Source organism: Nelumbo lutea, chromosome 6 (genome assembly GCF_056320005.1).
Source record: "Nelumbo lutea isolate HS-2025 chromosome 6, American lotus-T2T, whole genome shotgun sequence".
NCBI lineage: Eukaryota > Viridiplantae > Streptophyta > Magnoliopsida > Proteales > Nelumbonaceae > Nelumbo > Nelumbo lutea.
In genome coordinates this window covers 13,836,616-13,980,136 of record NC_142689.1, presented here as the reverse complement: position 1 = coordinate 13,980,136, position 143,521 = coordinate 13,836,616, and the positions used below count along the sequence as shown (strand labels likewise).

General features: G+C 38.6%; 7 protein-coding genes and 2 pseudogenes across 18 annotated transcripts in view; 6 read left to right on the top strand and 3 right to left on the bottom strand.

Moving 5' to 3' along the window:
* The window catches only part of LOC148847483 (1-aminocyclopropane-1-carboxylate oxidase homolog 4 pseudogene), a 2,017-nt pseudogene extending 781 nt beyond the window's left edge, over positions 1-1,236 (bottom strand). The window contains exon 1 of the transcript XR_016100848.1: positions 403-1,236. The product of XR_016100848.1 is annotated as a 1-aminocyclopropane-1-carboxylate oxidase homolog 4 pseudogene (transcript). The remainder of the gene's footprint in view (positions 1-402) is intronic.
* A 21,551-nt stretch (positions 1,237-22,787) lies between these two features.
* On the bottom strand, positions 22,788-32,225 carry LOC148847482 (pentatricopeptide repeat-containing protein At3g20730-like). Of its 3 annotated transcripts, none has more exons than XM_088948395.1 (5): positions 31,963-32,225; positions 30,091-30,876; positions 25,004-26,238; positions 23,842-24,006; positions 22,788-23,135 (listed from the first exon to the last, which is right to left on the bottom strand). In XM_088948395.1, exons 2-3 carry the CDS (start codon positions 30,800-30,802, stop codon positions 25,175-25,177), a joined length of 1,776 nt encoding a protein of 591 aa, XP_088804521.1. In that variant the 5' UTR covers positions 30,803-30,876; positions 31,963-32,225; the 3' UTR covers positions 22,788-23,135; positions 23,842-24,006; positions 25,004-25,174. The 3 variants fall into 3 exon arrangements, with proteins under 3 accessions (XP_088804521.1, XP_088804520.1, XP_088804519.1); XM_088948394.1 differs by having other exon boundaries at positions 23,847-24,006; positions 31,963-32,101; XM_088948393.1 differs by having other exon boundaries at positions 30,091-30,900; positions 31,963-32,088.
* Positions 32,226-46,124: 13,899 nt separating this feature from the next.
* Positions 46,125-59,010, top strand: LOC148847480 (uncharacterized). Of its 4 annotated transcripts, XM_088950159.1 has the most exons (9): positions 46,172-46,313; positions 46,449-46,483; positions 48,501-50,270; positions 50,633-50,883; positions 50,989-51,127; positions 51,208-51,336; positions 51,489-51,579; positions 56,797-56,937; positions 58,927-59,010. In XM_088950159.1, exons 4-9 carry the CDS (start codon positions 50,735-50,737, stop codon positions 58,971-58,973), a joined length of 696 nt encoding a protein of 231 aa, XP_088806285.1. In that variant the 5' UTR covers positions 46,172-46,313; positions 46,449-46,483; positions 48,501-50,270; positions 50,633-50,734; the 3' UTR covers positions 58,974-59,010. The 4 variants fall into 4 exon arrangements, with proteins under 4 accessions (XP_088806287.1, XP_088806284.1, XP_088806285.1 ...); XM_088950158.1 differs by lacking the exon at positions 48,501-50,270 and having other exon boundaries at positions 46,161-46,313; XM_088950160.1 differs by lacking the exon at positions 48,501-50,270 and having other exon boundaries at positions 46,449-46,544.
* LOC148847481 (uncharacterized) lies at positions 48,579-49,474 on the bottom strand. Its single transcript, XM_088951269.1, has 2 exons — positions 49,040-49,474; positions 48,579-48,854 (listed from the first exon to the last, which is right to left on the bottom strand). Exons 1-2 carry the CDS (start codon positions 49,472-49,474, stop codon positions 48,579-48,581), a joined length of 711 nt encoding a protein of 236 aa, XP_088807395.1.
* A 4,759-nt stretch (positions 59,011-63,769) lies between the features above and the next one.
* Positions 63,770-68,797, top strand: LOC148847479 (beta-fructofuranosidase, insoluble isoenzyme 1-like). The gene is made up of 7 exons (XM_088950162.1): positions 63,770-64,006; positions 66,385-66,393; positions 66,489-67,342; positions 67,476-67,634; positions 67,758-67,996; positions 68,110-68,200; positions 68,328-68,797. The coding sequence occupies exons 1-7, from the start codon at positions 63,817-63,819 to the stop codon at positions 68,505-68,507; spliced, it is 1,722 nt and encodes a 573-aa protein (XP_088806288.1). The 5' UTR covers positions 63,770-63,816; the 3' UTR covers positions 68,508-68,797.
* A 2,031-nt stretch (positions 68,798-70,828) lies between these two features.
* LOC148847478 (1-aminocyclopropane-1-carboxylate oxidase homolog pseudogene) lies at positions 70,829-74,098 on the top strand (annotated as a pseudogene). Its single transcript, XR_016100847.1, has 2 exons — positions 70,829-71,725; positions 73,974-74,098. The product of XR_016100847.1 is annotated as a 1-aminocyclopropane-1-carboxylate oxidase homolog pseudogene (transcript).
* A 2,158-nt stretch (positions 74,099-76,256) lies between these two features.
* LOC148847477 (1-aminocyclopropane-1-carboxylate oxidase homolog 4-like) lies at positions 76,257-84,279 on the top strand. Its single transcript, XM_088950157.1, has 3 exons — positions 76,257-77,222; positions 79,966-80,826; positions 83,925-84,279. Exons 1-3 carry the CDS (start codon positions 76,380-76,382, stop codon positions 84,213-84,215), a joined length of 1,995 nt encoding a protein of 664 aa, XP_088806283.1. The 5' UTR covers positions 76,257-76,379; the 3' UTR covers positions 84,216-84,279.
* A 4,066-nt stretch (positions 84,280-88,345) lies between these two features.
* On the top strand, positions 88,346-123,187 carry LOC148847476 (Endoplasmic reticulum vesicle transporter protein). 3 transcript variants are annotated; one of them, XM_088948713.1, is made up of 12 exons: positions 88,346-88,587; positions 94,482-94,593; positions 98,043-98,125; positions 98,312-98,387; positions 98,510-98,577; positions 99,271-99,355; positions 106,802-106,917; positions 106,996-107,079; positions 112,685-112,831; positions 119,314-119,422; positions 119,506-119,625; positions 122,815-123,187. In XM_088948713.1, the coding sequence occupies exons 1-12, from the start codon at positions 88,429-88,431 to the stop codon at positions 122,886-122,888; spliced, it is 1,233 nt and encodes a 410-aa protein (XP_088804839.1). In that variant the 5' UTR covers positions 88,346-88,428; the 3' UTR covers positions 122,889-123,187. The 3 variants fall into 3 exon arrangements, with proteins under 3 accessions (XP_088804839.1, XP_088804840.1, XP_088804842.1); XM_088948714.1 differs by lacking the exon at positions 88,346-88,587 and adding an exon at positions 88,718-88,950; XM_088948716.1 differs by lacking the exon at positions 88,346-88,587 and adding an exon at positions 88,718-89,307.
* A 2,500-nt stretch (positions 123,188-125,687) lies between these two features.
* LOC148847475 (pentatricopeptide repeat-containing protein At3g20730-like) lies at positions 125,688-138,758 on the top strand. 3 transcript variants are annotated; one of them, XM_088948299.1, is made up of 5 exons: positions 125,688-126,682; positions 127,694-128,479; positions 131,008-132,242; positions 137,570-137,730; positions 138,456-138,758. In XM_088948299.1, exons 2-3 carry the CDS (start codon positions 127,768-127,770, stop codon positions 132,069-132,071), a joined length of 1,776 nt encoding a protein of 591 aa, XP_088804425.1. In that variant the 5' UTR covers positions 125,688-126,682; positions 127,694-127,767; the 3' UTR covers positions 132,072-132,242; positions 137,570-137,730; positions 138,456-138,758. The 3 variants fall into 3 exon arrangements, with proteins under 3 accessions (XP_088804425.1, XP_088804426.1, XP_088804427.1); XM_088948300.1 differs by having other exon boundaries at positions 137,570-137,735; XM_088948301.1 differs by having other exon boundaries at positions 127,670-128,479.
* The last annotated feature ends 4,763 nt before the right edge of the window (positions 138,759-143,521 follow it).

The following is a 143,521-nucleotide window of genomic DNA, read 5'->3' as shown; positions in this document are numbered from 1 at the left end:
CATATAGCATGGTTGTGTCTGCTTCAATATGAGTACATGACGCTCAATCTTATCAAATTAGTTTTAGATGAATAGATTATAATAAAAAAAAAAAGTAAATTTACATGGAAATATGGGTTCTTAGAAATGAGCTAATATTTATGGCCCAATGGGCTTTGTTCAGTCTTAACCTCTTATCTTCTTTCTTTTTCTTTTTTTTTTTAAGGAAATTCTTAAATGGATAAATCTATGATGGTATGGAAAGAGTTTTGAACAATCAAAACGTATAGTATGTAAAGTTCTAATTTCTAAACCTCAGAAATTCATATATACTTGAAACTGAGGATAAAACCTCAAGTGAGCTCGGTTCACCAGTCACCACTACTAGCATACTACCGAGTCTAGCTAGATTACTAGTCTTACCTGGAGAAAGTCTCCTATATTAATCACCAAAGCACCTGGCAAGGGTTTCACCCCCACCCAGTCTTCGCCATGCCTAACTTGTAATCCTTCAATCTGGTTCTGCAGCAACACTGATAGAACACTTGGGTCAGTGTGCGATGGAATCCCCATGGTCAGATGAGGTTGTGGACAGTGGGGGTAGTGGTGACCAACCACGGCCGTCCTTTCCAAGCATCTCAACTCCTTCAATCTCCCCGGCCTCACCCCCAACCCCTCGCACAGCAACTCCATTAGCGTCTCAGCAAGTTCTTTGACGTGCTCCTCCCATGCCACCACCTCTTTACGGCATACCGCCGGAGCCCGATCGAGTTCAGATGGGTTTGATCCCAACCGCACGTAAATTGTGTCTCCCCAGCTTGCCGCCTTTGAACGGGTGAGGTCCAGATTGGGTGCGTACAGTACATTACATCTCTCGTCTCGTCTATAAAATTGCTTCTTGATCTCCACCGGCTGTTCATGGAAGCTCTTGATGGCAGCAATTGTCTGGTTGAGGATCAGTTCATGGATCCCATGATCTATAACTTGGAATAAGCCCCATGTTCGTGCGGCTTCTCGGATTTCACGGACAACTTCCCGAAATGACTGCCAGAGAGACTAACGACGGGGACTGCGTTAATGGATGCTGAAGAGGGGATGAACCCGGTGAGCCTTTCGGACGGGTGCACGAAGAATCGAGGAATGTAAGAGACGCCAGAGTCGGCCAAGCCTTTAACACCAATCTTGGATTCATCGAACTCTTTTACCTCTTTCATTCGATCGTACTGCATCTTTGCATCGTTAATTGCCATAGTCTCCTTCGAATGATTATTTAATTTCCAGCATACATAAGAGAGAGAGAGAGTATTGAGTTATCTCTATCTACTTGATGATGTCATGAGCCAAATTTGGTTGGATCAGATCTGCTCCTCACATAGGGCGCCCTCACTCGCGCCTCACACGCACATTGTATATAATTGAGAACATACTTAAAATTTATTATTCACGGTAGATCTTTTCAATGCACGGTGGGTGTACATGTGAGGAGCAGATCCCGTTCCGGATTTATAAAGAGTAAGGTTGGCGTACCAAAAATGTAGAGACGGCAATTTGCTCGTGCCGAAGTTGGGGGAATCTGGATCTCCTACCGACACTTAGAAGACACTGTACAGGCTATGCTCTAACTATCTTATACTCTAATGCCTTAATTTTTGCCAAAAAACTAATTATCAAAAGAACAAAATATTATATCCAAAAAATAAGTATAATAATACTCTCTCATAAGAGTACAAAAGTGTAAGAAATTATATTTTTTATATGCTAATCATTATTTTTTTGCATATCAAATAAAGGGTCACAAACGCGAACCAAGGTACAAAAATACCCTTATTCAGTATTTATATCGCAAACAAACGGAGCTTTAGGAACATCTCTTTATGAATATTAACATATAAATATGTAAATAAGATATTCCTTATGTACACCTATAGTGTCCCATTGGTAGGAGTGGGTAAGATGCTTGTGATTGTGGGTAAGAGATTGAAGCTCCAGCTGGGGTGGGGTTTTTTTTTTTATTAATCCCTTCCTTTCCAACTAAAAGTGTGTATAATGCCAGTTTATTGTTTCCCACTTTTCTAGTGCCGTTGATGATTATATGTTTTTCCCATATCATGTATTTCCTGCATCATAGTATATATGGCTTTTATATATTACATTACATTACATAACATAATATAATAGGTTCAAAAAAAAAATACTAGAATAATTAAGGAAGGGCAGACAAATTCGGGAATCCCAGTTCTCCATAGCCCATAGAGATGGGTTTGAGATTAGGATTTTTAGCTCCGATGAGATACAGGGTGAAGATAGAGCAGGGCATTTGAGTTTGAAATTAAGGGCCCGAAAAAGTTGGCCAATAAGATTCTGGATTTTGGTTTCCATTATATTCATTTTCTTTTTTTTTAAATTCGAATTTCCTGCATTTGGTTTCGTATATGCCGAGGTGTACTTTCAATCGAATTTTAACACGTTGAGGTTCACATGCACATCTGGCTCACATGTGCCATAAAATTACAGAAAATTTAACATTTTTTGAAACTAAAAATGATGTGAATTCATCTTCTTCCCCAACTCGACGACTGGAGAGTGACGGCTGGCTTCACACCCACTATTCCTCTCCTCTCTCGCCCTCTTTTTATCTATCTCTTCTTTCTTTCTTTTTTTCTTCTTCCCTCTCCTTTTTCCTCACTCACCTTCTCCCCCATTTATTAATACTGCAAACTGTTTCCGTTTAATTTGGGTTCAGCCACGGTGACCGGAGGGGCAGCAGATCCCCTTCATATTCTAATTTTCCTAATAATCGCCTTAGACTAGGGAGCTGAGACGGTAATAGTAGTAGGAGGCTCGCCATTTTGGAGAGCGAAGTGTGTTGACCCGTGGGCTGGCACGGCCCAGCCCGCAGCCCGGCCTAATACAGCCATGGCACAGTCCATATATATTATTTATATATATATATATATGTTAGATATACTTATATAATATTATATAATAATACATAGTATATAATATATTAATAAAATAAATATTTTTTTATTTTATTATACTAATTTATTTAATATTATATATATAAACAATTGTATACACAAATTTCATATAAAATTAAAATGTTAAGTTTTTTATCAATTTTTTTAAATAAATAGCTTTGGCCCAATGCATGACCCAAGGCTCAGCCTACGGGCCAGCCTAACCTACAGCATGGCATAGGCCTGCATAGGCCTGGGCAGTGGGCAATGTCAGGCCAACCCCAGAATTTTCATTGGGGAGGGCAGTACAGACCGTGTGACCACAGGCCAGCACGACACGACCCATACAAAGTGGGGCTATCCAAAGGCCGTGCCATGCTGACTTGGCACGACCTACTTTACACTTCTAAGTACACCTCAGCATACATGAAACCATGTATAGAAAATCCAGACTCTCTTTTTTCATATTTATGTGGGATCTAAGGAAAATTTATTTGTTAATACTTGAAACAAAATTATCCCTTTTAATAATTGATTTTTTATAAATAAATCGACCATTTTCTTAGTTTACCTGAAAATAAAATAAATATAGATAAATCCAATTAACTAAATAAGTATTTCTTACATTTTTACCTCGATAAATAATTTGCCGACAAGCAAATGAGGCCTACGATGGAAAATGCAAAACCCGATGCCTCCCTGCCTCTTGCCATTCCTAGAAAAGACGTAGACAAAATCAATAATGTAATTACACGTGGTTATGATGTGTCCAGTTGGTGGTCACTCCTTTCAAGCCGAGGTGAAACACCCTGATCCGACATCTGGTCCTGTTATTTCGGATTTGGATGAGCCCCATTAATATTTTATTTGGATATTGGAATCTGGTGTTGATTTGCTCTAACCAAATGGGTGGGGTCAGGGACTTAGGGTCCAATACGCATGGGCAGGGACTGTAGAGACATGTTTAGAGGGTCAAATGGGTGGGGTCAGGGATTCAGGGTCGGTGTGGGTTGTGATTAGACTTGTTAATTTACCGAGTAGGCTGATAGGCTAGTCTGGCCTGGCCCGTTCTAAATCAGGTTTGGACATAATTTTAGGTCTGTGGGTTTGGGTTTGGGTTGGGGTTGGACTTTTTTTCGGATTGTGCTTGGGATTCGACCCAACATTTTTTCGGATCAGGCTTGGACTTTTTTAAAAAGGCCTGACCCGAATTCGAGTCCAACTTGATAATATATATATATATATATATGATGTAGCGCAATCCGATCACTCCTATTTAGCATTCACGTGGCTCCTGGAAGGTACCTGAGATGAGGAAGAAGAAGAATCCCCGGGGAGTTTACCCGGTGAGGATACTCCGATGCTTAAGTTAGTACTATGTAGGAGAAGCAAGAAGGAGACGAAGGCTAAGAGTGCAGATAGCGCGTTCTCACTATACTTGAGAGATTAGAGGTCTCAAGAAAAAGTTTCTCTTCTACTCTAAGGGCTTTTATAGGGACATTTACGTCAGGTTGAGCATAACCGCCACTAGGCCCCTGCCACAGCCGCTACTTGCCAGGGCTGCGCAGGTGGCCGTTGTGGCGTACATCTCGCCTGGGTGAATGACACATCTCCGGAGTGAAAGGCATGCCCTTGCCTGTTGTGAGACGTGGACATAGACTGCCGAAAGAACTGGGACTGCACCGTTAGTAAGGGATATGGCGCAGTCTGACCGGTACGGGTCTGTCAGTTGGAAGCTTCCTGAGGTGTGCTCGTGCGGTTCATTCGTGAGCTATTCTGTAGCGAACTTGGAACACTCCAGGGTTACCCTTAGTAGAATTGGCCCTGGGGATGACTTGTTCGCTTAAGAGCTCGGACGAGCTAATGACTTTAGCTCGCAAGCTAAAATTGCCTCGGAGTTTCTCTTCAAAGGTAGCTCGGGGAGCCCGGGGTCCGCCTCACGGCGAACTCCTTTCGCAAGCTACAACGTAGCGAGCTGCTTTGTAGGCCCGTCACTTGGTCGTACCAGGTTACAAAGTCGAGCTATCGCTCGTGCTGATTCAGTGTCCATGTGTCACCATTTCATAGGTGGGGTCAAATCACCCTCCATCAATTGCCCCCACTCCTTGGGCTAAGAGCGCGACGTTAGCACGGGGAGTTTATGAAGCGCGATGGACTGATTTGACCGAAATTGAAACTTGATTGACTGCCCACATTAAATGCATTTGCGGGAATTAAGAGATTTTCTGACTTTCTTGACATTTCCGATTCTGAAAACGTGTTGAGGTGGCTTTTAACTCCAAACGTCGTGCGGCCGCGATTACCTTAATTACGGAAGACGTGCCACCAATCACCTTCGGTTTTCAGAAGACGTGCGGTCAAGGCGCCCGCAAGCCGTTGCATTTGCCTTGATCCAGACTGTCAGCTTGGAAGGGTGGAGACTATAAATAGGGGGCCCCTTGGGCCTCGCTTTCTCCCACACCATCTTGTTGTCTTCGGATTCTGAGGTCGCACACTTCATCTATTCTCCCTGAATTCCTTAGTTTGCTTCGCTCCGTCTCTTCCAATGAGTCCCAATCGCTGTCAGCCATATCTGAGTACCCGTACCATACCTACCACAGGGGCAATAGCCAGGACGACGATGCTCCTTCGAGCTCAGGGGAGCATGGGAGCAGATCCCGGAGGCCCGGAAGGCCTCCGGCGACATAGCGTCTACCTCTAGGGGGAGGGAGCCTGACACCTTTGGCCCTTCCTTGATGACATCGGAGAGACTCACTAATCAGCTACTTTCGCCTCCCTAGGGACCTGGTTTACAGCCTCCCTACTGGCAACTTCCCTTGGGAGCATGGTCCCAATGACATAGTAATCTTCCAGGAACAACTTGAGGCTGGCTTGCGTCTCCCCCTACACCCCTTGATAGTGGGGGTGTTAAATCACTTTAACGTCACCATTGACCAGCTTCATCCCAACACCATTCGAAACATGGTTGGGATTATATATTTGTGTTATGAGTACTGTCTTCCTCTGGACCTCGATATTTTTGTCTCTATCCTCTGTATAAAAAATGCTGCTTCTGGGGTTCCTCCGGAGAGGTGCTTTTATTACCTCTCTCCCCATCGCGGCTATAAGCTCTTGCACGAGTTGCCGAACAAGATTCCCACCTGGAAGCAGGACTACTTTGTGATCCGTAACCCTGAGGGGTGGCCCTTTCCATCTGCTTGGAGGGGCGCCATCCAGGACCCAGGGGCCGAGCTGGACCTTGAAGTTCGGAAAACGATGCTTTCTTGGGCATCGGTAGGCTTCCTTTGCTCGGACTACTTGGTCGAGGAGAAGCTCCTGCAAGCCGGCTTGAGCTTGAGTAGGTTGCCTTTTTAGGTCGCGTGGTTTCTGTAACGATGTCGTACTCACATTCGCATGCATGTATTTCATTCTTGTCGGACTAACACTGATGCTCTTCTTGACAGCCATCAATGTCCAATACCGATTCGCGCCGCCTTCTCTCGAGCAGCTAGAGGTGCCATGCGAAGAGGATTCACCCCGACCGGACTCCCCCCTCAGGAGGTACTGATTTCGGGTCTGCCGAGCCGATTTTATCCTCCCCTCCACCCGAGATTCTGACACCCCCTCCCAAGGGAACTAGTGGGGTTGACTTCGGAGGGGATGAGCTCCCTCAGTACCTCCCTGTAACCCCCTCTAGCCATGCCCTTACCCTCGGTTCTCAGTGGGGAAATGGGAAGGGGTGAACGATTACCTTGTGGCTTGCCGGAGGAGCCGGAAGGCGATTACTAACGATGAGGTCGCTCAGTAGGGGAATATGGAGCCCGGGGACCTCGCTGCGTTTGCCTCTGCCCACTGCATGGTGGTAAGTGACCCCTTTCCCTTTTCTTCTCTTATTTTGCTCCTCTCCGCTGTGCTCGGATCTTCTCCTCTGTCGGCAGGTGAATTCCGCCTTCCATGCCATGGCTCTCCAGACGCGCGTCCATCGTGTCGACGCCCTCGACCAACGGGCTGCTAACAAGAAGCTCCAGGGCGAGCTCGACCGGATCCGGGGCGAGATCCATCACACTCGCAAGGGAAGTGAGTCTCAAGATCTGCTTGTCCACGACCAGCAGGTGCGGGACTTGGAGTCCACTCTTCTAAATCAGACTCGAAACTTTGATCAGATGGTGGAGGCGAAACGAGAGAAAACAGTTTGGGATTTTAATGACTCCCAGGAATTCCACGACCCCCAGGCGGAATATGGTTCGGGTTTGTACCGCTCTGGGTTTAAGTTTTGCCGGTGGCTAGTTTAGAAGAAGTTCTCCGGAGTCAACCTTGACGGCATTACTATGAAGGGTCTGTCTCTTGAGACGGTGGACCAAGCAGAGGAAGAGGAACCTGACTCCCTAGAGGATGAGGAGGCGGTGTTTCTCTGGACTTCTGGTGGATTCCGGGTGCCGTAAACCCGGTCTTTCACAAGTCTTTGGTCGGGCGGTTGTGCCCTGTGATAGTCAGACTTTCCCGAGCTATTTAGCTCAGTTATTGCATTGATATTTTTTCTTCTTCTTCTTCTTTTTTTTTTTTTGAAATGACAATGTAAGTTCTCCCTTTTTTCTTCCAAGTATGATGTGCTCTCTTTATCTTTGCTAAGGCGATCTCAACACCCAAACTATTGGAGCTACGTACCCGAAGTAGAACTCCTCGATAACTGTTACCTCGAACTGTTCCTTAAACCATTTAAGGCATCTTTATGGTTCACGACAAAGTGATTACCACGTGTGCCCGAACTATATGCTCGTCGGTTATCCTCTAGTTTGATCATCGTACTAGAACAAGCTATGCTTGGTGGGGTTTAATCCCGAGCTGCTTAAACCCAAGTCATGAAGACAACTGGGCCTGATTGCGCCGAGATCGTGTTAGCTCGGCATTTTGGCCCTTAGGCTCTGGGAGTGATTTATAGTTCACTTTTGAAGTTCGCCCGTGCCTCAGAGGCAACTGGGTCTTATTGCGCCGAGATCGTGTTAGCTCGGAATTTTGACCCTTAGGCTTTGAGTGTGGCTTGTGGACTACTCAGTTGTTACAAATAGTATCGTCTTAAGTTGGCAATATTCCATGCCTGAGGTACTTGCTTCCCTTCGAGGGTCTCGAGCTCATATGTTCCTTCCCCGAGTACTCGTTTCACTCGGTAAGGTCCTTCCCAATTAAACCCAAGCTTTCCAACGCCGGGCTCAGGTACCATAGAGGTTCCGCTTCTTGACCCTGGCGTTATAGTACCGAGCTACTCTCTGCTGGTAGACTGTAATCCTGATATACGCGAGGTCCCTTACTTCATCGAGTAGATCGAGGTTGGTACGGAGCCCGTCTTCATTCGTCTGATCACTGTATGCTTCTAGTCGCAGCGTAGGCACCTCGATCTCTATAGGGATCACTACTTCGGTGTCGTAGGTGAGATTGAAGGGTGTTTCTCCCGTGGCGGTCTTCTCCGTGGTCCGGTAAGCCCATTGGATGCTAGGTAACTCATCTGCCCACAACCCTTTAGCCCAGTCCAGCCGTGCTTTCAGTCCGCGGAGGATGGCTCTGTTCGTGACTTCTGCCTGACCGTTTGCTTGAGGGTGCGCGACTGAAGTAAAATTCTGTCGGATTCCCATGTCTTGGCACCAGTCTTGAAATTTGATGTCCTCGAACTGCTTGCCGTTGTCAAAAATCAATACCCGAGGTAACCCGAAGCGGCACACGATGTTCTTCCAAAAGAAGTTTTGGACGTTCCGGGCTGTGATTGTTACAAGGGGTTTAGCTTCTACCCACTTGGTGAAGTAGTCCACTGCTACTACTAACAACTTCCTCCCACTCGTTGGCAGCGGGAATGGCCCGAGTAGGTCGATGCCCCATTGTGCGAAGGGCCACGGGCTAGTGAGATACTTGAGATCGGCGGCAGGTTGGTGGTGAATATTGGCGTGCTTCTGGCATTTGTCGCATTTTTTAACAAGCTCAATAACGTCTGCCTTCATTGTTGGCCAATAATACCCCTGTCGATGTGCCTTCTGGATGAGGGCTTGCCCCCCAAGTGTCTACCGCATAATCCCTCATGAGTGTCGCAGAGTACGAGCTCAGCTTCGGTAGGTCGCAAACAACGCAGATAGGAGAGTGTGTAAGATCTCCGGTATAGCCATTCGTCTATCATGATATATTTGGCTGCCTGGCACTGCACACTTCTGGCTGCATTGCGATCTACAGGGAGGGGGTCGCAACCACCAGGAAGTCATGTTTGAATCTGACCACGCAAGGCCACGTGCCGACTTCCACAGGTACTATTATTTTTCCAAGGGGCCGGACTTCTTCTCCGCTGAAGCTCACCAAAGGAGTGTCCGTAGACTTCAGGTCACTTCTCTGCAGCTAAAGTTGGTCGAACACAGCTTTAAAGAGGATGTCGGTCGAACTGCCTGAGTTGACAAGTACACGTCTGACCTCGAAGTCGTTGATCCTCAGCTTTATCACAAGTGCGTCATCGTGGGGTAGTGAACCCCTCGCACGTCATCGTTTGTGAAGAAAATTGGCTCTTCTGTCCTCGGCCGCTTTGGAGGGTTCTGCTCTTCTCGGGTGGCCTCACAAACTAACATCTGAGCCGCTGCTGAAGTACAACCCACAACGATCGAGCCTCCCACTATCATGTGGATGGTCCCCCAAACCGGCCTCTCTTTCGGAGGTTGCCTCTGTGGCTGTTCGGCCGGACTGTTGCTGGACTCGGGAGCGTCCTTACTGTGCTCCCCTTGCCAACTTGCTTTATTATTACCATTACCATTATGTACAAAATTTCTTAAATATTCGCGACGGATGAGCTATTCAATCTCGTCGCAGAGGTTTTTACAATTTTCGGTACTATGACCGTGACCTCTATGAAAACTATAGTACATATTCTTATTTCTTTCATTGGGATTCCCCCTCAAACGAGGTGGCCATTTCACATACGGGGCATCCTTGATCGCCATCAGGATTTCGGCCCGCTTCGCATTCTGTGGAGTGAAATCAGTTTGGTCCGCTGCAGGAGCTCGGAATGACTGACCCGGCTTGGCCCCCCAAGCTGCGTCCTTTTTCTTTCGGTTGTCCCCTTGACTGGAAGGCTCTCCTTCCCTCTTCCTCTTTTTGGGCGCTCTCTCTCCCTTCTGGTTAATCTATTTTTCGGTGGCTATAAACCTGTCCGCAAGCTTAAGGAATTCAGTTATGGTCGTTGCCTGGTTGACGACCATGTGCCACTTGAACTCCTTATGCGTCACGCCTTTCTTGGCTACTGCAAGGCGCAAGGCAGGGTCCAAGTGCGGTATCTGCATACAAGTTTTGTTGAACCGCTTGATGTAGTCCCGGATGGACTCTCCCTCTCTTTGCACTATGCTGAGGAGAATCTCTTCAGTTCATGGACACCGCTTGCTGGTGACAAAGTGGGACGTGAAGGCTTGCGCGAACTGTGCCCAACTTCTTATCGACCCAGGTGCCAAGTTTCAACACCACGTACGGGCTGCTCCTCTAAAAGTGGTGGAGAAGGCCACGCACATGCACGACTCGCTGGCTCTTGCCAGGTGCATCTGCGATTGGAAGGCATCTACGTGATCATTTGGGTCGAACGACCCGTTGTACTTGTCAAGAGGGGGGAGCTTAAAGTCTTTAGGCATTGGGACTGCCAGGAGCTCGGGAGATAGGGGGATTGAACTAAAAGGATGGAGGCCTTGACTTCACCCGAGCTTACTTCTTCTTTGCCTCCGAGCTCGGACAAGTCGTGGGTGGCAGGCCGACGAGCTCGGTGGCGTCGTCTCTGCTTCTTGGCGGGCTTGACATTCGTGCTGCTCACTTCTGTACTATCAGGAACGGTGTGTGTAGGAAGCAACTCAGGCCGCTGGTGATGGCTACGGACAGAGGGCTCCTACTTGGAGCCTGCGGCCAGTATCTTGAACCAATTCTCTAAGAACGGGGTATCGGGCTTGGAGGGCTGAGACGATGTGGGCTTGGCGAGCTGGGGTCCTTCCGACCTGACCTCCTGTGGCGAGGCCGAAGTGGCCGGCCTTTCCTGTCTGCTGCGGGAGGAGGCCTGTCTCCTTGGAGGGTTCCGGGGGGCCTTTCCTTGGAGGGAAAGGCGCTCCTCTTGATGATGGGACCTAGCCTGCTGTGAGGCTGGGTGCCGAGGAGGGAGCTGCGATTGTTGAAGCTAAGGTTGCGGCAACAGGGGAAATTACTGCTGATACAAGTACTGAGAGACCTGGTGCAACACGTCCTGTTGATAGATCTGAAACTGCTGAAACTGTTGCATTTGAGCCTGCATGGCCCGCATGCACTGCACCAAATCTTCCAGCTGGTTCGGGCTGGCCGCTGGGGGCACAACCGAGGGTTCAGTGAAGGGTGTTCCGACTGTGGTAGGGAGTAGAGCAAAGGCGGGTGCCCCTGCAAGAGGCACGTTCAAACTAGGTATCCCGTCCGCTGAGAGGGGGTTAGTGAACTGTCCGATACAGACAGTAGGGAGCTAGGGTTGTGCCGTGGAGTTATTCATCTCCACGCTTCATCCGATGTTGCTAGAGGAAGCCATGAGCGTTGAGTTTTTGGAGAGTAAAAAATGTAGAAGTTTAGAGAAAGGCTTTTCGAAGTGTTTCCCACAAACGGTGCCAAATGATGTAGCGCGATCCGGTCACTCCTAGCTGGCACTCACGTGGCTCCTGGAAGGTACCTGAAATGAGGAAGAAGAAGAATCCCCGGGGAGTTTACCCGGTGGGGATACTCCGATGCTTAAGTTAGTACTATGTAGGAGAAGCAAGAAGGAGACAAAGGCTAAGAGTGCAGATAGCGCGTTCTCACTATACTTGAGAGATTAGAGGTCTCAAGAAGAAGTTTCTCTTCTGCCCTGAGGACTTTTATAGAGACATTTACGTCAGGTCGAGCATAACCGCCACTAGGCTCTTTCCACAACCGTTACCTGCCAGGGCTGCGCAGGTGGCCGTTGTGGCGTATGTCTCGCCCGAGTGAATTACACGTCTCCGGAGTGACATGCACGCCCTTGCCTGCTGTGAGACGTGGACGTAGACTGCTGAAATGACTGAGACTGCGCCGTCAATAAGGGATATGGCGTAGTTTGACCGGTACGGTCTATCAGTCGGAAGCTTCCTGGGGTGTGCTCGTGCGGTTCATTCGCGAGCTATTCTGTAGCGAACTTGGAACACTCCAGGGTTACCCTTAGTAGAATTGGCCCTGGGGATGGCTTGTCCGCTTGGGAGCTCAGACGAGCTAATGACTTTAGCTCACGAGCTAAAATTTCCTCGGAGTATCTCTTCAAAGGTAGCTCGGGGAGCCCGGGGTTCACCTCGTGGCGAACTCCTTTCACAAGCTACAACGTAGCGAGCTGCTTTGTAGGCCCGTCACTTGGTCATACCAGGTTACAATGTCGAGCTGTCGCTCGTGCTAATTTAGTTTCCATGTGTCACCGTTTCATAGGTGGGGTCAAATCACCCTCCATCAATATATATTAAATAATAAAAAATATATACAATATTTTTCTATGTTACTCTTCTCTTTTTCCAAGTAATAGTGAGATCTTTTATTATTTTTGAGTTTTGAAGGTTTTTAATATAAATAAAACATTTTTTATTTACAAAAAAAAAAATCTATTTTCAAATTTCTAATCGTGCTCAAGCTCGGGCCTGGGCTTCAAGCTTTATATGAAGGTTGGGCTTGGGCTCAAGACCTAGGCCCAATGGTCAGATCGGGCTCAAACTCGAGCCTGAATGCATTTTTTTGATACATAGACAAATGGGTTAATATGGGTGGAAAATGGGTTAACGAGTTAATATGGGTGTTTTGATGCTCATCCAACCCAGCCCACCTATTTGCCACCCCCTACTTTTCACGTTTCGAATCGAACATTAGAGGGTTTTGGGTTGTAGGATACTAAGACCACCTTCATTGAAGTCTTCCTTTGTCTAGGGTTGTCAACGGTTCGGGTTTGGGTTATAGGATAGTAAGACCTTCTCTACTTCATTGATGTCTTCCTTTGTCTACACTGTCAACGGTTCAGGTTTGGGTCAGAACCAATTGGAATTGGAATTGGCTCAACATGAAAATGTTGAGGACCCGAACCTGATAGGGTCTATAAATTTTGGACATGGAATCGAATTGATTAATTCTTGGGACAATTGGGTCTAACAAGATAAATCCGATTATAACAAATAAAAAATAAATATTTATGTTTAATATATATATATATATACACAATATTGACCCTGACCCTTTCGACCCATCCATTCTAGTAGTGGGTCATTGACCCATTAAGGCCAGGATGGGTTGGGTCGAGGGAGTCCATGTTCTGTAAACCCGTGGCTTCACAGGACGCATGAACCCTCCAATGAAAAGCTTCCACATCGGTCGGGTGCCATTCAATGTAATGTTAACAAGCCTTTCGCCGTTAACTGAAGTGGTTGGTTGAACTGGTACAAAATGACAAAAATCTATATATCCTCTCAGTTCAAACTCTACTCCTCTCTCTCCTCCCTCCCATTTTTGTTTCTCCTCCACCGAACTCTACCCCACAAGCATAGCGAGTTCAATCCACACCGACGTCCGTCAAAGCATACGCCACAAGCGATGAGAGGGAAATCATATGGCGGTATGTTCTTCGGCCGTTCTTCTTCTTCCTCTTCCTCTCCCTCTTCTTCTTTTTTCCTACAAGCTTAATATTCTTTGTGATTTTCCATTAAAGAATCGAAGCTCACACCGATAGCTATTAGTAATTTTTTCGGAAAAGTATACCGCTGAATTCTGAATTCCACTATAATCCTACACAATTCAAAATAATAAATACCTTCATCCTAAAACATCAATATCAATCCGTGTATTGACATCAATTCCGAACTAGCACCTACCCAACTGTACAATAAAACTAAGAATACCCCAACTGTACAATAAAACTAAGAATTCTTAGAGTGGGTTGAATAGTCATTCTTCTTGTTTTATTTGTTACTTCAAAAGGAGAAAAAACAGAACTAACACTTCTACGTCGATTCAGATGATTGCCGCCCTGCTCAAGACCTGGCCATCAGGCAATTCCTTGTGGAAGTTGACATCCACATAGCTGAGTCACTCTTTTATATCCCTAACAATTTGCCTCTCTGCTGATGAATTGGTTAACACAAGGCCTTTGGATCTTGGTAAAACTGTCGGTCAGGTGCTTGTCACCTACATCAAACCTCCAGATGGCATGTGGAAGTGCATATCCCTCGTAGATGGTAACAACATGTGTCACCCCTTCCCCACACTCCATCACAATTCCTAACAACAGTTCACTTCGCAATCCATCATCCCCATATAACAATAGGTTAATTTAATTTAATTGTAGAAGGAAAAGGTGTTAGCTAGAGAGACGACTTCTAAAGTAGCATTCTAAGTTCTAAAAACGAACTGAAATGAAGAGACATTGTCCTTGAGCTATTGAGGTAAAGCTGGCGTTCATGGCTCTATTCCGGTGTTAGAGACCTTCAGAAACACCTCTTTGGCTTTGTCACCTTCTCTTGTACTCTTCTCTACAAGAAACCGAACCAGACAACACCTTTCTCATTGCTGAACTGCAAAACTGAAAATAAAGCACAAGGGAGACTCTTCTCTCTAGTCATGGTTTCTCTCATCCAATGGATGGCTAGTATGTGTATGCATGTGTATAGGATTCTATTTATAGAGCCCAAACCGCCTAGAGAGGGGCCTTCCTTCATGGTTAAGGAACTGCAAAAACTAGAGGCTCCATCAACCTCTGTTTTACAAACCATTAAATCTGAAACCATGCACTCCCTCTCTTAGTGGGAACTTTAGGTGGGCTTCTAGAATAGCTTGCCATTTCAGTAGCTAGCTCCAGACACTACTAGGTCCCCAGTGTCTGATTCACCTCAAGCCACTATGAACTCTGGAATGAGTTCTAACAATCTCCCACTTGGCTGAGATGAATCTTTTTGTTTAACTTTATATGACCATCAATGACCTGGTATGGTGAAACTAAGGGGTATCTATTCAGTTCAATTGAAACCACTATCCCCAAATCATCAAAGTCACTTGAATTTTGTTAATTTGACTCAAGACCATCGATGTTATAGAGTTAGCAACTTCAACCAACATGAACAAACTACATACATCGCTTAGACAACCTAAGCACGACCCACATTTCTCTATCTTACGTTATGTGTGCACACTTAAATTGAGAGAAAGAGTTATGTTTCTCAAAATCAATAACTTTATTGTGATCACATACAATGGTGTCAATAAGACACCATTACACTCAATATAAATCCAATTTATCAAAACTGTCCACCAACCCGATACGTGCTACAAGCTCCAAAAAGAGCTTGGGTGAAGTCCTTTTATTAATGGATCAGCCGGCATGAGTGTAGTACTAATATGTTATATTGACACAATCTGATCCTGAACCCTTTCCCTCACAACAAGGTACTTGATGTCAATGTGCTTCAACCTTGTTCTTGTTTTGTTATTCTTTGAGAAAAACATGGCAACAACATTATCACAACAAATCCTCATCAATCTCTGAATCGAGTCCACTACTCAAAAACTTGAGATAAAATACGTAACCATATGACATGACCGGTTGCTCATAACAGGCTATGAATTCTTCTTCCATAGTATATGAAGCAGTTCTTGCAGTTTGTTTTGCACTTCTCCATGAAATAGGCCCTCCCGCCATCATGAAAATATAAACAGAGGTAGATGCACGAGTATCCCAACATCCAACAAAGTCGGAATTTGTAATACCCTATTACCTCCAAGTTTTTTGAGTGCTTATAATTGAGCATATAATCCTTAGTCTCTTGCAAATAGTGCATGACTTTCTTGGCTGCCTTCCAATGATTGATACTAGGATTCCTTTGGTATCTTCCAAGCATACCAATAGTAAATGCTATATTAGGACGGGTACATACATCTGCGTACATAAGACTTCCCACAACCAATGCATGGGGAATGTTGCTCATCTGCTTTTGTTCTAATTAGTTCTTAGGGCATTGAAGTAAACTGAATTTATCTCCTTTTACCACAAAGGTAGCAGTGCTAGCACAATTTTGCATGTTAAACCTTTTAATCACCTTTTCTATATATGCTTTATGGGATAAACCCAGGATGCTACAAGACTGATCTCGGAAAATCTGAATGCCTAAAACATAAGAGGCTTTATCGAGATCCTTCATATCAAAATTGCTTGATAAAAACCTTTTGGTCTTGCATAACATTGCAAGATTGTTACTAGCAAGCAAGATATCATCAACATACATATATATATATATATATATATATATATATATATATATATATATATATATATATGGTTAAGATGATGTAACTGCTCCCACTGACCTTCAGGTATATACATTGGTCAACAATATTTTCCTTAAATCTATAATTACACAAAATACTATGGAATTTTAGGTACCATTGTCGAGATGCCTGCTTATAAATGGATTTTGTCAACATGTCTCTCCTTTGAGAGAAGCTATTTATCTATTTTCTCCATTTTTTACATTTATTCATATTTTCTTTTGTTTTAAAAATATAAAACAATAATTATTGCTTATCTTGATTAGATTAATAAAGCTTCACCTATTAGAGATAGACATTTGGATTTTCCAAAGCCTCTTATTTTAATGCATGTTATTATTATATTTAAGAGAGAGAGAGAGGGAGAGAGAATAGTAATAATATAAATCAAAGTTTTTTAAAACCAAATTGAACAATAAACCAGTCATAGGTCTGGTTCCTGGGTCGAACGGTTCGACTGTTCGAACCAGAGGATGGCCTATTCGAACCATTGGATAGTTCAAACGGTTTGACCACCCGAGTCAACGGTTTTTGGTGAAATAACAATTCTGGGGTAAAACGGAACTGGTCACCTAACCAGTTCCCGGTTTCTCTAGTCCGATCTGGTTTTGAAAACCACAATATAAATCAAACAATATAAATAGTTTGAGGTAAAACAATCAGAAAACTATTAATTTAAAAATCCATTAAACTCTCACTAAAAATAAATATTAACAAAACTTAGTAAATATTAAAAATGTGTTTCAATTCCACTTAAAAATCCAACTTAATAAACACTAATAAAAATAATAAATTTAAATATAAAAATATTAATTGATAGTTTTAAAATGCCAAAAATTAATTAGAAATCCAAAAAATTATGAAAAACTAAACATAATTAAAATACTAAAAATAATTAAAAATATTGAAAATTAACAATATTTTATATTAAATATCAAATATATATATATTCAAGCTGGCTCGCGAGCGTCACGAGCTCGATTGAAACCGAGCTGAGCCAAGCTCGAGCAGCTTGTGAAAAGCTCGACTCGTTGCCACCCCTATGTATACATCAAAAATCATATGAAATAAAAATTTAAACATCTTTTTCATTTTTTTTAAATGGATCTATCATAACTTGGCCCAATCCACGGCCTGGCCTGGCCCAAGGCTCGACCCAGCACGACCCGATTTACATCTCTACTTGAACTCGTTCAATACTAGGGACGGGGTGAGGAAATACGAGGATTCCCCATCCTTGATGAAGAGTGGGGTGCCTTGTCCCTAAACTTGCCCCGACATTGAGGAGTGGTTGCCTTGCCTTGAACCCACCTAACACTAGGGACGGGGCGAGGATGGGGTAGAAACAGGGATGGGGTGCCCCGCCCTGAACCCACCCCATTGTCATTCCTATATAATTGTTAATTATTAGTGAAATTAATAAAAATGTTAGCTTTTGTAATTTTTTATTTATTTAAATTTAGGGTAAATTACAAAGACCTCCCTTGTACTATGGGGTCTATGACAAAAACCCCCCCTATACTTTGTTTTGCAACAAAGACCCCCTTGACCATTAAATCAGATGACGAAATGCATTAAATTACCAAAATACCCCACTAAACTTTTTCTATTTTCTTTTTTTGCCCCTTTTCTCTTAAAACCTATTTAACCTATTCTTTTCCCTTTCTTCTCTTCTTTTCCCCTCCCTTACCATCCTCTCTCGTTCTTTCTCTCTCCTAACTCTCCGAAATGAACCGTGGTGGCCTCCCTCACCATCCTCTCTCATTATTTCTCTCTCCCAACCCTATTTAACCTATTGTTTACATGAATGAAGAACCCACAGTGCTCGTCGAAGATGCCTGTAGCTAGTTGCTTCTTGACGTGGCTGGTCGAACCATGAGACGTTGCAGAGTAGACAAAGAGCCTATTTGGTTGGGTTGGCCCGGGAATTGAAGAGAACCATCGATCAAAGATGGAAAATTCACGCACCTAAGGGTGTCAATGGACCTGTTTTGGATTGGATCCCGTCCAATCCAAAATCAATTTAGACGGATTGGATGGACTAACAAGATATATTGGATTGGACCTGATCTGTCCATAACAAATTTATATTGGATTGGACTGGATTAAGCCAATATCTGGTCCATTGATATAAGATAATAATATATGTATCAATGCACTGGGTTTTGGTTGAAACCAATCTAAATCAAAATAAATTTGAACAGATTGAACGGTCCAGACATTGAATTGGATCGGTCCAAAAATAATCCAAAATATTCATTGGATTGGATTGGACTTGGTTCATTTATAATGGATTCACATTGGACTGGATTTAGCCCATCCAATTGACACCCCTATATATACCCTATTTATAAAAAAGAAAAAAATATATGTGAGATATGCTCAAATACTTTTCACCTCCTTTACATTTTTAAATAAATTTCCTGGATGATTTTAACATTCGAAATGATATTGAAAAGAATAATTAATTGAGTAGGAAAGAAAGATACAACTAACTGTAAAGCTATTAAAGCCATTGGCTCCTGCTTTCTTATACTTTCCTTCCTCTCCCCTAATTCGTTTGCTGTGCCATTCCGACAAGGGTTGATTTTTATATTGTTTCAAAAGTCTATAGATTCTTATTTGTACATATTCCAAAAGCAAGTAATTAGAGGCAATAGTTGGTTGTTCAGAGAATCAGAAAGAATGAAAAAAATAATAATAATAATAATAATTAAGATTTTCTTGAAAAAAAAATCCCAAAAGTTTTTGACTGGCCAGAAAGTGGATGCCATGGATTGCAGGTTTTATGGATTCCAAAAGTTAAATTGCTGTTAAATGGTAGTTATTTATTCTTTGTATAAGTATTTAACATGCAAAGAGTGCAAAGTATAAAATTGATGTATGGGAGTTTTTCTCCGATCAAATGGTTTTTAGAAAATAGATGTTTTCTTTTAGGGTAAAAGAATTATTTAAAAAGAAGGTAGATTCTAGCTCTGAAATTCATATTTATACTCGTTACAATTAGGGGGCAAATGAATCGGATTATGATTTGATCCAAAGTCCGATCCTATATTATTGGATTTGGATATCTATGTTTCAAATTTTTGGATTGGATTGGATAATCGGATTCGATTAAAAATAGGATCAGATCGGATTCAAATCACCCCTATCTGATCCGATTAAAAATAGGACCGGATCGGATAATCGAATCTGATTAAAAATAGGATTGGATCGGATAATTGGATTTGATTAAAAATAGGATCGGATCGGATAATCGGATCTGATTAAAAATAGGATCGGATCGGATAATCGGATCTAATTAAAAATAGGATCGGATCTTATTAAAAATATTTATTTATTTATAAATATGTTATTGGTATTGCATTTTTGTAAATTTTTTATATTTTTTATTTTTTATAAAAACTTGTATATATATTGATGAAAATAGTTGAAAAAATACTTGTAATTTTTGTTTTTCTTTATTTAAACAGTTATATTTTTAATAATTTATTAATTCTTAAAAATTAATTCAGATTGAATCAAATTTAGATATCCGACATTTTGATCGAATTCAAATTCAAATCAGTATTTATGAGATCCAATTGGACCTTTGGATTAGATCTAGTGTTTTGGATGGGACTCGAATTCGATCCGATCTGTTTGCATCACTAATCACAACCAAATGCAATACAAAGTTTATAAACATAATGCAAAGTTTACTAAAATGAAAATTGAGTCTAAGGCTCAGTTTGGAAGGAGTACAAATAGAAATATATAGAGTGCAAAACCTTGTATTTTGTATTATTTTGTATGTATTTGTAATGTGCATATTTGTATCTGTCAAACCCGGCAGTCACAATTGCCATGTTTGATGAACTTAATATGGGTAAGGCGGAAATTTTCTAAAATGACAATTGAATCTAAGCTCATGACTGCCTCCTAATCTGTCAAACCTAGTCCTCGCGGCCATAATTGCTGCATTTGATAGAGCAAAGGTGGCAGTCAAGGAAGAAAACTGCTGTCTTAGATTATGTAAACCGACAATTCTATCAAGAGTCACTGTCTTTTATTACTATGGCTGCGTTTGGAAATAATGCAAATGGAATATAAATCCCGGTTCAGGGTAAATTTGCACTCTGATTCACTTTTTCCTGTGGTTTTACATCTACATAAGTATGTGTGCTTTTTGCACCCTTACCAAACACAGAAAGGAATTTCCTTTGCCTAGGCAAATGGGTTTTACAAGTGAGTTTAAATCTCCCAAACTCCCCTATACTTGCTTGATGAAGGCACCTTCCCTCACGTTAATTTCAAAAGGGGGAATATACTTGGTTTATTATTATACTTGAACCTCCTCCACTCACGTTAATAGACTGTTTTTTCCGATTTTGAAAGGGGTGGAAGTCGGTCAAATGGGATTTTGGTTTTTATTGATCGAGATGCTTATGTTTTTTTTTTTTAGATTTATGTGAGATCCATAGAAAATTTATTTTTTCTAGGTATCACTTATCAGGTTAAGTACATGATACCCCATCTTCCATATAGAAAAAGTTTCTAACACTTGAATGGGACGAAATTACCCTTTTTGATAATAATTTTTTATGACTAAAACGGTCATTGTCTTATTTATTTAAGAAATAAAGAAGCATGGATAAGTAACTTCCCAAAAAACCTAGGCGGCCTAAAGTTTTCAAACTGTGGTAGAATCAACCAACCGGTAAATCCATCGCACAACTATGTTTCCAGGTCTGTTTCACACGTGAACTGAACTGCTTACAGAAAAATAAATGCAGAGAAGCTACCAATTTACCAAGAAAAGAATCTGTCCCTCCTTTTAACGTGGATGACATGGAACCAACTCAATTATAAGGTGGTTGGCCTGCAAATATCTGTTCATGTGTAATCTGTTCGCATCAGCTTATTCTCTTTTGCTTCTCATCTCTTTAGAATTTTTTAAATTTTATTTTATTTTAAAAAACTAGGTGCAAGCGGGATTCGATCTCAAATCTCTGTTACAAGGACAACTTAGCAACTGGTTGGCACAGATTTACCCTCTGAAACAAATACAGATTTTATCAAAACAAACTCCCTTAACCCAAGGTTAGCACTTCATACATATTTTCTTCCTGTAATTTCTAACCCTTTTTGTAAAATGAAAAGTCATTAGATTGCGTTCAATTAAACCAATTTGCCTTTCTTCCTTTGCCATGAGACTTTTGATCATAGCCTCGTGTTCAATCAACTCCCGCATTAATCTCTTATCTCTAAGCAAAACTTTTCCCAGGCATTAATTGCTTTATACATTTCTCTGTAAAAAATACTTAATTATGCTATATATGCATATAATCCTTAGCCTGAATGTTCCAATCAATTATCATCTTCATGAGCATGTTCAACACATTCCTTTGATCCCAGCCCTCTTAAATCGCATCCAATCAAAAACCCCAAAAGTGGAATCTACATCATAGTCCCTAAAACGCCTAAGCAATAAAGATGTGCATGAAAATGTTTGGTTATAATTGAGCCCGAGAATCTAGCTATCCCACTCCAAAAGTGGTATCTAATTATCTTTCCACCGTAAAACTAAAACCTGAATTGTAATAGTGATTCCATTTGTAAAAATTATCACCTTTTGTCATCTATTTCTTCATTGCTACATGTCTTGTTCATCAGTATCCATGATTTAATAGGACAATAAAAGAATCTATACCATGTTTTAGAAACCCAATAGAAGCACTAAAACGCTAATTGGAGAATACTTACGATTTGATGGGATTTTAGCTCAGGGATGTTAATTTTGTCTGTAAGGATTGGGAGGGTTGAGCTGAACATTCAGCTACACTGATATCGGCTGCTTTAAGGAAAAATTGCAGATTAATACCTTGTAAGTTGGGCTTAGTTTCACCCATATAAACTTTTTTTTTTTTACTTCATGGGACTACACAACTAGCTAACCCATCCCCCAACCCTCGTGCAGGCAGGTTTTGAGCCCAAGCCTTCTGCTACAACAAGTAGGAGGCCTTACCAACCAACCAGTTAGCACCTTACCGACTTATCCGTGTTCTCGTACTGCTATAATGGGATCCACATAAAACAAATTTTACAGAGTAGGGGTGAGCATTATTCGGTTAAAACTGAAAATTTCAGTTTTGGTTTTTAGAATTAGAATTTTGGCTAACCAAATTAACCAAACTTTTTATTATATATACTGAAATTTGATTTCACAATATATATTTTATAATATATAATAAAGTATATATTATTAAAATTCAATTTTAACTGAAATAACCAAAAACCAAACCGGTTTTTAAAATTTTGATTTATTTGATTCAATTTTTAACCAAATAAACCGAATGCTCACCCCTAACAGAGAGAATACGCTACTTGGGCAACCGATACTCTCCTAAAGGATGGATAAGTTACTCGTCCACCCACGGAAAACGTAAGTGAAAGTGCCACCGAACACTGACACCAAAATTTACTCGAGCAAATAAGCACATCATCCAGATAATGAAAAACAAACGACGCCTTAAAAGTTCTTGGCTTAAACTACAGTTGGGGCCGAAATAATGAGAGGGAGAGGATGGTAAATGACCAACCCTTCTTATTAACCTATAAATATTCTCTTATTAAAAAAAAAAACAATCTGTCACTTCTAATGTAACATTTCAAATATATAAGCTAAATTATCATAGTATGGCCAATATGATTGCTACAGAAAACGCACCAGTCAAGGGAAAGCAGCCTGCGCTACTTGCATGAGAATCACCACCTCGAGAACCACCCCTACCACCTCCGGAGCTGCCAATGCCACCGCCACCACGACCCCCAACAGCAAGGACAGTAGTTATTCTTGGGCTTCTCAGTAACCCAATCTCAATCTTTTCTTCTCCAGTGGCGCTTCATGCGAATGATAAGCTAGAAGCAAAAGGGTAGAAATAATTAGAGCTAGTGTAGCACTTCATACTGATTATAAGAATGCTTGCATTCAAATTGATGCAAACTTTTTTACTCAAATTGCAAGAATACAAAATTGTCAGTGCAAAACTAAACAAACTTTGCATTTCTCTGCTCCTGAGAGGTCATTAACACTTACCCAATATCATCCCTTCTAATAAAAAAAACCATAAATCACAAAAAATAAAAAAAAAATCGAAATAAGATCAAGCAAAAATATATATTTGGACCAACATATCCCTACTTATCGTTGGATCTACTTAACAAAAGAATTTTGTAGGATAAATAAAGTTATGGGTTTTATACTGTAGTCCAGAAAGCATTGAGAAAAATTAGTGGAAATAAAAAAGAACTTGATAATTCGTAATTTTATAGTGAGTCCACAGATAGAGAGATTATATTATACGCTGAAAAAACAAAACATTTCTCGTGTGATAATTGTTGCTCAATGGCCAATGGTGTAATTTTCTCTCTATTTTCCGTTTTTTGATGACATCCTGCATGTCCTTGTCTCAATATGAAATTCTTTCTACCAAAAAAAATCTTAAATATGAGATTCTTAGCAATGCAACTTATGTTTTCTTTTTTTTATTTTTTTATTACATATTACACATTACAGGGGATTAAGGGGTGGGGACAGAGTAGGGTGCACGTCAGATCCACTGACCTTACCATAGAAAGCCTGCAGTTACGGAGGTTTGATTTGATATCGTGTGTTTGTATTAGGAGGGGCACCAATGACCATCTCAGCTACTTGGTCACGGCACAACGCAACTGATGAACCTTTAATTCTAAAATTGTTCATACATATTTACCCTCCTACCAGATCAACCTGAAACACAAAAAAATACATGAGAAAATTATTACTTGATACATACTTAAAATCAGATATATCTTACATAAGGAAAATGGAAGAAAAAAAACAAATCAAGAAGATCAATTCATTGATGTTACTAAAAAGAACATATGTTCAAGTTTAAGAGCACCAAACTTGTGCAAAAAATGCGAGAGTTTAGGTCCATATCCAATCTACAGGTCCCAGGACCCCAGATAACTGGGGCCGAAATTGGGTAATGGCCCTTTTACTAAAAAGAATGAATAAACTCCATTCAGATTTACCACTTCAAGGCTATATCTTCTATAAAACAAGAAATCCAATTCAAACCAACAAAAGCAGAATCCAAACTACATAATGTCAAGTCAATCAATCTCCCCATGTAGCATATATAGAGAATAGAACAGGTTAAAACAAACTATTTTAGTTATCTTCTTAGATTACCAAGCAGAGATTTGACATAAAAGCATGAAGCTAACCCATTAATCCTAGAAACCAAACATTCAAGTTCACTGAAGAGCTGAAACTGCTGAGAGGTACATACAAGAAATTAAAATATCACTTCATAGCACCTTGGACACATGATCAAGAAAGAGAACTATGCAAGGGAATCAAATGATATATTCTTGAATTCTAGGAAGGCTCTTTAGAAAATCAAGAAGTAAAGGAACTTGAGGCAATAGTATCAGCTTATAGGGAGGAAACCAAGAGGTTCAAATCACTAATAGCAACAAGATTTTAAGGATTCAATCAGTAAGAACTAAGAAGATTGGCAAATGGTTTGGCCAACTCACTCGCCAAGCAAGGGGCCAATAGGGTTCAATTGTATTGGGCTCAAGTGTAATCTGATCTGTTTTTGTGTGAGAGGATGCACCTCAATCCTCTCCTAGGGATACTTGCAATATATGTATATTTCTGATGTTTATTTAATAAATTTTCTTTGAAGTTACCAATCAGAAAAAAAAATCAGGAGGTAAATCCAGCTTTGAAGTACCTTAAAAGATCATCATCCTCATGGAATACAGGAAATAAATTAAGCCATCTCACTACTCCTTGGATGCATCCTCCATGGCTTGAGCCACATAAATCCTTTAAATTGTCTAAGGAATATTGTTTGATGGAAACGATTCTATTCTTCATTTCTCCTCTAGAAGAATCCAAATTCCTATTTTGTGCATTGAATAATGCAGCATCCTGGATCCTTTTCTGTACCCTTATATTTCATCAACTTCCTTGTCTTCCAAGCACCCTCCCAAGAACCAGCTATGGCATATATACTCGATAGAACAACATAGTTGACTGCATCCTGGGGGGCTAAATTAAATAGATGCCGGGCTGCTACTTCACCAAGAGACATATTGTCATATACTCTACATGCCCCAAGAATAGAACCCCAAAGTGAGGCATTAGGTGTAACATTCATCTTAAGCACCAGATCATAAGCCTTTTCTAACTGGCCTCCACGTGCAAAAAGGTCAACCAGGCAAGCATAATGTTCACCTCTAGGATGAATGTTGTATTTGTTAACCATAGAATCAAAGAACAGATATCCTTCACTGATCAATCCACTATGGCTACAAGCAAAGAGAAGAGCCAAAAATGTCACATCATTAGGCTTCAGCTCACTACCTTCCATCTTCTGAAAAAGTGTAATAGCCTTTTCTCCATATCCATGTTTCCCATATCCAGCAATCAATGAAGTCCATGAAATAACATTTTTTCCCTGCATCTCCTCAAAAGCATGGTTAGCATCTTCAATTTCTCCTGATTTAGCATACATGTCTATGAGAGCATTACCCATTGCTGTATCATAGTTGGGTTGATTCTTTAAAGCAAAGGCATGAAATTGTCTTGATAAGCTCAAGGATGCTATATTAGCACATATATTAAACATGGAACAAAGGATGACCTTATCCATTCTCATGTGCATCCGATTTATTTCATTAAAGAGATCCAAGGCATCAGTGGTACATCTCTCACGTGCATATCCAGTTATCAGTGCAGTACACGAGATCAGATCTTTTTCTGGCATAGAATCATAAAGAAACCTTGCATTTCTCACACTTCCGCATCTCGCATAAGCATCGATCAATGATCCAATCACCACTTCATGATATCTAAAACCCAGTTGGATAATGAAACCATGAATCTGGTTAACCTTCATAAGATCTTTACCTCTATCACAAGCTCTTAGAACACTTCCAAAAGTGAAGTTGTCAGGCATAACACCTGCCAAATCATGTTAACATCAATAATACAACTGAAGGAAATCCAACCTGGTATGAAAATAAAAAATGCAAAGAGGAAGACCTAAGTCATATGGCAACATAACTTCTTCAGAAATAAGCAACATTGAACCGCATATCAGAATAATACAAATAAGAAAAAGATTAATAGAAACTAGAGAAGACAAATTTTCAATTTTCCAATCTTCTCTTATCTATTTGTAACTTCTTTCAGAGTGTCTTTCTATAAGAAAATATGCACTAGAATATGCAATGCAAAATAAAGAAAGTACAAAGAAACAATTCCAAGGAAAAAATCCTTATTATCACCCATGATGTCAAAGAGTATTGTATGATTAACTAAGCTAATGGTGAATGAATTGATATTCTTCTGAGGTTTCAGGAAAAAAGAATAAGGGAAAAGAAATTAATATTTCCTCAAATACATAAAGAACAGGGACAGAATCAAGGTGGGGACAGAGTAGGGGCCATCGTTCCCCAAAATTTTAGAAGAAATTCATAAAGTTCTCTTACAAACCTAGGAAAAGATCCCTTGGAAAATTATTAGGAAAGCTTAACGTAGCCCACCAAAAATTTAAGTATGGTTAATTGGTTTAGAGTACAGATTGACAAGCATGAGACACTGGGTTGCAGTGGACGGTTGCAAACCAACCCACCAACTCCAGGAAGCTCCGGCATTTCTTACTGGGGTTGGTTTGCTTGTAGTGGATGTTCCCAGGAAGTTTTGATTGCTAAGACAATGGAGAGGGCACTAGTTGGGAAAATGTGGCAAAGTATGTTGGAGGGCTAGTATCCATGTGATCACATGAGATATTTTACCATAACACCTTTTTGGAAATCTAAGGGGTAAAGTTCTTGGACACCTTAGAACGTCAATTCTTACAACAACAGAGTTAGAAGGAACATTCTATGCCACACTATGAAGAATCTCCCTGTGATCCTACAAGCATCATTAAAAGATCCACTACCTAGAGTCAGTAGTTCACCTCCCTACCAAGAAATACCATACTCTGATTTGATAGCAGTTCTTTTAGAAATTCTGGTGCTAGTCAGTAGTTCATTAATATTATTTTTGGAAATAATGAAATAATATGTTTAGAAGATCTTTATCTTTTAGATATGACAGTTTACCACATTTGAGAGAAAATTTAAAGTTTTTAATAAAGAGAATTGCTATTTTTTCAATTAATATGCATGCCGATGGTATATAAAATTAGGGAAGTAGCGAAATGTTAGTTCTTTATATTATAAAAATATAAATTTCTTACCGCCTAGGCGACTAGGCACCCCACTGTCGCCCAAAATCAGCTAGACACCTTGACAACTATGGTCAAAACAAGAAATAAACTTTTGAAGGAATTGTAGATTCCCAAAACACTTTGTGAAGGAATGACTGGCCACTAATGCAGCCATTTAGTTGATTGAAGGAGTTCACAGAGAAACCACCACTGTTTGACCATTTCCACCATCTCTGGTCAGATTCATTAGAATTTAAGAAGATATTATGCAATCTCATTAACAGGCTGGAGACTTCTTGCACTTCCCAGTCATACAGAGAACAGATTTCTACTAAACTTAGGAGACAAGTGCCCTCCTCCAACTCCATAATCATATTCCTGGGGAACTGAGGCATATAGGTTCACACTTCATAGCAGTATTCACGAGATTAGGGAACAAGTCAACCAATGGACTGCTGTCAGCCCAGCTATCCAGACAAAATGGCACTAACCTTACCACCAGTTCTGTAATCATCTTATAATACCATGAATTTGATATGGTTAATTGATCAATGTTAATTTCATTGTATTTGATTACGGAAAGATGAAGACAAAGGGTACAAATAGATGGTGAGGTAGAACATAACAAATAAAAGAATGCCAAGGATAACATCTATAGATCATACATATTCATAACACTTAGTTAAAATTTCTATATTTCTTGTTCATTGTTGGATACTACCAGGATAATTTCTATCACATGACAAACTAATCAAATTATTTGCTTGAAGCAACAAAAAAGAGAATCTTTAGGTGCACATCTAAAGGTATTCGTTGATACTCTTTTTTATGAAAATCATTACCCTCCCAAATAACTTGTCAGATCAAGCACATGATGGATGACATAGTTACGTCCGTTGCTATCTCACTGAGATGCATAGTGTCCAATAATGAGCATCTAATCCACTTTTTTCTTATTGCAGCCTTGGGCCTTGAACATGCACTATTTGCATAAAGAATTAAACACAAAGTTCTGTTTCTGATAAGAAAGTTATAGAGGCATCGTACTGAAACAATGGATGATGTTTCACAAGAAATTTAAAAATATTATGCCACCTCCCATATGATCATGCGTTGTAAGGTTCTTGACCCTGTTTAAAAAAAGGCATATGAACCATTTAATGAGTAGCTTAACAGTCAGAGAGTTTAGACAATCAAGTAATAATATTCTGGAAATAAAACTATACCATATAAAAAAAGAAAGAATATTCTAGTAAAATGATTTGACCATTACCTTCACACAGCATCAAAAAGTGATAGCCGAATCTGGACCTCCTCTCCCTCTGGTTCCTCTATCTATTTGTGCTTCCTTCTTTGGAATTTGATTCAGCCGAGTGAGAGTCTGGAAGTGCCTTTTCCTGTTAAAGAGGCCTGGACTACTACTATTCTGCCTAGGAATGGTGGTTTTTGTCGGGAAGTATATCTAGAAAGAATTAACACAATTGACATGCTGCAAAGAAAAAGACCTGGCTGGTGTCTTTCTCCATATCCGTGCCCTCTCTGCAAGGCTGATGGTGAGTCCTGCTATCATTTATTAATATCTTGCCCTTTTGCTTGTTCAATTTGGGACTGGTTTCTCTCTTTGTTTGGGTGCAGATGGAACTCCCGCCTTCTGTTCAAAGCCTTTTCTCCTCTACCTTTGTTAGATGATCGAAGAAAGGGTAGAATTCTTTGGAGATGTACAAGGGTGGCAGTCTGCTGGACTCTCTGGGAAGAAAGGAATTAGAGAATATCTGTGGAAAAAAAAGGAGTAGGGAAGTGATAAAAAAAGCCATATCCGTCAAAGTAGTTCATTGGGTGAAGACATTGAAGTGGTTTGAGGGCATTCTACCAGGTGAGCTGATGAGCAAATGGAAGGAAGTCGATGATTCTGCTCCTGCTAAGGTGAATTATGGACATTTCTGGTCCCCACCTTCAAGTGGGTTCATAAAACTGAATTTTGATGGTATAGCAGTGAAGACAACCCGGGACCTTCGGGTATTGAAGAAGTGTTCAAAAATGAGGAAGGAAAAATTATTGCTCTACTTTGTGGTCCAATAGGGGTGGGTGATGCTCTAAGAGCTGAAACCCTAGCTGTCATGGAAGGAATTCAGAAAGCAAACAACCTGAATTTAAGCAAACTTTCAATTGAGAGAGACTTGGAGTTGGTTTTGCACATGATGGATGACATAGTTACGTCCGTTGCTATCTCACTGAGATGCATAGTGTCCAATAATGAGCATCTAATCCACTTTTTTCTTATTGCAGCCTTGGGCCTTGAACATGCACTATTTGCATAAAGAATTAAACACTAAGTTCTGTTTCTGATAAGAAAGTTATAGAGGCATCGTACTGAAACAATGGATGATGTTTCACAAGAAATTTAAAAATATTATGCCACCTCCCATATGATCATGCGTTGTAAGGTTCTTGACCCTGTTTAAAAAAAGGCATATGAACCATTTAATGAGTAGCCTAACAGTCAGAGAGTCTAGACAATCAAGTATTAATATTCTGGAAATAAAACTATACCATATAAAAAAAGAAAGAATATTCTAGTAAAATGATTTGACCATTACCTTCACACAGCATCGAACGAAACATACCAAAGGAATCATCTGCAAGCCCCTGAACAGCAAATCCGGCAATTACCGCATTCCAAGAAACCACATCCCGCTGTGACATCGTCTCAAACAAAAGCCTAGCATCTTCTATCCTTCCACACTTGGCATAAAAATCAACTAAAGCAGTCTGTACAAATAAGTTTTCAATAAATCTACTCTTCACAATACAACCATGTATCTGCTGCCCCTTTTCCAAACACATCATATTCGTGCATGACCTCAAAACACTTCCATAAGTGAATTGATTGGCCTTAAGACCAGAAAGATGCATTTCGGAGAATACCTCCAGAGCCTTCTCTGAAGGCCCATTTTGAGAAAACCCCGAAATAATTGCAGTCCAAGACACAACACTTTTTTTAGGCATTTTATCAAAGACATTGCAAGCAGCATCCATGTCTCCTATTTTCGCATAAAAAATTATCAATTTGGTGCTCAAATACAGGTCCGAGCTGAACCCATTTCTTAGAAGATGGTCGTGAAGAAATCGACCTTCTTTCTCAGCCTTTGAATCAATACAGAGCTGCAAAATTGACGAGTACGAAGTGGAATTTAAGGGAATGTGTTTTGACTGGAGGAACTGCATAGCTTCTTTTAGCCCTCCAAGCCTGAGTAGAGATGACTGGTTTTCTGCTAGGTGGTTGATCGCTCTCTTCCATATTCTGTTCATGTCTACATAGGAGCGGTTGGGGACGTGTGTTTCAGACTCGCCTCATCTTACGATGAGGGTGCCTCCACTTCATCCTGGTTCATAAGAAAGGCTTCAGCCTGGTTCATCAAAAAACGGGCCTTGTTTTGGCATAACGTAAGAAATAAGGACATTTTTGTCTTTTGAATACTCCTAAATTATCTGACAAAAAGACTTTTTACCCGTAACTATTAATCAAATTTTCAAAGTATGCCGCTGTTCATCGAATTTTCCATTCTTAACAATAATGCCTGTAAGTAATCATTTCAACTATCGGATAACATTTCATCAAACTTTCAGCCAAAAGTATCATCAGAAACGCCGTAAACACTAAGCGTATTGGAAACATAGGCATTAAAACGAACTAAAACACAATAAATACTTCAATAAATGTTTTGAAATTTTCAATAGATTTATAGATATGGTAGATCACTCATACATATATGATATGATTATCTTCATGAAAAAATTACACCAAAATATAAATTTTTATTTTTTTGTTATTTTTTATTTTTCTCTAAACTTTCTTAAAAAATTAAATACATCTATTTAAAGCACAAAAAAATATAGGATTTTCAACATATATATTAGCATTTCCAAGCATTAAAAAAACCCAAAATATTGTAAAGTACTATCAAATAAATTTAGAAAAGTATTTATTTTTGCAATTTTTGTAAAAGGTTGGAAAAAACCTCAAAAATCTTGAGTTTTGGAGGTTGTTTTTAGAGTTTTTTAAGATTCTACAATCAAAAAATGCATAGGGATGATGTGGTGAGTTTGGGAGAGAAAAAAGCTTTTGGAGAGAGTTAAAACCTTTTTTTCTCAAAAAAAAAAAAATTTATTTTTTGCATGTAGATCTGTATTGGCCGATACACGCCGTTATGGTTATGATAAGGTCCCAATACACCTCCCCGATACAAGTCCAATATACTCTGATACGATCACGATACTAAAAAATAGATATAAATGATTTTGTAGCATTTTCCATGCCAACCCCTTAAAGATACAAATCTATCAGCCATGGTGAAACTTTGAACCTTGTTTCATCAAACAAATGGCAAACTCGACATGAAAATTTTGCAATGGGAATAAGAATGTTTTTTTCTAGGGTGGGAGCATCATTTAATAAGAACCAGAGTTACCTTGATCAGCTGGGCTTTGGTGGCTTCTAGACCAGTCCCAACTACTCTATTGCAATTATGCAAGGGTCGAAGGAGCAACTGTGAGCTCAGTAGCTCACACTGGGACTCTTTTACGGGCCCTGTTCGTGGTTGCTGAACAGAAGACGAATTCGATCACTTGTTTTCTTGACAACCAGGAGCGTTCTTTATGTTTCAGTACCTAAAAGAGGACGATGGGTCTCTCGTGATGGCGATGGGTTGGGATTGTTTCTGTTGTCCATCCCGAGGTCTCGTCTTCTGGGTCCGTCTATCTTATTGAGACAATAAGACCAGAGTACAGAAACGCTGACACGCTCATCTCCTCCAACCCAAATAATATTTTCCTTGGATATAGGCCACTTATGGAAAGAGACTCGTTGAGAATGTGAGGCCCATGATGCTAGAAATTCAGGCTAGGATCTCCGAAGTTGGGAGACGATGTGGAATTCCAACCAGCGGACCTGTCAGTAAATGAATTTATAACAGAGAGACCCATCGTTCAACAGCCCAAGCAAGTAATACCAAGGAAACTAGAAAAAGGAAATAGAGACCTTTCACCCATTAGATGCTTGAAGTATTCTATGATTCCTTTGAGTCTTTGACAATACAAATCCATGATCCCATTTCTCACTGCCAACCTCAGTCTGTATACAAGTTCACTCTCTCCAGAGTAAAAAGAGAACGTTTGAAGTGAATAGCGCTCTGGGAGGAGCAGATCCGGACTCGATTTGTCATTGCTAATATGTGATGGAACTTGAAAGAAGTTGAACAGAGGAAAAAGTTCAGTTTTCAGTTCTGCCCGAGGATGGCTAATGGTGCAGCTCATACTGCTGTTAAGTTGGGTTTCTCTTCAAGTCCAGTTTTGCTGTCCCTCTTTGTCTTTCAGATGCTCTAAAGTTGGATTTATATTTTCTGTTCTTAGTTTAGTTTTAGCTTTTAGTAGCTCTGTTGTTAGTTTGTTGTCTTCTGTTTGGCTTGCTTCTTCTTGTTCTCTGCTTGATTTTAATCAATATTTTTTACCAAAAAAGAGGAATAAAAAAACACTCATAAGTGCTCTTTTTCAAATACTTACTGATGAGGGCAGATTTGGCCCTCCAGTGAAATTGTGACACATGGCACCTCGTGACAATTAAGAAAACACCCAGCCAACAAACTTACAAAGTTGGTGACCCACCCGGGCACCAGTCTGGCCGGCCTGGCGCGACCTGCGCATGGCCTGACACGCACCTGCGCGACCTGCGCGCGACACACGCAACCTGCGCGGCGCGCGTGCGCGGCCTGCGCGACCAGGCCGACCTGGACCAGCCTAGCGCATGATCCGGCCAAGCCACCCATAAGGCGTCCACCGACAAACCTGGCCTAGACACTGACCCGCCAACTAACACAAGCGCCAGCTTGACGACCTGGTCTAAACACTGACCCGCCGACTGACACAGGCGCCGACCTGACGACCTGGCCTAGACACTAACCTGCCGACTGACGCAGGCGCCCCCTGACAACCCGGCCCAGGCGCCGACCTAGCCGCCTGACACAAGCGCCAGCCTGACGACCTCGAGGAGTTCACCACCGTACCCCGGTTCTGACAGGATGCGATGAGTCTTACCGTTTTGAGGCTTTTCACCCACCTAACCCGCGAGGACTCCGGTATATAAAGACCTCACCCCCCAAAGGGGGGAGGGGGGATGAAAAAAGGGAAGTAACCCTGCTCTCTAACTCTCTCATATTATCTTCAAAGCTCTCTACAATAAGAGTGCTAACTTAAGCGTCGGAGAGCCCCCACCGAGAAAATACCCCCGGGACCTCTGATTCAGTTCTCGCAGGTCCTTCAGCTCCCGTCGCCTATGAAGAGGAGGAAAAGATGGAGTTCTCGGAGGTCCCTCAGCTCTCGCCACCTACAAAGAGGAGGAAAAGATGGAGTTCCCGCATGTCCCTCAACTCCTGCCACCTACAAAGAGGAGGAAAAGATGAAGTTCCCGCAGGTCCCTCAGCTCCCGCTGCCTACAAAGGAAAGAAGACCACCTCATGCTGAGGGCAGTCGGATTGCGCCGCACCAGGGAGCTCCAGCATTCTCTGAGTCACCGGCCGCCTAGTAGGCAGTTCGCTACCAGGCAGTTCGCCACCAAGCAGTTCGCCACCAAGTAGTTCACCACCACGCAATTCACCACCAGGCAATTCGCCAGCAGGCAGTTCACCACCGAGCAGCTCGCCACCGGGCAGTTCGCCACCAGGCAGTTCGCCACCAAGCAGTTCGCCACCAAGCAGTTCGCCACCAGGCAATTCGCGATCGGGCAATTTGCCACCAAGCAGTTTGCCACCAGGCAGTTCGCCACCAGGCAATTCGCCACCAGGCAGTTCGCCACCAGGCAATTCGCCACTAGGCAGTTCGCCATCAGGCAGTTCACCACCAAGCAGTTCACCACTAGGCAGTTCGCCACCAGGCAATTCGCCACCAGTCAATTTGGCACCAAGTAGCTCGCCACAGATCAGCTCACCATCGGGCAGTTCGCCACCAAGCAGTTCGCCACCAGACAGTTCACCACCAGACAGTTCACCACCAGGCAGTTCGCCACCAAGCAGTTCGCCACCAAGCAGTTCGCCACCAGGCAGTTTGCCACCAGGGAGCTCGCCACCAGGCAATTCGCCACCAGGGAGCTCACCACCAGGCAGTTCGCCACCAGGCAGTTCGCCACCAGACAGTTCGCCACCGGGCAGTTCGCCCCCAGGCATTTCTCCACCGAGGCATTTCTCCACCGAGCAGTTCGCCAGTAGGCAGTTCACCACCAAGTAGCTCATCACTAAGGCACGCCACCACCGGGTCAAATAACGAGGTACTTAGCCAAAAAATTTTACATCACAAAACATTGGTACGTGGCCGAAAACGGTTACATCAATTGGCGCCGTCTGTGGGAATACGCTACAAAAAGCTAAGTTCTCATCCTACAAAAGCTAAGTTCTCATCTTGCCAAAACTAAGTCCCCACTTTTTAGAAATTGAAACTATCGCTTTATAGTTTACATTTTTTATGAACTCAGAGAGTATGCAGGGAGCAAACGGACTAAGTAGCTCTACCAACCTTACTTTCAATTCAGATAATGCCACATCAGTCCTCTCCGCAAGGTCCCCCTACAAAGATGAGCTCTTCGTGGATTCCGTGCGAGTTGGCGGCCAACTGACTACATAAGCGCCCTTACTGGTCAAGCCTTCCAAGGCTCCCATGTGAGCTGGCAACCTAAAGTTAGTAGTGCTGCCCCCGAAGGTCGAGCCCCTAGTAGCTTCTTGTAGGAGTAGGTGACCGGCATTACGAAGCTGATGGAGGCCAAGACTACGGGCCACATTACTACTTAAGACCCGATCGCCTCTCCACACTAGTAATTGGATAAGCACTTACTAGCTCATCGACTTACGGGCCAAAAGAAATCTACTCCCTTCGCTGAGTTACTATCAGCTCGGGAGTGGGGGGCTATTGATGAGGGAAGATTTGGCCCTCCAGTGAAATTGTGACACGTGGCACCTCGTGACAACTAGAAAAACACTTAGCCAACAAACTTACGAAGTTGGTGACCCACCCGGGCACCAGTCTGGCAGGCCTGGCGTGACCTGCGCGCGGCACACGCACGCGCGCGGCCTGTGCGAGCTGCATGCGGCGTGCGGCTTGCGCGACCTGGCCGACCTGGAGCAGCCTAGCGCATGATCCGGCCAAGCCACCCATAAGGCGCCCACCGACAAACCTGGCCTAGACACTAACCCGCCGACTGACACAAGCGCCAGCTTGACGACCTGGTCTAGACACTGACCCGCCGACTGACACAGGCGCCGACCTGACGACCTTGCCTAGACACTGACCTGCCGACTGACACAGGCGCCCCCCTGACAACCCGGCCCACGCGCCGACCTGGCTGCCTGACACAAGCGCCAGCCTGACGACCTCGAAGAGTTCACCACCGTACCCCGGTTCTAACAGGATGCGACAAGTCTTACCGTTTGGAGGCTTTTCACCCACCTAACCCGCGAGGACTCCGGTATATAAAGACCTCACCCCCCAAAGGGGGCGGATGAAAAAAGGGAACTAACGCTGTTCTCTAGCTCTCTCATATTATCTTCAAAGCTCTCTACAATAAGAGTGCTAACTTAAGCATCAGAGAGCCCCCATTGGGAAAATACCTCCGGGACCTCTGATTCAGTTCTCGCAGGTCCATCAGCTCCCGCCGCCTATGAAGAGGAGGAAAAGATGGAGTTCTCGGAGGTCCATCCTACAAAGATGAGCTCTTCGTGGCTTCCGCGGGAGTTGGCGGCCAACTGACTACATAGGCGCCCTTACTAGTCGAGCCTTCCAAAGCTCCCGTGTGAGCTGGCAACCTAAAGTTAGTAGGGCTGCTCCCGAAGGTTGAGCTCCCTAATAGCTTCTTGTAGGAGTAGGTGACCGGCATTACGAAGCTGATGCAGGCCAAGACTACGGGCCACATTACTACTTAAGACCCGGTCGCCTCTCCGGCATGGGCAAAAGTCAAAGAAGAGTAGGCTACGAGTCGCTCCAAAAGCCTACGGGCCACACTAGTAATTGGATAAGCACTTACTAACTCATCGACTTACGGGCCACAAGAAATCTACTCCCTTCGCTGAGTTACTATCAGCTCGGGAGTGGGGGGCTATTGATGAGGGCAGATTTGGCCATCTAGTGAAATTATGACACATGGCACCTCGTGACAACTAGGAAAACACTCAGCCAACAAACTTACGAAGTTGGTGACCCACCCGGACACCAGTCTGGCCGGCCAGGCGCGACCTGCGTGCAGCACACGCGACCTACGCGGCGCACGCGGGTGGCCTGCGCGAACTGCGCGTGGCATGCGGGACCTGCGCGGCCTGCGCGAGCTGCATGCGGCGTGCGGCCTGCGTGACCTGGCCGTTCTGGACCAGCCTAGCGCATGATCCGACCAAGCCACCCTTAAGGCGCCCATCGACAAACCTGGCCGAGACATTGACCCGCTGCTAACACAGGCGGCAACTTGACGACCTGGTCTAGACACTGACCCGCCGGCTGACATAGGCGCCGAATAGACGACCTGACCTAGACACTGACATGCCGACTGACGCAGGCGCCGCCCTGACAACCCGGCCCAGGTGCCGACCTGGCCGCCTGACACAAGCGCTAGCCTGACGACCTCAAGGAGTTCACCATCGTACCCCAGTTCTGACAGGATTCGACAAGTCTTACCGTTTGGAGGCTTTCCACCCACCTAACCCGCGAGGACTCCGGTATATAAAGACCTCACCCCCCCAAGGGGGGGGATGAAAAAAGGGAAGTAACCCTGCTCTCTAACTCTCTCATATTATCTTCAAAGCTCTCTACAATAAGAGTGCTGACTTAAGTGTCAGAGAGCCTCCACCGGGAAAATACCCCCGGGACCTCTGATTCAGTTCTCGCAGGTCCTTCCGCTCCCACCGCCTACAAAGAGGAGGAAAAGATGGAGTTCTCGGAGGTCCGTCAGTTCTCGCCACCTACAAAGAGGAGGAAAAGATGAAGTTCTCGCAGGTCCCTCAGCTCCCGCCACCTACAAAGAGGAGGAAAGAGATGAAGTACTCGCAGGTCCCTCAGCTCTGCCTACAAAGGAAAGAAGACCACCTCATGCTGAGGGCAGTCGGATTGCGCCGCACCAGGGATCTCCAGCATTCTCTAAGTCACCGGTCGCCTAGTAGGCAATTCGCTACCAGGCAGTTTGCCACCAAGCAATTCGCCACCAAGCAGTTCACCACCAGGCTGTTCGCCACCAGGCAATTCGCCACCAGGCAGTTCACCACCGAGCAGCTCGCCACCGGGCAGTTCGCCACCAGGCAGTTTGCCACCAAGCAGTTCACCACCAGGCAGTTCGCCACCAGGCAGTTCGCCACCAGGCAGTTTGCCACCAAGCAATTCGCTACCAGGCAGTTCGCCACCAGATAGTTCACCACCGGGCAGTTCGCCACCAGGCAGTTCGCCCCAGGCAGTTCTCCACCGAACAGTTCGCCAGTAGGCAGTTCACTACCAAGTAGCTTATCACTAAGGCAAGCCACCACCGGGTCAAATAATGAGGTACTTAGCCAAAAAATTTTACATCACAAAACATTGGTATGTGGCCGAAAACGGTTACATCAAATGGCGTCGTCTGTGGGAACAGGCTACAAAAAGCTAAGTTCTCATCCTACAAAAGCTAAGTTCTCATTTGCCAAAACTAAGTCCTCACATTTTAGAAATTGAAACTATCGCTTTATAGTTTACATTTTTTATGAACTCAGAGAGTATGCAGGGAGCAAACGGACTAAGTAGCTCTACCAACCTTACTTTCAATTCAGATAATGCCACATCAGTCCTCTCCGCAAGGTCCCCCTACAAAGATGAGCTCTTCGTGGATTCCATGCGAGTTGGCAGCCAACTGACTACATAGGCGCCCTTACTGGTCAAGCCTTCCAAGGCTCCCATGTGAGCTGGCAACCTAAAGTTAGTAGTGCTGCCCCCGAAGGTCGAGCCCCTAGTAGCTTCTTGTAGGAGTAGGTAAACGGCATTACGAAGCTGATGGAGGCCAAGACTACGGGCCACATTACTACTTAAGACCCGGTTGCCTCTCCGGCATGGGCAAAGTTAGAAAAGAGTAGACCACTGGTCACTCCCAAAGCCTACGGGCCACATTACTACTAAAGACCCGGTCACCTCTCCGGCATGGGCAAAAGTCAAAGAAGAGTAGACTACGAGTCGCTCCAAAAGCCTACGGGCAACACTAGGAAAACACCCAGCCAACAAACTTACGAAGTTGGTGACCCACCCGGGCACCAGTCTGGCCGGCCTGGCGCGACCAATGCGCGGCCTGACGCGAGCCTGCGCGACCTGCGCACGGCCTGCGCGAGCTGCGTGCGGCCTGCGCGACCTAGCCGTCCTGGACCAGCCTAGCGCATGATCCGGCCAAACCACCCATAAGGCGCCCACCGACAAACCTGGCCTAGATATTGACCCACCGACTGACACAGGTGCCAGCTTGACGACCTGGTCTAAACACTGACCCGCCGACTGACACAGGCGCCGACCAGACGACCTGGCCTAGACACTGACCTGCCGACTGACGCAGGCGCCGCCCTGACAACCCAGCCCAGGCGCCGATCTAGCCGCCTGACACAAGCGCCAGCCTGACGACCTCGAGGAGTTCACCACCGTACCCCAGTTCTAACAGGATGCGGTGAGTCTTACCATTTTGAGGCTTTTCACCCACCTAACCCGCGAGGACTCCGGTATATAAAGACCTCACCCCCAAAAGGGGGGGGGGGGGGGATGAAAAAAGGGAAGTAACCCTGCTCTCTAACTCTCTCATATTATCTTCAAAGCTCTCTACATTAAGAGTGCTAACTTAAGCGTCGGAGAGCCCCCACCGTGAAAATACCCCCGGGACCTCTGATTCAGTTCTCGCAGGTCCTTCCGCTCCCACCGCCTACAAAGAGGAGGAAAAGATGGAGTTCTCGGAGGTCCGTCAGTTCTCGCCACCTACAAAGAGGAGGAAAAGATGAAGTTCTCGCAGGTCCCTCAGCTCCCGCCACCTACAAAGAGGAGGAAAGAGATGAAGTACTCGCAGGTCCCTCAGCTCTGCCTACAAAGGAAAGAAGACCACCTCATGCTGAGGGCAGTCGGATTGCGCCGCACCAGGGATCTCCAGCATTCTCTAAGTCACCGGTCGCCTAGTAGGCAATTCGCTACCAGGCAGTTTGCCACCAAGCAATTCGCCACCAAGCAGTTCACCACCAGGCTGTTCGCCACCAGGCAATTCGCCACCAGGCAGTTCACCACCGAGCAGCTCGCCACCGGGCAGTTCGCCACCAGGCAGTTTGCCACCAAGCAGTTCACCACCAGGCAGTTCGCCACCAGGCAGTTCGCCACCAGGCAGTTTGCCACCAAGCAATTCGCTACCAGGCAGTTCGCCACCAGATAGTTCACCACCGGGCAGTTCGCCACCAGGCAGTTCGCCCCAGGCAGTTCTCCACCGAACAGTTCGCCAGTAGGCAGTTCACTACCAAGTAGCTTATCACTAAGGCAAGCCACCACCGGGTCAAATAATGAGGTACTTAGCCAAAAAATTTTACATCACAAAACATTGGTATGTGGCCGAAAACGGTTACATCAAATGGCGTCGTCTGTGGGAACAGGCTACAAAAAGCTAAGTTCTCATCCTACAAAAGCTAAGTTCTCATTTGCCAAAACTAAGTCCTCACATTTTAGAAATTGAAACTATCGCTTTATAGTTTACATTTTTTATGAACTCAGAGAGTATGCAGGGAGCAAACGGACTAAGTAGCTCTACCAACCTTACTTTCAATTCAGATAATGCCACATCAGTCCTCTCCGCAAGGTCCCCCTACAAAGATGAGCTCTTCGTGGATTCCATGCGAGTTGGCAGCCAACTGACTACATAGGCGCCCTTACTGGTCAAGCCTTCCAAGGCTCCCATGTGAGCTGGCAACCTAAAGTTAGTAGTGCTGCCCCCGAAGGTCGAGCCCCTAGTAGCTTCTTGTAGGAGTAGGTAAACGGCATTACGAAGCTGATGGAGGCCAAGACTACGGGCCACATTACTACTTAAGACCCGGTTGCCTCTCCGGCATGGGCAAAGTTAGAAAAGAGTAGACCACTGGTCACTCCCAAAGCCTACGGGCCACATTACTACTAAAGACCCGGTCACCTCTCCGGCATGGGCAAAAGTCAAAGAAGAGTAGACTACGAGTCGCTCCAAAAGCCTACGGGCAACACTAGGAAAACACCCAGCCAACAAACTTACGAAGTTGGTGACCCACCCGGGCACCAGTCTGGCCGGCCTGGCGCGACCAATGCGCGGCCTGACGCGAGCCTGCGCGACCTGCGCACGGCCTGCGCGAGCTGCGTGCGGCCTGCGCGACCTAGCCGTCCTGGACCAGCCTAGCGCATGATCCGGCCAAACCACCCATAAGGCGCCCACCGACAAACCTGGCCTAGATATTGACCCACCGACTGACACAGGTGCCAGCTTGACGACCTGGTCTAAACACTGACCCGCCGACTGACACAGGCGCCGACCAGACGACCTGGCCTAGACACTGACCTGCCGACTGACGCAGGCGCCGCCCTGACAACCCAGCCCAGGCGCCGATCTAGCCGCCTGACACAAGCGCCAGCCTGACGACCTCGAGGAGTTCACCACCGTACCCCAGTTCTAACAGGATGCGGTGAGTCTTACCATTTTGAGGCTTTTCACCCACCTAACCCGCGAGGACTCCGGTATATAAAGACCTCACCCCCAAAAGGGGGGGGGGGGGGGATGAAAAAAGGGAAGTAACCCTGCTCTCTAACTCTCTCATATTATCTTCAAAGCTCTCTACATTAAGAGTGCTAACTTAAGCGTCGGAGAGCCCCCACCGTGAAAATACCCCCGGGACCTCTGATTCAGTTCTCGCAGGTCCTTCAGCTCCTGCCGCCTACGAAGAGGAGGAAAATATGGAGTTCTCGGAGGTCCCTCAGCTCCCGCCACCTACAAAGAGGAGGAAAAGATGGAGTTCTCGCAGGTCCCTCAGCTCCCACCACCTACAAAGAGGAGGAAAAGATGAAGTTCTCGCAGGTCCCTCAGCTCCCGCTGCCTACAAAGGAAAGAAGACCACCTCATGCTGAGGGCAGTCGGATTGCGCCGCAGTAGGGAGCTCCAACATTCTCTAAGTCACCGGCCGCCTAGTAGGCAGTTTGCTACCAGATAGTTCGTCACCGAGCAATTCACCACCAAGCAGTTCGCCACCAGGCAGTTCGCTATCGAGCAGTTCGCCACCAGGCAGTTCGCCCCCAGGCAGTTCACCACCAGGCAATTCGCCACCAGGCAATTCGCCACCAGGCAGTTCAACACCGAGCAGCTCGCCACCGGCCAGTTCACCACCAAGCACTTCGCCACAAGGCATTTCGTAACCAGGCAGTTCGCAACCGAGCAGTTCGCCACCAGGCAGTTCGCTAGGCAGTTCGCAACCGAGCAGCTCGCCACCGGACAGTTCGCCACCAGGCAGTTCACCACCAAGCACTTCGCCACCAGGCATTTCGTAACCAAGCAGTTCGCAACCGAGCAGTTCGCCACCAGGCAGTTCGCCACCAATCAGTTCGCCACCAGGGAGCTCGCCACCAGACAGTTCACCACCGGGTAGTTCGCCGCCAGGCAGTTCGCCCCCAGGCAGTTCTCCACCGAGCAGTTCGCCTGTAGGCAGTTCGCCACCAGGCAATTCGACACCATGCAGTTCGCCACGAGGTAGTTCGCCACCATGCAATTCGCCACTAGGCAGTTCACCACCAGGCAGTTCGCCACCAGGCAGTTCACCACCAAGCAGCTCGCCATCGAGCAGCTCGCCACTGGGCAGTTCGCCACCAAGCAGTTCGCCACCAGACAGTTCGCCACTAGGCAGTTCACCACCAGGCAGTTCGCCACCAATCAGTTCGCCACCAATCAGTTCGCCACCAAGCAGTTCGCCACCAGGCAATTCGCCACTAGGCAGTTCGCCACCAAGCAAACCACCTCATGCTGAGGGCAGTTCGCTACCGAGAAAATCAGTAAGTTAAGATTTCTTGGAATAAGAAAAATCCGGAAGTTCTTTTGGATTTGGCTGGGATTTTGGTTTTCGAAGAGGGTTTTGAGGGACTGAAATTTGTAATGTATCAAATTTGCTTCAAATTCTTGAAAAAGTAGTTCTGGACCATTCAAAAAGTGATAGCCGAATCTGGACCTCCTCTCCCTCTGGTTCCTCTATCTATTTGTGCTTCCTTCTTTGGAATTTGATTCAGCCGAGTGAGAGTCTGGAAGTGCCTTTTCCTGTTTAAAGAGGCCTGGACTACTACTATTCCGCCTAGGATTGGTGGTTTTTGTCGGGAAGTATATCTAGAAAGAATTAACACAATTGACATGCTGCAAAGAAAAATACCTGGCTGGTGTCTTTCTCCATATCCGTGCCCTCTCTGCAAGGCTGATGGTGAGTCCTGCTATCATTTATTAATATCTTGCCCTTTTGCTTGTTCAATTTGGGACTGGTTTCTCTCTTTGTTTGGGTGCAGATGGAACTCCCGCCTTCTGTTCAAAGCCTTTTCTCCTCTACCTTTGTTAGATGATCGAAGAAAGGGTAGAATTCTTTGGAGATGTACAAGGGTGGCAGTCTGCTGGACTCTCTGGGAAGAAAGGAATTAGAGAATATCTGTGGAAAAAAAAGGAGTAGGGAAGTGATAAAAAAAGCCATATCCGTCAAAGTAGTTCATTGGGTGAAGACATTGAAGTGGTTTGAGGGCATTCTACCAGGTGAGCTGATGAGCAAATGGAAGGAAGTCGATGATTTTGCTTCTGCTAAGGTGAATTATGGACATTTCTGGTCCCCACCTTCTGGTGGGTTCATAAAACTGAATTTTGATGGTATAGCAGTGAAGACAACCCGGGACCTTCGGGTATTGAAGAAGTGTTCAAAAAAAAAAAAAAACACTAAACCTGCTAATGACTGAGAACGTGTTCATCAAGGGTAACTGTAAGCATTTTGAGACCAAGGTTATACAGGTCCACCTCAACAAGGCATTCTTTCCAATTGGGTGATGTAGGACAAGCAGGCTTTGATACCAAATGATGTAATACACCAATAAAATTGAAGGTATCGGTTAGCTATAATACGGTCTAGATTGAAAAGGTCCTGAATCAAATCACCAAAAATGGCAGGTTCTCCATAGGAAGATGTGATTACAAAGAAGAAATAAAACTAGGTTTACATTTTTAATGAAACATGTATTGATATATTCAGAATGATGCATCATTGGATTGTATACAAGATTAATCTAAATCATTCTAAGCACTTTTTTCTTCTTTCTTTTGAGTAAAACATTCTAAGCACATTTTCTACAAAAGAACAAAAACTGCCTTTGTGGAAGGAACTACCAAAGTTCAAGAAACTAGCATTCTAATAGATTTTTTAGATGAAATTTGGTGAAATGAAAGGTCATAAAGATCTGTGAAGTGCCCTTTATATATGATTACAATCGGAGAGTGACACAAAAGGATGATATTTGATATTTTGTCAACATCTTACAATTTTTTATACAACTCATGATTTGAATAATGGATTCTAAGGGTTTTGATTTAAATCTTATGTCTGAATCTATCCATGTGTAGATTAATCTTATGATTTATACCATTTAGTCATGTTAAAAGGTGTATGGATACGGGTATTATGCCATTTTATCTTATTTATACCATCTCGTTCTAAACAAATAAATCTCTCTCTCCCTCTCCCTCTCCCTCACATCTACACATGTACAGCAGGCTTAATACCATTTACATGGTATCAGAGCTTGTTCAATCACTCAAGAGAACATTCCAAATCTGATTGGTTGTTAGAAGGTGTTCAACTCCATCGTTGTGTAGTAGATGTGTAGATGTGAGGGTTTGCGGCTATGGTTTATCTTGGAAGCATTCACAGTGTACAACACTAATCCCTCTTGAAGCTCCCTGCTGTTGCAACCAGTTCTGTAGTTACAGGCACTATAAGAAAATTTTGATTGATTTGTAAAGTAAGGTATACTCCCTGTAGATTCCATCACGAACCAGATATCCTTTCTTCGTTTTCTTCATCTTTTAATGCAATCAATCTAAGTTGTATGACTAAACTTCCATCTCGTAAAACCTTATAACCCTTTCTACCAAAAATAAAAAGAAAAAAGAAAAAAAAAAGAAATCTCAAACCTTAACATATTAGTCATTCTATTCTTCCAGTAGAAAATTATGTGTTTGGATTAAATATTGGACCCACTTTTCTAAGTGATTAAATATTCATTTTCTTAAAAATTCTAACAAACTCGGCATCGTCGGTAAAGTAGATTGATTGGGACTGTGGGGTTTTAGTTGACACAGGGTTGCATTCCTTACCTGTGACTCTATTGATTGATGGGTCGACAGATTTCTTCAACCATCCAATCATGTGATCGAAGGACCGGTTCTCGAGGACAAGGATTACGATGGTTTTGATGGGTGATTGGTTAGAAGCAGCAGAGGAGTTGGAGGAGGAGAAGAGTGGAGACAGGAGGATATTCTCTGGTTCAGAATCTTTCCATGTGTGGTAATGACTAATGAAGAGGTGGAACTACAGCAAAGGAGATATTCCTCCAGTTTCTCTGTGAAGCTTGAATGAACTGGGGGTTTGGGGCGAAAGTTTTTTCCAATGAAGTATTGTGGAATTGGATTTTCTACGATTGCTCAAGATAGAGCCGAAACTGTCTTTCCACAAAAGATATTCGGAATTATAAAGTTCAGAGACAATAAAATCATGAGATTTAGTTCAATAACTAGGTTGGAGTCTGAGAACATACTGGTTTTTTTTTAACAGATTGTCCAACTTGCGATGTTGTAATTGTAAAAACTAGTGGGCTGGATTTGTCCAGATATGAACTTGAGGTTAAAATTCTTAGCAGCAGTCGATTTGACTCTAATGCTTTTGTGGAATCACAAGTTCTTTCATGAAACATGTACATTTCTGTATTTGCTCTCGTTGAGGAAGTTGGAGACCTTGCTTATTTAGTTGCTATCATTGTTGAGTACTTATGGTGTGCAGCTGTGGAAAAACTCGAAGTACATCCAAATCTATATGTTTTGACTGTACAATTACTAGCTCGTAGTGATCGCTATACAGAGTTTATTCTCCTTGATATCGGGTAGAAGAAAAGGGAGGAGAGAAAGGGGAAGGGGAAAAAGAGAGATCGGGGGGGGGGGGGAAAGAGTCGTGAGATCAGGAAAGATGAACAATATTTTTTTTCCAAATAGTTATGGGTAGTATGGGGATTTAAAAATATTATAACACGGATTTCAACGGAAATCTAATGGAAAGGGGTCTTTATTGCAAAACGAAGTATAGGGGGTCTTTGTCATAGACCCCATAGTAGAGGGGGTATTTGTAATTTATCCTTAAACTTAATAAAAATTTCACTTAAAATAATAAAAATAATAACAATTATTAAAAATACTATAAATTATTAATAAAACAAAATTTATTAAATAATATTTGTTCATATTAAATTAATAATAAAAGACGGTAAGGCTCAGTTTTGAAAGGGTAGAAATACAAATTTATAAAATACAAAACCTCTATTTTGTATTAGTTTCTCTGTATTTCCAAAAGCTTAAAAGTCAAAATGCTCTTTATCTCAAAAGCTACAACCGAAGCTTTTGGTCTATTCGGGCTTTCCACCTACATCCAGCAAAAACTCGAACTCTACGAAACATCCTTCGTTCAATCGTTCTCCGCTTTCCAAAGTGAGGAACTTTGCCCCAAGCGACTGAGAAGCATCTACGCAGGTAGTTCTTCTCCTTTTAATTCCTTCAATCCTCTTTTTTTTTTTTTTTTTTATCGTTCCATTAATTTCCCCTTCTTCTTCTTCTTCTTCTTCTTCTTCTTCCATCAACTACTAATAGACATTTTTTTTCTTGTAGGAGGCTAATTACTAGCTGTTCTTCACCATGTTCAGGTATAATCAACTGCCATTGCTCATTTTTTTTTTCGGATTCCATTGACACATTAGGCTCCAGGTTAGGGCTTAACATTTGTTAGTGTTCTATCATCAACATTTTTTTATGTCTATTTACATTTCAAGTTTCTGCGATCTGAATCATATATACATCTCAAAAAAGAAAAAGATAAAAGATAAAATAAAAATCGTTGGCGTAGCAAATGATTCAGTCATATTAGAAACACTCGTTTGATGCGGTTTGGTGAACTATTTGTTAGAATAACATAACCTATTCCAGCTGCTCCTGTTACTGGATCGTATGATCCATCAACATATATGTAGGCTTCAGGATTTTTCTGGGGGTGTATTTGTAGTGTTCAGCTGGGACTAGGTGGACTAGTGCAAAAGCAGCCTGTGTGGGCACTGGGATTGCAGAGCGTCGTGGAATGTTACGATCCATTTGTTTCACATTGGTAGTATGGGATGCTAATGTGAGGTATCTCACATTGGTAGTATGGGATGCTGTTGTGGGGTATATATGTGCTTGGGTCCCCCTCCCTCTAACACAGCTAGCTTTTAGGGGTGAATTCTCCTAAGACACGTATCAGAGGTGACTGAGTGGAACTTAAAGCTTAGGGGATGTCAAGGGGAACTGTATTTTATGAAATTCAGGGGTCTTTGGAGCACTTTGGAAAAGAATCCTTGTAATTTTGTTTCCTTCAGTGTATTTCTGTTAGGTTGTTGGTTTGTCAACTTGACAACCAGTATTTTGAGATGTACTGCTTTTTTCAAGTTCAATGAATTTTCCTTTTATCCTTCAAAAAAAAAAAATCCTAGATACGAATTCCCATATCCCCCAAACCACTCAATGCCTCCACCTTTCACCTCAAATCAAACACCACCAAATACCTACAACCTCAAACACTAATGCACAGCCTCCAGCCCATAAGCAAAATCTCAAAACACCCTCAGTTTGCTCTTGATTCCAAAACTGTATCAAATGCAAATAAATTAATCCCAAAAAATGCAGGACTTTTGTATTCAACTTTCTGTCGAGGAAACCCCAGTTGGTTTGCCTCTTTCATTCCCTCTCTACTTATTTTTATTATCTCCATATCTATAAGAGACAGAAGAATTTCAATGCTTTAAATTAAATAAGATAAGGTTGTACAAATTTTGGAATTCAGCAAGAGTGCAAAACTCAATGAGCGTTTGATGCCAACTATTATAAAAAAATTGAAAGTGTCTCACAATCTTTTTTAATTTTCTTGTTGTAATTTCAACTTCAACCAATGATGAGGGAGATGTATGTGGAAGAAAAAGGCTGTTATGACTTTTCTTCTTTTCTAATACAGGGGTAATTTGGTCCTAGAAACTTTTTCCTCTTTTTGTTCACTGTTTTTGCAATTAGTTTCTAAGTAGCTGAATTTTCCAATAGAACAAATAAATTAAATTCCAAAATCCCATAAATAAATACATAAAAAATGAAGAAACTTATTTTCCAAAATAAATTCATTTTTTTGTTAAGCTTATTAGCTCAAGTTAACATACATAAGCATAACATATAAAACAAAATTAAGGTGAAAGTGAAGGCAATTGAATGTGGATCATACCAAAACGCTTCAAGAAACAACAATTTAAGCTTGTGAAACTTGCAATGTGTTTGTCTATTTCTTAGCTGCATTACTTAAAGCAGCTAGCGTGATGTTAGACACCGTAATCTTCGGAGGTTGGGGCCTTTACATTGGTATAGGAATAAGTCAAGTCTGTACAAGCCCATATGGGGGAAGGGTGTTGGAGGCAATGGTTCTCTTTAGCCGATATGTATAACGGGGGTAGGTTTTGTGATTTTGGTTGCAGTTCATCCTATTTTAGGTTGATCGGAGATTAGTTGTATTATTGTTGCATTATTTAGTAGAAGTTTTGCTATCTAATATCTTATCTGCAAAACCAGGTCTCCATGTATTCAAAAGGTCTTTGTTTATTGTTACTTAAGTTAACTGACTTACTGACAATTACTTTTTTTTGGAAAAAGGTAATGTAAGTTTATTCATCATAAGCGAAAGAAGGTTACAACTCAGACCCAAGAAGGCAGTCTGAAAAGCAACCAAAATTACAACCTCCACCAGGAGCAAGACTGAAGCAAAACAGATATATTAAGACCTCTGAATTCCCCAGATGTGGAAACCCAAGAGATCAACTTGCCCACAGCTCTCTGAATTACATGATCAACATCCTTATACCTATTACAAAAGATTCTACTATTCCTTTCAGCCCAAATGGACCGCAGGATTGCAGCTGGAATTGTCTTCCACATTAGCTTCCCTATCTTACTAAGACCTTTCAGCTTCCAGGAACACAAGTTATCCTTAACTGATCTCGGCAAAACCTAGTTAGCGCCCAAAGCTTTAAGAAAATGCAGCCAAATCTGTAGAGAAAATGGACAATGAAGACAAAGGTGCTCCGTAGATTCTTCAACGGTCCCACAAAGCACACAACTTGCATCCAGAATTGGAATACCCCTTCTCAACAAGTTAGACCTGGAAAGACATTTATCAAGGGCCATCGTCAGACCAAAAAGTTGGCTTTTGAAGGGCTCAGAGGGTTCCAAATCTGCCTAGCAGGGAACTCAGAACCTCCCACATTATCTAACTTATCAGCCATGGATTTCACAGAAAACACCCCATCCGGCTTCCATTTCCAGCACCACAAATCCTCCTCTAGCACATCAATCTTCTGAACAAGAGGCAGAGACATCAGCTCCAAGAATTCATCCAATTCCCAATCAAACAAATTCCTCCTTAAGAGAGGGGACCAAGACACTGAATTCTCATTCAATGATAAGTAATCAGCGACAGTAGCCTCCTGATTGACTGCACATCTGAAAAGGTGAGGGAAGGAACTAGCAAGGGGACTGTCTAAACACCATTTGTCTTTCCAGAATTTTGTTCTGTCTCCTTTGCCCACACACATTGAAATCCCTTCCCCAAAGATAGGAAAGTACCTCATAATTCCTTTCCAGAGAGAGTTGCCCCAATTTGGAGGTGGATCTCTCGTTCCCCAATTTCCCCAATCAACCCCATACTTTTCAGCAATGAGAGATCACCACACATTCCTTTCAACTAAGAACCTCCCAATCCATTTGCATAAGATAGCAGAATTAAAATTCTTCAATTTCCTGATTCCTAGACCGCCTTCCACTTTAGGAAGACAAACTTGGTCCCAATTAACCAGATGGACCTTATTGTCCTCCTCCCAACCTCTCCAAAGGAAATTTCTCTGAAGTTGTTCCAACCTTTTAGCCACACCAACCGGGATAGGGATAAGGGATAAAAAATAAGTCGGAAGATTTGAGAGAGTACTTTTAATCAAGGTTACCCTTCCACCAAAAGAAAGGTATTTTGCCTTCCAAGATGCTAGCTTTCTCTCCATTCTCTCAATGACAGGACCCCAGATCGAGGAAGAGAGCCAGTTAGCCCCCAAAAGGGAGACCCAAATACTTCACAGGAAGATAATCAATCTTACATGCCAAGACCTCATCACATTCCTCTAAATTATCAACCAGCCCCACTGGTATGATAGAGCTTTTGTTCAAGTTCACCTTCAAACCAGACACCACTTCAAACCATATTAAAATACCAAGGATGAGATTCAATTGGGACGGAGAAGCATCCAAGAAGCACAATGTATCATCAGCAAACTGGAGAATATTAACCTTTTCTCCCCCCGGGCAGATAGCAAAGCCTTCCCAACTCCCATCATCAGCTGTCCTTTTACAAAACAGGGTCACAAGTGCCACTAAAAGGTAATTTAAAAGTTAATAGGCCATTATAAGGGTGTTTTAAGATTGCATAAAAAATAATAAAAAACAGAGTGCTTATAGAAGGCTTATGCCTAAGATGATGCGCAAGGTGCATCACTAATGTGCCTTTTGAAAGAGGTCTTGAGGGAGGTACATGCCTTAAAATGTGCCTATGCGTACTTTGCTAAAACACTGATATTACCTTTAACAAATAATTGTAATAGTTCTTAATATATCTAAAGTTTTATAGCACTGTGTTGATTGATCCCATCTTAGCGTTTATGAAATTTGACTTTGAGTTGTTTCTTCATTTGTGCCTTCTACGATCTTGATCTGAACTCTTACCACGCATACTCTCTTCTCAGTGAACATTGAATTGCACTGGAGGTGCTTTTGACTTGCTCCATGAGGACACATAATCAACAATGCATTTGATTAAATGAAGGGGCATGATCCCATAAATTCATATGGTCAATACAGCAAGGCAGGCAAGAACTGCTGAGAGGGAGCACCTTAGATTTGCAACAATGGTTCATGTTCTGGCATACACTATATCTTTTCTTCTCTTCCTTCATGGGTGCAGTATCAGTTGTCTTTGTTTCAGTCACAAGAATATGTTAGTATTGATTTTTCATGGTTCCTCTGCTGTCCAGTAACTGTTAATCACATAATTCTCTGTTCTTAAATTTGAAAAATGTTTTCTTTACTTAAAATTTCACAGCATAGACCACAAAGCGTTGAATGTTGGGGAAGAGCTATATCAGGAAAAGTTACCTTTGCAAATGGGTTCTCGTCTTTACCAGTTAAAAGGGCTTAAACCATCCATGTGGTACGAAGTGAAGATATCATATCCAGCTTCAGTATGTATGCCCTTTTTGTCCAGTGTTTACTTTTTCAGCCTTTCCTTTCTTGAAGCTTACCCAATTTTCTTGAATAATAGATACCAGCTAGCTTCTCTATTTTGCTGAAAAGGCACGATGATGTCAAAGGTCTAAATGTAAAAAGAAGATTACTCAACACTGAGAAACTCATTTTTAAGGCTGACAGTCCTGACATCCTTAGTCTTCAGGTCTGAGTAAAATGTTTCACATTTAAAGAAGGATTTCATTGTTTTTGCGAGAAGTTTGTGAATATATTATTATTATTATTATTATTATTATTATTATTATTATTATTATTATTATTGTTGTTGTTGTTGTTGTTATTATTATTTTTGTGCAGAATGGATTGCATGTTCTTGTAATTGTGGAGCCTGCTGGAGTTGTTGCTATCCCACATGGTCTGGAGAGAGAGTTCATTGTTTTCAACATAGGTAAGCTAGAGATTATTTTCAAGCAATTCATAATATCTGTAGTAATATCTCTACCTTCTTCTGACTTTCCTCTGTCAACATTTCTATTACAGGAAACTAATTCTAATTCATGTCACAAAGTTATCCGCTGTGGATATTTAAACTAGATCTTTAACTAATTTAAACTTGTATGGCTATTTGTTGGCTCCATTATGCATCTTCGCTGCATGCCCTTTAGGGTTAATTGCTTCCTGTCATAGGCTGAGAATCCTTGGACTCAATCAGTTCAAAATAAAGATACTTGGGTTAAATATGTTTCACGATGGTTATGGGAAACTAAATACTAATTGAACCATCCAGATTTCAAAGTTCCTTCTTAGGCCTTCTCCATTGCTCCCAGAAAATGGTAACTCTTAATTTATTTGTAAGCTATAATCCAAATCTTGGAATCTTTATCTTTCTTACCAAGCCCAAAACAAAAACCTTAAGAACCTTAATACAGATTTCCTGTAAAAATCATGTTTTTGATTCTCTTCTGCAACCTTTCCTATATACACCTTCCATATTTTTTAAGTTGCATGGAATCATAGACCATAGAGGGATGGGTTTAAAAATTGATTGCAAGTTGTAGATCTGTAAATCATTATCATCTAAGCCTTGTCCCAAGTATATGGGATTGTCTACATCAATCCTATTCCACCATTCCATCTTTGACTTACTGATTGGTGCAAAATGCCATTCCAAATCCATTTGGGAGCCAGTGGTTGAAAAGTTGGAGAAGAGGCTGGGGGCTGGAAATCCAAATATCTTTCCAAGGGAGCTAAAATCACTCTGTTAAAAGAAGCTCACTAGCAAATCTTACCATACATTTCTTATCTTTATTTCCAATCCCAGCCCAAGTGGCTCAGAGACTGGAGAAATTAGAAAGGGATTTCCTTTGGTGTGGTAAGGAGGGTGAGTGGAAGACCCATCAGGTGAATTGGGAAACTGTTTGTAAACCTTTGGCTGCAGGGGACCTAGGTGTGAGAAGGTTAAGGCAAGTCAACATTGCTTTAATGGGGAGGTGGTTTTGGATTTTTAACTCCCAGCCTCAGAGCCTGTGGAGGCAGCTAATTGTGGAAAAATTTGGTACCAGGAACAATGGCTGGGACCCATGTATCTCTTTCTCTTCTTTTGGTTGTTCGGCTTGGAAGGGAATTGAGGAGTTTTTCCCTAGTTTATTCAAGGGGTGAGGCTGAAAGTAGGGGTTGGAAGAAGGACCTGTTCCTAGCAAGAGCCTTGGTGTAACAATTCTGCCTTAATGGAGACTTTTCCTTCTCTGTTTATTATAACTGAGGGCGAGAATGTGCTGGTGGCAGATCAGTTTGAGTGGTTTGGGAGAACAGAGACCTGGTGTCCTAAATTCAGGAGACAACTCAATGATTGGGAGATTACAGTTCTATTAGCTCTGCTTCAGTAACTCCAGAATCAACATTTATACCCAAATCAAGATTTAATCGTCTGGAAATGGTCCAGTAATGGCAGATTTTCAGTGAAGTCCTTCTATAAGAATCTGATTGCTGGTGTTCCTCAGGTTTTCCACCAATTTGTTATTTTCAATGCCATATCCATTGTTAAATTATGAGCACTTGAATCATTCCTTACTACTTCAACCATGTCCTTTTTTGTCTTCCCATAGCTCTTCTAGGCACCTCAACTTGTAATAGATCACTTCATGTTGGTGTTATTAGATGGTTTGCTGTGTGTCTGACCAAACAATCTTAGTATACTTTCTCTAATTTTATCACCTACTGGATCTACTCCTAAGTTTCTTTGAATGACTTCATTTCTGACCTGTCCGTAAGCCTAATTTTGCATTTAATCCTTCATTAGTTTCATCACTAAATACTATGCCATTTGCAAACAATAAGCACCATGGGACCTCCTTTTCAGTATGTTTAGTCAATTTATCCATGATTATTGCAAATAAATAAGAAATGAGTGCTAAGCCTTGGTGAAGATCCATTATAACTATAATATCTGATTTCTCTCCTATAGGTGTTCCAACAGAGGTTGTTGCACACTCATACATGTCCTTAATTAGGTTTATATACCTATTTCAAACTCGTTTCTTTTTTCAAAATCCACCATGTGATCTTTTTTTTTTGATAACTATCCATCATATGATCTCTCTAGAGACCATATAGTCCAAATCAATACATGGAAGCAAGAAGGATTAATTTCTTTGCTGCATCCCATTTAAATATGTTGGGATACAAGGAAACAAATAATAGACGATTTTTGTTTGAATCCTACGATTTGATTCATAAATGTTACGATTTATACAATTCCTACGATTCATTATGATTTAAATCCATTCAATTTAGAACTTGTTCTCTACTTTTGCCATTTTATTTTGATTATATTTTTGTCAAGGGTGTCTTGTTTTAAAAAGCTTACTAAAAATTGTTTAATTTATTTTATTTAAGTCCATATATTGAGTTTATTTTATATCATATGCTGGATAAAGAGCCATTGTATATGGATTATTTGATTTTCAAGTCAAACCACCTGATTATATCATCTTAGACTTTTATTGTTTAAGTGGTAAATTCTATCATTTTAGGTACACACATGGTAGATATGACTTAAAAATAGGGTAAAACACTATTATATACATGTTTAGCCTTTTAGCATATCTATATTTAAATTTTTGACAAGTTTGTATAAAATAGAAATAATCTTATGATTTATGATACAATTCATGATTCAATGATTTAATTTTCTTGACGATTTATGATACGATTATGATTTTTAGAACATTGATCTAGGGACTAGCTCATCATCCTACCTATGATTCAATGATTTAATTTTCTTGACGATTTATGATACGATTATGATTTTTAGAGCATTGATCTAGGGACTAGCTCATCATCCTACCTATAGGGCTGTCATGGACTTTGAAGCCCAATTTGACATCCAATCTGATTATTTTGGATTTGGATGTTAGAACTTGCATCCAATTAATAATAGAATCAGATATGGAAATATATAGTAATAAATTTGTATTTAATACACGTACAAGTTAAAAGTAATTAGTTTTTTCAAAACTATTTTTATTTTTGTCATTTCAAGTATAACAAGTAGGGGTGTCAATGGACCATATTTGGGTTGGACCCCGTTTGGTTCACATCTAGATTGGATGGATTGGATGGTCCAAATTTTATTATTGGGTTGGACTGGTCCACGTTTTTGTTGTCCGTTATAATTAGCGGACCGAAATGGATGAACTCCATTTCTTTGCAAACCGTATGAAAGTTCATTGAAACCTTGAAGGCTAAAGCTTGGACATTTTCATCATTGGCGTTTTTGAAGCTAGTCCCTCTCTCAAACCCTCTTTCAAATGCCTCCTCTCGGACATGACCCATCAACAAAGTGGTCGTCTCCTTTGCATGATCGTTGACACGCTTTTGGTAGAGGTGTAAACTGGGCCATGCCGCCTGTGTCTTGGCATGATCCGACATGATTTTGGGCTGGCTCGGCACGATAGAATGCGGGCTGTGTCAGGCACGACATGATCACACGGGCCGTGCCGGGCCTGGAGTTTCAGGTCCATGGGTCAACACAGATGGTGCCTCCCGCGGCCCGCGTGTCGGCACGGCCCAACACGACCCATATATATGATATATATTATTTTTTATCAATATATATGATATATATTATATAAAATATAAAATATATTAATTTATATATAATTTTATTATACTATTTCATTTTATTATTGCATATATAATCAATTGTTTACATCAAATTTCATATAAAATAAAATTAATATATTAATTTTTGTCTATTTTGTTAATTTACTTTAAATTTTTTGTTTTTTTTTCAATTTTTTTAGAAAATACACCTTTCATGGCTTGGCTTGGTCCACGGCCCGGCTTGGCCCACAACACGACATGGGCCTGCGTAAGATCAGGCCGTTGGTTGTGTTAGGCCGACCCCCCGAAATATCCCAAGGGAGGGAAACGCGGGTCGTGCCATGTCAACCCAACACGACCTGATTTACACCTCTAGCTTTTGGGATGGTTGGCCGAGATTGCCGACAACTTGGGTATATTTCATTCCATCTTCAAGACTTCAACACTAGCGGTGCTTATCGGATGGCCATCTACTTCTCCTTCTAGTTGCATCGCCCTCACTACCAAACAAATTCTCTCGAGTAGGGATGTCAATGGATTGGTTTTGTATCGGATCCAATCCGATCCAAACCTTATCAAATCAGATTTGGATGGTTCATTATAATTATTGAATGAGCCAATCCAAAATAAATTGGTCCATAATCTTATTGGTCTGAATCGGATTTGAACCAAATTCACAATAGTCCAATCATGAGGCCAAACCCTTATACAATTTGAAACTGATCAAAATTGAAGCCGACATAAAAATGCTTTTATGAAAATACTTTTACAAAAGCACTTTTATAAAAGTAATTTTATGAAAGGTACTTTAATGAGAGCAAAGTACTTTTACGAAAGAACTTTTATGAAAGCACTTTTATAAAAGTAATTTTATGAAAAATACTTTTATGAAAACACTTTTACAAAAGCACTTTTATAAAAGTAAAGTACTTTTACAAAAGCACTTTTACGAAAGTATTTTTACAAAAGCAGTTTCACGAAAGCACTTTTATTAAAGTACTTTTACAAAAGTACTTTTCATTCACTTTGGATTGGATTGGACCCAATCTGATCCATTTGCATTTTAATTGGATTAGATTGAGCAGGTGTTGTAGTTTTTTTTATATATTTTCTGGATTTTGTATGTTATTTTGGTATTTGATTCAATTTGGATTGGATTGGATCCAATCTGGTCCATTTTGCGTTTTATTTGGACTGGATTGGATTTGGATTGTATGGATTTGGAGTTTTGGACTGGATTTGGTCAAGTCTATTTGTAAATGGACCAATATTGGATTGGACCGGATTGGACAAAATCCAGTCCAATTGATGGCCCTAACAACAAGGCAGATGCAGGTTAAATCTGAATCTGATCCGATTAAAGTCGCACCTACCTATCATCGTACTTTTTTTATTTTTAGTAAAATTTCTGTGTATTTATTATCAGAGAAAAATGATGAAATTATTGTGCATTTATTACTTTATAAATTGTTCTTTTTTGTGTTGTTTTTACTTCTTCGATCTCTCTAAAGAATTCATTAGCGATCATAGAATTTCTAACCATGTTTAATTGCAAATGCAGTTTGCGATGAATTATTAGTTGGGATTCCACACAAAGCTTGGTGGGTCGGTATGCTAGTATTTCTCTGTTTGGGATTGGCATTAATAATTCCATATTTTCTCCCATCATATCTATTAGAGAACAGTCAAAGCTCACGTACAGGTAATACAACTACTGTAAAGGACTCATGAATTTGGTTCTTTATTTCATGTCTTCCACTTGTTAATGGATGGAAAGAAATTACATCATGATTATTTGATTGATCAAATTGTACTTGAAACAACAAAATAACCTAACTTGATATGTAAATTTTCTTTGAACGAAACTCAGTCCATGAATCTAAGTAGTGAGAATTCTTGATCTCTCTCAATATCTCTCGCAATTTGTAAAAGTTCCAGGATTTGATTTGATATTGTTTCATTGATTACTCCTAAAGATTTCATCTAGATTGGGAATGTGCAAAATTCTCCCTAGACTAAAATAGGTTAATAGCAATGTTTTCAAAACCGGACTGGACCGGATGGTTGGACCAGAAAAACCGGGAACCAGTTCCATTTTACCCCAGATCCGCCTTTTGGCCTACAATCGTTGATTTGGTCAGCAAACCGCTGACCCGGATGGTCGAACTGTTCAAACCATCCAACGGTTTTTTATTTTTTTTGTCAGAATGGGCCATCTGTTTGATTCGAATGGTCAGACCATTTGACACGGGAACTGGACCCCTGAATGGTTCGTTGTCCGGTAGGTTTTTTAAAACCTTGGTTAATAGACTAGGTCACGTAGAGAAACTCCCTACTCGATTAGGAAACCGTTTTCCATTTGTACAATGCTTATCATGCTCTCATAGGTAGGATTTACCTTTATTAATACTATCCGTGTTAAGGGTATTTGTGTCTTGACGGAGGTGGTTTGGTAATTAGACCATCTTAAATGGTCACATGTAAAAGCAAAAGCAATGGTGAGCACAGCTGTCATTCTACTTGCAAGAATAGGAATAACATTTGTATTTTACAAGTGCCTAAGATGAGATGTCCCGTAGGGCTATAGCCAGGCACACCATCAAGGCCTCAGGCTTTGAAATGCAACAAGATGGGAGTGTACCGTTGAAACTTGAAAAATAGATTTTTCTGAGATGGGAATTTATAGCAAAACTTGAGGAAAAGTGTATCTGATGGGTGGAATTCCTTGTTCCATCTCTGTTGAGAGCAAGGCTTAAAATATTGACATGATAATGCCTGTCTCCGTTTTCATAGATATCGAGATGTGGCATATGTTGGCGCCTTCATTCCACATGTATTTGGTCTGTATCATTGGTATCACTTTGTATCTAACCTGTACAGAGCCGATAGATATCAATAAGGACTGATTCGGATAATCTGCTGGTGGAATGATTAATGTTTGCTAGTTTCACTTTTACAGCACATTTCTCACTCGTCATTCTTCATACTAAACACTTGTGGCCTTGTGGGAGAGTTCCTATTTGCAAAAGCATTTGTGGAAGAATGCATTTCTTTTATTTAATCCTTCAATATTCAGTAGATTTACATGTTAAATCATTTGAAATGCAAGGATATATTGATTTGTTGGGTCTGATGTTGTTGTAATCATAATGAATAACTTATCTTAAATGGTTTTGAAGGTAGGAAAGAGCCATACAACGGATCTATGAATGATTTATCAAATCCGTTGTTCCATGAACAATTTATGCCAATAAAAATGATTTTTTAGTGATCTACAGATATAAAAATAGTAAAAACAGAACAATTGTTTTAGTAATTAAAATTTATGAATTGCATAGAAATTCTAATGGATTTGATATATTTTTTAAATTAAGATTATATATTTCTTGAAGTTAATATTTAATAATTTGATTTGTAATAAACAAAAGTAAAAAAACATAAAATATGGAATAGTTGGTTTAATAATTAAAATATAGTGGTTGCTTATGATTTGTTGGTTGATGCATTATCATTAATGTATTGTATGATTTCTACATGTCTCCTTATATTAATTGTAATGTATTTTTTCATATAAACTATTAATATGTGTTTCTTACATGTTTGTACTTTACGTATAATGATTTCAACTTAAATTTTTAGTGTTGTTACTGTATCTGCGAGGTTCATGAGAGTTTTCCTATTGTTTTAATAGGTATCCAGATCTTTCTAATGTATCCTATTGTGATACCGATATTTTGAACCTTGCTTGAGATCTAGAGTGCGTAGGGAAAAACAATGCATTCTGGAGCCTTGAACTGCACAAAATACTTTGCCTTTTCATTTGATGCATCATCTAGGAAGATTGGCACTGCTTTCGGCAGAAAAATGGAAATGGTTAACCTGCATGGTGAAATGGCAAATGATCTCTGTCCCATATACAGAGAAGTTAAGGAGAAAAGGGTTACTGGGAAAATTGTATCTACCACAGGGGAAGAGGAAGAAGAAGATGATGAAAGGAGACGGGAGATTTATCAAAAATAAATAAATAAATAAAGGAGACGGGGGATAAATGGGACGAAAACAAGGAAGCATTTCTATCTAGCGCAGAATTCATCCAACAGTTGGGAGAAGTTCAATTGCTAAACCTCCGCTCAGTTTGGAAAGAGTATAAATACAAATACTTAGAGTGCAAAACCTTGTATTATTTTATATGTATTTGCACTGTATCGTAAACATTTGTATCTGTACTCGTTCAAAGGTTCAGTTTGGGAGGAGTGCAACTACAAATATGTACCTCCCAAACTGAGCCTAAGCCAAAAAAAATTTGATTCATAGATATGTCTTCTAATTTTAATTTAAGAACAGCCTGAAAACAAAATTGCTTCTCTTTGGGTGGTGGGTTGGCAATCCAATCGTTTAGGTCCTGTTGTCAACTTGTCATTATTCATATAATAAAAATATATAAAAAAGATAATTTGTAAGACTATAAAATTACAAAAAAATAAGCATACATCTAATATTATATATCTATCATATTAATTAACCAAATATTAGTATGTTTCTAATATTGGAAAGGCATGAAACCTAAAAAAGGGATAATCAATCAACCAGTGGCATCCAATTTGTAACCAACTAACCACTCAACTGGTATTCATTGGATTCTAATTTTCCTTTTTAATTGGTTAACTTAAAGTTTCCAAGGTTTTCATACCTTCCTAGTATCATAGAAACTTCTGGAATAGGACATACACTAATCACTATTTATTTATTTGATATGAAATTTTCAATTTTATTTACTAGATGTAGTTATGATAAATATGACGAAATTATGAATATAAGTAGAGTCTGACAACTATGATACCGAAAAGATATCTACCTAAAAAAAATTGATAACCAAATCATGGTAACCAATTAACTGGTATTTATTCAATCACGTTAGTAACTATTTTCTAAAAGATTTTCAAGTATCAAATATATCATATGCAACAAAAAAAATCCCCAAAACTTTTGTCTTCCTTGTATGACAAACTAGCAAGGGTGAGAATAAAGTAGTAGAGTCTCCAAAAACCTTCTTAATTAAAAGTTTTTTTAGGAAAAAAAGATTTGTTTAGAATAAACAAAAAATTAAATATATTTTGATATATATAATTGGGGTTGAGAAAGGGTAGGGGCTCCACTTCCCATCACCATCATTATCCTTGATTGGATAGTCCTATTAATTCCGGTCCCCATTTTCCAAGGTAGTCTCTATCCTTGACCTAATCAAGTTGAGGAGAGGTACCAAGAGTGGATGGGGAAAATTGTCATCCCTACCTCCCTCTCTTTCTCTCTCATGGCATTGGGTTCCACACAACCCCCTCTCACTTATAATATAACATATAATATAAAAATATCTTATATAGAAAAAACAAATGAATAGGATGAGGTTCTGCCTCATCCGGTCTTAGGCTTATATTGCAAGTTTTGAGCCAAAGGTATCAATTAGGGAAAGTAGGTCATTGAGATTTGCTAACCTTCTCCACTCCCTTAGAGAGAGAGAGATGGTTCTTGTCATTATTATTTTTGTTTAATATAATGGCATCATTGTAAGTAGACTTATTCATGGATCAGGCTTAGGCTTGACTTTTACCAAAATTTGAATGGGTTCGACCCAAAGCCCAAGCCCGAAATAATATAATGTTGGGCTTGAAACCCAACCCTTAAACATGTCTAATTGTAAATAGTTAGATGTTTTGTTGCAAGTGGGGTGAGTATGGGTCGATTCGGTTCGGTTTCATGGCAAAACTTGGATCCTACCCTATATGGGTCAGTTCTTGGTTTTTAGAACCGGAACCTACCCTATGAAGGTCGGTTCTAGGGTTGATTTTGGCCTTGATGGTTCTTAGGTTGGTTCTAGGGTCTACTTGTAAATATGATATATATAGTTTAAAACTTGATTTTTAATGGTTTAAACTCTTCCCCTTGAAGAAAAAAATGTTCTTTAAAAACTTGATTTTCAATAAATATGATATATATAGTTTAAAACTTATATTGTCTTTATTGATTAAATTGAATAAGTTAATATGTAGACTATTATTATATTGTTCAAAACTTATAATTTAAATTATCATTTTGTAAATACTACCCTTTTACATTACTTATTGTACACATTCAAATATTAATACAAAAACAAATGATTAAATCACTTAAAGTTAATATGTAGGCCTTCTCCATTGTCTTTGTAACAATGAGTACTTGGGTTCAAATTTTCACATCCCTAAAATTATTTTGGGGTTTATTTCAAGGCAAATTCAATTCCAAAGTAGGTTCCACCAAAATCGATTCCACTAAGATCAACCAAGATCGGTTCAGATATGATAAACCCCTAGACCCTAGAACCAGCTTGAGTGAAGACCAGTTTTAAGAATTTAAAACCAGACCCTACCTTATAACAAATCAGGTAGGGCCGGTTGAAGGCCGGTTTAAGATGAATTTCATTCGATTTCAGTTTAAACTTATCCCTTTATATCCCTAATTGCAAGTATGGAATGGGGGATTTCTAAATTCCATTACATACAAGAGCATTCCATTGATAGTGTTGAAGGTCATAATTTTACGCTCTAAAGCAAGGAAAAGGACAAAAAAACACAAAAATAAAATAGCCCCCGGACATGGAGCATTATTGAAGAGTAAGGTATCCATTTGAAACGATGGTAAATAAAACCGAATTAAAGTACAAAAATATGAAGCAGTTACTTTGGGATACCGTAATTATTGTGGAATAGCATTCTGCACAGAAAGACATCCACACGTTGATTCCATACAACTGCTGCACCATAATGCTCTGAAAATTTAATAAATTATCTTACTTGTAACGTCACCCTCCATTGCCGTACGTATCATGTGGACTCTAAACACCTCTACTTAGGGTAAAAACCAATGTTGACTTGGACGGTTGGACTGACTGTTTAGCTTAGAAATCTTAAAGCAATCGGTTTTGTTTTACTTTTAACTCATTCAATGTCAGAAAACTGTTGACCGGGGCAGTCAAACCATCAACTCATTTGACCCAAATAGTAATTCGTAATTTAAGAAAGTTGGAGAAAGGAGAGAAACACATAAACTTAAATCTAAGATCCAGTTTGAGACACTAATTCAGATTTGATATCCAACACAATGAGAGAGAGAGAGAAGACCACAGTATAAATATTGCAAGAAATCAATCTCAGATCTGCATCTGTTGCTGCTGCCTCACCATTGCCGTTGTCATTGTCAATGAGTGTCAAATCCTCCTCCTCCTCTTCCTTTTTTTTCCATCATTCCCTCCTTTTTTTTTCCCTCCTTTTCCTTTCTTTTTTTTCTCTTTTTTTTTTGTTGTCCTTTCCTTTCTTTCCTTCTTTTCTTTTTTTTCTTTTTTAACCGACAAGAGTCTCTTCTCCAATTCTCCTTTCTTGTATAAATATTTGCCTTAGTACAAATCCTCCAATCTCTCAATCCAGACAGTCGAACGTTGACCCAAAAACTGATAATTAGACGGGTTCCATTTCTGAGTTGGTAAAAACCCCTGATCCCAATTGGGATCTCCCACCAATAATATCCGTTTCAACACCCAACCAACTTGATTCGACGCCACACATCTAATTATGAAATTGGGGCCTACCATAAAACGTATGACCTATCAATCTATCAACCTCAATACCAGTACAGTTCCAATGGAACGTACGTGAAACATGTTATCATGCAATGCAAGCTATCATCCTCAACCCGTGCGCGATTGATGCGGGCGATCTGACACAAACCGTCGATGTCACATGCGGTTCTAAGTTCTAACAAGTGGATTACGATAAAGGTAGGGCCTACATGCGTGAAGTCAAGTCTCAAGTGTGAACTAACTCGGTAACTGCTGCTGACGGACTTCACATGGGTGGCCTTCTGTCCTTCCCTTACTAAGGGCACGCTCACATATTTCCCTCCACTCCCTCCTAATTTCAGTGGACTGAAATATCCCTATGGCCAAGCTTTGCTTGTGCTTGCCACAGAAATCTCTAGAAAAAAGGAAAGTCAGCATGCCCAACAGAAAGTTCTTATCTGCCACGTCAACAACGAACCTCGAGGTAAGGCCAATTTTGTCAAACTACAGCACAAAATGACGAAGGTGAGTTGGAGGGAGATTAAACCAATTCGAATTTCCTACCCAAAAACACATTACAGTTATATATTAGGAATATCTCTCATGAATAGTAATATATAGATAGGAGAGATATTCTTAATGGAAGGCTGTAGTGATGCGTGGATAGATATAGATAGGATTCTTGTGGGTAGGAGATTCCAAGGCAGAATAAACAGGGGCAGAAAATTTTCAAGAAGAAAACCGGAGAGAAATTGATTCTGTTACCTTGCACAGAATTTGAATCAATTCCTGAGAAATCACGTTCTTCAATTAAAATCGATTAATGACGGTCTTATCCAAATCGAAATACCTACCATAATTAACTCACCCTCTCCCTCATTTATTCGCTCTTCACCCTTCTCACTGCATGTCCATTTTTTTTTTTTATCTTCTTATCTCTTTCTTTCCACACTGTTTTATCTTTTTTCCTTCTTCACTCTTTCGTTCTCGTTAATGGCGACTTGTTCAGTTCTCTCTTGGGTTCTTATCTTCTTCTACAGCAATCTTCTGATATGGAACAATGGCGTCTTTGTCGAAGCATCTCACAGGGTCTTCCCTCAGTACCAGTCTCTCGCAGTCTCAAAAGTTAGCCAACGTTACAGAACTGGGTATCACTTTCAACCCTCCAAGCACTGGATTAATGGTACTCTCTCTCTCTCTCTCTCTCTCTCTCTCTCTCTCCAAATGAGTGGCTCTAGAAGAGAATATGGGATATGGAGGCCTGCATTGCCATATCAACCGGAAAGGAGGAAAGCTCCATTTCTGTGGTGTATTATAGCATGCATGGAAGGAGAACCCATAAGGATTCGGAGTCTCTCTGATGAATATTCAATATTCATGTCTTTGTCTGTAGGTATCTGTCTGCAAATATCCAACAGAACCCATATGGATCATTCTAACTGGGGTTGTTTATGGGTCGGGTTAGGTCGGTTTATTGGCATTTTTTCAACCGGCCTGATCTGGTCGGTTTATCTAGAAATGAAATTAAAACCGACCCAGTACTAAGTAAAATCGATCTGGTCGATTTGAATCAGTTTGGATCGGTTTTGTGAATGATTCTCTTAATGTAAACGATAAAAAATTCAAGTCTAAAAAAGCAAAAACTGGATGTCTGTAAATTAAAAATGACCGGTAGAGGCATCTCTTGTCATTTCACATTATTATTATTATTATTATTATTATTATTATTATTATTATTATTATTATTATTATTAACTTTGGATGTTAAGAAAGATCTGAGGGATTAGGTCTTTTGAAAGGGCTCTTAAATCCTTTTGCTGTATTAATCTTTTCTGAGTAGTTTGAAAATTATACTGAGTTGAATACATAATCAACCCTTAATCAATCTGAATGGTGTGGATTTTGCATGGCATGCTCTTCATGTGGACCATAAAGGTTTTCCTTGCAAAACTTTTTTGATGGGATTACACTTCTCTGACGTCGGATAGGAATCTACTTGCACCCTGCATGTAGCCACCATCTTTAGGGGTGTGATTTGGAGTTTTGAAGCAGTTAGTTTTCTGTATTTTCAGCCTTGCATGAACGCGGCGGTTACTCGGTCCCCTCTTAACTAATGATACACCTTTGTGGTTTATTAATTTGACACGTGTTAATACCCTATCTCCATAGTTAAGCTTTGATAAATGTTTTGTAGGGAGGTTATAATTGGCAAATCCCGCTTTTGATAAGAGGGACGCTAGGGTGCATTCAAACATGATCTGTGTTTGCACATATCTCACCCATAAATTCCTTAATGGGTTCGAGTTTTATTGTGGGTCTTATTCTCGTAGTTGGGTTCTGTTCTAAACTGAGCGCATCTCACACGGACCTCACAGATGGGGGCTATGACATAGATCATGCCAGAACGTGTTAAAAATGTATTTTATTATGGGTGATCATGGGTTGGCTAAGTTAATACATATGATATGGGTTACAGTCCGGGTCCATACTGGTTTTTGTGCCTATGACTTTAAATACATTTATATGATAAATACACCATAGTAGGGAGTTCAGATCGGCTCCCCTCAGAATGCACCCCAAACATGCCCCACAGCACATCTTAGAATGCGTTAAGACTTGAGACCATTTTCCGCATTTGTGATGGGGAGAACAGAGTTGTTCCCAATACACAGTTGGGATAGCTGTGGGGTCATATCCTTAAGCAATAAGCTATTTAATTCAACCATTTCAGTTGATATAAAGTGATCTCAAGAGTATATTTGCTAAGCGCCCATTTAATTCCCCATTAGTACCTTGTACTTTGGGTCTAGTATCATTTTGGTCTCCGAACTTCAAAATGTGACATTTAATATTTGAACTTTCAAAATATGACAATTAATTACCTGCCATTAACTAACTGTTAATCAGCTCTTGAGTGATATTTAACACAAATGCCCTTTGAGTGTCATCTAATTTTTTTTTATCAATTATCCAAATATTGACAAAAAAATTAGTAATCTCAAATCCTTACCTCTTCTATTCGAGAAAGTTGGGGTCACAAGAATGCCCACTCAAATGCTATTTCATTTATGCTAATAAGCCCTTTCCAATCTTTGTTGCCTTAACCCTACTAACATGATAGCCAGGTCTAGTAAGTATATATCACCTCACCTTTTTGGGGGCCAAATCCACATTATATTATAGACATTAACCCACATAAAAACTAACAAATAAATAAAAAAGGATATTCTTGCTAATACGGGGTTTTGGAAGGGACAATGTATACAACCTTACTCCTACAGATACATACAAAGAGGTTGTTTCCAAGATTTAAACCTTGATCACCCATGTCGTAAATAAAATGAAGTGCTCAGAGCTATCCACTTTTAACAATGAGATGTGAGCCATTGTATATGTATGCCATTGCTGAAGTTTTGTTCTTTCTTTCTGCTCTTTTGTCTTTATATTCTCGATTTGCTTCATTTGATACATTATTGCTAGTTGCTCAATTGCTACTGTATCTGACTTCTCTTCCTACTTTGCATTTGGCACTTGATTCCCTGCAACAAATGAACCAAACAGACCCAAATGGTAAGTTAATTTGGTCGCTTTTCCTTCTAATATTGATTCCTATTTTGTTTCTCTTGGCAATGAACTCTTTACATCCATTTGATTAAATGAAACAGGACCAATGTATTACAATGGCATCTACCATCTATTCTACCAATACAACCCCAGAGGTGCTGTATGGGGCAACATCGTGTGGGCCCATTCAGTATCAACCGATTTGATCAACTGGGCCCCGCTCGAACCGGCTCTCTACCCAACCGAACCATTCGACATCAACGGATGCTGGTCCGGGTCGGCCACAATCCTCCCGGGCAACAAGCCTGTTATCCTCTACACAGGCATCGACACGCAGAACCGGCAAGTTCAGAACATAGCGGTGCCGAAGAACCTGTCGGACCCATATCTCCGGGAGTGGACGAAGCCTGGTCACAACCCGCTGATGGTGCCGGCGGGAGACATTAACGTCAGCTCATTCCGTGACCCGACGACTGCATGGTGGGGAAATGGACATTGGAAAGTTTTGGTTGGGAACAAGAGAGGAAGAAGAGGGATGGCTCTTCTGTACAGGAGTAGAGACTTCGTAACATGGAAGAAGTCGCCTCATCCTCTGCACTCTGCGCCGGGAACGGGGATGTGGGAGTGCCCGGATTTCTTCCCTGTTTCATTGGCCGGAGAAGAAGGACTAGATGCATCAAGAACTGGGGTGAGTGTTAAGCATGTTTTGAAGGTCAGCCTTGATTCTTCGAGGTTTGAGTACTACACGGTGGGCAGATATTTCCCGGAGAAGGACCGATATATTCCTGATAACACATCTGCAGACAATGCAATGGGTCTGAGATTTGATTATGGCAACTTCTATGCGTCCAAGACATTCTTTGATGCTGGGAAGAAGAGAAGGATTTTATGGGGCTGGACTAATGAGTCTGATACTGCTGCAGATGATGTTGCTAAAGGTTGGGCTGGAATTCAGGTAATTAAATTTCTACTTAGGCCAAATGATCATTGCTTTATCACTTGTGTTTGCCTTCCTCAACTATCATTTCTGAGATAGAATAATGATGCTTCCCTTCTATTTATTCTGTGAATTTTTCTTTTTTCTTGAGACAATTCCGAGGAAACTGTGGCTTGATAAGAGTGGAAGACAGATGGTCCAGTGGCCCATCCAAGAACTTGAAGCTCTAAGGCAAAATGGAGTTCATTTGAGAAAGGTACATCTCAGAAAGGGAGGGATCGTTGAAGTTAAAGGAATAACAGCTGCACAGGTTAGTTAATTAGATATCTGTTTCTCATTTATATTTGTTTAGGTACTTCTAGCTAGCTGAGCTTCTATATTAATGGCTTAGGCTTCTCCCATGAACTCATTCGGGTGCCAATGTTCTTCACAGGCTGATGTTGAAGTCACCTTTAGTTTGCCAAACTTGAAGAAAGCTGAGCCCTTTGATCCTAGTTGGGCTGATCCACAACAGCTATGTAGTCGAAGGGGAGCTACTGTTGATGGTGGCGTAGGACCCTTTGGGTTGTTGGCATTAGCTTCCAGAAACCTTGATGAATACACATCTATTTTCTTCAGGGTTTTTAAAGCACAAGACAAACATGTTGTGCTTATGTGCTCTGACCAGACCAGGTTCATTCATATATCCATAGTGCATGCCCATCTGTTCTTATCAATTAGTATCTCTGTTGATTCACCTACTAATAACCTGATTTTTGTATGGTTCATCTTGCTACCTGAAACAGGTCTTCACTAAGGACAGAAGTATATAAACCAGCATTTGGAGGCTTTGTTGATGTAGATTTAGAAGATGGAAAGCTATCTCTAAGGAGTCTGGTATGGTTGCAACCTTTTAACTATAACCTTAATTAATTTCTGTGGATACAAGAAATGGTTTTAGATCGACGCTGGCTTTAATTTGTTTTTCTCTATCTTAAGCTTTGGTTTTAATGAACTGTTACAGATTGATAACTCTGTGGTTGAAAGCTTTGGTGCTGGAGGGAAGACATGCATTACATCTCGTGTTTACCCTATCTTAGCAGTAGCTGAGGGTGCTCATTTGTATGCATTTAACAATGGGTCTGAGCCTGTTCAACTTGTGAAGCTGAAAGCGTGGAGCATGCGGAGACCCCGGATGAATTGAATGGAAGATAGATAAACTAGGAGGATTATTTAGCTGCAAGTCTTCAAACTTGGAGATATGTGCAGGAATTTTTTATGCAGTTTTCCTGTAGTATTGTTCCACCATAAAAGAAAAATCAACTTGAAGCTCTTCTGTTGTCAAAACCCTAAAGGTTAATAGACTTTGGCTTCAAGTTTTACGTTACTTTGCTCTAGGTTTTGTTTTACTTTTGTCTTCATTGTAACAATTTGTAATTCATATGCACTTACACTAGTGCAAATAAATTTTCATGGTAACAAACAAGGCTTAAATGTATCCCTAAGTTTCTTAAAATTGCCTTTTCAATATTACTAATCTTAATCTTGTATTAAGAAGAACTAACCAAAATAAAAAGACCAATCAAAGATGGGCTTAATTGGACGGCCATCAATTCTTAACCACGACTCAAAAATCAAAACAGACCAACAAAGGGATCCAACGTCCACCTTGTGCCTGATACTTTATATCTAGTTCTGGGCCGGGGATCCAAGCATGCCAGTATTAAGTAACTATGGTTTTTCAAAAATTAAAATTTTAATTTTAGTTTATAATTTTTTTTTGTTGAAGCCAATTTAATTTTATAATCAAAATTACATATAAAACTATTATTTAGATATTAATATATTATGTTATATACATATATACATGCCATATTATCCAAGCTGGGCCGGGCCTGGAAAAAAATAGTTGCCTGGTCTTGTAAATTTGCAGGTTGGTCGGGTCATAAATGGAGGTGAATTGCGATGATTGAGCTATGGTGGTTGAGCACCCATGTTCTAGTAGAGTAGATTTGTATCACAGTCGTGTTTCTTGTGTCCAGAATGCTGATATTGGCTTTCCAGATTTTCACCAAAGGCAGCTTTAGAATGTAGTTTCTGTATAGAGCCCAACTCGAAACAAGAGAAGCCACACACAAAAACTCTCCCATGTGGGCACTATATGTAATATGTGTGTAGGGGTTTCAGATTATTTATAAACAAGGTATCTCACCTGTTTCTAGCTAGGAATTAAAGAAGACTACAAGAAAATGGACCCATACACTTTGCATCAGTCTATAAACATCAATAAAAAAGAATCCAGCAATGGATCCCAAGTGTTTGCACTCTACGTATTTGTATTGTTATTCTTTCCAAACCGAGCCTGGGTACAATGGCTGTTCAGCCTCACATTAACCCTAACACTTTATACTTCCAAAACCCTCTTCCTCTCTTAATGTGTCGGTGTTGAAAAGCCCTAGAATATGGTAATACATATTTATATAGCGAAGGTTAATGTTATAGGCATTATTGTTCTGACTTCTGAGCTCAGATATTTGAGCCGTCGAGGCTCCTCTCAGAAGGTGATCCTTTGGTTATTTTCTAATTAAGCATCGCAAAATCATCAATTAGTAAGTAGATGTAAGAATCAGAATGAAGAAACGGAAGAATTGGAAATGGGAATTTAAGATGAATAGGATGATCACAATAAGAAGGCTCTAAGATTGAATTTGGAACAAGTGTCAATGTGTCATAGATGGATTTTTTTTTTCCTTAGGGAGCGCTTGGTTTGAAGGAAAAGATGGGGAAACCTTTAAAAACATCCATCTCTCTGCCCAACCAGATATGCAAGGGCAAGTTTATAATGTAACACTTCATGCCCATTTAAATAAGCCAAAGGGGTCTGTATATATAATTTCTGCCGAATGGTGGGAGATGGTGACTTAGGGCTACTTGGTGGTCATATTAGGAAATGCAAAAACATTTACGGAAAAATACCAACCGAGGATTAAATAATTTATATACTTTTTAAGTTGTACTCAATCTGACAGTTGGCCTGTGTTTGCTTTAGGTTGTATTTGATACCATTGTCACTTCTACTTGCAAGCTTTAGAGTAGTCAATATATTCTTTTCCATGAGCCCCAAAGTGCTCCTCACACCAATCTCTCACATGTCCAAGTTGCAGATGGGGAACATCTCCCATACATTGTGTTGTCATTCATGGGGACATGCTTCCAATACACCATGGGATGGGGCTGTGAGGTCGGTGTGAGGTGAGGTACACTGAGTGAGGAGCAACAAAGAAAATCCTGATTCCTTTTCCACCACAAATACTTTGAATTATTAATACAACATTGCTTTCCACCACTCATGTGATGTCTCTACTACCACAAATGCCAATACCCAATCCAGTTTAGTGGAATTATGTAATGTGATGTGACAATAAAATTTCTGAAAAAAAGTTTCAATTTCTCAAAAAAAAAAAAAAACAGTTATATTGATAAGCTCTAAACTTTCTAATAGAAACACCAAGGATAACAAATAGGACCTTAATCAAATTAATTTTGTTTATTTGCCCTATATAAACATTTGCGCTTATACTAAAAAAGAAATTCAAACAAAGAAGCATTTGATGGAAGAAGAGAAAATGGCAGCTGCAGGTTCAACTCTGGTGTATGATCGGATGAAGGAGGTGAAAGAATTCGATGACTCAAGGATTGGCGTCAAAGGCCTTGTTGATTCTGGCCTCTCCACCATCCCCATGTTCTTTGTGCACCCACCTGATAGGCTCTCCACCTTGTCTCCTTCTTTTCTTTCTGTAGACATCCCAGTTATCAGTCTGTCCGGCATTAATTCCAGTCATCGACCAGAAATCATCAATGAAATCCGAGATGCTGCCAGTACATGGGGCTTCTTTCAAGTTGTCGATCATGGTATTTCACAAACAATCCTAGATGAGACGATTGGGGCCATCAAATCCTTCCATGAGCAGCCGGTGGAGATGAAGAAGCAGTACTACGGTCGACAAGAAAGAGGCAGTGTTTGGTATGCTACCAATCTTGATCTCTTCCATTCCAAGGCAGCCAGCTGGGGAGACACACTCCAGGTTTGGACTGGACCAAACCCACCTGAACTCGACCAAGTTCCGTCCATATGCCGGAAAGAAATGATTGCATGGGATGAGAACGTGAAGAAACTGGCTGAGACAGTGATGGAATTGTTGTGTGAAGGATTGGGCGTCAAACCAAGTAAATTGAAAGAGCTCAAGTGTTTAGAAACAAGGTCATGGGTGGGTCACTACTACCCCTATTGCCCGCAGGCAGATCTGACGATGGGATTCCCACCTCACACTGATCCAGGAGTACTAACGGTGTTGCTGCAAAATGAGATCGGAGGGCTACAAGTGGGGAGCTCTGGTCATTAACATAGGAGATTTTCTACAGGTAATCGATAATCAATCAGTCAGCTCTTTTATTCATGCATTATTGGTCTTTTAGAAAACGGAAAGAAATAAACAAAATAAATTATAAGATTTAGGTCCATTTGGTTCTCAGTTGGAATCGAAATCCTTTGGAATCTCAATGGACTACTCCCATACTTGGTTCAAATAGGAATGGAAATGAGAATTCGAATCAACAAGAATGAGATTTCATTCTCAAGAAAGAGGCAGGGAATGGTCATTCCCTCAAATGGGGGAATGTTATTCCAGCATGAATGAGAATGGGATTCCATTTTCACCCAACCAAACAGTTGGAATCGGAATGGGCTATTTGGATTCCAATTCCAAACCCCTATTCCCGTGAACCAAATGGGACCTTAATTTTTGGGTAATTGCTGAAACTTCCCCGAAAGTTTTTGAGTGTTGTTGAAACCTCCTCTAAAGTTTGATAATTGCAATCACCACCCCTAAACTTTCTGACACAATTGCAAGTAGACTCCTTTTGTTAAAATTTTAATGTCCAAAATACCCATGCAATTAGTATTGAGGCTGATTTCAACATAAAAACAATAACAATGAAAAAAGGGAATTTAAAGTTGCAACTTTACCTTTGGACAATTGATATGAAGGGCAAATTTGAAAAATAAATCAATTTCAGAAAAAAGAGATTGTAAGGGTTTGAACTAGCAATTCATATGAAGAGAAAATTTGAATAATTGTATGAGTATTTTGGACACTTTTATGCCTCTTTTTAGAGGATTTTAATTAAAAGTTTGTGTTTAAAAAAAATATTTGTTTAAAATAAATGAACTTTTTAAAATATAAATAATACTTTAATATATATAATAGAAGTAATATTATAAATAACCTAAATAATATTGCATGCTTAATATAATATATATAGGTACGTATCCGTCCCCTATCAGGTGTCCCTATTAATCCCCATCCCCACCAAAATAGTCTCCATTCCTATCCCCATCGAATTGGGGAGCTAGGCATTTTACCTAGAGGGAAGAGGACGGGGACAATTGTTATCCAAAGACTTAGTCAATAAATCGCTAACCAAATGGTTAAACTACTAAATTGTTGATCCAATGAACGGTTTATAGGCCATTTTTTATTTTGACTTTTTTTTCAAAATCTGTCAGTGTTGAAAAGCCCTATATTAATAGGGTAGATATAGACAAATGTATATAACGAAGACTACTGTTATAGGCATTGTTGTACTGACTTCTGAGCTCAGATATTTGAGCCGTCAGGCTCCTCTCAGAAGGCTATCCTTTGGTTATTTTCTAATCAAGCATCGCAAAATCAATAATTAGTAAGTAGATGTAAGAATCAGAATGAAGAAACGGAAGAATTGGGAATGAGTAAGGGTGTCAATGGACCGATTTTGATTTGGACCCCGTTCAGTCCTAAATCAATTTGAACAAATTGAATGGATCAAAAGGACGGTGGATTGGACCGATTTATTCCAAAATATTTATTAGATTGGATTGGACCTGGTCCATCTGTATATTCGATTTGGTTGGATTAAGCTAATATCTGATTTATTGATATAAGATAAGAATATAGGTGTTAATGGACCAAGTTTAGGGTTCAAACCAATCTAAATTAAAATGAATTTGAACAAATTGGACAATCCAAACATTGAATTGGATCGGTCCAAAATGGTCCAAATTATTCATTAGATTGGATTGGACGTGGTCCATTTGTAGTGGACTCACATAGGACTAGATCAGGTTGGACCAAACCCAGTCCAATTGACACCCCTTGGAATGGGAATTTATGATGAGTAGGATAACAATAGCAAAGGCTTTAAGATTGAATTTGGAAGAAGTGTTATAAAAGGATTCTATTTTTTTTTCCTTAGGCTCAGGTTGGAAGGAGTACAAACACAAATATGTACAATACAAATACATAAAAAATAATACAAAATGCAAGGTTTTGTACTCTACAAATTTGTAGTTTTACCCCTTCCAAAGCGAGTCTAAGGAACAAGTACAAATACAAATTTGTACAATGCAAAACCTTGCATTTTATATGTATTTGTACTGTACATATTTGTATTTGTACTCCTTCCAAACTGAGCCTTAGATTGCATTTGGTTTGAAGTTTGTAAGGAAACGTTTAAAAAAAATAAATAAATAAAATCATCTTTGACTCTCTCCCAATCAGATATGCAAGGGCAAATTTATAATTTAACACTCCATGCCCACTTTTGGTCACGTTTGGCAAATCTTTCCGTGCAGGTTTCAGGCTGTTTAGAAGCCCGGAAACCTGAATTTTGGGCTTTCCTCGTTTGGCAATGGAGAGGTCTATTAGAAAAAAGCTCCAGCCCATGAAAGACGCAAGCAGCTCGAATTTGGGCTTTTCCAAAAAGCTTCAAATAAAGCTTTTACAATCTTTTAGTGCCATGCGTCTTCTTCAAACGTGTGGCACGATGCACACGCTTGGGAGAAAATGAGTTATCTTTTAACAAAAAACTATTTGAATGTGCAAGTGGGACACACCAACGGTATGTGGGGCCCACATTATGTATTATGTGGGGACCACCTTAGAAAATGTATGTAGGCCCCATATACATGTCCACCAATGATATGTGAGGCCCACCTTGTAAAATGTATGTTGGCCCCACATACATGTTCACCAATGGTGTGTGGGTCTCACATTACATACTATGCATATGTTGAAATGTATGTGGGGCCTACCTTGAAAATTATTTGCAAACTCCATAATGAATGATATACATAGGTGGACTTACATATGGGGCCCATTTATGATGATTGCATGTGGGGCCCACAACTATGAAATGCACATTTAGACATATGTGGGTCCCATATGGGCTAAATGAAAGGTTTGTTGGCCCATTACAAGACATTCATATATACATAACACATATTTTCATCACATTACCAAGTGGTCTTCTAACTTTTGTGGTCTTTCCAGAGATCTATGAAAAATATTTCAACCAAACAATCTTTGCTCTTCCAAGCTCTGTTTGCAAAAGCTCACCATGTCTCAGTGTCAGATCTTGCAACTGATCTTTTAGAAAAGACTTGCCAAATAGGCACTAAACTAAAGGGTTTGGGATCATCTGATCTGGTAGAAACCACCACAGCCAATCTTTTTATATTTTTTTATTTATATTTTATGTGATTATTGGTGTTTAGTTTTTTTATAAATCATTTTTAGTTGAAATATAAAATGAGGAGCATATGATTATTATATCATTTTTTGTGATTATTTTCTACAAATTTTCTTTTATTCTAATCTTTGGCTAAATATATTTTTTGAAAAATTTCATCATTTTATGTGTTTTCTATATTTTTTCTATTTTTCTTGAAATTTATAATTTTCAGAAATTTTTATTATCACTTTCTATATTTTTCTATGATTATTGTTTTTATTTCAAATATATTAAAATTTTAATTATTATTTTATTTATTATTCTGTAATTTCTGATTTTTTGGCTAAAAAATATAATTATTTGAAAATTTTCATCATTAATTTCTACCAATTTATGCATTTTTTGCAATTTTTTTTGTATTTTCTTCAATTTTCTATATTTTTTACAAATTTTCTTTTATACTTCTATTTATTTTCTAAATTTTTTCTGCAATTTTTGATGTTTCACACGAAATATCTATGTGGTTGGAAGCACTGTTTTCTCAGAAAATGGTGCCTTTATTTTTGTTTGGAATCGTTGGTGCCAGGTAGGAGTTTCCTCGAGCAACAACAACTTTTTATGTTTGGTACCATTACTCTAGGAAACGTTTTTAGCATTGATACCCATTATCTAGTGCCACATCGTTGCCCTATTGGCAGCAACGAGATGCAACTCCAGGAAACGCCAAATTTGGCATTACTCCAAGCCATGGCTTCCTGATTTCCAAGGCATGGCTTGGAGCACCGTTTTTTATAGAAAAATAGTTCCAAACAAATGCTTGTTTCCTGGAGAACCACTTTTCTGATGTGGCACTGATATGGCGTCGTTGCTCCAGGAAACGGCAGCGATGCCAAACAGTTGCTATATTATTTGCCATTATTGTGCTTTTTATGCATTTTTATTATTACTAGTAAACATGTACATGCATTTGCACATGACAGTATCTCCAAGACAAAACCATTTACAATTCATGGGCAGTTTATTAATTGTTATAAGTGGGCAGTTTTTGGAGTGAGAGTAAAAGACATATATACCCTTTTTTATGCCTGTTGTATGTTGCTTAGATAAGGGGTAAAAATGTCTAATGAAAAGTCCAGAAAATGGGGCTATTCACTCTTTTATTAGTAGTATAGATTTGAAAAAAAATTGATTTTTGTTTTTGCCGTTAAATTTTTATGTAACTAGAATAGAAAAAAATATAAAAAAAAAAAGTATGATTTGAATAATTAAATTAGAGGGTCAAATGAGAGGGTTAAGGTGGGTCAGGGTTAAAGTGGATTTTAACCCATTCGAACCCAAGGGTGGCAAATGGGTTAGTGGCTCTGGGTTGGTACCCAACCCAGCCCACCCATTTGCCACGCCTAAACGTTAAACACATGAAACATGATACTAAAAACCTTAATCAAATTAATTTCGTTTACCTACTCCATATACAACAATTGCCCACATGCACTGAAAACACGGAGAAGTTCAAACACAGAAGCAATTGATGGTGGAAGAAGAGAGGATGGAATCTGCAGGTGCAACTCTGGGGTATGATCGGATGAAGGAGGTGAAAGAATTCGATGACTCAAGGATTGGCGTCAAAGGCCTTGTTGACTCTGGCCTCTCCACCATCCCCAGGTTCTTTGTGCACCCACCTGATAGGCTCTCCACCTTTTCTCCTTCTTCTTTCCTTTCTGTAGGCATCCTAGTTATCAGTCTGCCCGGCATTAATTCCAGTCATCGACCAGAAATCCCAGATGCTGCCAGTACTTGGGGCTTCTTTCAAGTCGTCGATCATGGTATTTCACAAACAATCCTTGATGAGATGATCGGCGCCATCATATCCTTCTTTGAGCAGCCGGTGGAGATCAAGAAGCAATATTATGGTCGACAAGAGAGAGGCAGTGTTTGGTATGGTCCCAATTTTGATCTCTTCCGTTCCAAGGCAGCCAGCTGGGGAGATACACTCCGGGTGTATACTGGAAAAAACCCACCTGAACTCGACCGAATTCCGGCCATATGCCGGAAAGAAGTGGTGGCTTGGGATGGGAACGTGAAGAGACTGGCTGAGACACTGATGGAATTGTTGTGTGAAGGATTGAGCATCAAACCAAGTAAATTGAAAGAGCTAAAGTGTTTAGAAAAAAGGTCATGGGTGGATCACTACTACCCCTATTGTCCGCAGGCAGATCTGATGATGGGATTCACACCTCACACCGATCCAGGAGTAATAACGGTGTTGTTGCAGAATGAGATCGGAGGGCTGCAAGTGAAGAAAGGTGAGCAATGGGTGGAGGTGAAGCCCCTGCCCGAGGCACCGGTCATTAACATAGGAGAATTTCTACAGGTAATTGATTACTGATGTAACGGATTATGGTCATATATCATTTTTTTTTTTTGCCAAGTAACTCATCGTTTGGTATGCTTTCAAGTGGTCGATGATTCAGAGGCTAATTAGGTGTCGAGTTGCCTGTAAGTGATGAATTATTTAATTGTCATGAGGCTATACTTAATTGCCATGAGGTATTAGGTATATTCGCCTCTAAGTAGTGAATTATTTAATTGTCATGAGGCTGCACTTAATTATCATGAGGTATTAGATATCATAATGTCATTGGAGGGCCAAATCCGCCCTCATCAATTACCAATCAGTTAGTTCATTTTATTCATGCATTAATATTGGTCTTTTAGAAAACGGAAGGAAACAAAGAAAATAAATTGAATCAGATCTTACCTTTTTCATTCATTGATATATTGCATACCCTTAATAAATTGATAAAATGAGATAAAAACTTTGACCCCGATTTAACATCCGATTGAATCAGGGTTGAGGGCTTGGGTAACCTGACCTAAGTCAAACAACTCAAAGGGTTTATTTTGGGTAAATTACAAAGGTTACTTCTATTATGGGGTCAGTTACAAATGCTCCCATGAACTTTAATTTGGGAAAAAGCCTTCCCTCAACTTTCACTTTGCAATAATTACTCTCTTGACCATTAAGTCAAATGACAGATCGACTGCGTTAAATCACAATAATACCCACCTAAACTTCTCTTATTTTCTTTTTCTTACTCTTTTCTCTTAAACCCCAATTTACCAAAAACATGCTTATGTGGCACTCCTTAAATAAAAAAAAGGGAAATTATATGCAAGTTTAGTCCATAAAGTTTGAAAAGGCTACATTAGATGTTAAAAATCTATTAGTTAAAAATACTCTTTATTAATCTTGAAGTAAATTGCTTCAAGTATTTAAATTATTACTTAAACACTATTTTAATTAGCTTAACTAATAGCAAATTAACAACCAATTAAATTACTTAATTAGCTTAGTTTACCACTAACGCAATTTGCTTAATTAAACTAATTTACTTAATTTCTTTATTTGCCTATCTTAATATACTTAATTTCCTTAAGTGCTCTATTTACTTAGCGTAATTTTCTTAATCAATCATTTAATTCACTTAATAAGCATAATTTACTTATTTAGATTTACTAGATTTGTTTATTTAATCTGCCTAATTAAATAAGTTTCTTTAATTAATCTAGTGTACTTATTTAATTGTTTAATTTACAAGGTTGGATTAATTCACTTAATTATCTTAATTAGTGTAATTTTTAATTTAATTATTCTATTTACTTAGCTTAGTTTTCTTATTTAAGCATTGACCAACTTTCCCCATCGAATCTGAAAAAAAGAACGCCCCCTAACTAGTGTAGATATGAAGCAAATCTAATATATATATATATTAAAAGAAGGGTTTCAAGCTATAACCCCCACCATTTAGATAGTGGTCTTTTCATCTTTTTAGAAATCTAGACACGTGGCATTTTTTGAGAAATTATTATTAAAGTCCACAACACACAACCACCATACAAATAAGTGGCATTCTCATTTTTTGGAAAGATAAACACATGGCAATTTTGGAGAAATTCCTACTAAAGCCCACAACCCACTATGAGGCTACAGCCCCCCACCATTTAAACATATGGCCTTCTCATTTTTTCTGGAAAGCTAGACACGTGGCATTGTTTGGTGAGTTGTTGCTAAAGCACTAAACCCTACAACCCACTACCATTATTTAGACACATGGCATCCTATTAAATCAAGAAATAGAATTCAAAAAGTGGGTAGTTTTATTTCTCAATATACAATTATTTATTAGCTTAACACATGTTTATCCATAGTCTATTAAATATAAATGGTGTGACCTATTAAAAGATCACCATAAACCCACACTTGTTTTTAAATGATTTTTTTTTTCAAAAAGAAAATATTTTATTAATTACAAAATTGATTTACCTTTTATGAATCAACCTAATTTTAACTTTTAAAAATAAATAACTCAAAATAGATTTATTAGATAAATAGTAAATACCAAATGAAGTGGGTTATTGTTTACCAATAAGATCTCATTTGATATCTTAAATTAAATTAAAAAAAACATAAATTAATAATGGGTTTCAAATAAAATAGATCAGAATAGATTGTCAATTACAAAGATGTAAAACCCATATTAGTTTTTTTTTAATTTAATTTTTGATAACTAAATAGTGAACTTAAAAAACTGATTGTGCATTAAAGTTATGTAAATTACTAGAATTTAGTGTAATTAGAAAATCTATTATAACAACAATACTCAGTAATTAAATACTGAATATTAATAAAAATATAAGAAAATAATCATTGCCATTACTAATTAAAAACAACATTAATCTTTAATTAAATAATTAAGTAAATATTACAATACAAATAATCTTTTAAAAAATAAAGAAATAATAATAATAAATTAGACAATTTTTGTTTAAACAAAATAAAAGTTATAAAAAAATACTAGCACCGTACTTGCTACGGCGTCAGGAATGGTAAGGTCATTTTCAGTATTGGTCACTTGACGAGGGCCACGTGGCCATCAATTACAGAATGCACGGTTAAAGCATTTATGGAAAAACGTACACAAGGGAGGCTTAAACAATTTATTTATTTACTTTTTTAAGTTTGGCGTTCAATCTGATTACGCAACTCTGACTATCTGGTCAACATCGGAGGCTGCTTAAATTAATGTTGCCCTTGTACTGAACATACAACACAGAAGCATTTGGTTCAAGAAGAGAAGATGGCAGCTGCAGGTGCAACTCTGGAGTATGATCGGATGAAGGAGGTGAAAGAATTCGACGATTCAAGGATTGGCGTCAAAGGCCTTGTCGATTCTGGCCTCTCCACCATCCCCAGGTTCTTTGTGCACCCACCTGATAGGCTCTCCACCTTGTCTCCTTCTTCTTTACTTTCTGTAGACATCCCAGTTATCAGTCTGGCCGGCATTAATTCCAGTCGTCGAGCAGAAATAGTCAATGAAATCCGAGCAGCAGCCGGTACATGGGGTTTCTTCCAAGTCGTCAACCATGGTATTTCACAGAAGATCCTCGGTGAGACGAGCAGCGCCATCAAATCCTTCCACGAGCAGCCGGTAGAGATGAAGAAGCAGTACTACGGTCGACAAGAAAGAGGCAGCGTTTGGTATGCCACCAATCTTGATCTCTTCCGCTCCAAGGCAGCCAGCTGGGGAGATACACTCCAGGTTTGGACTGGACCAAACCCACCTCAACTCGACCAAATTCCGGCCATATGCCGGAAAGAAGTGATGGTATGGGATGAGAACGTGAAGAGACTGGCTGAGACAGTGATGGAATTGTTGTGTGAAGGATTGGACGTCAAACCAAGTAAATTGAAGGAGCTCAAGTGTTTAGAATCAAGGGCAATGGTGGGTCACTACTACCCCTATTGCCCGCAGGCAGATCTGACGATGGGATTCCCACCTCACACTGATCCAGGAGTACTAACGGTGTTGCTGCAAAATGAGATCGGAGGGCTGCAAGTGAAGCATGGAGAGAAATGGGTGGAAGTGAAGCCCCTGCCCGGAGCTCTGGTCATTAACATTGGAGACTTTCTACAGGTAATCGATCCAAATTAAATCCATCAATACTTGCATTTGAACCCAATTTAATTGACATTAGATTGGATCAGGGTTGAAATAGGAAAACCCATGCCTTTTTATATAAAAATAATATATATATTGGACCCAAGCCCACCATGGCCCAGGTTTTGAGTCTAAAATAGTAAGCCCAGGTCTGAGACTACACGAGCCCAGGCTTTTTATCTATAAATATACATTAAGTCCAACTTTGCGAATGTTTATTTCAAATATAAGTGCTTATCCTAATAAGTATTTATAAGAGTTTTGTGAAAAAAGCACTTATTTTAAACAGGAGTATATAGGCATTTTTAAAATGATGTGACGGGTCAAGATAGGTCAAAAAGAAAGTAAGAACTTAAAAATAAGCCCAAATTTTGGATTCGTAATAAGCACTTACTTTGGGCTTATTTTCTAAAAGCAAATAAGTTCTTATTGGTGTGGTCTTGGCCCATTTCAAAGCTCTTTCGGTATCATCACCCTCAAACTATGATGGAAATGCCACTTTAAAGCAAAACAAACAACATTGGAGGCATTGCTGATGGATCCATTAGACATTGAATAAAATAAGAAAACATGCTTATGTGGCACTACTTAAGTAAAAAAAAAGGAAATTATAGGTGACTTTAGACCCTAAAGTTTGGAAAAGCCACTTTAGATGTTAAAAAATCCATTAGTTAAAAATAAACTTTATTAATCTTAAGTTAAATTGCTTCAAGGATTTTATCAAATTAGAGTCATTAAATTAATAATAATTAATTTAATAGTAAAAAATTAACAATAATTAAGAGTAAATTATTACTTAAACACTATTTTGATCGGCTTAACTAATAGAAAGTTAACAATCATTTAATTTATTTAATTAACTAAGTTAAGTAGTAACTCAAATTGCTTAATTAAACTAATTTAATTAATTTATCTAATTACTTTATTTACTTATCTTAATTTACTTAATTTCTTTGATTGGTCTATTTACTTAGCATGATTTTCTTAATTATTTAGTTAATTCACTTAATTGATTTAATTTATTTGATTTGTTTGTTTAATTTACTAAACTAACTAAGTTTCATTGATTAATTTAGTTTACTTATTTAATTGCTTAGTTCACAAGGTTGGTTTAATTTACTTAATTTTCTTAAGTAGTGTAATTTGTTTAATTTAATTACTTTATTTACGTAGTTTGCTTTACTTAATTGACTTAATCAAATAGTTAATTCACTTAGTTTACTTAAATTACTTAGTTCAATTAGCTTAATTTCTCTAATTGCTCTATTTTCTTATCTTATTATACTTATTTAGTTAGTTAATTTATTGGATTGCAAGGTTTTAAAATCCTTGTTGACTTAGGCAATCGAACCATTCAACCTAGGAACTATAGGCGTAAAGTGGGCCATGTCGAGTTGGCATGGCACGGCCCGTGGGCCGTCATGGGCCATGCCACCCTCCATGGTGAAAATTTTGGGGGTTGGCCCGACACGACCCACAGCCCAGGCTCGTGCAGGCCCGTGCCGTGCTGGCATGTGGGCCGAGCCTTGGGCCAAGTCAAGTCGTGCATCGGGCCAAAGCTATTTATTTAAAAAATTGACAAAAAACTGAAAATTTTAATTTTATATGAATTTTGTGTATAAAATTGCTTATATATACAATAATTAAATAAATTAGTATAATAAAATTAAAAAATATTTATTTTATTAATATATTATATACTATATATTATTATATAATTATAATTTATATAATATTATATAAAATATATATAATGTAAATATATGTAAGATATATGAATAATATATATGGGCCGTATAGGGCCATGCCATGCTATGCCATGCCGGCTCGTGGACCTAAAACCCCAGGCCCAGCACGACCCGATTTACACCTCTACTAGTAACCAGTCAATTGTCTAGTTCCATTTTATACTTGGTCTAGAATATTCCAAAAAAGCATTGACTTGATTTGGAATGGCAACAAGGATTTGTAAGCCAAACTCAAAATAATCACCCTTAGTCCTCGCACCTCAACGTTTACGAGGACCTCCTCCTCTCATTTCTCACACATGTAGTAATTTATTTTTAAATTAAATTATTAAAAATCTAAGATGTCACAATAAAAACACTATTAATTTCTTAATTTTGTCTATTAAAATCTATCATTACCCTCTCTCTCCCATCCCCCATTAAATCTCTTATTTCCTTTTTCAACCCCTTTGAAGCCTCTCTAATAAAACAGGGGTATAAATTAGACGGGTTGAATAGGGTTAAATACTGACCTAATACCAACCCTATTCCCCAAACATGGATATTGTCTTGAACCAAACGGATGTCAAAACCCAAATTTACCAGCCCAGGCCTTACCAAATTTCTGTTTAACCCAATGCACTGCATTTGTTTTACTTGTTAGTATTGTTAAAGCTGACCTTAATCAGCTAACTCTCTGTTTGAATACCCCTTTAGGAGTTCTTTCCCATGGTGGTTTTTGGCTTTGTGAGGTTGGCCACACCCAAATAAACTATATGCATGTATTGTTTGGTGAAAACCCCATAAAGTTAGATTTTCATGACCTTTGGCTAAGAAAACAACTTTCCCCTCAAACTTCTTTTAATAGCCTCTTCAGAGCAGTTTAATGAAAGTAACTCAACCAAACCTTCAGCCCTCCCAAACAGGCCCTTTGAGAAACACTTTTTTGAAAACAAAACGAAGTGAAAATTCTATACCAACCTAAGCTAAATACACTTCCGATGGCTTGGGTTGGATTAGAGTTCACTGGAGATTCCATTTTGATAAACTTTTGGTTTTGAGCTTTAAAATGTGGGAAACAAAAATAGGGTAAAAAGTACTTTGAATATTTGGTAGGCGTTGTTTCTAATAACGTAACAATCTAAAGCCAAGCTCTCAAGTGTGAATCCCAAAATTGGGGATTTTGTGCCTTAATTAGGGCTTGAAAAACATCAAATCCTGAAGCTAATCCAAACACAACTTACATTTGGATTGAAGATCAGGTTGAGCAAAGGGTTCAACAACTCAGGTTGGATCACTCTTGCCGCTATACTAACAATAAATATTTTATTTTGGGAAATTGTCCAGATCTTGTCTAACAATGAATACAAGAGCGGGCAGCATCGTGTATTGGCCAACCATGCCCGAGAGCCACGAATCTCTATCGCTATTTTTATCAGTGTGCATCACACAGAAGACTCTGACAGTTATGGACCATTGGAAGAGCTGCTGTCACCAGAAAAACCGGCCAGCTACAGAAAATTTACAATCGAAGAATTCAGAAACAAGTTCTTTACCAAAGAGATTGCTGATAAGCCTCTGATAGATTTCTTTAAACTGAGGAGTGGAAGTGGGAAAAAAAACTGCTACCACAATTGACAGAATTTCATACCATAATATCTATCATACTACCTATATGAAATAATCAAATTATTGGTTTTCATGTTTGTCTTGTGTGATGGAACAACCTCTTTAATGTCCAAATTACTAGACTCGTATATATAGGGGTGTCAATGGACCGATTTTGGATTGGACCCCATCCAAATCAAAATCAATTTGGACAGACTGGACGGATCAATATGACATTGGATTGGATCTGATCTGTCCATAATGAATTTATATTGGATTAAACCAATATCTGGTCCATTGATAGAAAATAAGAACATAGGTGTCAATGGACCAGGTTTGAGTAACAGGAATTTGAGCAGATTGGACAGTCTCTGGACCAGTCCAAAATGGTCCAAAATATTTATCGGACTGGATTGGACCAGGTTCATTTGTGATGGATTCACATTGGACTGGATCTCATTGGACCAAATCCAGTCCAATTGACACCCCTACGTATATACAAAGACCTTCTATGCATCAATGTATTATTTGATTTGATGTGTTAGTAGTATATCTGTATATGTGCTCCTTAAATAACTAGTTAAGCTATTGAAAGATAAATTGAGTTCTATTTTCCCCGGGCAACAAATAGGGGTGGCCATGAGTCGAGCTCTTTAGGAGTTATTCGAGTTCAGTTCAGCTCGGTTTCAACCGAGCTTCGAGCTAAGTTCGAGGCCAATTTGTAGGTTCATTTATTAGTCAAGCCGAGGTCGAGCCAAATAAAGCTCAACTCGTGAAGCTTGCGAGCCGGCTCAAATAACTATTCAAATTCAACTCGGTTCAAATCCACCCCTAGCAACTGGTGATTCAACCTCTATATCTTATTTTTCTACCACAAACCCAAGTTCCTCTTACATATTACTTAACCCTTAGAAATTTGTAGATCCCTTTTGATCTATACTTAACCAACGACTTATGAAGTGGCTCATGTCTTGGCCTCAAATCCTTCCTCAATCCAGCCCATGGACCAATGCATTGTTCTGGGCTAAAGATCCACCATCCAAGCCCAACCTGATGTCTAAAATGGGATGATCATCCCCCTCACCCAACCTTGAATTCGGGCTCATCACCTGAGTTTCCGACAAACCGGCTGCCTCAACACAAAACATTCCAAATCAGGTAGGCACAGAATTCAATGAACACTTAGAAAATTTTTGGACACTTGTTCCTTAAAATACTTTTGATAGTGGTTTGAGTATTTATTAAGTACTCATTGAATGTGCTTATAATGCTGTGCCTACTAGATCCGGACTCAATACAAAATGGTTCCTCTCCAACATCAAAATTAAATTTTGAATTTGGGAAAGAGTTGTATGGTGGCTCTTTGAGGTAGTGAGGTGACAGGATCTGCTCCTCACACATGAGCGCCTCACATGCACATCCACTGTGCATTGGGAATATCTCCCGTGAATAATAACAGATAAGTACGGGAGATGTTCCCAATGTATGATAGGATGTGTGTGAGGCGCCAGGTGTGAGGAGCAGATCGTGAAGTGTACTCCTTGGTTAGAGTCTATTACTGTCCCGGATTGTACAAACAATTAAAACTTTATGAAGAATCATCTGAAAATATGCCTTTTGTTTATGGATAAACGCAAATACAGTATGGCCGGATGCTAAAGATTATAGTTTCATACAATGGTATTTACCAAACAAGAAAAAAATTTCTGGTGGAGTGGGGATAATATATCACGTCCACTGTTTTGTTGCACTTTAGAATGTCCAAAGTTGTATAGTATATTATGGTCACAAAGGCCATGGTCTCACTTGACCACTTAGTTATTTAAATTATTTGATCATTTTTTTATTGTAATATTTGAATGTGTATAATACGTAATATAAAAGGTAATATTTACAAATTTTAAATTTAAATTATTTGTTTTGAACCATATAATGATAATCTATATGTTAAGTTACTTAATTTAATCAATAAAAATTATACAAGTCTTAAACTATATATTATCTTTATTGAAAATCAAGTTTTTAAATAACATTTTTTTATGAAAGGGGAGTAGAGAAATAACAAGTTTCACAAATAGACCCTGGAACTGACCCCGAAATAACTGACCCCTATAGGGTAGGTTCTAGGTTCTGTCGTGGAACCAAACCGAACCGACCCATACTCACCCCTATCTCTATTGTTTACCGAACCGACCCATATTCATCCCTATCTCTATTGTTTATATCACTTGTAATTAAGCATTTTAACTTGAGATGTCATTAAATGCTAATTTAAGTCACTTTTAATCACGGCATTTTGAGACACCATTAAAAGCTAATTTAATTACTTTTAATTAAAGCAATATAATTCAATCCACAGTTGAAAATATCTTGTTAAAAATCATAAAGTTTAAACCCTAGTCGTTAATTCACAAGTCACAACAACCATTAGTCCACCACTTTCTTATCTTCTTGTCATAAAAGCTAAATTTTGATTATTAAAATTTATATACTAACAATGTTAACACAAATTACATTTATTACTAAAATTTAAGATAATATATATACATATTATAAATATTATCTAAATTTATATATAATAAATATTAGTGTATGTACACACACATTTTAGTTCCTCCATTATTTTTTAAAGATGACTAAATGTGTTTTGATGCATTATATAAATCATTAAAGTATGATTTTTATGTTTAAATAAATTAGTTATAATCATATAAAACTCAATTTTATTGTTGTTAATATATTTTGAAGGGTTTTTTTTTTTTTTGAATTTCCTAGTGCACTTGTGTGTATATTGATTTTCCGTCCATATCAACATGTATTCAAAGTGTATCCTGATATATATTTTAAATTTACCTTTTCAATACACCTTGTGTTTTCAATGTTGTTCTAGGGGATTTTTGGCATTGTTGCCAATTTCCTAAAAAACACTGCCATGTTGGTGCTAGTGGGATTGGCATTGAAATTTATGTTTGGCTGGCTGATTTTTGTGAATTTCAAGAAATCACCCAAAAATCGATTCTTGAAACGAGCCCCTTTTTCGGGGATCACCATTTTCAATGATTTCTTTATTTCCAATTGATTTTGTTTTTTTAGAATGACATGGCATATGATGTGGCGTTGAATAGTCACACCAATGTAAAAATAAATGACCCTTGAGAATTAATACTAAACGGATTCAACGTTGATTTCTCAAAAAATCGGCTTACATGGCATAAATGATAGCAAATAACAAAACGTATGGATTTTTGAAAAATGATTGATTTAAAAAATCACCAATTTTTGAAAAAATCAATAAGAAAGAAACAAAACGGTTGCCAAACATCACCGGAATTGCTTTAAGTGTTGCTACTGCTGAAAGGAAATCTCTTTTAATCCCATATCTTGGGGTGCAAGTTGAGAGGTTGGGCTTGATCTATGGTTAACCCAGGCCCAACCCTAAAATTTGTGCTTAAGGCTTGAGCTTGAACCAAACCCAAGGTCAATCATGATCTTTTCAATCTGAGCCCAGTCCCATTGTAATTTGATATATTCGGGTTTGGTTCGAGCCTAATTGGGCTTAAGTTGGTCAATGAACCCACTCTAAAATTATATATATATATATATATATATATAGATAAAAAATTATAATATATATGTATGCATGAATATGTATAATTAGGCTGTACTTAGATTGAGCTCAGACTCTTTCTAATATTTAGGCCTAGGTTCAGCCCGAAAAATAAAAGTAACTAGAATTCTTGGACGGTTGGACCTGAGCCCAAACGGAAGACGAAAATTCAACCCATAAAATTTTGGGCTGAATCGGTTCGGGCTCAGGCTGGACCCGCCGAAGTTGCACTCCTACCCATATCAACGAGCTTGGTCAAATAAGTGTGTTCCTGTGCGCCGCGGATGATAGGACGTGGGTGTCATCTCATCGTTTGATAAATCATCCTCGTAAAATATTTTCACACTTGCCGCACATTGAGAATACCTCCTGTACTTATTTGTTTTATGGGCCTTGACGTGCGTGTAAGACAGTAAGACTGGGTTTGGTTTGAAGGAAAATATAGAGAAAGGTGAGAAAATCTTTACAAATTTTGTATGAATTTTTCTACCTTTTTCTTTCTTTCCCTGCTTTTTTCTTCAAACCAAACATACCTATTCGTAACCCGGTAACCGTCTAAGGGGGAAATCTGGATTCTGATGCAGAAACTACCGAGTCCCACCTAAAGTCAATCGAATGATCAGGAACTCTTGACTCATGTGGGGCCGCCCTTCCGCGCGAAGAATTCTTAGGCATATAAATGAACGGCAGACATTGCGAGCAATTTCCGAATGCGAACATCGTGCGCGGTCTCCGTCTTTCTGCCTAGCCGGCGAACGTTGCTCTGCAGAGGCCGGAATCTGGAATTCCTCGCTGGTAATTTGTATATTGCTTGAAATTCTCGATGTTCCACCATTATTTTGCTTCTTTTAGTAGCTTTTCATCCGTACTTCTGGTGTTTGAACTCCAAAAACTGAAATTTGATTAGGTTTTTGCCTGCCTTTAGAATTATAAATTCACCATCGCATAAACCAGAACAGAGGAGGTAATTCGCCTATCCGCTATTGTCATCCTCCTGAAGCAGACACACATTACCGTCATTCGTAGCTATCGTCGCCGCCACCCATTGCTAGCATTCTCATCTTTGGCATCCAGATTAGTTCCCGAACTCCCCCTTCTTAGACGTGGCTCATTCATCACGGGTTTTCCAACTCCAGTTCATCGAATTCACTTCAAAAGGTGCATCCTTTTCTACCACAGCGGCAAATCAAAAAAGTTGAAGGCAAAATTAGGCATTAGTCTCGCCACAATTGCCTTTCACGCCTGTCCAATTTTCTTTCTAGTTTTTATTTTTAAACTTTTACTTATGATTCCGACTTGTCTCACTTTGTTTGGCGATCTGTGATGATGTGTAATGGCCTTGTGTTGTAATGGATCGATGCTAGGATTGTTTCATGACTTGATTTTTTTGACCCTATTCAATGCTTCCCTTTAGCGTTTTGTATAGCTATCCCGTAATAGTTCTTTCCAGAAAACCACCATGCAAAGGTTGAATTTGATCAGCATTGCTTATGGCGTTTTCTGGGTTTTAATCGGGTATGCTCATTCCGCGATCTTTGTCTTTTTTCCCTTTTCATATAATATAAATCAGATTAGGTAGGATCAATTCGTTTATTTGAGCGCCTATTTTCGGATTAGCTAGGATCAATTAGTTTATTTGGATGCCTATTTTGTCTAGTTTCATTTTTTTTTCAAACAGGTAATATGAAAAATTCATTAAAACAAAAAGCATGTGCAACAAGTAGCTGTACACAGGGATTTACAAAAACTGCAACCAGCAGAACTATACCCCCAAACCCTGATTTACAAAAGGATTCCCGCAAAAAAGGAACTAAAACTTCTGTCCTTAAATACATTGTTTACTGCTAACCAAGATAACATTTTTCCCACAACTTTCTAAAACACTGTCTGAAGAGCTATGGTAGTTCTTGAAGATCCCTGCATTCCTCCCCTGCCAGATACACCAGAAAACTGCAACAGGAGTTATGGGAAAATGATTAGAGTTGATTAATGTGATTATTTTATCTTGTGAAATAATAATCAAAATGACTAGTTCTCTCTGGCTAGAAACGTATACTAGTGACTAGTTAATGATTCTCAAATTTTTTCCCTTTCTTTCTTCTTATTATTAAATACTGTAACTTAGGATCTTTTTAGTATTGAATAGTTCTCACCATCATCATTTGTGCCTTATCCCAGCTATATGGGGTCAGCTCCATGAATCTTGTTTTGCCTATCCGTTCGATTTAAAGCCACATCCACTGTTAAAATATTAGTGCTCAAATCATTTCTTACTACTACTCATGTCCCTTTTGGTCTACCCTGAGCTCTTCTAGCCCCTTCAATGTGTAACAAATCACTTCTAGGTTCTAGTCTACTCTTTCTCTCTCTCTCATTTTATCACCTATTGGAGCTACTCCTAGGTTTGTACAGATAACTTCATTCCAAATCATATCCTTTCTAGTTTCACTCATCCATCTTAGCATATAGGTCTTTGCTGCATTCAGTTTTTGGACATGTTGTTTCTTGACTGCCCAACACTTTGCTTCATACAACATAGCTGGCCTTACAACTGTTTTATAGAATTTTCCTTTTAATCTATGTGGTATTCTCCTATTACATAGAAGTCTAGATGCACCTCTTCATTTTACCCATCCTACTCTAATTCTTTGGGTGATATCCTCCTCAATCTCTCCCTTGTTATGAATTATTGAACCAAGGTATTGGAAATGGTCACATCCAGTGTAAATCTCTTGATTTACACTTCTATTATTACTAAATTTACATGTCATATACCCTGCTTTAGTCCTACTAATTTTAAAACCTCTTGTTTCTAAGGCATTTGTCCATAAACTTAATTTCACATTTAACCCTTCATTAGTTTCATCAACTAAAGCAATGCCATCCATAAACAACATGCACCATGGAACTTCCTCCCGAATATGTTTAGCTAATTCATCTGTGATCAATGCAAATAGATAAGGGCTAAGTGACGAACCTTGGTGAAGACCCATAATAACTATAAAATCTGACGTCTCTCCCATTGGTGTTCTAACATTGGTTGTTGCCCCCTCATACATATCCTTAATTAGGTCTATATACCTATTTTGTACCTTTTTTTTCCAAGACCCAGCATATTATTTCTCTAAGAACTTTATCATATGCCTTTTCTAGATGAATGAATGCCATATGAAGATCTTTTTTCTTCTCTTTGAACTTTTCTACAATCGTCTCAAAAGAGATATAACTTCTATAGTTGATTTCCTTGGTATACAGCCAAATTGGTTCTCTGGTACACTTGTTTCAAAGCTATATTTTTCTAAGGTTCCCTCTAATTCCTACGATTTTTTCCAATATATCTTCCTTCCAGAGGTTGAACGGCAGACCATGGTTCAAAGTATCGATACGCCTCTGCATACTTTAAACAGTGCGGAAATATGATTTTTTTTTATTTTTTTTTCAAAATTTGGTTTTTGGGGAGTTTTTAACCTATATTTTTCATCAAAAAAAGTAGACCCAAAAGATACGATATGATAAACAGGTGTATCAGGACCCAAAAGATACGATATGATACGCCCGATACGGGGCGTATCGTATCGATTTTTTGAACCTTGCGGCAGACCCATCACCTTCACTATTCTCAAGTCATCTATCTGTAATTTGTTGCGCATCATCTTCCACGTCTTGTACAATACCTGGCCTACTACTATTTTCACCATTAATACTTCTACCTCCTCATTCCTGATTTCTACAGCTCTGAGTCATGCTGCTGTGTTTTTCATCTGAATCTCTTTTATCAGTGAGTCTAATATTGCTTGCCAGTTGTTCACCTTCCTTTTTGCTGTAATTACATACCTTTTATCCCAATTTCCTTTCTCCACCTCCATTGACACTTTGATTGTTGTCTGTAAGCTAGTAATTAGCATAGTCTTCTTTTTTCTTTTTTTTTGTCTCCATTACTGTAGCTAGACTCACCTATAGTGGGGGCTTGGTTCTCGTCTTTGCCCTGAGACCCATCTCCTTTTATTGAGACTTCCTTTTGTTCCTCCTCCATATAACCTTCTTCGATATGAATCAGGTAAGTTTGCAAAGTCTCTGTGACCATCTTCTGTCCATAACACTCCTTCCCTTCCAACAAACATATTATTTGTTTTTTTTTTTCCTTCTTTGAACTCCTCTATGATTGTTATAATTTACAAACCAGCCCTTCTTGTTCCATCGTAGCATCACTTCATACCTACAATTTGATGAAGAGATTGAGCTCTTCCACCCGTGCTTCCTCACAGAGAAAGTTGCTCCATCCACGAAACTTTGCAGCCACTATAGCTTCTCCAACCAAGAAAACTGTAGCCTTTCTTTCCTCCTTGATTTTCAATGACCTTTGACCCTAGCTTTTGTGTTCTTTCAAGATAATTTTTTAGCTTCAACCTGTAACTCTCTTCTCCACTTAGTTGCATTCACAAACCCTCCTCTTTTCTCCATCACAAAGTGACTTCCTTCATCTTCCGATATATAAATTATTTATTCGTAATAACACAAATATTAAATGATTGATATGATTATGAATATATGGCTTAATTCTTTTTATTGATTAAAATTTATAATAAATCAGAATTGAACTTTATAACATTCTAGAAAGGTGTATTAGTGCTTCTTTTATCATTAATATCATTGCATATTTCCACATATTTCACAATATTTCCACAATGTCTATACTTTTTACAATATTTCCATCCAACATTCTAACATATGTCCTACATTTGGGTAACCGACATTTTGATTGACAATAACATTTTAAACCTTGCATACTAGCAACAAACTTGCTTATTTTGTGTTGAAATAAGAAGAAAAATAAAAGGGGAATAATTTCTGAACAAGAAGAGAAGAAAATAAAATGAAGAAAAAATAGATGAATTGGCAGGTCAGATCATGCGTAGCATTGTTCTTTCCCACTATGTGATATATTAACTTCAAGTAATGTATGGTAAATAACAAATACACCCTTAATAGGTAAGGGTGGCCATAGGTACATATACACATATCTATGTATAAATGTATGATATAAAATAACACACAAACGCACACATAAACAGACACATGCACACACACATATGCATACATGTAGTGTGTAAATAATTCTGGGCTGGGTCTTAAGTATTGGGCCCCAGGCCTAGTGTGGAAATTTCTTGGCCTGATGTGGGCTTGAGTCCAGGCTGGGCTTGGACAAAAGAACTAGGTCCAAGCCTGGAAATTTTCAGGCTATACCAGGCCTGGTGACAGATGATCACCCATAGGGGAAGGGCTTGCTAGAAAGAATCACAAATGGACAATCCAAAGAGTTTGCAGTCCAAAAACTATGGTTAGGATTATTTGGTTCAATAACAACCCCTTTAACAGAGTCTAGCAAATTTAAAATATAGAATTTTGAATTTCCCTTAAACTCCTAAAACCATAGTTCTAGGCGATGCTGTGAGGTGTAAAAGAGACAGGGAAGGGAATTGCTTCTGATTTACATGACGACATTGCAAGAAATAAGGAAAGCAGTCCTTTGGGGGACTGTCACCCATACATAGGTCTTCCTAGAATTTAATTTTGTTTCCAGAGAAGCATCATAGTGCACAATAACACAAGAAGAGGAACTTATCAAAAAAAAAAAAAAAGACACAAGAAAAGGGTGATGAAATGGATTTCCAAAGTGAAGCTAGAGAATTTTTTGGAGCCAATCCAAATTCAACCATTAGCTAGTATACCATGAATTTCAGTCACCACCTTGTGCTATAGTTTATTGGTTTTCTATGAGAATCTCCACAGCCAGCGGCTAGAAGAGCTAGGGGCAGACTGAAAAGGACTTGGTTGGGATAGTAAGAAATGATTTAAGTGCCCATAATTTAAGGATGGATATGGCAATGAACAGAATAAAATGTTGAAACAGGATTCATGTAGCCAACCCCATATGGTTAATGATAATTATAAGAAAAAAAGGCATGGTTAATGATAATTATCAAAAAAAAGGCTTGGTTAGTGATGATGATCTGTCTTCAGTTCATTTGTAATATAAAAATGTCAAATGTTTTGAAAATTGTAATTATATTATAAATTACAAAGAAGGTTGAATTTAATTGAATTGTGAATGACAAGATTTCTTCTGTTTTTTTAAGAAATGTCAAAAAATTAAAAGCAAAGAACTTAATTATATATAGAAAATTCATTTTACTCCAAAGTCCACGTCAATATGTACTTAAATATGACAAATTTTACTACTTGTACATTAGAAGTATAAGATGATTTTGTCAAGTTTGACTTGAATGCTCACAAACCCATCTTGGCTCTTTAAACTACATATGATGGAAAATAAACTTAAAGGTTTTGAAAAAGGTCTTAAATAACCTAAATAAATCTTTACTAGTAAGGGTTTTAAAACAATAGTCCTTTGGGATTCATGTTGAAAGAATTGAAGGAATGACAAAGTAGAGAACCAGGTCTCAGTTGAATTGTATAAGTTGCAGGATTGAAATGTTAACTATAGGACCTTTTTTTTTTTTTTTATCAATAAGTTAACTGTAAGACTTTCCTAGAAAAGTACATAGATATATGGTTCAAATCAAAACCCTTGGGATTCATGACTTGAGTTGTATATTGTAGGATTTTGACAATAATGGATGGACTTGGTTTCACATCACACCTCTGAAAATTGTAAATTATGGTGACAGGTCTTTGTTGGGGAAAAGGCAAATATGGGTATCAAACAAGCTTTAAAGAGTATTGATGCTTTTCCTCGTGCGGAAGAGCACTTGTTGCAGAAGACACAATCTGGAGCAGTTGGTAAGGATATCTTGTTTTTTTAGTTATGCTCACTAAAATATAAATAACATTGACCCTGTAAATTCTTTTATTGGCTATTCTTTATGCATCTGTTATTTAGTTCCTTACTACCAATAAAATAGGAAAATGACAGGGTTAACATTTTTATAAAATAGAAAAAAAATGTGCCCAACACCCCACAATCCAGATAATCTGGGAGTAGAAATGCCAGAGGAATTAAATGCCACCCATATTTTCTTGATTCCTAAGGCTAATGGGCCTGAGAAGGTTGAGCAGTTTCCATCCCAAAAGTCATTGTAAATGCTCTCTATAAAATCTTCTCAAAACTTTTTACAAATTGTCTTTGTGATATCCTTACCAAAGTTGTGCCGCCCTAGCAAGGAGCTTTTGTTCTTGGATGGCAGATGTGGATAATGTCATCCTTGGTCATGAGATCATGCATTATTTGAGGAAGAAGGGATATTTTGGGGCGTTTGTACTTTAGGTGGACATGTCGAAGGTCTATGATAGGGTGAGTTAGTCTTTCCTTTTGGAGGTATTGGCAGCCTTGGGGCTTTGACAATAGGTGGAGTGCATTGATTCACAACTGTATATCTACTACTAAAATGGTTGTTCTTGTGAATGGTGAGCCTGCAGTGAGTTTTTTATCCTTCTCGTAATCTACGCTAAGGTGATCTGCTATCTCTATATCTTTTCGTTATTTGTATGAATGTGTTGCTCATTTATCTCAATCATCTGCTTGAGATGGGTGGATTGAAGGATGTTAAACTTGGAAGGGGATGCCCAAGCATACATCATTTACTCTTTGCTCATGACCTCTATGTGTTTGGTCAAAGAAAGAAAGGTGAGTTTCGGATGTTACAACATGCCTTGGCTTTTTTTTGGGTGGCATTGGGTGAAGATGTTGATTATAGTAAGTTCGACATAATGTATGTGTATTTATTAATAATATATACTTTTATACATATGGACATGCTATTGACCGTGCTGTGGGTTGTGCTGGCATGGGTGCATATGGGTCACGGGCCATGCCGGCCTGTGGGCCTTAAACCCCTAGCCCAACCCGGCCTGGCCTGGCATTGTGGGTTGTGCTGGGCACAACATGACACTGTAGCACGACGAGCCATGTTTGGCATAATCCACATCGTGCCAGGCTGTGCTGCCCCATGGGTGGCCCAACCTGTTTTACACCTAAGTTAGGCTTTGTATTGCAGAGCCTGTTCTTTGTAGGGCTATTCATCAGTAATACATTATTAAGATCCTTGGGCTTGTGATATACTGATGTTAGATTCTAGGTTCTTCTTCTCCACTCACTTCTTTGTCTAGCCTTGGAACTTGGATGGAGTCTATCTTCCATGTTGCTCGTTAGAGTTAGGTTGAGAAGAGGAAGAAGGAGAAGAAGAAGAAAAGAATTGAATGGGTGTCTCACACACTATTCACACCTAGAAATTGATATTTATATTAAATATGTAAAAGGACAATTCTGTCCTCAAATAATGTAGAAAAGGTGTACAAGAAATAAAGAATATAGTGTACAAAGAGTATAGTATAAATATGCTTCCAAGATACATAAAAAGTAAAAGACAAAATTAACCCTATTTGTCTCTACATTCCCCCTCAAATTGATGTTGGGGAATGAGCATCAATTTGTCCATGAGATAGGTGTGCTGTGCTCTTGACATAACTTTAGTGAGAAGCTCTGCAATCTGAAGTCCAGAAGAGACACAAGGGAGAGAGATATTGCCTGCAAGGTGGAGATCCCTAATAAAGTGACAATCAACTTCAATACGCTTTGTACACTCATGGAACACAGGATTGGAAGCAATCTTGATAGCATTGAGATTGCTAGTAAAAGAACAAGGGATGGGAGGTCAATATGAAGGTTGTGCAAAAGAGCCTTAAGGCAAATAACTTATTGCAGACAGAGGATATGGCCCTATATTCTGCTTCAATAGAAGATTTAGAAACAGTAAATTGCTTTTTACACTTCTAAGATATGAATCCCCTAGAAATACACACCAACCAGTAGTAGATCTTCGAGTGTCTGCACAACCAGCCCAATCAGCATCTGCATAGGCAGAAAGATGGAGAGACGATGATGATGAAAGTAGGCCATGAGATAACCCTCTTTGTCTCTACATTGCATACACCCTGAACTATCTTATATTTGGACTTGCTTTTCCTCTTTCTTCATCGTTTGAGTAGAATTCTTTTCCTCCAAGCCACTCTTCTCTCCTTTATATAACAGGGTTAATATTGGTATTTTCTTCATCTTCTGTTGAGCAACAGCATAGTACATTGTTTTTCTTTTTTATCATGGAAAGAGGTTGGTACTAGGCATGGTTTTAAATGTCCATAAATTTCCTTATACTTTTGCAACATATTTCCATTTCCATGGATACCAACATGAAATATTAGTAGAATCAACATATTCTCCAGTGAAAACTACTGGTGCTATGTGGAGTACAAGAGATAGTATTATAACTTAAGTTGGCGACAACATTTTAGATATGTGGAATATCAGTTTCATTGCCTACCTAATGGACATGGTTACCACTTTGAGCCAGCTTGAAAATTTTTCCAAACATGATGTTAAATCTTACCTTTTATTGTACGATAAATTATTTTATTGATCTATTAGAATCATTTGTACTTTGAATTTAAATTTTGCTTGAACTCACTTTATCATGTAGCTTTGATGATTTAGAACGAGATAATAATCTAAATGGGTCTACTTATGAGGGTCATTTATCCAATTGAAGGTTTAGATCTGTTGAGTTATTTGGGCTGTGAGGAGCATTTTTTTATATGGGCCACTCTATTTATTTTATGTTTTTACTTTTTAGGTTTTAGTTATAATGGGCCTATTTGGTCTGTTCTTTTCTTTATTCTTGCAGCCACCCTCTTATGGGCATTATTGCAAATGTACACTAATGCATTTAATAGAGAGTAGCTTGAATATGTCAAAGGAGAAGGCTGGAGAACAGCTACAATTCCTTCTTCCCCAAACCCTCATTTCCTCCTTTTTTCTCTCAACTGTTCTAAACTTCTCACATATTTCTGCACTTATTCTTTGATTAAAACTTAAGATGTAGTGCTATTTTGGTTTTATAGAATCCTTCTGCATGGTGAAAATTGGAGACATGCAGCAAGCTTACCTGATTGTGGTCACATTGGAAACCATTTCCTATGTATACACTTTAAATACTTTTCCATCTTTTTTCTATATTAAATTTCATAAAGTAAAGATTTTTGGAAGTGAACTTTACTACATCCAAATCTAGCACATAAAATGTGAAATTCTTCTCCTTGACATATTCTATGTGGAAGGTGGGACTAATCTAATGTGATATCTGCCTCCATCCTATCCTTTATTTTTACTTTCTCAATTGGAATATACTGGATTTAGAATGAACTTGAACTTACTCCATTTTCCTTTTTCCCTGTAGTCTCCGTTATTGGTCTGGTAATAATGGCTACATTGTTCTTGCACGAACTAAAGTATTATCTCACCACATATACAGTCCATCAGGTTTGTATATCTGCTACAACTCCTTTATTTGTCCTGTATCCATCCTGCTTTTTCATGTATTATGTTTGTGTTCCGTTCTTTCCTGCAATTATATTTTTACAGTGTTTTAATAGACAATGCTATGAATGTTGCTGCTTTTGCCTGTTTCTATCTATTCTATGATTCTGACTTCTATGTTCTGGTCAGATGTCTGTTGATTTGAAACGTGGTGAAACTCTTCCTATCCATATAAATATGACATTCCCATCTTTACCTTGTGATGGTCAGAATTTCTCTTTCTCATTTTAGACCAAGTCTGCCAGATTATTGTTGATTTGGAGCACATCTTTGTGCTGATAAACTTCATTCCCTGAATTGAATGATAAACGTTAATCTATTTTGCAGTTTTAAGTGTGGATGCAATTGATATGTCAGGCAAACATGAAGTGGATCTTGATACAAACATATGGAAAGTAAGGGCGTTGACATTACTTACTCTTTAGGTTTTCTCTTGCAAGTTACATATTTCATATATGTTGATTATTATTTCCTTATCATGATGGTATGTTTTTCTGTTGCTAGTGATGGGTTTATAATTTTGTATTTCTTTGTGATTTTTCTTTTCTTTTAGAGGTGTTGTCATTTCTCAGGATGCTTTCCCTTGCTTTCTTGTCTTAAGATTGTGGGTGCTTGTATTATTCCTTTGTTTTTTGCCTGGTAATATCTTCCTTATTTACACCCTTTACAACTAAAAAAGAAGGAAAAAAAATAAGGGTTTATGATCAATGTTAGTCGGGTGAGGTAACTGTGGGCCTGTGGCTACCTCAAGGAAATTTTGGTTTTCTATATCATTGTACATTCATTTATCTATGGTTAATACAATGTACAGTTTCCAGTATATAATAACCACTCTTCAATTTATTTCTTTGTGGAAATGAGCCTGAAAAGTTCCTTGAGTCTCAATTTATTTATTTGTTCTATTTATTTTCTTCCATTCATCTCCTGAGCCTTTGGCCTTAAAATCATGGTTTCTTCGTAAATTCCATCTTGTTTTCTCAATTCATTCTCCTGAGGCTGTGGCTTTCTTGTTTCTTCTTTCTTCCCGAGCAAAGCTGATTGGACTTAGCAGTATTCTGTCAATCTGCTAACATGTTGAATGTCTGCAGCTTCGCATAAATCAAAATGGTGATATTATTGGTACTGAATATATATCTGATCTTGTTGAGAAGGAGCATACAGCTCACAAACATGGTAAGTTTGCACATCAGGCATCCTTTTTCCTATTAAGAAATATTTCCTTGTAGTTTTTAAGTTCTTTTTTAGTCACATTAATATTATCTCCCTCAGTCTATTCTGAATGATATTTACTGGATAAGAAAGAAGGCTATCTCATTTATAGTCAAGTACACAATTGGTGGAAAAGTGGTTTTGCTTTGTTGTTTCAGAAGAATCACCTTATCCAGAACCATTTATATAGAATTGCTTGTAGAAAATAATGAAGAAATCAAAAATGACTTCAGACTTAAGATATGTTATATGTGGATACCTGAACATACATTTGGGCTACCAATATTAACATGGTATGGCAAAGCTACTAACCCTTGATACTTGTTGAGTATTAAGTTCCATTTCCTAATGCTATTCTCTTGATCATATAATTTATGTACTTATTTGTAGCAAAATATACAGAATGATATTTGATAAATTTTACTATACGAAATTTAGTAGATTTTTGAAATTTCATTGAATTTGAGGGAATATAGATTAAAGACTACAAGTTGTGAAACTATTTCCAATTTACCAATCTTCTTTCTTTTTCCTCTGGCATTTTGGAGTTTTTTTTTTCTCATTTTTGGGATGTAGGTGGACTTCATTGGCGATGCAGAAAATCTTTTAGGGCCTCATGTTTTTTCTCTTGACCTAAGAAGAGATGTAATATCTTATTGAGATGCACAAGAGCTGCAATCCTGTGGGCAGTTTGGGAAGAAAGAAATGCTGGACTATTCAAAGAAAAGGCCCTAACCAGAAAATTTTTGATAGGAAACATATCTTTGAAGGTGGTCAATTGGGTAAAATATTAAAAAGATCATTGTTCCTTTTTTTGTTGAAAATATATTAAGGGGATGCCAGGTTGTGGCTCAACCGTCATCAAGACATCTGCACCACCTTTCTTGTGGACCCCTCCCATCCATAACTTCATTAAGCTTGATTTAATGGTTAACCGAAGCCCTTCTTGCATAGATAGTTTTTTAGGAATTGTTGAGGAAGTATTTTTACTGTATTTTCTGGTCCTACAGGCCATGAAAACTAGGGGTCCAAAAAACTGAAAACCGAACCACACCGAGGAAATCGAATCAAAAAATCTAGTTAACCCAACTGATTGATTCCCTTTTGGTTCAGTATTTTGCAAAAACCGGTGGTAGCAGTTCAGTTTTTGTTTAACCTAAAAGAAAAACCAACAGTTAACCGAACCAACTGGTATATATACTTATATTATATTATATTTAATAGTATATATTTATTACCTATATATTATATATAAATTTATATGCATATATATTATATTTTTAATTGTCTATTTATAATATATTAAATAAATTATATATTATATATTTGTAGTATTTATTATATAGTATATTATATATTTATGGTATTTATATTATATTTTTATAATATATATTGATTATATAAAAAACCAAGAAATAAGGTGTTGGCTGATGGGAGTTATGAAACTGGCATAGGTGTTATGGTGACCTCTGCAAATATGGATAGAGATGTTCAGATGTTGGCAGTTAGAGGGTGGTAAGTAACAGGTCAAAGAAATCCAAGTTTCAAAATGAAGCTAGGGGGAGGATAAGATCAGTGCAAAGGGCAGAGGAAAGAAGGGAGGTTCTGATAGAAGGAAGGGGCGAAGTGAGGAGCACCTTCTAGGAAGGGAGAAGGCAGGGGAGGCCCTCATTTCAGGGTCGCACCAAGCAGGGTTGTGGACAGGAAGTTGAGAGGCAAAGAAAGAGAGGAGTGTTTTGTGGAGAAAGCCAGATTGCCAAGCTGGTTGACAGAAGGGAAAGTGACCCTAAAGGTGGGTATGGAATACTTCTTTCTCATTTCAGATGGGCAGGGGGAGAGAAAACAAAAACAATTCCTAGAATCTTGTTTCGAAGAACTAGGGATTGTTATTGGTTGTAAGGGTTAGGAAACTGGTTAGAAATAAGTTCTTATTCATTTTACCTTCGCCTGGAGAAACTTGAGAGACTTCATTAGATACAATTGCACACTTGAGGCTCAAAAAACCATAAACAAAAACTTTATAATCAAGTAGGAGAAAATTGAGAGACTTCATTAGATATATCTTTCTATTTATTTCCCTTTTAGTCTTTTAGTCATCTTCTCTTCATTAGAAAAAGGCAGCCCATCACACGAGGCTCCCACCAATGCGGGGTTTGGGGAGGGACAAACATATGCATAGAGAGGTTGTTTCCAAGATTTGAACCTGGTCACCCAGGTTGCAATGGAGCCATCTTCTCTTCATTTAGTATGTGAATTACTTGCCATTTTTACTTTTTTTTACCATAAATTTTGATTAGTTTGAGAATACTCTTTTGTAGTTATATGCATTTTACTTTTCCTTTTGAATTGTAGTGACTTTATAAGTGAGTAATATCGAAATAGTAAGCCAATTATCCAATCGCCAATTGCCCATATTTATTTTAGGAAAATATTTTAAAAAATTATAATGATTTTAATGAAATTCTGAAAATTTAAACCTTAAATATATACTCATCAGTGAAATCTGAAATATCATTGACATATCAGCAATCTGGAATAGTCAGGGATTGGAGGAGTCTTGAAAACTGAGGAGAGCAATATCCTATCACTGTTTTCAGGCCCGGTGGGAGTAGGTGATTCTACAAGGGCTGAGCTGTTGGCTGCTGTACAAGGAATTCAGATTGCCAACCAACTTGGGATAGAGAAATTACTGATTGAAGGGACTCTAAGGTGATTGTGGGTTGGTTGCTGGACCCTGATTCAGTTACTTGGAGCTATAGGGATCTTATGAAAAAATTAAATGGTTAACAAGACAGATGACAATTAGGGTCCAATGGCTGGAAATGCTTTCACTTTCTTGCCAAACAAGGGGCATCTAGGGAAGAGTTATTTTGGGCCAGTCTGTAAATTTTCTCTTGTTTTTCTTGTCTCACTGTAATGTCTAGGAGAAGCTGCACCTCGCTCCTCTCCAAGGGATACTTGTAACACCTTATTTTCTTTGATTAATGACTCTTCCCTAGATACCAAGCTCAGGTATGGCTTGTCCTTTGGTAGTAAGATTAAATTCTGGAAAGACTTTTGGGTTAGGGATGCCCCATTGAAGGATTGCTTCCCCTCTATTTTTTGTACTCTCTTACCTCAAGGATAGACCAATTTCTGACTTTGTCTCCTTGTCTCACCCTAATCTTGTTCTTGGTCCTTCTTGCAATTTTGGTTTGAGAAGGGATCTAAGGATATTGAGTTGACTCCTTTGTCTAACTACTTACAAGTTATTGATGGGGTGTATCATGTGTGGGTCGAGTTGTGTGTTTGCTTTTAAGTTTCCCACCCTTTTGTTTGTTGTATTTGGGAATGGTTTATCTCTCTTTTGGTTGCAGTTAGACTAATGTTAGTTTGGACAAGCTGTTTGATCCAAATACCGTTCCATGGAAAAAAAGAAGAGGGAGGATAATGTGGAGATGTACAAGAGCAGCTTTGATTTGGACAGTCTGGGAGGAAAAAATCAACCACATTTTTGTGGAGAGGAAAAGAAGTAAGGAAGCTGTCATTGAAAGTATAATGGTGAGATAGCACATTGGGTAAGAACATAGGAGGCTTTTGCGGACTTCATGGTTGATGATGTAATGAGAAATTGGATTGCTGTGGTGGGACCTTCAATTAGGGGCAAAAGACAGTGAGGAGTTGGTCTCATCTGGAACCAGGTTTTATTAAACTAAATTTTGATGGTAACAACTTTGGCAATTTGGGAACCTCAGGTATAGGAGGGGTTTTTGGGAATGAAAAAGGAGTGGTTTTTTTACATTGTTCTCAGGACTGATAGGGGTTGGAGACTATGAGAGCAGAACTGATGGAAGTGGTGCATGAGGATTTGTGCATTGTCCAGAGATTTCCTCTCAAGATCTTCCCTGTTAAGATCATTAATTCTGAAATATCAATGGTCCACTCAGTCACCAACACACAATTTCTGTTATAAGCTTTCTTCCATGTTTATGTTTGTCTTCGAAAATATGGATATTCTTCTTCCTCCAAATGCTGCAGTGGATGACAAATAGATTGTTTGACTGATAGGGTCATAATTATTGTTATTTGATCTGTAGGCTTGATAATGATACTTTTTTTTTCCTTTTTTTGAGAGAAGATAAGCAGAATTCATTAAATAAAGAAGTACATGAGAAGATGTACAACTGAAAGAAACACTGCTGAAGATTCTGATTACAAAGGCAGATTTCTGTTGCTATACAAATTATCTCTCACGGCTCCTAGTCCTGACTTAGCTAGACTATCAGCTAGAGCATTTAGGTCTCTGGTAATCCAAACTAAAGACACAGTCATAGAATCTAAAATGTCCCTAGCTTCATTCAGGAAATGAACCAGCCTTCAAGGACCACATTATTTCCTTCATAACCAGTTTATTCTGTTTATGGTGTCTCCTTCATTATTCAAATTCAAGATGCCCAAATTCCTGTCAATTCAGATTCCAGTAAGAGCAGTTAGAACCTCTCTGCCATAGTTGAATCAGCAGTCCCAATAAGGCTATTAAAAGCCAAATAAACTTGATAATGATACTTTGTCTTATCTTGAACTTGATTTTCTTTGACATGCCAAACAACAAAGACCAATTGTGGGATACACCTAAGGAGATATTCTCTGAAGGGATGGGGGCAGGTAGTCATTATTAAGGGATCAGGATCCACCCCTCTAATAGTTGGAGCTAAGTCCTTTCTTGAATGCATTAATGGTAAATATTGGAAGGGAATACCTTTTAAATACTACCAGATCATTATGACCTTCTTTTGGCTGGGTTTTGCAGGTGGCTAGACCTTTTGTGTAACCATATGGCTGTATTTGTAGCTGTACAACTATTTAGGCAACCACATGGAAAATGGTGTTGCTGTGACTTCTCAAACTGTTTTATTCCAAGTGAAGATTAGTGAAAGACTTGGATTTGATGCAAGAAGAAGGTAGGAGCTCTGCTTTGATACCAAGATGTAAATCCCACCTGTAAAAAATCTGAAATAAAGTAAAAAAGATGTGGAAGATTGAAGATGGAAGAGAGAAATTATAGAGGAAGAAGATGGAAGAAAAGGAAGAAAAGAGGAGAGTTAATCAAACCTCTCTCCACTCCCCCACAACTATATTTTATTCTTTGGTTGTAAAAAGAATGTAATTACATGAATGCCCTTGGTAGGGCAGCCAGCACTAAAAGCAATAGTAAAAGAAATAAAACAGGCCCATAACTAAGGCCTGCTAATCACAGATATAAAGCATAAACATAAATAAAGAAACAATAAGAAACTATGGCCTATTTGGCCCACCATCTCTAAAAAATTCAAGAGCATATTTTAGTTTCAGTTTTGGGAACAAAAAACATATATGTAACCAAGGACATGTTTTTTTATGTTTTTGTTTTCAGAACCAATTTGTTACCAAATCAGATGGTTTTGATTTATTTTTATTTGTCACTACAAGAAAAACAATTCACATTGGAGAACACCCCATAAAATATTAGGTGCTTTGAATCAATTCAGCAATCTGCTCTAATCCGGATTGTAGCATAACATTGAATCAAATTGCCATTTTCAAGATTTTTGGGAAGAAAAATACTAAAACAGCATAAAACAACCATGTTTTTGTACCAAATTTCTCTATAATCATCCTCTATTGGAAACTAGGGCTTCTAGGATCTGAGGTTTTAGTTGACCATATGATCTATACTTACATCATCACTGTTGTCAGATGATGTCAGTATTTTGTGGATTTTGCAATCTGTGACATATTTTTTTTTTTTTGAAACTGTAAGGTAAAGTATTTCATTAAAAACAAAAGGGCAGAATACAGAAGGCCCCTGTACAATGAGAGACTGTACAGCAGAATTTGACAGAAAAAACTCAGAAAAGCCAGCCTCCAAAAACAACCCAACAGAAAAACTATGATCTTCTTACAAAAAGGAAATCAGGCTAAAAAGAAGAACAAGTTTGCCTGTTTTTAAAGAGTGGATGGTTTGTCAGCCACGAAAACACTACCCCATAATCCTGTTGAGCACCTCTTCTTTTGATTTCTGCCTGCCTTAAAAAATTCTAAAATTTCTTTGACCCCATACTGCCCAGAAAACAGCAACGGGAAGGATACTCCAAACTACTTTTCCAGCCTTTCTGAGGCCTCCTAGGAACCAAGCCTCTAGGAAGCCCTTCACATCCTTTGGGAAACACAAATTAACTCCAAAAAACTCTAGCAGTCTTGTTCAAACCCTGTAAGTGAAGTCACAATGCAGTAATAAATGACTAGTACTTTCCACATTTTCCTTACAGAAAGTGCATCCCAGATCTTTCACTTCTAAACCTCTTCTATATAAATTCTCCTTGGTTAAAATCTTATCCAGAACTGCAGACCAAACAAAAAAAGCTAGTTTTGATGGAACAGGCCTGATCCAGATCCTGTTGCTCAGAAAGTGAGAGGTTTCTTCCCTTGACAGGTAGTTAAAAAAGGACTTTACTGAGAAAGAGCCCGACTTCTCAAACAACCATTTCCTTTTGTCCTCCCTAGAACCCAGAATCTCGGCATCACACAAAATCCGCAACAGTTTCACTAGAGACTCCACCTGTCAGTCATTCAAGTTCCTCTTGAACAGAGGGTTCCAAGTAACAAAACCATTTTGCCTCTCTATATAGTCAGCCACATTCATCAATGCTCTAATACCAACCTGAGTCTTTAGTCTAATTAGCTTATTGGTTTTAGAGAGAAATAGAAAGAGGGTGAGAAGTAGAAAGGAAGAGGGCAAGAGTAACTCATTTGAGGGCAAGTTCTCGTCATAAGTTGCTAGCCCTTCATTAATATTTGTGTAAAAAAAGTATAGTTATAAAATTGCTCTTATACATCATTGATTCCATGTCCAGACCTTGGAACTCAACTGTATAAAGACATTTATATACTTACATTTATGATTCATTTAAGGTTTAGTGATCCACATATAGAAACAGCTGGATTGTTCCTTGATCTGAACCATCTGATCTGTCCAATGTTTCTGCTAATCCGGATGCCTTTTTCTAAGTTCATCTATCACTAAATGACTAATCAGTTGATTGCTCACTCATTTATTGATCCTATCTATGCATGAAATGGCAGTAATTCAGTTGGAGGGACCTAAGTTTTGTCTGCCATGTACATACAGTGTAGCCCCTTTGTTCTTTTTAGGGATTGTTTTAATTTCGTTGTGTTCTTTTCAAGCAGCATTGTTTGTTTCACCATAGGAGGGGTGGAAAATTTTAACATTGCAATATTTTATATTTTTGCCCCATTTTCGGGGACAACTTTGTTTTCTGCCATTTTGCCATGGAAACTCAGTCTTAGGGTAACAATGTCTCTAGTTACTGCATTCAGGAGTTTACTTGTTATACGAATTGATATCTTACAAAAAAAAGATTATTTCTCCAGATGGTGACAAAGAACATCATGAGTCAGAAAAGGCTCATACTCATAGTTTTGATCAAGATGCTGAAAATATGATCAAGAATGTGAAACAAGCAATGGCAAGAGGGGACGGATGTCGGGTATGTCTTAATAGTGCCTTAGAATGCTCAAAGTATCTGCATCTATCTGGTGATTGATTAACATACATCTCTCTGCAGGTTTTTGGTATTTTAGATGTCCAAAGAGTTGCTGGGAACTTCCATATTTCAGTTCATGGTTTAAACATTTTTGTTGCACAACAGGTTAAGTTTCATTTCTAGAAATACCCAATGAATGCACCTAAACTATTGGTGATAATCTAAGGCTATTATGTTTTTTTTTTGTCATTTTATTACAGAAAATCTATTGTTTTCTTCTATTAGCTTGTTGTATTCTACTTATTCCTACTTTTGATCACTTATTTGGAGTGCCCTGATATTGTGTTTATATGTTGATTCATTCAATTCTCTTTATTCTTATGTACTTTTATTATAGGATGTTGTATATCCTCTATTTGGAGCATTTTCTGGTCTTAGCATGCCATTTGTAAATTGATTGCAGAAGTAGAATGAAACCCAAACATTCATTTTTTGCTTTGTAATAATTGCACTCTGGGCTTTCCTATAAATAAAGTCTTTCGGTAAGTGAGGTGACCCTCCATAGGCCCCTCGTTGCCTTGACAATTATGATTTCATATTCAGGGTTGAGTCCAGCTAGAAAATCAAATACCCAATTTATATATTAGTTTCTGATATGTAGTTGCATCTTTGGGACTTTCCTATTGTATTGCCTCAAAGTGATATCTAGCTCTTACCATAAAGACTTAAGTGTGGAAAGGTAAATTGCAAAAGGTTTCTCTCTTGCTTCAAATTGTTTATCACACTCTATAGTTGATAGTGTTAGAGCCCAGCCCAACTACATGGCTATAGCTAGTCCAAGCCAGCCCCAGTGATTTAAAAGGCGTGCCTAGGCGCATAGGTGAGGTGCATTTTGGGGTATGTGCCTCGCCCATGTCCTAGGCGCAACCCTTTCAAGGCGTGTGCCTTTTTAAAATTTTGCACTTTTTGCATTTTTTTGAGTCTAACGGCTCGGCTGGGGGCTCCGCCCTCGGACCCCCAACCATGCCCCTCAAGGCAAGCCCGAACAAGTCTTATGTTAGGGTCTGAAATTCTAATTTCTCACATACACCGAAGCTCTGAGAACCCCCTATTTGCTAATGTTGTTCATTCATTCATTGCAATAAAAATATCTTCTTAAAAGGCAATGAAAGTTATAAAATCATTGTTTTTTATGTGAGAAATACAAATTTCAGACCCTAACATAGACTTGTTCGGACTTGCCTCGAGGGGCGTGGTACAAAGGTGATTCGTAGAATCAAGAATGCAATATGTTTTACATCACATTAGCTACTTGAAGTAATGCAATTAAGGAAAAAAAGAGATTGTGGGTTTTACATGCTTGAAAATGTTTTATATGTTTGCTTTTATTTTTAAATTTTCATTTGAATATGCTTTACATGTTATGTTTATGTATTGTAATTTTAGATAATAGGTTTTTTAAAACATTTAATTTTTTTTATTTTTTAATATTTTTTGAATTTTTGAATTTTTAGATTTTTTAGCATTTTTTTTGAATTTTTTGAATTTTTTATTTTTTTCTTTTTTTTTGTAATTTTGCACCTTGCTTAAAAAGGCGTGTGCCTCGTCTTGCGCCTTGCGCCTTGCGCTTCAGGCGCAAATTGTCCCTTGCGCTTTTAAAACACTAGCCAACTCCAAGATGTTGTTGCAGTAGGTCCAGGTCCATCAGCAACTGATCTCAGTACCACTAAAAACCCACCCATTCATCAGACTGTTGGTTGAGTTTCTGGATTTGATTATAACGAACTCAGAATGAAGCATATGAATAAGGGTGATCGAGAACAAGGGCATAGAAACTTTACCCCAAAATTCTCTCTACTTTTCTTCTTTCTAAGGAGGTTGAGCCGCCCTTGAAGCTAACTCTTGAGTTGAGTAGTAACTTAAGAACTAGTATTAGAGCACCGGTTTGTGCCTAACACCAAATTAATATCGACGGAGGATAAATTATCATATCGATGGAGGATAGGGTTGAATTGGTCGAGGTCAGTTTGCACAAATTTGAAGGAGGTCTAGAAGATATTAAGGAGGCTTTATCAGCGATCATTTCTTAGAGATCCAAATCCAAAACCAATGGAGGAAGAGACCTAGAAAATGAGGGATCCAGTGGCGGAAGTAGCCGCAAAAGCTGTGGGTGTTCATATAGAATGATCAATGATGAGACTTCATTTCTCCTTCTTCTGCAGTGAAGATCTAATGGCCTGGATATCCAAAGCAAAGCGATACTTCAAAGTTCATGAAACGCTGGCATACCAGAGAGTGAATGTTGCATCATTTACCTGGAGGGCAAATCGATTTCATGGTTTTAGTGGTATAGGAACTCCTATCCACACGACACCTTGGCGAATTTTACAGAAGAGCTCTCTCTGCATATGTTTTGAGATCTTAGCTTATGTTGATCACGATGAAGCTTTGGTGAAGTTGAAGTAGACCACCACTGCTTGCGAGTACTTGGTGGAATTTGAAAGCTATCGACCAGGGTCAGAAAAAAAGGCAAGAACAAATTGGGTACTTTGGTTTTACAAATAATTGTTAGCATTTCTATGCTTTATTGTAGGAATTTCAAGAAAGTGTTGTCAGAATGTTAATTCATTGAAACCAAATCGACCAGGCGTCCACTCATTGGTTGATTTGATTTTTACTTGAATCAATCTCTTGTTAGTGGATTTTTTTTAGTATAATTTCTCACAACATAATTCACCCAATTAGACTAATAATTGGCTTTTTTGTTATTTGGGTAAGCCCCATTTGGGAAATCATGTAGATATTCCTTTAATTACATCTTTGCTAGGGGTAGGGAAAGCCTTTTGATTCTGATTCAGAAGTACAAATGAACAGACTAACTAAGTATCATTTTTTCTATAGAATTTTCCTTTGAAAATTCTGGTATATACTCCCTCTTTGTTTGAGAGAAAACCAGCAAATAAATAAACAAACTTTTTATACATAATAAGTAAATAGGTATCATAAATAGTCATATTTCATCAATAAGGCTGCAAATGGCCTTTAAATTGTGATTATATGCATTTATCATGGTGTGAGGAACCATGATCAACCAATTTTCATGAACAAGGTTGTAGATGGCTTTCCCCTCACACATAGGTTAATAGGTTGTGAGGAACCATACTCAACCAAGTTTCATGAACAAGGTTGTAGATGGTTGTCTCCCTCACATATGATTAAAATGAGACAAGGAGAAGAAAAAAAAAGGAAATAATAACAACAAAGAAGGAAAGTGTGTGAAAGGAGTATAAGGAAAGACAAAAGTTTAATAGAGGAAGTTGTAGGAGTATCATAATGTAGAGGTGGAGGAATACTGCAATCCCTACCTTCTTCTTTCTCCCCTTCACCCCACTGAAAATGGGTTAAAGAAGGAGAAGAAAACTCTTCCTTCCTAAGGTGACAAGTGCCCCCCCCCCCATTTAAAGTGGCTTAAGGAGGGGAGAAGAAAACTCTCTCCCCTAGGATGACATGAGTTCTCCCATTTAAAGTGGTTAGAGGAGGGAAAATAACTCTCCCCCCAGGGTGTCATGTGTCTCCCCACAAACCTTGTATATGTTTCCCTACCTTTCCCCACCTTTTCCTTCAAACCAAACATAGCATTAGGGTGACATGTATTCCCCCACTTCAAGTGGTTAAAGGAGGGAAAATAAATCCTTCTTCCTAGGATGACATGTGTCCTCCCACTTAAAGTGGTTAGAGGAGGGAAAATAACTCTCTCCCCTAGGGTGACATGTGTCTCCTGACTACAAGTGGTTAAAGGAGTGAAAACAAATCCTTCTTCTTACGCTGTGTTTGGTTTGAAGGAAAAAGTAGGGAAAGGTAGGGAAACCTTCACAAACCTTGTATATGTTTCCCTACCTTTTCCTTCAAACCAAACATAGCATTAGGGTGACATGTGTCCCCCCATTTCAAGTGGTTAAAGGAGGGAAAATAGCCCTCTTGTTAGAATAGGACAAGTGGCATCCTCTTATAAATAAGTGGGGCACCTCACAAGAAATTAATTAATATGGATTTAATCTTTTAGGGCCTGTTATTCCATTAAATGGGCTCTACTGCAGGCCCATTAGATGCTTATTGCATTACAAACAAGCCCAATTAACTTGGGCCCCTTTCTTTATTAAAACGTTTCAGCCAACCAATAGGACTGACTGGGCTTATAAGAAAGCCCTTTTTCTTCTTTGTTATTATTATTTTTAAGCTATGTCTGGGAGTATCTTAATAACCTGCTCTCAGTCCAACAAACTTAAGGATTTGACATCCCTTAACATGCTAGGCTACCTTTGACTTTTCTAACTTGTCTTGGTAAGAAAGTAGACCATGTGACCACAAGCAACACATGTTAGGCTACCTTAGCAACTCCTAATAGTCATGGTAAGGTAGTAGACCTTGGAGGTAGCATCTTTATTTTTTTCCCCATCTGTTAGTGTTTTTTTTTTTTAGTGTCATTTGGGGTTGGAAAATAGCTCAGAAGTCATTGGGTAATTTAGTTTTACACATAATTGTTAGCATTTCTATGTTTTGTTGTAGGGTTGCTAGAAAGTGTTGTTAGAATGTTAATTCATCAAAATTAAATCAACTAGGCATGCACTCATTGGTCGATTTGATTTTTCACTTGAAGCAATCACTTGACATGTTAGGTTACCTTGATTTTTCTAACTTGTCTTGGTAAGATAGTAGACCATGTGACCATAAACAACACATAGTAGTTATAGTAAGGTAGGAGAAGTTGGAGGTAGCCTCTATTTTTCCATATGTTAGCAGGTTGTTTTTATGTTATTTGTGGTCAGAAGAAGGGCAGGAACTCATTGGGTAATTTGGTTTTACACATAATTGTTAGCATTTCGGTGTTTAATTGTAGGGTTGCAAGAAAGTGTTGTCAGAATGTTAATTCCCAGAAACTAAATCAACTAGGCGTGCACTCATTGGTTGATTTGATTTTTTTACTTGAACCAATTCCTTAACATGTTAGGCTAACTTGATATTTCTAACTTGTCTTGTTAGGATGGTAGACCATGTGACCACACACAACACATTTTAGGATAAATTAGCAGTTCCTGATTGTCATAGCAGTGTAATAGACCTTGGAGGTGGGCTCTATTTTTTCATACGTTAGTGGGTCTTTTTTATGTCATTTGGGGAAGGAAAAATGTCTACCACTCGCTGGATAATTTGGTTTTGCACTTGATTGTTAGTGTTTTGTGTTTATTGTAGGGTTGCAGCTTGCAAGAAAGTATCGTCACCATGTTTATTCGTCGAAACCAAATCATCCAGGCATGCACTCATTGTGTGATTTGATTTTCACTCGAATCAATCGCCTAACATGCTTGGCTACCTTTAAGTTTCTAACATTTCTTGATAAGATAGAAGACCATGTTACCACAAACAACACATATTAGGCTACCTTAGTTATTCCTGATAGTCATGGTAAGGTAGTAGATATTGGAGGTATTCTCTATTTTTCCATATGTTAGTTGGCCGTGCTCTTTGTTTCAATGGGTTGTACTTCTATTTTTTGGCTATTTGTTTCTTTCTTTTGTATTTTCATGAGGAAGAATGAAAGAGGGGTGAGCATGGCTAGTTGAATGAAGGTTTTTTTTTTTGATAAATACTAGTTGAATGAAAGTTGATTTAGGAGTGTTTAATTTTATTTGTTCTTTGCTCAACTGATCAAAAAAATTATTTGTTCTTTGTTCAGTTTATGTTGATTATTGCTCTTAACTTTCTTTCTCAGATTTTTGAAGGATCTAGTCATGTGAATGTGAGCCATATGATTCATGATTTATCATTTGGGCCTAAGTACCCAGGAATTCATAATCCACTTGATGGAACTGTACGGATCCTGCGGGACACAAGTGGAACATTCAAGTATTACATAAAGGTCTGGATCATGCATTTTATTTGATGAGCACAAAACAGTTGGCATCAGTTTTATGCTTTTATTTGATCTCGGCCTACCTCTGGAATTCCTGGTCATAACATGATGTCTTTTTACATTGGCTAATCGGAAAGAAAACATTTTCCTGATAATGATAACTTTTACTTTTATTAGTTGTAAAACATTCTGTTCAGGAAGCACTAGTAGAATGTCCAAATTGTTTTTAGGATTGTGGAAGTTTGTTATCTTTACTGACAAAAGAGTTTTGGCACTGCCATACTGTTCATTGCTATGAAAAGAATATTATAATCTCTTTAATGCATTATGCTATGAAGCTTAGAAGGACCCAGCTATTACTAAGTACTATGGAAGGCTGCATCCCATTATTCTCAAAAAAGCACGGAGATGTTTGGCCTTTCTACTGAGATAGACTTTTTAACTGTAATTAACTTGTTACCGTTTATAATAAAACTGATTTCCTTGAGTAACTGTATCTAATAATCCATGCTCAACCGTGTACTTATATCTTAAATAATTAAAGCATTTGACTAGTTTGGAGTTTTTTTGATAGATAATAGTGATTATATTAAATATCTTTGGGGATGTGTAAAACGCGGAACGGGAACTTTTTCTATGTTCCTTTTGTTTTGGTGGGTGGACACAACAAACCAGCAAATTCTCATCCCCAACCATTGTTGACAAGGCATCAAAGCAGGGATTATGAAACAGGGGAGGACCTTATTTCTGTAGTTTTCCTAATAAGTTAGATTGTTTCCCTCGTTAAAGTAAAATATAAGAAACATAACATAGAGGTGGAGGAACTTCTGTTAATGCAAGAGTAAGATACAGAGAGAAGGCATATGTGTGTGATAAACCGAAGAATGAGAAAAGAACAAATTAAATGAAGTGAAAGAGCCCCTGTTATATTGAATGTGGCAGGAGAAATAGAGGAGAGGGAATGTTTCTGAATATGCATGTTGATTGTGACAAAAAAGAGAAAAAAATGAAGGGTTCTGATGAGATTTGGAAAGAGATGAGAGATTAGTTGACTAGAGAGAATGGGGAAAAAGAGAAGCACATAGAAGAATCTTCTTAAGTGAGTAGTTGCAGTTATGGTAGGGGATATGTGGAGAAGGCAATGCTGATGTGGCACTTTAGAGTCATGTGGTGGAGATTGTGTGGATGAGTTCAGTAGGACCAAATGTTTTACTTTCTTTGCAAAAAAGAGACATTGAAACGATTTAATTCAGAGGAGTTTAATAAAAGGGTAGAATTCAAATTCTCAGATAAGCATTTGATGGTTTGGAAGTTAGAACTTGAAAGGTTTTTCGAAAGTGGTTTCTTTTGATGTGGGTTGGTTGGACGAATCGATATCTATGCCCATTAAAGATACGTATAGGCTATCTGAGCAGAGTTTGAGGGATCATGTGGCACATTCTCTCTTAAATGTGCACATACCTTTGAGAGAAAGTTGCTTAATGGGCCACCGTCTTTTGAAAAGAGGTTTTAGTAGAACTAAGTAGGCAGTTTGAGGCAAAGGCAAAATGGGGTGGTCACAAGATTTGATTGAGAGATAAGAGAATAAGAGTACACCAGTAGAAGAGGTCTATGGTACAACTGAGTTGACCTATTTGAAAACAGTTGAAGAAGGTAAGGACGAAGTGTCTTTTAAGAATGGTTTTTGCGATTCTGTGCTGTGGTTGAGGTCTTTGTTTCTTTTCAATTAGTTTCTGTGGGTGCACTATCAGAGGAAGCACTCCATTAGAGTGTACAAATAAGGAGTTGGTGCTGGGTTTTCATGTTTGGAATAGCAAGAACCTTCAAAATTCAATATTGATTGTGTTCTGAAGACTGTTGCTGAGGTGCTAAGAAATTTTCTTCTTCAAATCTTGCTTCCAAAGAAGAAGGCAGCATTTCAGAGACAGTAGGTGGACATTGTTTACAGATAAGTGCTACTGATGTTTCCAAAAATATTAGTGGATGCAATGAAGAGTTCTTTGCTGAAGTAGTAGTTGGAAAGATGGGCAAGGATTTGGGTTGGTTCGGTGAATTTAAAGAGATCAGAAGGAATGTGTAATTATCATTTAATCCATGTAACCGAGGTCTTTTTTTGGTTGAAAGATGGTCTTGTTCATGTTGGTCCATTCCAGTGTTTTAAAAGCGCAAGGCACAGGGGTCAATTTGCGCCCGAGGGGCGAGGCATGCGCCTTTTTAAGCAAGGCGCAAAAATTAAAAAAAGGCTAAAAAATAAAAAAAATATTAAACATAATATTAATAAAAATATAAACTTTAATTTTAAAATAAAAATTTCAAAAAACCTATTATCTAATATTAAAATACATAAATATAACATGTAAAGCATATTCAAATGAGAATTTAAAAATAAAATCAAATATATAAAACATTTTCAAGCATATAAAACCCACAATCTCTTAAGCCCCTCAGACTCTCCTTCAGGGTTTGGGTGGAACCTAGGTCTGAGAAGGGCAATTAGGGATGCAGACTTGGACCACCTTTTGTCTTTGTTAGCTATCCTTGAAAATGTTTTCTTGGATCCCAATAAGGAGGACACTAGATTTTGGGTTCCCTCCTCTTTAGGTGTTTTCTCTTGTGCCTCATTTTTTGAGACTTTAACTCAGCCTTCTGATCCCATTGGGTTGTCTTTCGTGGTTAAAGAAATTTGGAGTAGACCCATTCCTCCTTGGGTTGGTAGTTTTTGCTAGGAAGCTTTTCTAGAAAGAATTAACACAAATGACCCACTTCAGAAGAAGAGACCCAACTCTTGTTTACTTCCTAATAGATGTACTCTCTGTAAAGCTGATGGGGAAACTGGTTACCACCTTATGGTTACTTGTTCGGTTGCTAAATCAGTTTGGGAGTGGGTCTTTTACCTTTTTGGGTACTCCCAGGGAGTGTCCAAAGTTGTTCTCTTCCTCCTTTTTCAGATGGCCGAAGAAGAGAGGGAAGACTGTGGAGAAGCATCAGGGCTGCAGTGTGTTGGAATCTATGGGAAGAAAGAAACTCACGAATATTTTCAAATAAGGAAAGAACCATCAGAAACTTATTAGATCTAATTCTGTTAAGGGTGGCACATTGGTTGAAAACTATGGAATTGTTCTCAGATTATTCTGTGGCTGATTTGGTGAGAAATTGGAAGGAGATAGCTTCCTCTGCCCTCTGTAAGAGGAGCTGTAGTCCTTTGTGGTCCCCTCCTCCTTCTGGGTTCATAAAACTGAATTTTGATGGCAGCTGTTTAAGGAACCCAGGGCCTTCTGGGATTGAGGGAGTTTTCAGGAATGAGGTGGGGGCTATTATTGTTATGTTTTCAGGCCCAATTGGGGAAGGAGACTCTCTTAGGGCTGAGATCCTCGCAGCCCTGGAAGGCATCCAAAGAGCAAGGGAGCTGAACATCAAATGTTTGGTCCTTGAAGGTGACTCGGAGGTGGTGATTAGGTGGCTAAAAGGGGGAGACAATGGCTTATGGAGTTATAACAATGAGAAGAATAAATTTAAATGGCTGAGTAGGGATATGGTGGTTCATTACAACTAGGTGAAGATGATTGCTAATTCCTTTCCTGATGGGTTAGCAAAGCAAGGGGTGGATAGGGATTCGATTTTTTGGACTAATTTTTTATTTTTTCCTTGTACTCTTTGATGGGGAGTTAAGTCTTTTTACCTCCCCTTTTGTACCTAAGCTTCACATAGTTTCATATCTTTAATAAAGTTTCTTGTTATTGATTAAAAAAAATGTGATGTAAAACATATTACATTTCTGATTCTACGAGCCGCCTTTGTACCACGCTCCTCGAGAACCTCCTATTTGGTAATGTTGTTCATTCATTCATCCTAATAAAATGTCTTCTTAAAAAGCAATTAAAACTATAAAATCATTTTTTTTTGTGTGTGTGAGAATTAAGAATTTAAGACCAAACGTGGACTTGTTTGAGCTTGCCTCGACCCAACCACTAAACACAAAAAAAGCAAAAAAAACGTCAAAGTTTCAAAAGGCGCATGACTAGGCTGAGGCACAAGGCGCACCAGGCATGCGCCTTTTGAAAGGGCTGCGCATAGGACCTGGGCGAGGTGCCTACCCTGGAATGCGCATCACTTGTGCACTTAGGCGCTCCTTAGGCGCGCCTTTTAAATCACTGGCCCATTCAACAAATTTAATAGGTTGTATAAAAGAAAGGGGGTGAAAATAAAGAACTCGAAAGAATCTCGGAAGCCATGTTTCTTTGGATTAGTTGAACAAATAGGTGAGCAAGGTGAATTTGGGTAAGACTCAGAGACACTAGAGGAAGAAAACAGAGAATTTCTAGACCAAGTTGGGGTTGGAAAAAATTATTGATATGGAAGTTCAAATATGTGAGATGCTGAAGATTTTCTTTTTGGGCTGAAGTGCAGGAAGTAGAAGATTAATCTGTTGAGGGCGGTGTCATGGACTGATGTGTTTCGATGCATTTTAACCCTTATTTATACAATGTGACATGGTTTAGCAATACTTGTAAAACGAACCGGCACTAACTTCACATAGGCTCTCACTATACTAGGCAACAACCTTCCCAGGTAGCATCCCTACCACCAATACACAACATGAAGATAAACATTCATTTCCAAACTGAACCCCACATGAAGGACCTCCGACCTGCTACCATGAAACTTCCCACCAATCCCCAGTTGACACTCAACCCTATGATCTGAAGGATTTAAGTCAGGCTGTGTTGAGGTGAACCCTAACCCAACCTGAGTTGGCTTATGACCACCTCAGGTTTGGTTGGGCTTGGGTTACATCCAGGTTGGCATGATTACTTAGCTTAATTTTGTTAAAATCTTCCTATTTCTTATATTGAAGATTAGCAACTCACTTTGGCATTTACATAGTTTGGTGCTTTAGGAGTACTAATTTTTGTCTTTGAACATAAAATTGTTGATGCGTATATATAGATACATATATACATGGTCACATGATATTTATACATGCAAATATGAAGACATGTTGGGTTTGGGTAGCCCAAGCCTCAAGCTTAACCCAACTCTATAGTTAAGCCAGGTTCATATTTTTCAAACCTAAACCCAACAGTACAGGACCCTAGCCAATCCAACTCTTGGGTTGTGTTCAGTCTAACCCATGCCCAAGTTGCAGCCCTAAGTTTACCTCTTTGGCCACCTGAACCTTCTCTTTCACGCTCCATGTTGACAGTGAAAAGGGTAATATTGACTTTTTACTTGGTCTGATCATTAGGCACTTGTCAAAGGGGCATCTTATAATTTAATGTTTTAATATATAAGCAAATGACTAAAGGGCATGAGAGCCAAGAAAGATTCTAAACCCCATTCTCTTATATTGTTTTATGCCCGTAAAAAAAAATTGGATTGTGTGGTGGGTTGTGATTTTAGATTAATTTAGGGATTATTTGTTTGTGGATTAGAAGTTGTTTCAGTTTTTGTGGAAATTTACATCAAAATTTTACAACCCCCAATCTTTTCTTCGTTGTCATTATCATTGTCTAAGTCACTTAAACAATCTTTTCTTCGTTGTCTTTATTCTTTTTAATGTTTTCAATCTGTCATTGACCTGGCCAGATGGACTGGTTGACCAGTCACCAGCAAGGAATCTGGGTCTGGCTGATCAAACCATCAAATCCTTCAACCTGGTCAGCAGGCCATGGATTACATATTAAACCTCTTTTTTTTTAACCATAAAATATCCTTTCTTTTATGAAAAAAACTCCTAAAAACCTAATGCCCATCTAAGTCATTTTTTTTTTGTATTTTTAGTGATTTTCATCATTGATAACAATAATTCTGATTTGTTACGCTTATTTTTGTTTAATATGAACATAATATTTGAGATATGCTCAATTTTTTCTGCAAATTTCTGTAGTTTTCTGTATTTTCTGCATTGTAACTAATTTTCATGTTTTCGTTATGTGATTTATGAAGCTGGCTTTGTTTCCAGTTTGTTTTTTGAAATATTGGTTCTTCTTGTGTGACAGTTATTATGTGTGCATGGACATAAACTGCATAACACACATATGGTCATTGATAGTTATGTTAATACAAAATGTTCAACTTATTTGGCGGTTAGTGATATCAATCAATCTGGTCTTTTGTCACTATATGTACAATGCAGATCAAAAAGATTTTCAACTACTTTCTTGAAAATACCAGGCACTACATAATAATATCTTATCTGTTTCTTCCATTCACAGAACAAGTTTACACCTGTTAAGAAAACAAAAGAAAAAAAGAAAAAGAACAAGTGCACATTAGATTCATTGTAGAATAAGCACATGATACCATATTTTGAAAGGCTTGTCTACATTCAATTTCTTTGTTGACATTTATATTACTAATACTGCTATTCTGAGTAATGTTTGTTTTGCCTATATTTGAATATTTATCTATTTTGGGATGGATGGGATGCCTATGTTAGGAATGATCATGTTGCTTTCTGATTTAATTTCATTTATTTTTGTGTCTAGATTGTCCCAACTGAATACAGATATTTGTCAAAAGATGTTTTGCCAACTAATCAATTTTCTGTTACGGAATATTTCGTCCCCATGAATGAATATGATAGGACCTGGCCAGGTTGGTCAACTTGATCTCCAAAAAGTAAAGCATTTTTATTATTTGTTTTTATCATTAACCTACTAATATCTTCTTTGGTGTAGCTGTTTATTTTTTGTATGATCTTTCGCCAATCACTGTGACAATTAAAGAAGAGCGCCGCAGTTTTCTTCACTTCATCACTCGGCTTTGTGCAGTACTTGGTGGTACATTCGCTCTAACAGGTTTCTCTTCTTTCAAGCTTCTTCTAAGTTCTTAATGGCAGTTATAATTATTGGAAACTTAAATATATGCATCAGCTTCTTGAAAATGCACATTTATCACCTTAGATTGAGGCAATGCAAACAAATCAATCGAGATTTGCCCAGTAATGCTGGAGGAAGGAAGCCAAAATTAGAATTTTTAAGAAAATGAATATTTAATCATTCAGAAAAGTGGGTCCAATATTTAATCCAAACACATTATTTTTCTACTGGAAGAATAGAATGACTAATATGTTAAGGTTTGAGATTTTTTTTTTTAGTTTTTATTTTTGGTAGAAAGGATTATAAGGTTTTCCTAGATGGAAGTTTAGTCATACAATTTAGATTGATTGCATTAAAAGATGAAGAAAACAAGAAAGTATATCTGGTTCCTTAGAATCAGGTGATGGAATCTACAGGGAGTATACCTTACTTTACAAATCAATCAAAATTTTGTTGTACTGCCTGTAACTACAGAACTGGTTGCAATAGCAAGGAACTTCAAGAGAGATTAATGTTGTACACTATGAATGCTTCCAAGATAAACCATGGCCACAAACCCTCACATCTACACATCTACTACACAACGATGGAGTTGAACACCTTCTAACAACCAATCAGATCTGGAATGTTCTCTGGAGTGATTGAACAAGCTCCGATACCATGTAAATGGTATTAAGCCTGCTGTACATGTGTAGATGTGAGGGAGAGGGAGAGGGAGAGAGAGATTTATATGTTTAGAATGAGATGCAAATAACCATCTGTCCCTAATAAAGATGGGATAGCTACAGCTAAATAGGGACAGATTTGCATCTCCAAACATATAACATAAAATAAGATAAAATGGCATAATACCCGTATCCATACACCTCTTAACATGACTAAATGGTATAAATCATACGATTCATCAACACATGGATAGATTCAGACATAAGATTTAAATCAAAACCCTTGGACTCCATTATTCAAATCATGAATTGTATCAATAATTGTAAGATGTTGACAAAATATCAAATATCATCCTTTTGTGTCACTCTCCGATTGTAATCATATATAAAGGGCACTTCACAGATCTTTATGACCTTTCATTTCACCAAACTTCATCTCAAAAATCTATTAGAACGCTAGTTTTTTAACTTTGGTAGTTCCTTCCACAAAGGCAGTTTTTGTTCTTTTGTAGAAAATGTGCTTAGAATGTTTTACTCAAAAGAAAGAAAAAAGTGCTTAGAATGATTTAGATTAATCTTGTATAAAATCCAATGATGCATCATTCTGAATATATCATTACATGTTTCATTAAAAATGTAAACCTAGTTTTATTTCTTCTTTGTAATCACATCTTCCTATGGAGAACCTGCCATTTTTGGTGATTTGATTCAGGACCTTTTCAATCTAGACCGTATTATAGCTAACCGATACCTTCAATTTTATTGGTGTATTACATCATTTGGTATCAAAGCCTGCTTGTCCTACATCACCCAATTGGAAAGAATGCCTTGTTGAGGTGGACCTGTATAACCTTGGTCTCAAAATGCTTATAGTTACCCTTGATGAACACGTTCTCAGTCATTAGCAGGTTTAGTGTATTTTTTTTTATCAATAACAGAATTAATTTTATTCATTAAGCAGCATTGGAATGTACACAGAAGAAAAAGGAGAGAGAAACTCTCTTATCTCTCTTGAAAAAATAAAGAGATTACAAACAAACCCAAAATAAATGATTTCTTCCCACCCTTTGTCTTGCCAAAAAGTCAGAAAAGGAATTAGCCATCTCTTTTCACCCATCGAAAAGTAAGCTCCATTCCTTGTAGCAGCCCTCAAATTCTTCTCCTCTCATGAATATATTCCCACAATCCGTCATCCCCTTGCTTTTGCAGCCAACTAATCATCACCAACTCCAAGTCTCTCTCAATTGAAAGTTTGCTTAAATTCAGGTTGTTTGCTTTCTGAATTCCTTCCATGACAGCTAGGGTTTCAGCTCTTAGAGCATCACCCACCCCTATTGGACCACAAAGTAGAGCAATAATTTTTCCTTCCTCATTTTTGAACACTTCTTCAATACCCGAAGGTCCCGGGTTGTCTTCACTGCTATACCATCAAAATTCAGTTTTATGAACCCACTTGAAGGTGGGGACCAGAAATGTCCATAATTCACCTTAGCAGGAGCAGAATCATCGACTTCCTTCCATTTGCTCATCAGCTCACCTGGTAGAATGCCCTCAAACCACTTCAATGTCTTCACCCAATGAACTACTTTGACGGATATGGCTTTTTTTATCACTTCCCTACTTTTTTTTCCACAGATATTCTCTAATTCCTTTCTTCCCAGAGAGTCCAGCAGACTGCCACCCTTGTACATCTCCAAAGAATTCTACCTTTTCTTCGATCATCTAACAAAGGTAGAGGAGAAAAGGCTTTGAACAGAAGGCGGGAGTTCCATCTGCACCCAAACAAAGAGAGAAACCAGTCCCAAATTGAACAAGCAAAAGGGCAAGATATTAATAAATGATAGCAGGACTCACCATCAGCCTTGCAGAGAGGGCACGGATATGGAGAAAGACACCAGCCAGGTCTTTTTCTTTGCAGCATGTCAATTGTGTTAATTCTTTCTAGATATACTTCCCGACAAAAACCACCATTCCTAGGAGGAATAGTAGTAGTCCAGGCCTCTTTAACAGGAAAAGGCACTTCCAGACTCTCACTCGGCTGAATCAAATTCCAAAGAAGGAAGCACAAATAGATAGAGGAACCAGAGGGAGAGGAGGTCCAGATTCGGCTATCACTTTTTGAATGGTCCAGAACTACTTTTTCAAGAATTTGAAGCAAATTTGATACACAAATTTCAGTCCCTCAAAGCCCTCTTCTAAAACACAAATCCCCGCCAAAAAGAACTTCCTGATTTTTCTTATTCCAAGAAATCTTGAACTTACCGATTTTCTGAGTCATTGACCTTGAAAAATGCATTTGTATAATAGAACTCTCTCCACAATAGTTGTTGCAACCAGGCACCTGGTTGAATCTTGTAGATGTTTTTAACTACAGACCTAGTTGTGTGATTGGATAAAATCTGTGATGTTTTTTCCCTTGCGTCATAGATTTGTTTCTGGTTCATATGGTAAATGCAATGTGATTGGATGTAATGTATTTTTTTTTTCTACTGAAAATTGACAGGAATGCTAGATCGGTGGATGTACAGGCTTCTTGAGTCATTTACCAAGTCATCAAGTAGGAGCATACTTCGGTGACTTTCTGGAGAGTAATTCTTATTGAAAATTAAAATCACTTATTGACCATTCCCAGGGAATATTCAGTTCATCAGAGCAGGACTCTATAGTTCTGCATTTTGAGTGAGATCCTGAATCTAGGGCACCAAAGCGACATACCCCCAATTCATAAACTTATGTAATTTTGTGCCTAACCTGTGATTTCCTGTCATTTAATTGGCGACTGTTCTGATTAGTAACAATTGCTTTTCTGTTTCCATGTGTTCCATGTGTCAAATTACATAGTTCTACTGTAATATAAGTTCAAACTTCTGTTGCAATTTGCAAATAGTATGCAGTTCTGTGAGAGGAAATCGAAATTCTCTCCCAAAGCATGAGCACGTATATGCATATATGGGTGGGATGTGAAGGGTTGACAAAAAAAAAGGGTTTCGTAAGGGGGTGAAGCCAAACGAGGCCCGAATTGGTTTTTGCCCTGTTCCCAATTCACTGGAAGGAAAAATTGAAACAAGAAAATATTCGAGGGTTGCTCATAGGATTCTTGGGTGCCCTTTGGGGATTAAATCTTGAATATTGAATTATGCTTTAGTTATGTTTTAGTTCTATTATTTTATTTATTTTTTAACCCCTGAAAATTTACCTTTAATTTTATAGTTAATAAAAAAAAAGTGGAAATATATAGGGGAGCATGTAGCCTGCAATAAACAAATAGCACTCCCTCATGTCAACCGGCAACCCATTTGCAAAATTAACGCACTCTAATCTTAGGAAGAAATAAAACATCATCAAAAACAACATCTTGAACATGAATAGGGAATTTTAGACGATCAAAAAATAAAATCTATTACCCCTGTCATCACAACCTGTCTTCGCATGACTATCAACAACTGTGTTAACCAAGAACAAGTGTGTGAAGGAGGGGAATTCAATATGTTGATTAGCAACAAGGAATTATTCTCAACCAAGGTTCAAAATATTGATATGTTTTTGTGTATTGGTAGAAGTGTATCGGTACTTAGATACATGCGGGAACATATTTTGATTTGTTTCGTTTTTTTTTTTTGTAATTTGGTTTTTGCTTTTTTGGGGAGTTAAATACAGGTATTTTTTATTAAAAAAGAGGGGGTCCTGAAACACATGAAAATAGATGTATTGGGTCCATACAAGGTGTATTGTATTGAAATTTTAAACCTACAACGGTAAGATGAGTTTTGCCCTGAATCTGAACATAGTAGTAAAGAACATCAACAATGACTCGTCTCCACATATGTGTTAGTAGCAACCAATAAAAGTGAGAGAAAGCTGTGCATCCTGTGACATAAGCACCATTGGATCCCTAAAGATGCCACCACCTGCAGTGATGCCGGGGTTACTACAAGTAGCCCCGTCGACATTCACCTTAACAATAGAAAGCATCAAACCAATGCTTATATTTGCTAGTTAATTAGAATAATTCAATGTCCAACTAAAATAAGGATCAAAAGGATCAAATCAATTGTTCAATGGAGGGGTGTATTATGGATTTTTTGTTTGATAGGCAAATGCCATTTAGATTAAGGAAATTTTTATAAAACAAATTAACAATTGTAAAGCCATCTATGTAGTATTTTGAAGAGAAGAGTGCTAGGAAGTCACAAAAAAAAAAAAAAAAGACATGTCTAAAAATGTGGCAAAATGTGAATATTAAGACGAATGAGTGAAAAAATTAGAAATGATAGGATTGGTAGTGAAATTATCCGTAAGAACATAGAAATATCTCCAATACGTGATAAAATGATATAGATTAAACTAAGATGGTTCAATTACATGCATAAAAAACCATCAACATTTCAAGGAAGGGGATAGAAAAACTAGGGGTAGACCAAAAAAAGACATAAATAGTAAGAAACGATTTAGGCATTAATAATTTAACAACGGATATGACTTTAAATAAAATGGATTAGTGAAATAAAATTCATGTAGCAGACCGATGGGATATGACATGGACAATGATGATGATAACACAACGATGACAACAACTTGGGCTGATGAGAAAGTGAACTCTTGTAAAACATGAGTCCAAATTAAAAATGATCAATTCAATAATGAATTTCTAAAGAAATGTTTTTGGCCTCTAATGATATCGAATTTTCTACCAAAAAAAATATCAATTAAAATGTAGATGGGAGGAGATGAAAGTTTTTTCTTAAAGCTAAACTTCTACAATGCCCAAATAAAATGTGAAAATACCATTGTAGTATCATTATCATGCTCATAACTCTCTTTGATTAAAAGTTAAAGGTTGGGTCAATTGACAAGTGTAGGATGCCAATGCCATGTATTGGCCCGGAACCTGGATAAAAGTTGGATTGGATTGGATTGTGGCTACCGGAGGCCCAAATCCAATCCATTTCTAACTTCTAAGCTAAGGTTAAGTCGATATTTTCATCCCAAGTTAGATTTTATTTATTATAGTCGATTTGCAATAATGAATTTAATTATATTTGTAATTATTAAAGTTTTTCATTTATTTTTAACCGTGTATCACACGGGTTTTGCTGTGCCATATTACAAAAAGAAACAAGAGTAAAATACACAAGCCCAATATACAACCAGAAAAAGGTATGAAGCCCATATCCCAACAAACCAAGAGTAAGTTCAACTAGAAACCATCCACACAGAAACTGAAATCCACCACCACATAAAGGTCTGGTTCGCATCTTGATAAATGATTTATGATACAGGGTAAGTATTTGAAAAAGAACGCTTATGAGTGTTTTTTTATTCCTCTTTTTGGGTAAAAAATATTCATTAAAATCAAGCAGAGAACAAGAAGAAGCAAGCCAAACAGAAGACAAGTAACTAACAACAGAGCTACTAAAATCTAAAACTAAACTAAGAACAGAAAATATAAATCCAACTTTAGAGCATCTGAAAGACAAAGAGGGACAGCAAAACTGGACTTGAAGAGAAACCCAACTTAACAGCAGTATGAGCTGCACCATTAGCCATCCTCGGGCAGAACTGAAAACTGAACTTTTTCCTCTGTTCAACTTCTTTCAAGTCCCATCACATATTAGCAATGACAAATCGAGTCCGGATCTGCTCCTCCCAGAGCGCTATTCACTTCAAACGTTCTCTTTTTTACTATGGAGAGAGTGAACTTGTATACAGACTGAGGTTGGCAGTGAGAAATGGGATCATGGATTTGTATTGTCAAAGACTCAAAGGAATCATAGAATACTTCAAGCATCTAATGGGTGAAAGGTCTCTATTTCCTTTTTCTAGTTTCCTTGGTATTACTTGCTTGGGCTGTTGAACGATGGGTCTCTCTGTTATAAATTCATTTACTGACAGGTCCGCTGGTTGGAATTCCACATCGTCTCCCAACTTCGGAGATCCTAGCCTGAATTTCTAGCATCATGGGCCTCACATTCTCAACGAGTCTCTTTCCATAAGTGGCCTATATCCAAGGAAAATATTATTTGGGTTGGAGGAGATGAGCGTGTCAGCGTTTCTGTACTCTGGTCTTATTGTCTCAATAAGATAGACGGACCCAGAAGACGAGACCTCGGGATGGACAACAGAAACAATCCCAACCCATCGCCATCACGAGAGACCCATCGTCCTCTTTTAGGTACTGAAACATAAAGAACGCTCCTGGTTGTCAAGAAAACAAGTGATCGAATTCGTCTTCTGTTCAGCAACCACGAACAGGGCCCGTAAAAGAGTCCCAGTGTGAGCTACTGAGCTCACAGTTGCTCCTTCGACCCTTGCATAATTGCAATAGAGTAGTTGGGACTGGTCTAGAAGCCACCAAAGCCCAGCTGATCAAGGTAACTCTGGTTCTTATTAAATGATGCTCCCACCCTAGAAAAAAACATTCTTATTCCCATTGCAAAATTTTCATGTCGAGTTTGCCATTTGTTTGATGAAACAAGGTTCAAAGTTTCACAATGGCTGATACGTATTGTATCTTTAAGGGATTGGCACGGAAAATGCTATATTGGACTTGTATCAGGGAGGTGTATTGGGACCTTATCATATATGCAAAAAAACGAATTATTTTTTTATTTTTGGGAAAAAAAGGTTTTAACTCTCTCAAAAGCTTTTTTCTCTCCCAAACTCACCATATTATCTCTACACATTTTTTGATTGTAAAATCTTTAAAAAAACCCTAAAAACAACCTCCAAAACTCAATATTTTTGAGGTTTTTTTCAACCCTTTACAAAAATTGCAAAAATAAATACTTTTCTAAATTTATTTGATAGTACCTTACAATATTTTGGGTTTTTTTAATGCTTGGAAATGCTAATATATATGTTGAAAATCCTATATTTTTTTGTGCTTTAAATAGATGCATTTAATTTTTTAAGAAAGTTTAGAGAAAAATAAAAAATAACAAAAAAATAAAAATTTATATTTTGGTGTAATTTTTCCATGAAGATAATCATATCATATATGTATGAGTGATCTACCATATCTATAAATCTATTGAAAATTTCAAAACATTTATTGAAGTATTTATTGTGTTTTAGTTCGTTTTAATGCCTATGTTTCCAATACGCTTAGTGTTTACGGCGTTTCTGATGATACTTTTGGCTGAAAGTTTGATGAAATGTTATCCGATAGTTGAAATGATTACTTACAGGCATTATTGTTAAGAATGGAAAATTCGATGAACAGCGGCATACTTTGAAAATTTGATTAATAGTTACGGGTAAAAAGTCTCTTTGTCAGATAATTTAGGAGTATTCAAAAGACAAAAATGTCCTTATTTCTTACGTTATGCCAAAACAAGGCCCGTTTTTTGATGAACCAGGCTGAAGCCTTTCTTATGAACCAGGATGAAGTGGAGGCACCCTCATCGTAAGATGAGGCGAGTCTGAAACACACCTCCCCAACCGCTCCTATGTAGACATGAACAGAATATGGAAGAGAGCGATCAACCACCTAGCAGAAAACCAGTCATCTCTACTCAGGCTTGGAGGGCTAAAAGAAGCTATGCAGTTCCTCCAGTCAAAACACATTCCCTTAAATTCCACTTCGTACTCGTCAATTTTGCAGCTCTGTATTGATTCAAAGGCTGAGAAAGAAGGTCGATTTCTTCACGACCATCTTCTAAGAAATGGGTTCAGCTCGGACCTGTATTTGAGCACCAAATTGATAATTTTTTATGCGAAAATAGGAGACATGGATGCTGCTTGCAATGTCTTTGATAAAATGCCTAAAAAAAGTGTTGTGTCTTGGACTGCAATTATTTCGGGGTTTTCTCAAAATGGGCCTTCAGAGAAGGCTCTGGAGGTATTCTCCGAAATGCATCTTTCTGGTCTTAAGGCCAATCAATTCACTTATGGAAGTGTTTTGAGGTCATGCACGAATATGATGTGTTTGGAAAAGGGGCAGCAGATACATGGTTGTATTGTGAAGAGTAGATTTATTGAAAACTTATTTGTACAGACTGCTTTAGTTGATTTTTATGCCAAGTGTGGAAGGATAGAAGATGCTAGGCTTTTGTTTGAGACGATGTCACAGCGGGATGTGGTTTCTTGGAATGCGGTAATTGCCGGATTTGCTGTTCAGGGGCTTGCAGATGATTCCTTTGGTATGTTTCGTTCGATGCTGTGTGAAGGTAATGGTCAAATCATTTTACTAGAATATTCTTTCTTTTTTTATATGGTATAGTTTTATTTCCAGAATATTATTACTTGATTGTCTAAACTCTCTGACTGTTAAGCTACTCATTAAATGGTTCATATGCCTTTTTTTAAACAGGGTCAAGAACCTTACAACGCATGATCATATGGGAGGTGGCATAATATTTTTAAATTTCTTGTGAAACATCATCCATTGTTTCAGTACGATGCCTCTATAACTTTCTTATCAGAAACAGAACTTAGTGTTTAATTCTTTATGCAAATAGTGCATGTTCAAGGCCCAAGGCTGCAATAAGAAAAAAGTGGATTAGATGCTCATTATTGGACACTATGCATCTCATTGAGATAGCAACGGACGTAACCATGTCATCCATCATGTACTTGATCTGACAAGTTATTTGGGAGGGTAATGATTTTCATAAAAAAGAGTATCAACGAATACCTTTAGATGTGCACCTAAAGATTCTCTTTTTTGTTGCTTCAAGCAAATAATTTGATTAGTTTGTCATGTGGTAGAAATTATCCTGGTAGTATCCAACAATGAACAAGAAATATAGAAATTTTAACTAAGTGTTATGAATATGTATGATCTATAGATGTTATCCTTGGCATTCTTTTATTTGTTATGTTCTACCTCACCATCTATTTGTACCCTTTGTCTTCATCTTTCCGTGATCAAATACAATGAAATTAACATTGATCAATTAACCATATCAAATTCATGGTATTATAAGATGATTACAGAACTGGTGGTAAGGTTAGTGCCATTTTGTCTGGATAGCTGGGCTGACAGCAGTCCATTGGTTGACTTGTTCCCTAATCTCGTGAATACTACTATGAAGTGTGAACCTATATGCCTCAGTTCCCCAGGAATATGATTATGGAGTTGGAGGAGGGCACTTGTCTCCTAAGTTTAGTAGAAATCTGTTATCGGTATGACTGGGAAGTGCAAGAAGTCTCCAACCTGCTAATGAGATTGCATAATATCTTCTTAAATTCTAATGAATCTGACCAGTGATGGTGGAAATGGTCAAACAGTGGTGGTTTCTCTGTGAACTCCTTCAATCAACTAAATGGCTGCATTAGTGGTCAGTCATTCCTTCACAAAGTGTTTTGGGAATCTACAACTCCTTCAAAAGTTTATTTCTTGTTTTGACCATAGTTGTCAAGGTGTCTAGCTGATTTTGGGCGACAGTGGGGTGCCTAGTTTCCTAGGCGGTAAGAACTTTATATTTTTATAATATAAAGAACTAACTTTTGGCTACTTCCCTAGCTTTATATACCATCAGCATTTATATTAATTGAAAAAATAGCAATTCTCTTTATTAGGAGCTTTAAGTTTTCACTCAAATGTGGTAAACTGTCATATCTAAATGATAAAAATCTTCTAAACATATTATTTCATTATTTCCAAAAATAATATTAATGAACTACTGACTAGCACCAGAATTTCTAAAAGAACTGCTATCAAATCAGAGTATGGTATTTCTTGGTAGGGAGGTGAACTACTGACTCTAGGTAGTGGATCTTTTAATGATGCTTGTAGGATCACAGGGAGATTCTTCATAGTGTGGCATAGATTGTTCCTTCTAACTCTGATGTTGTAAGAATTCACGTTCTAAGGTGTCCAAGAACTTTACCACTTAGATTTCCAAAAAGGTGTTATGGTCAAATATCTCATGTGATCACATGGATACTAGCCCTCCAACATACTTTGCCACATTTTCCCAACTAGTGCCCTCTCCATTGTCTTAGCAATCAAAACTTCCTGGGAACATCCACTGCAAACCAACCAACCCCAGTAACAAATGCCAGAGCTTCCTGGAGTTGGTTGGTTGGTTTGCAACCATCCACTGCAACCCAATGTCTCATATTTGTCAATCTGTACTCTAAACCAATTAACCATACTTAAATTTTTGGTGGGCTACATTAAACTTTCCTAATAATTTTCCAAGGGATCTTTTCCTAGGTTTGTAAGAGAACTGTATGAATTTCTTCTAAAATTTTGGGGGACAATGGCCCCTACTCTGTCCCCACCTTGATTCTGTCCCTGTTCTTTATGTATTTGAGGAAATATTAATTTCTTTTTCCTTTTTCTATTTTCCTGAAACCTCAGAAGAATATCAATTCATTCACCATTAGCTTGGTTAATCATACTACATTCTTTGACATCATGGGTGACAATAAGGATTTTTTCCTTGGAATTGTTTCTTTGTACTTTCTTTATTTTTCATTGCATATTCTAGTGCATATTTTCTTATAGAAAGATACTCTGAAAGAAGTTACAAATAGATAAGAGAAGATTGGAAATTTGAAAATTTGTCTTCTCTAATTTCTATTAATCTTTTTCTTATTTGTATTATTCTGATATGCGGTTCAATGTTGCTTCTTTCTGAAGAAGTTATGTTGCCATATGACTTAGGTCTTCCTCTTTGCATTTTTTATTTTCATACCAGGTTGGATTTCCTTCAGTTGTATTATTGATGTTAACATGATTTGGCAGGTGTTATGCCTGACAACTTCACTTTTGGAAGTGTTCTAAGAGCTTGTGATAGAGGTAAAGATCTTATGAAGGTTAACCAGATTCATGGTTTCATTATCCAACTGGGTTTTAGATATCATGAAGTGGTGATTGGATCATTGATTGATGCTTATGCAAGATGCGGAAGTGTGAGAAATGCAAGGTTTCTTTATGATTCTATGCCAGAAAAAGATCTGATCTCTTGTACTGCACTGATAACTGGATATGCACGTGAGAGATGTACAACTGATGCCTTGGATCTCTTTAATGAAATAAATCGGTTGCACATGAGAATGGATAAGGTCATCCTTTGTTCCATGTTTAATATATGCGCTAATATAGCATCCTTGAGCTTATCAAGACAATTTCATGCCTTTGCTTTAAAGAATCAACCCAACTATGATACAGCAATGGGTAATGCTCTCATAGACATGTATGCTAAATCAGGAGAAATTGAAGATGCTAACCATGCTTTTGAGGAGATGCAGGGAAAAAATGTTATTTCATGGACTTCATTGATTGCTGGATATGGGAAACATGGATATGGAGAAAAGGCTATTACACTTTTTCAGAAGATGGAAGGTAGTGAGCTGAAGCCTAATGATGTGACATTTTTGGCTCTTCTCTTTGCTTGTAGCCATAGTGGATTGATCAGTGAAGGATATCTGTTCTTTGATTCTATGGTTAACAAATACAACATTCATCCTAGAGGTGAACATTATGCTTGCCTGGTTGACCTTTTTGCACGTGGAGGCCAGTTAGAAAAGGCTTATGATCTGGTGCTTAAGATGAATGTTATACCTAATGCCTCACTTTGGGGTTCTATTCTTGGGGCATGTAGAGTATATGACAATATGTCTCTTGGTGAAGTAGCAGCCCGGCATCTATTTAATTTAGCCCCCCAGGATGCAGTCAACTATGTTGTTCTATCGAGTATATATGCCATAGCTGGTTCTTGGGAGGATGCTTGGAAGACAAGGAAATTGATGAAATATAAGGGTATAGAAAAGGATCCAGGATGCTGCATTATTCAATGCACAAAATAGGAATTTGGATTCTTCTAGAGGAGAAATGAAGAATAGAATTGTTTCCATCAAACAATATTCCTTAGACAATTTAAAGGATTTATGTGGCTCAAGCCATGGAGGATGCATCCAAGGAGTAGTGAGATGGCTTAATTTATTTCCTGTATTCCATGAGGATGATGATCTTTTAAGGTACTTCAAAGCTGGATTTACCTCCTGATTTTTTTTTCTGATTGGTAACTTCAAAGAAAATTTATTAAATAAACATCAGAAATATACATATATTGCAAGTATCCCTAGGAGAGGATTGAGGTGCATCCTCTCACACAAAAACAGATCAGATTACACTTGAGCCCAATACAATTGATCCCTATTGGCCCCTTGCTTGGCGAGTGAGTTGGCCAAACCATTTGCCAATCTTCTTAGTTCTTACTGATTGAATCCTTAAAATCTTGTTGCTATTAGTGATTTGAACCTCTTGGTTTCCTCCCTATAAGCTGATACTATTGCCTCAAGTTCCTTTACTTCTTGATTTTCTAAAGAGCCTTCCTAGAATTCAAGAATATATCATTTGATTCCCTTGCATAGTTCTCTTTCTTGATTATGTGTCCAGGGTGCTATGAAGTGATATTTTAATTTCTTGTATGTACCTCTCAGCAGTTTCAGCTCTTCAGTGAACTTGAATGTTTGGTTTCTAGGATTAATGGATTAGCTTCATGCTTTTATGTCAAATCTCTGCTTGGTAATCTAAGAAGATAACTAAAATAGTTTGTTTTAACCTGTTCTATTCTCTATATATGTTACATAGGGAGATTGATTGACTTGACATTATGTAGTTTGGATTCTGCTTTTGCTGGTTTGAATTGGAATTTTTGTTCTATAGAAGATATAGCCTTGCAGCGGTAAATCTGCTACCTGTATTTCTTTGTAGCTGACTGTTTCCTTGAGGGTCATGTTTTTCATTTGTTCCTCTAATTAGCTCCTGATCTTGGTGTTATACTTTCATTTGGTTTTCCTCAGTAATAAGTCCTCTCATGGTTTCATTGATGCATGCAATATGTTTGCAATATGTTTCATTTGGTATCATACTTTCATTTGGATAATCTATGCTTCTATTTTTTTTTAAGGTAAAGTATTGCATTATATTATGGTGTTTAATCACATACATCCATGAATTTTAACGGTATGAGCTTGTCTTACACTGCTGGTCCCAAGCCCAGATAAAGGAGGGTTGCATCAGGTTGACAGCTGACACAAAAACTCTTGCCAAACTCTCATGGTCATGGATCTTGATTTGTCTTTTCATGCTCATGCTAGGGAGAAGAGAGGTCTTCATATGGTTTTCTTTGATGTAGAGAAGGCATATGATAAAGTCTCTAGAGAGGTAATATGGTGGAACTTTGAAAAGAAAGGAATCCCAAATAGGTCTGATGACCTAATTAAGGATATGTATGAGGGTGCAAAAACCAATGCTAGAACTACTGTGGTAGAGTCATCAGATTTGAAGTTACAATGGGTCTTCACTCTTGACCAAGGTTCAGAACTTGGTCCTTATTTATTTGTGCTAGTCATAGATGAATTAACTAAACATATTCAAGAGAAGGTCCCATGGTGCTTGATGTTTATTGATGATATAGTATTAATTTATGAAACTAGCAAAAGATTAAATGCAAAATTAGGTTTATGGACAGATGTCTTAGAAATAGGAGGTTTTAAAATTAGGACTAAGAATAGATGCAATGTGACTTTAGTAATATTAGGAGTGCAAACCAGGGTACACTATGTTAGGATTGGAGACCAATAGATAATTCAATTTGACCTATTCCATTACCTTGGTTCAATAATTCATAACAAAGGAGAGAATGAGGAGGATGTTGTCCATAGAACTAGAGCAAGATGGATAAAATGGAGAGATGTATCCAGAGTTTTGAGGTCAATATAACCCATTTCTTCCTCCAAATCTATTTCCTCAAACTCCCTTAAGCTCAAACGTACTCAAAAACTAATTAAACTTCCTCATGCTTGTCGTTACTCTTTGCCTCAAGTTATTCCTCTGTGAATCTGATTACATTGAAATATCCTCTTATGCATGAAGGTCTTTCCCATAACCTTTTAATATCCCCCAATTCTTCCCACATTTCATTTCTCTCCCTATAACCATTGGGACCATAAAGATTTGTCAACACCCACTCAAAACCATCCCCCACTTGTCTAAATTTAGTGGACACTAAGAAATTACCAACAAGTTCTTCAATGCCTATGGGCACTTCACTTACCCACATTGTCACTAAATCCCTTGAGGATCCCCAAGATGGTACCATTGCCCATTTAATCCCCCTGGCCTTCGAAATGCTTCTATCCCATCTATTATCAAATTTTGCCAATTTAGATTCTTGAATTAAAACCACATCCGGGTTTGCTTTTGCAATCACCTCCTTTATTAATGATCCCTTCCTCACATTCCTTAGACCTCTCACTTTCCAACTTATTTTTTTTCATTGTTAACTTGCTTCTATTTTACCCTCCTACTGTTGACCTCCTATGTATTCCCTTTCTTCCTTTTCCTTCTTCCACCAAGCTTCTTGTCCCCTTCCACATCCATCCTCAGTCTTTTAGCTTCACTCAATTTCCTCTTCCTCATCATACTCTCTTCTTTTTGTTCAAGAAAACTTTCAAGTCATTTGGATCCTTCAATTTACATCCGAACTTTCCTTCAAAATCAGCCACCGAATCCTCTTTGCTAGTTTCTACGCTCTCTTCCCCTCTATTCTCTTTTCTGTCCTTCTCTAACTCTATCCCTCCCTCAGTTACCTTAACTCTTTCATTTGCCTTGCCTATTTTTTCCTTATGCATTTCCTTCATTTTTAATTCTTCCAACAGTACCTCAATAAGTTCCCAAATTCTTTTGTCCCTCTATTTCTTCTTCTGAAGGTATTACTTCCTTTCTCCTCATCACCTCCCCAACATTTCCAGTATCACCATTAGCTCAATAAGTTCCCAAATGTTGGATGAGAATCTGGAACAAAAGCATCAACACAGAGCAAAGATTAGTAGCTAAAAGCTAAAACTGAATTGACGAAGTTACCCGGGCTCTAACAAAGGGGGGCTCAATCCATTGATTGCTTCCCATCTCTTTATCAATCCATTGATTGTTTCCCATAGCTTGTTGTTTTACCTATCTAATACATCCCTGTTCAGTCTTTAGTGATCCTCGGCTATTTCCTTACGGAGACCTTGCTTAGTATTTTTATTTGGCCCTGGTAACTCTTTGTCCACGCTTCAGTTCATCTCCCCATCAGCCTTACTGTGCATCACAGTATTTGCTTCTGCTACTTCATCAATTGGACCCAAAAAAACTTGTAATTTCTCTCCTTTCTCTTCGGCATGAAAGTACCTCTAATTTAGAGTCTCCCCTACAATGCTTTCAATTTGAGCAACTTCCCCACACTCCCAAGGCTAGAGTCTAAATCTGAATCTCTGTCTTCTTCCACCAAACTGCAATCCACCCAACCAACATCTTCATCACATTCTTCCAATCAAACAGTAGTGTACCTTGGATTAGGGCGATTGATAACAAAAATTTTAGCACTATCATCTTGCGCATCTGTCCTTGGAACCCACTGTAAAGAGCATCTTTGGGAATCGGTGTCATCTTTCCATTCTTTTTGGGAAGATGATAGATGGTAAATCCTGTCGCCAACCAAGCCCTTCTCTTGGCTCACATGATGACTTAAGTTGTCATCTGAACTGGTTTTTTCTTTTCCCAGTTTAGCCCTTAAGTTGGGGATCCTTCCAGTTGGTTCGGATAATGCTCCCCTATAAACTGCTTTAGTTTCAAATGGTCCCCATCTCACATTGAAGTGGGTACCTTTTTTTAACCACATCAGCAAAAGAATTAACTCCTGCCCCTTTCTCTCTTTTTTCAAAACATTTTGAAATTACTTATGTATTAAGCAAAAACACCATTCCAACCTCCTTTGTAGACTGTTCAGCTTCCTCATTCACTAAAATCTTTGCACATCTCCTCTTGTCCTCTCCTCCATGTGTGAACCACATTGCCAGGTCACCATCGTCTTCAACATTGGAACCGCCTCTCCAGAAGGACGCTTTGATTTCTAAAGTCAACCACACTTTATTCCAGACACCATCTGAGAGAACACCAATGGATCAAGGGATGTTCTCAGGTTTCACCCATACAATCCAAAGATTTGCAGCATACAAGTCTCTCAGATTCAAATCTTCAACTATACCTCCCATGGATTTTGCGATTCTTCAAGGACTGACTCATTCCGTAAGGGGAACAGGAGTCCTAGCAATACCTCCTTTTACAATCTTCTCGTTACACGAAGGAGTCCATCTTTGCACCAGAACTAGACCTTTCTCTCGCTCAGTTTGGAAGGAGTACAAATGCGAATATGTACAGTACAAATACATAAAAATAATACAAAATATAAGGTTTTACACTCTACATATTTGTATTTGTACTCCTTCCAAACTGAGCTTTCTTGTTATCATAAACTCTATTTCTTCATCCCCACATCAAATACAGCTTTTTTCTTGTCATAAAATGGCATGAGAATAGCATTGGTTTCTATCCCCAATTTTTCCACCACAATGTTTAAAATGTTCCTCCATTCTTTAATTTCAAAACCTGCAGTTAAAATCAATCGGTGTTCCCATTCTCCTCTTTCCAATTCTATCATCAGTTTCTGTATTGTGTTCGAACTGGTCACTAAGATTTTAGGGGGTATTGTTGCCTGATCTTCACCACTAGCAGTTTTCACCTCCTTTTCATTTTGAATGAAATTATCTGGCTAATTAGATGGCTCTTGGTCCTTACCTTTTCATCAACATTTTGCCATTTCACTGTACTCCCTGCCACTAACTGAAGAAATGCTTCTTATTTATCTGCAAGATAGATAAGGCTTGTAATTATCAAAAAAGATAGAAAAGGTTTGTAGCACTAGTTCTTTCATTCCCAGTTATTATAGTTCTTTTCTTGTTTTTCCTTCTTTAGTAACCCTTTGGCTGCTACCATCCAGATAAACATGGCAAGAAAAATAAACATATGTTGATTCTTTTCCATTTAAGATAGGCACAATTTGTATTTTCCATCCCTTTTTCATTTGTTCAAGACAGATTTTTCTGCAAGAGCCTGCTTGGTAATCTCCTTTGATTGCAAATAAACCATTGAAGTCCAGGTGGATGGTCAGATAAATTTACCCCATCATTCGTTTTCTGAATGGAGTTTATTCATTCTTTTTAGTAAAAAGGCCATTACCCAATTTCGGCTCCAGTTATCTGGGGTCTTGGGACGTGTAGATTGGATATGGACCTAAACTCTCGCAGTTTTTGCACAAGTTGGTGCTCTTAAACTTGGAACATATGTTCTTTTTAGTAACATCAATGAATTGATCTTCTTGATTTGTTTTTTATCCTCCATTTTCCTTGTGTAAGATATATCTGGTTTTAAGTATGTATCAAGTAATAATTTTCTCATGTATTTGTTCGTGTTTCAGGTTGATCTGGTAGGAGGGTAAATATGTATGGACAATTTTATAATTAAAGGTCCATCAATTGCATTGTGCCGTGACCAAGTAGCTGAGATGGTCATTTGGTGCCCCTCCTAATACAAATACATAATATCAAATCAAACCTCCATAACTGCAGGCTCTCTATGGTAAGGTCAGTGGATCTGACGTGCATCCTACTCTGTCCCCACCCCTAAATCCCCTGTAATGTGTAATATGCAATAAAAAAATCAAAAAAAGAAAACAGAAATTGCATTGCTAAGAATTTCATATTTAAGATTTTTTTTGGTAGAAAGAATTTCATATTGAGACAAGGACATGCAGGATGTCACCAAAAAACGGAAAATAGAGAGAAAATTAACCATTGGCCATTGAGCAACAATTATCACACGAGAAATGTTTTTTTTTCAGTGTATAATATAATCTCTCTATCTGTGGACTTACTATAAAATTATGAATTATCAAGTTCATTTTTATTTCCACTAATTTTTCTAAATGCTTTCTGGACTACAGCATAAAACCCATAACTTTTTTTATCCTACAAAATTCTTTTGTTAAGTAGATCCAACGATAAGTAGGGATATGTTGGTCCAAATATATATTTTTGCTTGATCTTATTTCGATTTTTTTTCTTTTTTGTGATTTATGGATTTTTTTTATTAGAAGGGATGAGATTGGGTAAGTGTTAATGACCTCTCAGGATCAGAAAAATGCAAAGTTTGTTTAGTTTTGCACTGACAATTTTGTATTCTTGCATTTTGAGTAAAAAAGTTTGCATCAATTTGAATGCAAGCATTCTTATAATCAGTATGAAGTGCTACACTAGCTCTAATTATTTCTACCCTTTTGCTTCTGGCTTATCATTCGCATGAAGCGCCACTGGAGAAGAAAAGATTGAGATTGGGTTACTGAGAAGCCCAAGAATAACTACTGTCCTTGCTGCTGGGGATCGTGGTGGCGGTGGCATTGGCAGCTCCGGTGGTGGTAGGGGTAGTTCTCGAGGTGGTGATTCTCATGCAAGTAGCGCAGGTTGCTTTCCCCTGACTGGTGCGTTTTCTGTAGCAATCATATTGGCTATACTATGATAATTTAGCTTATATATTTGGAATGTTACATTAGAAGTAACAGATTGATTGAGAATATTTATAGGTTAATAAGAAGGGTTGGTCATTTACCATCCTCTCCCTCTCATATTTCGGCCCCAACTGTAGTATAAGCCAAGAACTTTTAAGGCGTCGTTTGTTTTTCATTATCTGGATGATGTGCTTATTTGCTCGAGTAAATTTTGGTGGCAGTGTTCAGTGGCACTTTCACTTGCGTTTTCCGTGGGTGGATGAGTAACTTATCCATCCTTCAGGAGAGTATCGGTTGCCCAAGTAGCGTACTCTCTGTTAGCGGTGACCGGTGAGATTTGATCGGAGAAAAACTCCCATACATCAATTTTATACTTTGCACTCTTTGCATGTTAAATACTTATACAAAGAATAAATAACTACCATTTAGCAGCAATTTAACTTTTGGAATCCATAAAACCTGCAATCCATGGCATCCTCTTTCTGGCCAGTCAAAAACTTTTGGGAATTTTTTTCAAGAAAATCTTAATTATTTTTTTTTCATTCTTTCTGATTCTCTGAACAACCAAATATTGCCTCTAATTACTTGCTTTTGGAATATGTACAATAAGAATCTATAGACTTTTGAAACAATATATAAATCAACCCTTATCGGAATGACACAGCAAACGAATTAGGGGAGAGGAAGGAAAGTATAAGCAAGCAGGAGCCAGTGGCTTTAATAGCTTTATAGCTAGTTGTAACTACTCAATTAATTATTCTTTTCAATATCATTTCGAATGTTAAATCATGCAGGAAATTTATTTTAGAAGCCAATCATCAAGGAAATTAAAGGTTCTTATATTCTTATCATGTTAAGCCTTTGTGTGGGTGGATGATACATACAGAATTTTTGTGGGGTCTGGCCATATCTATTTTTCTCTTCGTTGCACTAGGGGATCCATTATTGCACCATATGGCTCAACCAGATTCCTTACAAAAATGTAAAGGAGGTGAAAAGTATTTGAGCATATCTCACATATTTTTTTATAAATAGGGTATATATATAGGGGTGTCAATTGGACTGGATTTGGTCCAATCCGATCTAGTCTAATGTGAATCCATTATAAATGGACCATGTCCAATCCAATGAATATTTTGGACCAGTCCAATTCAATGTCTCGACCATTCAATCTGTTCAAATTCATTTTGATTTAGATTGGTTTCAACCCAAATCCAGTGCATTAATACATATATTTTTATCTAATATCAATGGACCAGATATTGGCTTAACCCAACCCAATCCCATATAAATTTGTTAAGGACGAATCAGGTCCAATCCAATCTAATAAATATTTTGGACTGGATTGGTCCAATCCAATCTATCTTGTTGGTCCATCCAATCCATTCAAGGCCCTATTTGAGAACACTTAAAAAAAGTATTTCTTTTAAGACATGGGACCACACATTAAGTGGTTTTTAAGTACTTATGGGTGTTTGTTAAAAAAGTGGGGAAGAAGTACTTTTTTAAAAAGTAAAAAGTACTTTGAAAAAGTTATTTCAAGTTGGCTTTTTTTTAAGTACTCCCTAATAAAATTTTATAATACCTAAAATGCCCTTGCACCCAAAAAGAACTGTTCATCATCTTCTTTCCTTTAACATCAACACGACATTTACTTTCATTCTTCCTCTCTCCTCTCTTACCATCCTGATTGTCCCCCTCTATTCCCTAACAAGATAAAAAGGATATATTCACCCCTGTTCATCGTCTTCTTTACGAGAATAGGGGAGTTGTAGCGGCGACAACCTCCCCCCCTGATCTATTCTTCCTTTTTTTTATCCCTTTTTATCATTTTCTCTCTCCTATTTATCAGCTCCCCCTCTATCTCGCCCCTTCACTTTGTCTCCAACCACTTCCAAAGGTCATCTCTGTAGCCGCAAGGAGTTGCAGTAGCCTGTTCGAATAGCAGCTGCGTCCGTGCCGTTCAAAAACGGAAATCCGATGTCATAAACCAATCAAAACTCTTCGGTTTTCAAAAACGGAAATCAGCTCCCCCTCTCTCTCTCGTCTTCCCCTAGATGATTAGTTATTATTCAAGCAGGGGAACCGTTGAAACTCGATGATGAATAGATTGCAGAACTAAGGGATATATTTTGATCATTTGATCTGAACAATGATGGCAGCCTAACCTAGCTTAAGCTTGGATCATTATTGAGATCACTTGGACTCAAGCCGAGTCAGGATCAACTTGACACTCTAATCCAGAGGGCTGATATGAACAACAATGGTTTTGTTGAATTCTTTGAATTCGTCGCCCAGGTGTCGCCGAATCCTCACTACGAAATTTCCATACACAGAAGAGCAACTCTGGCAGCTATTCCGGATGTTTGACCGTGATGGCAATGGATACATTACAATGGCAGATTTGGCACCTTCCATGGCCAAGCTTGGTCATGCCCTTATGGCAATGGAATTGACAATAATGATTAAGGAGGTTGACACTAATGGTGATGGCCGTAATAACTTCCAGGAATTCTCTTAGGATATCATTGCTCTCACTTTTGACAACTATGAACTCGAAAGCATTTTTTAGAGAAAAATGTGATTACGTGGACTTGCTTGATATCTGGCTATACCCATCAGCACATGCTTGATGAAGCATGTGCTCTTTTGCGCTTGATGAGGCGGAAATGGGAATCCAAGAATTTTGTGAAGGTTGTTAACCGGAGGAGTCTTTCTGTTGTCCAATCTACAGTCCCGACAGTTCTGACAGTTCTGGTGAAGACGATGAGAAGGAGAGGGAGAGTCTGAGTAATCTACAGTGAAGGGTAAAATAGTCATTTGTGACTAACTACTTAATATTCATTGGATAAGATTGGCCCTGATCCATCTATAATTGGTTTATATTAGATCTGATCCGATTGGACCAAATTCAATCCAATTGGCACTCCTACTTACAAACAAAAAAAAAAAAAAAAAGAAGGCATGAACACTTATATAATGCTGGAGTCCTAGGATTAGGTGGATAATTGATGGGAGAAAATGATGCACAAGAGCAAGCATGTTAATGTTCAAAAATTCATACGAAAAAAAGAATTCAAAATTCCACTAATCATCAAATGTCCATTTAAACATATGTTCTTGTATTTCGATCAAAATTCTATTAAGTTTCCGGTCGGAAAGAGTGTAAATACAGTGCAAATATATCTACATTTGCATTTTTGCATTTCAATTTTGCACTAAACATATCTGTATTTGCACTCTTCCCAAATGAAGTTTAAATGACATAATTTTAAGCTGTGTTTGGTTTGAAAGAAAAGGTAGAGAAACTTATACAAGATTTGTTAAGGTTTTCCTACCCTTTCCTTCATCTCCCTATCTTTCCTTTCAAATCAAACACACCATTAAGGATTCAGCAAGTATATCATAAAAGTGATAAACAATCAGATAGTATGTATTCATCAAATTTCACGCCCGGGGGAGGGGGTGAAGGGGGCTCATTGGTCAAAGCTCTTTCAGTATCATACCTTTCCGGCATCATAGAAAATCTTCGAGAAAGAGCTACCTTGTACAAAGTAAAAGTTGTGGTTGAAAGAGCTACCAATTGTTAGAATGAGGACTACTAGACGAGGGAACCAAAGTGAGGGTGGTCCAAAGTGAGATCCTGTAAAAGCATGGTGGTATGTAATGGCCCTAAAAATTAAACAACTTTGGCTAGCTTGAATATATAACCATTTTAGGTATTTAATAATCTCTTTTTTCATATATAACCACATTAGGTTACCTTTAGTATCTTCAAGTATCCACTAAATTAGGATCTGCCCTCTTCTCAAGTTTAAAAAAGAAAAAAGGAGTAGAGATGATCTTGTGTCCCTTTAGGTTACCTCAGAGGATGTCTTCTCAATGTCCTGGATTGAATTCAAATTTCGAATTGATCCCAGCAGAAGCGAGATGGGATCTTCTCCTTACACAGGGCGCCTCACACCGATCTCACATGTACATCCTATCATGCATTGGGAACATCTCCCATACTTATAAGTTATTATTCATGGGAGATGTTCCCAATGCACAGTGGATGTGCCTGTGAGGCGCCCATGTGTGAGGAGCAGATCCAATCTTGGCAGAAGCGGGGTGGCAGGGGAGGGTGGTTTCATGAAGAGGAGGAGCTTTGCTCGAATCAAACCAACCAAAATTGCTTCGGTGGGTCAGGTTATTGTCTTCGCCCTAGAGTTCCAATACTCAAGAAAGATTAGAGGAAGCAGAGGGGCAAGGAGCAAGCTCGAGAGTTGTGGAGGAGCGCATAGACCTAAGTGATGTAAAGGTTGCTAAGTCGTGTGGTCTTTTCCTCTGGGAAGAGAGAATTGTGTGAGGGAAGCTAGCTTTGAAAATCTTCAAACGAGAGAGAGAGAAAAGATACTCAGCTATGAAGAAGAAGGGTGGATTGCTTCATCCTTGCTACTTCTCTTAGCAACTAACTACACGGTACGTATCATACATCTTGAAAAAGAAGCAAGTAGAAAGGAAAAATCTATAATGTCAGAAAAACATGAAATGGAAAAAGCATTGACCAATCAAAACCTAATAAAAAAAGTAATCCAATCTATCAAAAACCAGATCTATTGGCTTAAACAAATTGAGTGTTGAGTATTCACAAAGTTTAAATGAGTCCCACATCGCCTATGCATGCCAAATACTGGTGCCTAACGTACCCACTTTGTTTTCTAACCCATCTACACTCAAATGATTCTTTTGACAATTAGACATGAAGCAAGAAAGGGGCCAAAAGGGTGAAAAGAACTGATTCCGACCCTAGAGATGCTGCTGCACGTTGGTGTATGTGACTGGTACACGCCATTAATGCATGCATATACTTTGTGTTGTGGGTTT

What these genes read in the sequence shown, in the direction of transcription:
- LOC148847482 (XM_088948395.1), bottom strand. Translation starts at nt 30,802, where the DNA reads ATGAACAGAATATGGAAGAGAGCGATCAACCACCTAGCAGAAAACCAG. An exon ending in TCGTTCGATGCTGTGTGAAG is followed by an intron (nt 26,239 to 30,090) that starts GTAATGGTCAAA and finishes ATGATTTGGCAG; the next exon opens with GTGTTATGCCTGACAACTTC.
- LOC148847481 (XM_088951269.1), bottom strand. Translation starts at nt 49,474, where the DNA reads ATGAGGTACTTTCCTATCTTTGGGGAAGGGATTTCAATGTGTGTGGGC. An exon ending in CTTCAAAAGCCAACTTTTTG is followed by an intron (nt 48,855 to 49,039) that starts GTCTGACGATGG and finishes GGCGCTAACTAG; the next exon opens with GTTTTGCCGAGATCAGTTAA.
- LOC148847480 (XM_088950158.1), top strand. Translation starts at nt 50,735, where the DNA reads ATGGTCAATACAGCAAGGCAGGCAAGAACTGCTGAGAGGGAGCACCTT. An exon ending in CTGACATCCTTAGTCTTCAG is followed by an intron (nt 51,337 to 51,488) that starts GTCTGAGTAAAA and finishes ATTTTTGTGCAG; the next exon opens with AATGGATTGCATGTTCTTGT. An exon ending in GTTCATTGTTTTCAACATAG is followed by an intron (nt 51,580 to 56,796) that starts GTAAGCTAGAGA and finishes TTGCAAATGCAG; the next exon opens with TTTGCGATGAATTATTAGTT.
- LOC148847479 (XM_088950162.1), top strand. Translation starts at nt 63,817, where the DNA reads ATGGCGACTTGTTCAGTTCTCTCTTGGGTTCTTATCTTCTTCTACAGC. An exon ending in AAGGAATAACAGCTGCACAG is followed by an intron (nt 67,635 to 67,757) that starts GTTAGTTAATTA and finishes TGTTCTTCACAG; the next exon opens with GCTGATGTTGAAGTCACCTT. An exon ending in AGCTATCTCTAAGGAGTCTG is followed by an intron (nt 68,201 to 68,327) that starts GTATGGTTGCAA and finishes GAACTGTTACAG; the next exon opens with ATTGATAACTCTGTGGTTGA.
- LOC148847477 (XM_088950157.1), top strand. Translation starts at nt 76,380, where the DNA reads ATGGTGGAAGAAGAGAGGATGGAATCTGCAGGTGCAACTCTGGGGTAT. An exon ending in ACATAGGAGAATTTCTACAG is followed by an intron (nt 77,223 to 79,965) that starts GTAATTGATTAC and finishes CATACAACACAG; the next exon opens with AAGCATTTGGTTCAAGAAGA. An exon ending in ACATTGGAGACTTTCTACAG is followed by an intron (nt 80,827 to 83,924) that starts GTAATCGATCCA and finishes GAAATTGTCCAG; the next exon opens with ATCTTGTCTAACAATGAATA.
- LOC148847476 (XM_088948713.1), top strand. Translation starts at nt 88,429, where the DNA reads ATGTGGGGCCGCCCTTCCGCGCGAAGAATTCTTAGGCATATAAATGAA. An exon ending in GAATCTGGAATTCCTCGCTG is followed by an intron (nt 88,588 to 94,481) that starts GTAATTTGTATA and finishes TTATGGTGACAG; the next exon opens with GTCTTTGTTGGGGAAAAGGC. An exon ending in CCACATATACAGTCCATCAG is followed by an intron (nt 98,126 to 98,311) that starts GTTTGTATATCT and finishes TGTTCTGGTCAG; the next exon opens with ATGTCTGTTGATTTGAAACG.
- LOC148847475 (XM_088948299.1), top strand. Translation starts at nt 127,768, where the DNA reads ATGAACAGAATATGGAAGAGAGCGATCAACCACCTAGCAGAAAACCAG. An exon ending in TCGTTCGATGCTGTGTGAAG is followed by an intron (nt 128,480 to 131,007) that starts GTAATGGTCAAA and finishes ATGATTTGGCAG; the next exon opens with GTGTTATGCCTGACAACTTC.